Raw genomic sequence first — 121,896 nt, forward strand, 5'->3', positions numbered from 1 at the left:
GATGAGTTTGGCTGAACCAATTCAAAGGTAGCTAATATTTAGCAAACACTTGTAATATCTAATTTTAGTTTGCTGTTTAAAATGGATAATAAGACACAAGAAATGAAAAGACACATTACAAAGTCATCAGACAAATGGGAGGGCAAAAACACAAGCTAGCTGCCACTGTTATTAAAGAGGGAACAGCAGCAGCAATTCAGGTGCTTATAAATGGTAAGTGGTCTGTACTTGTACAGCACTTTATCTAGTCCAGATGACCCCCAAAAACCACTTCACACTGCATTCAGTTATTCACCCATTCACACACTGATGGTAACTACTACTGCTCTTACAACCGCGAGCAGGCGGGGTTGAGTGAAAAGAGCGGGAATCGAACCGGCGGGACCAACACCTACCACCATCGCCGCCATCCCAACAAAACATAAAAACGTTTTCGTGTTAGGAGAGGAAGATTTTCATCTTTTCAAATGTGAAATGTGTGACTTTCTATGTTTTACACACAATGAATAGACTTTGTTATATGTGGATAACTGCACACTTTTTCGGATAACAAATACGGTTAGAGTGGAAAAAGTGGAACTAAGAAAAAGAAAAGGGGGACTTTTGAAAAAAAAAAAACTTTAAATTGATTCATTGATAAGATGTGTTAGTGGTTTCGTCGATTTTTAGCCGATTTCTGTGTCATGCTTCTCAGGCAGACCGTCCAAATGTCTTTAGCGCTTTAACTTCAGAAAAAAAGCCTTTGTGTGCCATCCTCAGCATGCTTCTCCCTGCATCAGATTCTGCTGATTCATGCATTTCATGGATTAGGTCGTTACAGGAGGATCATCTGGTGGTTCTGCTCTGTTTGCGCCTTCAGACTGGGCTGCTGCTTCTGTCTTTGCTTGGCGTTAAATCGCTAAGTCCTTTTCGCTTCCAGATAACAGATGTAATGCTGGCGGATAAACATTACCCCGTTTCCACCCATAAAAGCTCCCATTTTTATTTCAAGAACTGTCAGCTGAAATGAAAAGTCACATTACAAAGTGGGACGTGAAGGACACCTGGGCCTGGCACTGGAGACACGTCAGAGGGAAATCCACATTAGTTGTGGTGTCTAACAGTTTATGTTTAGATGCAAGTTTTAGTACTGCTAGATATAAAGTACCAGTATAACAGAAAACACACGAGCACCCAGCTGTTGGCTGAAACTTTGTATTCTATAAACACACAGAATGGAGAAGCTGCAGGAGATAAAATCTGAGATCAATGCAAGGAGCCAGCGGGAAAGGATGAGAGTGGAAACCTTAGCATACTGAGGACCAAGTGGAGATGACCAAGGAACCAGGAAAACTATGTACAGGTATGCAGATGCGGCTGGGGAATGAGCAGGTAGAAGAAAATGAGATTATTAATAGCTGAGATGTGGAGCAGAACAGAAAGAAGGGGAAAGAAAACCTGAATGGCAACACTAATCTAACTGGATAAATCCAAAACACAAACAATTAGTATAAAAGATATAAGAAAACAAACAAAGAAATGAATCAAGAGAAGAAGAAAAATAACTCAAACGAGATGCTGTGTAACCAGTTCAAGACGTTCTGCTGCTGGATGGGAGACAAATTCTGCTTAAAATCAAACTGATTATCTTCCTTTTATCTGCATACATATGAGTGCGTGCACATAGAAAAAAAAATCTCGCAAAACATCTGTCTGGAAAAAAGAGCTATAAAAATTGTACGTATGTATGTATAATTAATATCTAGACATTAAAACTGTGAATACCAAACGGCATCAGTTCTTCAGAAGCTCACCTAGTTCACCTTTGAGCGCGCCTCAATTTCCTCAGCCTACTTGTTTCAACGTGTGAGTCAACCGGCAGATTTCGTGTCCTTCCGCATGAAGCGGGCCAGCTGACAGTCAACAGCCATGAAGGAACGAGACAGGAGACGCAGGCTTACGTCTCTGTTGTCTTCACACAGTCGGCTCCCAGAGCGCCTCTCTCTCTCTCTGCTCACCAGGTTCCGGGTGTGTCGCCTCCCTCACAGCTATGCATAATCCGATCACCTGAACCCACCGACAACAACACCACCACTCGGCCTGTTTTCACTGAAATTGGTCATGTTCAACTTTGTCCTCTCACCATTAATTGCTTATCACTGAATTTGAAGGTGGGAAAAGATGTTCCATCAGAATCTCACGTGAAAACGAGCGGCGTTTGTGGAAGCAGGTGGGAAAGAGAGAACTCTGAGAATCTGCTTTCTGACGGACAGACGGACGCAATCAATGAAATGGATTCTCTGCTAAATGATTTATCTGAGTCAGCGGCTGCTGTGGAGCCACAAGGCATCATGTGGTAGCAGCTTCTCCTGCAGGACCACCCCTCAACCCCCTCAGCTTCTCTCCTTTTCTACACCTTTGGACACAAAAAGCAGCGGGGAGGAGGGGGAACCTACTGACGACCCAACTTATCAGGACCAGAGAGGATTCATCTCACTGTCTCCATCATCACACAACCTCCTCCTCCTCTTCCTCCTCCTCCTCCTCCTCCTCCTCATTCTCCTCCCTGGAACAGTCTGATTTCAGATCCTTTAAATCAGACATCATGTTTTGTTTTCTTTTTTTTCTGAAAGAACCGAATATAAACACACACACCCCTCTCTCTCACACACACACGCACACAAACACAGAGAGAGGATTGAAGCTGCATGCTGGACGGTATTTCCTGACATTTTCAGCTGCTTCTCTGATGTCACTCCTCCATGACTCCCAGCTCCTCCTGCAGAGACCATCAGCAGCATCAGCTCTCACCAACACAGAACCAAACACACACCTCCAGGTTTGCATGTGTGTAAGCGTTGTGAATCAGGATAGCGTGTTCTTGTGGGGAGGGCTGGTCTCCTCCACCGGTGCCCGGAGCGGCTCTCCGCTCTCCCCCCTGCCCCTGCCCCTGCTCCGGCTCCGGCTCCCAGCCGCCCCTCCAGGGGCTTCTGGTGAAAACCAGCCCGATTCTGATGCTTTTGTTGTTGCAGATTGCGGAGGATCCGCAGCCGTTCTCCTTACCTGTTTTGTAGAAGGCATCGGTGTCGGGGTCGCTGGGCGCCTCCTCGGCCGCTTCTGCGGGGTTCATTGCCGGAATCCGGTTTAATCCAAATCCACCGATAATAAAGAGAGAAAGCGAAGCCCCGACGTCTGTGTTCTTCACATGTCCTCCGTGTGCACCTCTCCCTCCATCAGCCCCTCTGGGCTCCTTTCTCTCCGTCGCCCTCTCGGTTTGTTTGCCGTTTCAAGGCTGGCTTCGTTCCTCTCTATTGTTCCCGGTCCAACCTCCCTCTGCTGTCCGCCAGGGTCTCTGCGCCTCCCCTCCCTCCTCCCGTACCTCCCCTCCCATCCTGCTCGCTCTCTTCTGTCGCTCCCCTTTTCGATTCATTGACCTTTATTGGCAACGCATCATCTGTGCTGTTTAACAAAGGTTTTAATCTCTGACTAACACTAAACCTGTTAACAATAAATATTAATAACCATTAACCACTGCTGAACTGGTGGCACGATGGCGGGTTGTATTAACTGATGCTCCTCCGTTTTTGACTTGAATTAGGACTCCAGCTCTCCCGGACAAACAGCTACCAGAAAAAAAAAAAACAAAGATAATATTGATACGAAGTTGGTATCAGTGTGGGATCGATCCTGGTTGGATTGAGACTTTAGTTTCAGATTGAACATTTGTTTACTTATGCATTGTAGTTTCTCAACTCTACTTCAAAAAAAGATCATTTAGATTTACTCTCAAATGATATTTTGATCATTTTTTTTGCACTTTATTTAGGGAAAAATGCACAGAAATCTCGTGTTAATATGTTATCAAAAATATTTTGTAGACACATAAATTGTCCAAATTTGTCTGTTCAAATTTAATAAACCTATCACAACAAACATCTAAAGGTCAGAAATTTGATATTGAGCTTAAATGATAGTATTAGTATCGACAACACTTGGTTTCAAAGTATGCAGTATGGCACACCTGCGAGAGATGCATTTAGTCAGGTAATTCAAACCCTTTTATTCCAACCCTGTGACAAAACATAACCAGGGAACAAGTCAGAATTAGCTTCTAACCAGAGGTTTGCAAATTTTGCCACATAGGGCAAAATTGGAAAGGGTGAAGTACTCATGAGCCGCATAAACATGATTTTAAAAATAAAAACACAAACACTACTTTCATTGTGAGTTTTCTTGTTCTTACTTTTACATGTCAACATAAACATTCCAGGCATTTACAGCACCACTACCACTGCACTTCATTTAAGCACACAATATAGTTCCTGTCAAACTCTATCATGTGCTGTCCAATGCCTCTATGAGGCATCCTCTGAGTTTTGCCACAGTTAACCAACTGCTCCACCTGCTCATTCCAAGCATCCTATACCAGCAAGCTCCTTGCAAATCCTGTCATTTGCACAGCCATCACTGGTCTGCATGTGTATAACATTATGTCTGGGTGTTTACCTAATCATGCATTAGGGGGAACAAGGGATTTTCAAAAATATCTGGGCAGCTAGCTTGTGCTGAGATTAAGTTAGCAGAAGAACATTAAAAACGTGATCAAAGAAGCCATTATGTTTAGACCAGAAACCAAAGAAAATACCCTAAAACTGGTTCATTCATTAGCTTGACCCTTAAGAAGCTTCATCGTTTTACTCTTTGGGTCTGAACCTCAAAACATCCAACGAGTTGGATCCTGGTATTCAAATATTAAAAATAATTTTAAAAAAAAACATGGAAAAAGTAACTGGTTGGAGTAATTCTTTCAGATTGAAGTCAGTCATCTCTACAGATAAAATTATTGGTAACCAACCAAAGAAAAAAAAAGTATTTTCTATGGGCGTAGCAGTGGCCAATGATCTGGCCTCAGTTCTCAACACGACTGTGACCTCATACTCCACCTTCCTGTCGATTCACTATCAAACAAAGGCCACTGGAGCCAAAAAAGAATATTTTATAAAAGAACATTTTAAACCCAAATGTTAGCTCAAGAAACTGGTCATTATTCAAATGGTACCACAAGAAAATAACAGTGAATCTGCTGCTCTGCAACAGTCCGGTACATTTTTAAAAAGTGATGCTTTAAAAGTTTCACAATGTTTTATAAAAAGATATCAAGGAAGTCTGCCGATACGCCATATTGACAGATTCAATAATTTATTTGAAAAATTGAAGGATTAATCCGTGCTCCCATCAGAATCTCCCACACAAAATATGCTCCCTGTTTCCAGTGTTGCTCTGTGAGCTCCTCTGCATCTTGTGTCATTATTCCATGCATTGCATGCATAGTAAACATGGTTTAGGAGAAAATATTATTTCAATTTGATCTTCTCCCGACTTAATCTTCATGTTAATTTTGGTGCAGTTAGAAATAAAGCAAGTTTGTGTTTGGCTTATGTTTCGGTTTTGGTTGGAAGATGGTGGCGAGACAGTTCCTCCTCTGTCTAACTCTGTCGTTTTGTTCTTGGGCAAGACATTTCACCCGCCTGCTGCTGCTGGTGCTGCCGCTGCATGGCGGCCTTGCTTCTCTCAGTCTGCCCCAGGGCAGCTGCTGCTACTATCCACCGTCAGCGTGTGAGTGACTGAATATAGTGTGAAGCGCTACAAGTACAAGCCATTTAACATTTATTATAAATATATATTTTTTGCAACAATGCTTTTTAGCAAAAGAAACCAAAAAAAAAAAAAAGCATTTTGTTGGGAAGCCCATTTCTCTGTTAAATTGTGCTACATTTGTAAGAAAAATGTGTTTTAGCAGCGGAGTTGCATGTGTGGGTTTGCCTGTGGAACATTAGCCAAATCCTCTCTGCCATGACCAAATATCATTTTCTGCTACTATCTCTTGCTGGACTGGATCCCCAAACTGTGAACAAACGAGGCATATTTGCAGATTAACAATTCCACAGTAGTGCGTGGGCGAACCATACATAACCACGCAGAACCGCTTGGCACCTCCTCGTCACGCTGGTGGTCACACACTGCTGCAGGACGGTGGCCTATTCCAACCATAATTTAAATTGGCAAGAGTTTTGCATCATATGATGTCATTGAAAATAAAAATAAAAAACTAAACTAAGAAGGGGGATGAGCAGGACTGGTACGATTCCCTAACCTCTCTGACTCTGTGATGTAAACGATACTTCATGTTACTGTAGCCATGTCTGAATCCATTTAACCACCTCCACCCTCAGGTCAGCTGTGTGTGTGTGGATAGAGTGAGTTCATTTACACATTCAACCTTATCAACGTCAGTACAAAAACAGAGGAGTCTTCGTCGTGGAAATGAGCATTTTCCTCCTATAACAACAGCGGTCTGACTGTGTGGTGCTGCCACCTAGTGGACAATATAAGTTCACAGTAGTTGTGTATGTTCAGTGAGCCCTCAGCCTCAGGAGGCCAAACTTTCTCTGTCTCTCATCGTGGTTTCAGACATGTACGGTGGTTCAACGACCAGTTTACTCAGTAAGGTTTGTCAGTTTTAAAATAATAATAATAATAATAATAATAATAAAATTCATACTAAGTACACTTACATATACAATGTATGTGTACCCAACTTATTCTATGTTCTGTAGCTCAGAAGATCCACTAAATCTGTGGAAGCCGTTCACGTTTAAGCTGACGGCATTTAATTTGCTCCTTCTGGTCAGTTAACTCAGACTGGAGAACTTGTTGACTCTAAATTATCCTGACCATTTTCTTGTCCTTTTAAATGTTTATTCACTCACCTGTCTGAAGGTGTCAGTGAGGCTGAAGGATGATTTGGGGTTCAGTCATCAGAATGTTATAAAACTAAATGTTGATGAGCCAAAGGACACAAGATGACTGACCTCCTCTTCTGTTTCACATGAGCCTCACATGAGTTTTATATGATCTGTTGAGAACGAGAATCTCAGTCGATGAATCATAATTTGTATTGACACACGGAGCATAAAATCAGCCAAGAAAAGCATTCAGACTTTACTTATTTTATTAACTTTCAGCGCTGAAAGGAGACGCTTTACCATTACATCCGAGAAGAGTTTCTAAAAATGTCTGTGCAGCGTCTGAGGAGAAAGAGGAGGGCAGCTGATTATATGGACGGAAGACACTCCCTGAAATCACACCATGTCTCTGTGGCTTGATAAGTTTCTGTTTCTCGTGAGAAATGGACCTTGGTGTCTAACAGAATCAAAAATGTAACTCTTTACTATGGGCCCTTTGTCTAACAGCGTGCGACTCTTTCTCGGCCTTGGTAAAGCATCTCAACATTCCCCCTGTTGGGCTCTAAAAGAGCCCAAAAAGGAGAAGACAAACCCTAGAGTAGACACTGTCCCTTCCGGAAAACATCCCCAGAGGCTTTTACAGATCTTGACATACATTTCATCATTTCAGTCATTGATGTTGTCTTTCATTCATGTCATTTCATCTCATTTCATTTCATTTCAATTTTGGGGGTAAAAACGGACAGGGCACCCCTCAGCCTCTTAGGCGGTGGATCGAAACCACAATGTCCCTCTTACAGTCTAATGAAGAACACGTAAAGAAATAAAATTTTGAAGAATGTTAGGGTTAAAAATTAGAAAAAGGAAATTCAACCCTCCATGGCATCACTCTTTTTGTTTTTAGTGGAAGAAAATATTTTCCTGCAGACTTGTGAGAGCTTCATCATCTGTAATTACACATCAATCATAAAGTCGAACCATGACACTTTCTGGAACCAAATATTATAATTATTACATTTATGTTGTTTGTCCTTTATTTATTATTTCTGTATGTTACCTCAGGTCAACGTCATGCCATGGAAGGGTGATGAACTATAAAAGAACAAAGTCTGAAATTTTTGCGTTAGTTTTTTTTATATATATTTTTGTAATCCAAGTTAAAAAGAATAAATGTTAAATTTTATGAAAATATAAAATGGGTGAAGTGTTAGGAGGATATAATTTTCATCTTCTATAAAATATTTGTTTAACTGAATTACACTCCTTTGTAGTGTTGATCATATTTATCAATGTTTTTGGCAGTTATGGGGAGAAATTTGATACAACTAGATTTATTAAATTCTATAATGTTCAGGTTAGACCTTTCTGCATGACTTAGTTAAACAAATTATTTTGAATTATAGCAAGAGAGAAGCAGCAATCAAACAATTCAAACTATTTTGTAGAAATCTATTTGACACATGACATTGTTAATTTTAATTCAGAATATTCAGTATTACTTTAGAAACTCATTTGATTAAAACATTTGTGAATTTTGATTTAACCTCTTTTATATTTTGCTGAGGCCCAAAACTGAAAAATTTCTCAATATATTAGATTAACTCAGAATTTGCTTGAATAGTTTAATTCCATTCATCTCCCCCTGTTTCTGTATCGGAACACTGTTTAGTGTTTCGGTACAGAAACTCCTAAGAAACCCACGCAAAGCATTTAGCCCAAATTTGCTTTCATTGCTAACTGTAACAGCTGGATGTAATTTAACCAGGGTGTTTACACCTCAGTGAAAGAATTTAACAGTTGATCAAAAAAATGTGCAGTAAACCCATAATTTGGTTGAGTAATTTTCCGAGGAGTAGATTTTCCTAAGATTTGAAATGGATTCCAAATAAATTTAAGTCATAACTTGAAATAATAGTCCTTATATTTGTAGCCACTGTAATTTGAACCAACTAGAACTTAGACCATCCTCTTTTGTATTTGAATTGTGGTCGGATGTGCTTTTGTAAATCAGGAAATTAACAATTTTACCGACTTTTATCCTGTTTCAATTGTTGTCCTGGTGGAGGAGAGAAACATATTAGCCAGATGTTGGACAATCAGAGTTATTATCATTCAGGCAAACAATATTTCTGCGAACTGCAGAGAGTTCTAACACCCTGCTTTAACTTGGTCTAAATAATGCAAAATAAACTGTTGTCTAAATTAGAAGCTTAAAAAAGCTGAAATCAACTGAACAGGATGTTTATGTTATTACTAAATAAACATGTCAAAGTAAAAATAGAAACTTAAATATATTTTAATTTCTTTATCCCAATACAAAAAGCTAGACAGCATGAAGAATTAAAATAAAAGGTGCAGTTATTATATTTGTACAAAGAACATTATTAAAATCTTTAACTAAATAATCCACATTACATTAGAATAAATATAAACAAACATGAACCAATCAGCACATTATCCCAGTGATTCTCTGAGGTCTGCATATCAGACCTCAGAGTAAAGATCCTGAAGTGACACATCGAGTCCTAAAGTTCTTTAGAAAACTTAAAGTAAAACATAAAACATGAAGTTAAAAAAGTAAAACACAAAAACAATCAGAGTTTCTGTGGGACATCCAGTTCTAAACTGGTTCAACTGGTTTCTGTGATGGAAGCTGAAGTTTCTCTGCAGTTTCCAGTAAAGCATCTTTTTATCTGTGGAGCTTTGAGGAACATTTTCCTGTCAGCAGAAGAAGAAGCAGCAGAGAAAAGAGGTTTGAAGTGTCTTTATGATTCAAAGCTGAACTGAAATGATTCCCATGTTTCCATCTCAGACCATTTCTGGTTCCAGGATGAAAATGAATCAGAGAGAAAAAATATCAACTTTCCAGTTGAATCCAGTTCAGATCAAAACTCCATGGAGCCTCTAAATGGAGCCCAGTTTGAATCGGATCTTTATTGATCCAAAGAGACAAACAATATCAGACACTAAATGACAGGCATGAGAAAATAAACAGGAGGAAAATCTTGGAGGTCAGAGGTCATCATCAGGATCCAGTCAGAGTCTCTTTAGACTCAAACTGCTGCAGCTTCAACCTCTGAGGATCAGCAGGACACAGAGACCGTTCTCTACTTTACAGAGATCAGAACAACTTCCACCTGCAGAGAGAAGAAGGAAGGAGAGATCAGATCAGTGAGTGTTTCCAGCCTCTCCAGCAGCAGTCAGTGACGCAGCACATCCAGTAGATGGTTTCCAGGCTGCAGTCAGACTGATCTCAGAGCTGTGACCAAGATGAACCTGATCAGTTGTTTCCTGTTGAACTGAGAGAACAAGCAGATCTGAGATCAGATCTGCTGCTGCCACAGTTTGATGAATGAGGACCACTGTCTCTAGACATGTTGGACGGCTGGACGCTGGAGTCCAGCTGGACGTCCTGGAGACATGGACACAGCAACAACACTCATCTTCACACCAACACAAACACAGGAACACAGCAAGCTGCTGCTCCTCTGATTGGCTGGTTGCTGTCTCTGTGTCCAATCAGGAAGCCTGAACCATTCTCCTCCCACTGAGAAGTTGCAGCTTTACTGGGAACACTGGAGCTTTGCTTTGATGCTAACTGGGTTTAGTTCAATATGCTGACAGCAGCTGGACTCACTACAAACATTTACTTACTTTAAAGTCTTTACAAAACGCTTCAGCTGCTGAACATCTGAATCCTTCAGGTCGTTGTCTCTCAGGTCCAGTTCTGTCAGATGGAGGCTGTTGGACTTCAGAGCTGAGGCCAGAAAATCACAGCTGATCTTTGACAAACTGCAGTCATACAACCTGAATAAAGAATAAAAGATGAGCTGAAGCCAACAGGATGCAGGTGAACCAGTCCAACAGAACCAGTTAAAGATTCTCATGAATATTAAAGCCAACAAGCTGCTGCTTCAATAAAGACCTGCTGACTTCAGAACCAGAACCAGAACCTGGTACTGGGTCATGTTGTGTTGGAGGATTTTAGTCAGTAAAATCATTCCAGGTTCTGATCAAAGTGTTGAAGCATCAATCATTGATTATTGATTTGTTCCTGTCAGATTCCAGGAATTCACTTTTCTAGACTGGGTTGAATGACCTTTGACCTGCTTGACATGAGGGGGATTTCTACACACTGGGGGTCCGAATGCTGTCCTGTTCTGACCTCAGGTCAGCAGGTCCAACTCAGTTACACAGAGGGACTAAATTAAACTCTGGATCCAGGAACAAACTCAGAAAATATTTATTAGAACAGAAGAAATGAACTTTGATTTTTGATCAATTATAGATAATTATTCACACAAATATCAATAATTATATAATTACATACACCAAATAGTTCAGTCTGCAGCCTTCAGTCTGTAGAAAACCACAGAGCTCCTTCAGTCCAGAACCTTCCAGGTTGGTTCCTCTCAGGTCCAGTCCTGTCAGATGGGTCGGTTTGGACTTCAGAGCTGAGAACAGAGACGTCCAGCTGGTATCTGACAACCTGCATTCCCACAATCTGAATAAAGAATAAAAGATGAGCTGAAGCCAACAGGATGCAGTTAAAACTGAAATATGAACAAATAAATAATAAAATGTAGAAAATTAATTTTCCTGAATGTAAAATAAACATGATGAACTGATTCTAACATCTGATCCAGTCAAACTGGTTTAAAGAGTCCAAACCAGCAGAACCAGAACATTTGATCAACAAAGAAACTCAAAGCTTTTCTAAAAGTTTCTCAGGATCTTAAACTCAGTCGGATGTTTTTTCTCTCCATGTTTCCTTCCAGGCTCTGTATCAGCTGACTGCTCTGTACCTTCATTTATCATCAGAGATTTTATGTCTCCAGTTTTTGGTCATTAATCTATTAATGATGTTTTTCTTGCTGGTTGTATTTTAACTGCAGCTCATTGCTAAGTATGACAGATGTAAACGTTTTATTTCAATCCGTCTAATTCAGAGTTTTACAACATCCATTACAGCTCAGATTCTGAAAGTTGATCATTTTCTCATTTTGTGGTGATTCAGTTCCTGAACTATCAACAAGAAAATATCGAGTCTTTTCTCTGTCAGATTGATTTGGGTCATTTAGTTCAAGTTCTGAATCCTCCATCAGAGACGCTGCAGAAATGGGAACATTATCATAAAGAACAACCTGATTGTGAAGACGAGTCATTTTTAAATCTATTTTCCAGGTGAACCACATGAGGATGATTTCAGTAACTGATGAAGCTTGTTGCACACAAAGCTTTACAAAGGTAAGATCTCACTTCCTGTCCTACAAAATAAGAGCTGAATCAAGACGTTTGAACTAAATGACTTTAACACCATAACCTTCACAAAGTCAGTATTTACTGCAGGACTGTTAATTAATGATCTTTATATTATTTCTGTCTCCTTCATGTCAGGAACTCAGCCAAAAGACTGTGGTCATCCTGACAGAGTCTGACTGTCAGAACAAACTCAGATTTCCTCTGGAAGCTGCTCTCAGTGGTTTGGAGGACGACTGACTTGTAATTTGCTCCATCAGTGGAATTGACACTAAAATGGAAAATCATCACCTGCTTCCATGTTGTTTTGCTTCCTGCCAACATAAAACTCCTGCATGAGCTGCAGCTCCATATGAGCAGGCAGTCGAGTCCCCAGAAAGCTTCCCTGTTTCTAGGAACCATTTCATCCAGAGTTGGTCGACTTTCTCTGTCAGACGGTGAACCTTCAGTCTGAGCATGTGCAGAACCTCCTAACACACCTGGTCCAGATTCATGTGCTGCAGTCTCTGCTGGTTCTGATGTCTGGACCAGAAAACTGATGTCCAGAAGAACCCGCAGCCTGTTGAGCTCAGAGAAAAACTCAGTGGTCTGGATTTTTAAAAACGAAGCTGAAGTTGGTTTGTGATTGAAGCTTCAGATTCAGGAAATGGATAAAGGGCGATTCCACCTAATTATTCACTACAACCAGCATCTTTAATCTGCTCTAGTTAAACATTAAAACACCTGGACTGGATTAATATCAACTAACAGCAGAATATTTAATACTAAGTGTGAGATTTGAGGAACTTCAATAACGGGAGATTTTCATTTTCTCTGTTTTTGATCTGACCTTTGACCTGCTTGACCTGAGGGGGATTTCTACACACTGGGGGTCCGAATGCTGTCCTGTTCTGACCTCAGGTCAGCAGGTCCAACTCAGTTACACAGAGGGACTAAATTAAACTCTGGATCCAGGAACAAACTCAGAAAATATTGATTAGATCAGAAGATATGAACTTTGATTTATGAACAATTATAGATAATTATTCACTGAAATATCAATAATTATATAATTATAAACCTCAATGTTTTCAGTCTGCAGCCTTCAGTCTGTAGAAAACCACAGAGCTCCTTCAGTCCAGAATCTTCCAGGTTTGTTCTGATCAGGTCCAGTTCTGTCAGATGGATCGGGTTGGACTTCAGAGTTGAGAACAGAGACGTCCAGCTGGTCTCTGACAAACTGCAGCCCCTCAATCTGAATAAAGAATAAAAGATGAGCTGAAGCCAACAGGATGCAGTTAAAACTGAAATATGAACAAATAAATAATAAAATGTAGAAAATTAATTTCCCTGAATGTAAAATAAACATGATGAACTGATTCTAACATCTGATCCAGTCAAACTGGTTTAAAGAGTCCAAACCAGCAGAACCAGAACATTTGATCAACAAAGAAACTCAAAGTTTTCTCTGAGCAGCAGCCTGGATGAGGTGAGCTATTTCTGCTGGTTCCTCATCATCAGCTGGAGACCCGACTTGGTAACCGGATCAGAACCACTCAGTTTATTCATGAATGGCCTTGGGTTCTTCTTAAAGCTGCTGAAAGCCAATGGAGGCCATTATTTCCTAAGGAGACGTGACCTGATGAAGCTTCATCACAGAGACGAGGCTCCAACCGACTGACAGCTGTCAGACTGAAGAGGACGGTTCCTCTCTGACCCGGCCCAACAGAACCACAGCTTCAGGACAAAGTGAGGAACCTGCTGCTGCTGCAAACCTCACTGTCATTCAGTTCATCTAGATTTGCTTTTCTACAATCAGTCACTTCTTAGATGTTTCATTAATGATGATTTGAACTGGTCAGTGTTTGTGGCTCGACTGGAGGAAAACATTTCATTCTGGATGTAAAGATGAGAATCAGAAATAAAACAATCTGAATCTTTACCAACCAAACTGAAACATCTCCATCGTTAATTAACTTCATTTGAATTATTTTACTCATTTTGTTCATCAGTCAGAAACATTTTAAAAACTGAAAAACAAAGTTCAATGATCTCAAAGTCTGAAATAAAAAAACATTTATTTATAAGGTAAAATTGTTTGAAATTTGAATCTGACATTTAAAGATATTGTTTTTAAATATTACAACTAAATTATTAATTAAACTAAGGATTAAAGTATCAATGAATGATTTTATGGTATAAATAGAGAAAACAAACCTCAGTTTCTTCACTTTACTGACTGAACTCTGCAGGATCTCAGACAGATTCTTCATATCAGAGTCTCCAGCTTCAATTATCCAGATCAAACTTATTTCCAGTTCAGTCAGATCTGGGTTGGACTTCAGAGCTGAAGCCAAAACTTCACATTCAGCCTGTTGGATCGAACAGCCACCAAGTCTGTGATGAGAGAAGAAATAAATTCAGTTCTAATGAAATCAATCTGGATCATAAACAGATAAAATATGATAACAGTGATGTCATCATGATGTCATCATCTGATCAACATCTGATCTTCAGTTTACTGAGTTTGACCCGACAGAGAGTCTGTGCAGCTCCTGACTAAAGTCCAGGTTCTGGTTCTGGTCCAGGCTTCATGTCCTCAGACCTTCAGCTCAGTCAGATGTTGAAGATCTTCTATCATCTGTGAAGGAAAGTTCAGTTTCTCTGCAGCATCAGAGCCTCAAAGGAGCTGCAGCAGCTGATGAAGAGGCTGACTGAGCTGAATGAAGGAAACTACTGGAGATGATGGAGAGGAGGAGGAACTGCTCACAGCTCTGACAAGTCACACTGACTTGGACTAGACCGTTTGGCTCCTTGAGATCTTCCACAAGCAGGAAGTGAGTTATAAATGAAGTGAGCAGAGCAGGAAGTCCAGCCTGCTGTGGACCTCTGGCATCTCTGGGTTTGTTTAGCCCATATCTGCTGCTGCAGCATCTAGAATCCTCCTCATCATTAATAATAGTCGTATATTCTATAGAAACGTGGCTCCCAGCAGCAGATTATTAAATGCTGCCACAGAGGAAACTGGGAGCAGACCAGACACATGATGCTCCCAGTTGTGTCTCCGTTCATCTGCTGGATTTGATGCTGTAACAAAGTAGAAAGTGGACAGTCGTCAACCTGCTTCAGCTAAAAGCTGCAGATTGTTCTGGTCGTCCTGCAGAGCAGCAGCAGAACCGGTCCTGCTGCTCCTTCAGGTCTGGACCGTCCTCTCTTGGTCTGAGAGGAACTGGGACAAACTGGTTGGAAGAGGGACACATGTCTCTGCAGTGGTCTGTCCATCGTCTCAGAGGAACAAAGGTTTGGATGTCAGAAGAAATTGTTGCTAAACTCCTAAAGAGCTGAGGAGCAAAACCCCTGGAGGAGACGGAGCGTTTGGGTCCAGCAGCATCTTCATGGTGAAGCAGTGAAAGTTCTCCAGAACTAAAGAGGCTGGGATGTCTAAAGAGCTGAAGCTCATGTCTCTGCAGGTCTTCATGGAGGACAGCTAACAGCTTCAACAAAGGCTGCAGATGAAGAGTTGATGAGGAAAATGGTTCCAGCTCTGGAAGCAGAGTTCTCAGAGCTTTGGGAGGATCTGACAGAAACTAGGACTTTTTCTGGAACCAGACAACAATCACCACATTTTGGTCTCAGTTACAAACTCAGAGGAAACTAGTGGAGGAGGAAGAGGAGAGGATGATGACGGGATGAAGAAGATCAACACTGTTCACAAAGTTTATAATTAATGCAACGGTTTATTTTAATGGTTCAACTTTCCATCAAACCTAAACAATTATTTTATAAAAACAGTCAAAGATCCTAAAAGGTGAATTATGGAGCAGCAGCTCAATGAGTGAAGAGAGTTTAAAGTTTAAAAAGTCTCTCTGGCTGATTGGATCTGAGAGGAAATAGACATTTTCTAGAGTTCAGGGTTTTCTATTCATTTCAACCTGAAAACTGATAAAAAGTTAAATATTTTTAAAAGATCAAAATGTGTAAAAACCAGAAGCTGCAGCTGTCCTGGATGAACTGAATGTTTAGATGTTTGAATGGCTGAAATCATCCAGAGGATGAAGGAAGTAGTTAAAGGCCAAAAACATCCAGAATCAACTTGAAGAAAGAAGAAGAAACAGGAGGACAATAGTGCTGAATCAGCATTCACACAATGAAAACATCTGGACTCACCGAGCCTTTCTGCAGTTCCTCACAGCTGGAACCAGTCTCTGTCGTCCATCATCTGATGTCTTGTACTTCTCCAGGTCCAACTCATCCAGAACCTCTGACATCTGCAGCATGAAGGCCAGAGCTGAACAGTCAGTCACTGAGAGCTGCTTCCCTGAATCCAGCAGCCGTTGGATCTCCTGATAAAATGAGACGTGGTTCATCTCCACCAGACAGTAGAAGATGTTGATGCTTCTGTCAGCAGAGATTCTATCAGTGTTCATCTCCTTCAGGTTGGTGATGATTCTCTGGATGGTTTCTGGACGGTTCTCTGTCTGACCCAGCAGATCCTCTAAGAGTCTCTGGTTGGACTCCACAGTGAGACCATGAAGGAAGCGGACAAACAGGTCCAGGTGGCCATTTTTACTGCTGAGGGATTTATACATGACTTTCTTCATGAACTCATCTAGAGATGTTTCATTGAATTCTTCTCCCAGGAACGTCTTGATGACCTCTGACCTCCTGCTGGTGAAGCAGTGGAGCATGTAGACGGCAGCCAGAAACTCCTGGATGCTCAGATGGACAAAGGAGTAGACGGAGATGTTGCCCAGCCCAGTCTCCTCTTTAAACATCTGAGTGAAAACTCCTGAGAACAACGCAGCATCTTTGATGTTGATGCCACATTTATCAAGATCTTCATCATAGAAGACCAGGTTTCCCTCCAGCAGCTGATCTAGAGCTAGTCTTCCTAGAGACTCAATCAGCTTCCTGTTCTCTGGATCTTCTTCAGGTTTTCCTCTGTACTTTTCCTCCTTGATTTTGTTCTGAAGCAACAAGAACTTGATGTACATCTCAGTCAGGGTCTTGGGCAGCTCTTCTTCCTCTCTGGTCTTCATCATTTCCTCCAGAACTTTAGCAGTGATCCAGCAGAAAACTGGGATGTGACACATGATGTGGAGACTTTTTGATTTCCTGATGTGGGAGATGATCCTGCTGGCCTTCTCTCCATCATCTCTGAATCTCTTCCTGAAGTACTCCTCCTTCTGGGGGTCAGTGAACCCTCTGACCTCTGTTACCATGCCAACACATTCAGCAGGGATCTGATTGGCTGCTGCAGGTCGTGTGGTTATCCAGAGGAGAGCAGAGGGAAGCAGGTTCCCCCTGATGAGGTTTGTCAGCAGAACATCCAGTGAGCTGGACTCTGAAGGGTCAGTAAACATTTTAGTCTTTTGGAAGTCCAGAGGAAGTCGACTCTCATCCAGACCATCAAAGATGAACAGAACATGAAAGTTTTCAAAGCTGCGGATTCCTTTGGTTTTAGTGAAGCGCTCATGAATCAGTCCTAATAAGCTGAACTTTTCTTCTTTCAGTACATTCAGCTCTCTGAAAGTGAATGGAAATATGAACTGGATGTTCTGGTTGGTTCTGCCTTCAGCCCAGTCCAGAGTGAACTTCTGTGTTAACAGTGTTTTCCCAATGCCAGCCACTCCCATGGTCATCACTGTTCTGATTGGTTGATCTCTTCCAGGTTTAAAGATTTCTTCTAGTTTTATTGTTGTTTCTTGTTTCCTGGATGCTGCTTCAATCTGTCTGACCTCATGTTCCTGGTTGACCTCTCTAGTTAACCCCTCTGTGATGTGGAGCTCTGTGTAGATCTGGTTCAGAAACGTTTGATTTCCATGTTCAGCGACGCCTTCACAGAGTCTCTGGAACTTCATCTTCAGATGGTCTTTAAGCTCCTTTTGACACCGAACATCAAAATCTGAAGAAAAATAGACAAAGACACAACAGGAGAGACTTTAGCTAAATATAATGAATAAAATTATATTTGATATTCTCTGAGGAGGTTTGAATATAAACTTTAATGAAGGAAAAATTCAATTTTTATATTTTCTCATCTAAACAAAAAAATCATTCCAACTTCAGTCCTTAAGGACGGAGAAATGTTGAGATTTAATTTGTAATTCTGTGAAAACTCGGGCTTCAGCTCACAAAGTAAATAAATGAACAAAAAGTTCAAACCTGATAAAAACTCTGTTAAGTAACAAAAACTGCACAGAGATAATTAGAATCAGTTTTGCTCATTAAGTCTTTCATGTTTTTCTCTGGTTGAAGGTCTCAGACATGTTTCCCACAGAGCGACCTCTGACCTTTGAGTTTTACCAAACTGTTTAATTTGAAATTGCAATCCCAATCAAAATGAGTCTAGTGAACTATCAGATTTGAAAAAAATAAAACAACAACATTAAGATCAAAGTTTTACTAATTTTCTATTGTACCTGTGTTGTTGGGGATTTTTGTGGGTGTGTCTATGTGTGGGGGTCGGTCCCTTTGAGAGGTGCAGCCAGCTGCATGTCATGTGGCTTCAGCCAGACAGAGTTAGATTCATGTCACCTGTGTGTTCAGTCAGTCCATTTCCATCTGCATTCATCTTTGCCCTGACGAAGCATTGTAGGTACGTTGAGTTTAATATATTGTTGTGCATCATTATTTTTATATTATTTCTGGTTGTTGAGATAGATGTAAAATATTTTTGGATGTTTATTGTAAGTTTGCACAACTTTGCTAATTCATTTGGGACAGTATTTAATTTAGCTACGTTAAACTTATATGTACATGTTTACAAAGACGGTGAAAGTGATGTATTCCTTTTTGTTTGCATTTTAGTTTCACACATCCTTGGAGTCAATAAACCTGTGGATAAAAGGTCAACTTTCCTCAGAGTCTTGATATAAGGAAGAGTTTAGCTGTACTTTCTAGTTGCATTTCATTTGGCGAAGGCAGTAGAGTACCTAAAGCTGAAGAGATTCTCAGTAGCTCAAACTCATCCTCTGATTTTCTATGTAAATGTTTTGGCTTTGAATTTATTAATCATCTGTCCTGAACTGACCATGTTGAGACCTCTGACCCCCTTTCTATGATTGTATATATGCTCAGGCCTTCTGGGAAGATTCACATCAATGGTTATCTAAATATATTCCATATTTCAGGTTTTAGTTTATCGCTCTGAAGAACAGGAAGCAACAAAAAGAGAAACGATGCAGCTGTGTCAGAGTTCAGTCAGAGATGCTGTTTGCACAAACATGTGAAGGACCAAAGTAAATAATATTAGCTTGGTGTTGTGTGAATTTGGATTTAAAATAAAGTTCAGGTGTGACTACTGGTTTACATCTTTTTGACTGCATTTCCTACATTCAAAAGGGGTTGACATTTAAGAAAATAGAATACCAAAATTTATTTATATTTATAGTGAAATAATCAGCTGATCTGAGTCTTTGTCATCATGTTTGGCTCATCAATTAATTTCTCCAAGATGAAATTTAATATCTGGGTTTATTTGAGCCCATCAGAACCAGAACCTGGAGGTTCTCCATCGCTGCAAACATCAGAGGAAAATTGGCCTCAGCTGCTTCAGTACATTTATTTTTAAATGTAGAGAAAATGTTTGATCATTAAAAATCTACAGAAGCATTTATTTCACCTCCATTGGCTTCACAAGTTGCTCTAAACTTTTGTTGATCATTATTCAGTGTCAAAAAATATAATCTATATTTACCCATCAATTTTTTTTTAATTTAACATGTCATAATAACATAATCAGTTGAATTTAAGTTTCATGCAGTTTAATTTTCAACAAGCTGAACTGAGAATCCATATTGTGTCATCACATATCAAGCAGATTAATATATTTAACCTTTTCTCTGGTGACAAATTTTGAAATCAGAAAATATTTGAAACGATATTTGAATCTAAATGGTTTAATTATCATTTAGAGTTGAATCACAGACAGTAGAGGCTGTAAAAACAGCCTTAATGAACTGTGTGTCTCACCTTTAACAGGAGACAAAGAGGACAAACTCAGCTGGTTGGACAGAGTGGGGTCTCTGTGGTGAAGACGTCTGATCATCAGTTTGCAGGCTTCCTTTCCTTTCTTCCTCACAGCATCGATGGTGTTACGAGCCTCGTCTTCTCTGGTTTGGTTCTTCTGAAGTATACCCTCCATCTCTGACTGAGTAAAGACCTGATCTGATAGAAGGTCATTGAGGAGCCGACGAAGGATTTCCTCAGAAACTCTCTCCACAAACTCACTGCGAACCTTGAAAAGTATTTTCTCTGCAGGCAGAAATCAGAAACATAATTAATTCAAACCAACGTCTGAGAGAAAAACGTGATGATTCATGTTGCTCCATCCAGAGATTCAGAGTCTGTTGATCCTCAGGTCTAAACCTGCTGTTGTGTTTCTGCCTCATATCTGAGTGACGACCACTGATTCTGTCTACATGAGACCAAATGAAGCTTCTGGTTCATCACTTTCCTTCCTCACTGCAGGAAGAACAATAAAAGAAACACCTTCTAAATATGGAGCTGCACTATTCTAGGAAAACAGGAAATTATGATATTATTGGTGAATATTGTGATGAAAATATTGACTGATTAACATTTTTATCACTTTTCTTTCTTCATCTCCATCTCTAAGCTTTGGCGTCTGTTAAGAAAATAAATTTAAAATAAGCTAGTTTTAAAACTTAACATGTCTTGATTGAAATAGCCTAATTATAGTTTTGAAATTAATAACTTATTCTGCCCTGTTGACCTTTATTTTACCTGTAGTTGCAGCAGATCGTTTGCTAAGATCGTTTGATCTGCTCTTTGTCTGTCTGGGAAAACAAATCCGGAAAAGTTCCAGCTTTTCACATTGATCCATGAAAGCCATTAAACAGCAGGAGTTCAGGAGAAGCTCTGCTCCCACTTTATTTAGACAAAGGGGGACAAATGGCTATAGAGAGAGGGTCAGAGACAGCTCCTGGTTGGATGAGCAAAGATATGCCTTATTTGAATTCTTGACTATAAAAACTTTCTACACAGGAGTAACAAATTAGATTTTGATCTTTGCAATTTCTCCAAAGACGTCTTTGCTTTTTGTTTGTCGTTTCCATCTTTTGTCTTTTTCTCTCTCAGGTAAATGCATGTGTTGTTTGTGCTCTGAGGTTTCTGATGTTTTGTGATGTGCTTTTCTGGTGATAGTATGCATCTGTCTTGAATAAATGCTGATTATTGTGACGCTGTTATGTGTGTGTGGCTTTTGTTTCCACGCATGGAATCATTGAATCCAGGAGCACAAGAGAATATAACGAGCCAGAAGTTCATGATTGTATTCTCTTAACACATCTCTGTCACCAAGTGTTGGAATAAAAGACACAGCAAGTCTGAGATAACAAATTAGTAATAAATGATGTGATTACTGGATAAATGAATCAGTGTATATAGTAAATATTCCTGAAGTATCAGAGCTGCTGGCCTGTTCTTCACTTCGGTTCCTTTTAGTTTCCATCTGAGTTCAGTTTTTACCTTCAGGTTTCACAGAAACTCACAATGTTTCCACCAGAGCTTCACTGAACAGGAAGCATGAAAACAATAAAGACACTGAGGCTGAGCTTCATCACATGGCAGCAACACGGGCTGTGATTGGTCAGTTTGTTCCTTTAAGATTCTTCATTTCTGCTTCTGATCACTTACCGAAATCCACTTCCTGCTGCTGCGCCATCTTTTACCTGGAAAACATGAAGATTCATTATGTTTGAGGCTTCATTTCATAAATAATCTACTTTGCTCTGATGAAGTTGGAATTTAAACTAAAAATACCAGATTAATACACACTCTGCAACAGAAAAGAATATTTATGTAAACTATGCCATAATAAAATAATAACGCCATAATATAAAAATATTATGACTTCCATAGTTTACATACATACTGATGTAAACTGACTGACTATAAAAGTGTATTGATCTGACCATTAATGTAACATATTTTACTTTATGAGGAACAATATTCCTGTAAAGGTTCTCCATCGACTGTCAGTCTTTCTAGGATCTGATTTCCTTCATTTAAAATGAAAACAAATTTAAATCCTGCTTGTTGCTTCTGACTGTAATGTGTAGCTGCTACCACTAGGTGGCAGCATCAGTGGCAGAAAGCTCCTCCAGAAAGGAGTCTGGTCTCCTGCTCAGGTGTTTAGTTCTCAGATGAGTAGAGTAATCCCTGCTTCTCTCCATCATCATGACGAAGGTTCTCCAGAACTGAAGATCAGCTGAAGTTTTTCTGCTCTGGACAGAAAGTCCATGTTTCTGTCTCTGACCTCCAGAACCTGCTGCCCATGAAGCAGCTGGTTTAGCAGCTTTATGCTCCCTGATCTCTGCAGTGACATCATGGCTTCATACGGTCCAGAACCAGCTGGTTCTGATCAGACATTATTGGGTTTTAAAGGACAAAATGAAACAGAACTGAAGGCTTTGGAAGATCGTCCTTCATTAAAATCTTCTCTGGTCTTTGTCTCATTGTGAAGCTGTAATAAAGCTGATCATGTTTTTTACAACATGAGGGCGAAGTTAAGAACAGTTTCCTGTTCTCCTCAGTCTGCTGACTACAAACTCTCCCTCAGAGACCCACAGCTGAGCAGTGGAGGAGTGTGAAGCTCAGCAGCTCCATGCTAACACAGATCAGACTGTGGAGATGCTGCTGGATCTCAGCTCAGCTGGAGAGCGCCTCCTGGTGGCCGTGCACCAGCATGACATCACACACTCCTTCAAACAGCTGGGATTGACCTTGATGATGACCTCAGCTGGCAAACAGCAAACTTTCTCTGCAGACTCTGGAGGTTTGGTGTTTGTTCTGATGTCAGGAGGATTTTTACAGCAGAGCGTTACATGCTGCTTTGGTAGCTTGACTGTAAAATCACATTTTAACGGATTAAACCAGCAGAGAGGATTGTGGGTAGGCCAGCTCCTCTGTCTCCTCCAGAACTGTTGGACCAGATCAACCTCAGCAGGCAGACGGGATTTTAACAGATCCTGTTCTGAACTCTGAGGATGTTTTCCTGAACTCAGGGCCGAGCAGCAGAGATTTCCTCTTTTTCATTCCTTCCTTTATCAGGTAAAGTTGTCAATGAACACAGAGCCTGAGAGGAACAGGTCCAGAAGGACAAACTACCAGATAACAAACTCCTCAGTTTAGCTCCTCAATAAAGCATTTAGAGCAGACCTGGTCATTGTACAGCCACAAACCCTTAGTTGACTCTGGCTGCCGTGTAAGGTTAACTGGAAATACCAAAATAAACAAACCTTCTAATTTCACCTCATTCTTGGACTAAAGCTGCACTGCTTTTATTCTCAAGTTTCTGTTTTTCTTATTCATACTAGACGTGCAGTGATTGAACATTATGAAGATGACTTTATCCCTCAAAATGTCAGCTCAGGCTAAAAAGAGAAAGGTAGATTCTTAATGTAGGATTTTCAACAACAATTGGGAGGCTAAGAGTTTATTTACTGAAGTTGGAGGTAAAGCCGTGTGTTTGGTTTGTGGGCAGCAGATCGCCGTGTTTAAGGACGACAATCTGAATCGGCATTATCAGAAGAAACACGAGGAGAAATAGAAAAACTCGACAGATGAAGCTTTGTTAGCTAAACTGCAAACCCAGCAAGGCTTTTTTTTTTTTTTTTACAAAGCTCCGCATCCAGAAAAGCAGCAACCAAGACCAGCTGATGTCCCACAAAATAGCCGAAAACAGCGAGCCATTCTCGGAGGGGGACTTTGTGAACCAGTGCTTGGTAAACTCTGCAGCGCTAATATGGCCTGAAAAAAAGCCGCAGTCGAGCAAGTCCCGCTGTTCAGGCGGACCGAGACGAGGAGGACCGAGGACATCGCGGGGAACCTGGAGCTGCAGCTGCAACGTGAAGCGCCAAGTTTTGACTTTTTCTGCTTGGCTTTGGACGAGAGCTGTGATGTCCGCGACACAGTCCAGATACTCATATTCGTCCGTGGGAAAACGCAGGAATCAGGTTGACGGAGGAGCTGCAGGTATGCAGCTTTTAGACGGGAGACGACAGGGAGGGAAATACGGTGATGGACAAGTTGGGACTGAAATGGGACAAATTGTCAAGAGTCACCACGGACGGTTGTTCAGATAACAGGAAAAAAATGTGGGACTTTTAAAACGTATGCAGGATAAAATGAGTGAAATTGACCCAGATCAGAAATTGGTATTTTTACATTGTATTATTCACCAACATGCGTTGTGCAAATCAGTGGTAAAATGTAACCACGTTATTGATGCTGTTACTAACATAGTGAACTTGTGGAGGAGCAGGAGACTGAGCCTGGTGACACTGGCTACCACACTTCAGTCAGATGCTCAGCCTGGCAAAATGCTAAGAGTTTGGGACCTAAAGCTCAGATTGGAGAGTTTAGTGAGACGAAAGGCAAAGACATCCCAGAGCTTTCAGATGAGGACTGGATGGAAGATGTTGCATTTGCTGTTGATGTGACTGATGAGCGAACTGAACACCAAGCTGCAAGCCAAGGGCCTCTTTGTACGTGAAATGCACAGCCTGGTGAAGGCTTTCATGAGAAAGATCCAGTTTGTTTCCAGAGAACCGGAGAGCAACACTCTGACTCACATGCAAACCCTGAAAGAAGTCACATCATCAGCTGATCACCTGTGCAGGTACTCAGCCATGCTAGGAGCTTTGCATGATGAGTTTTCAAGGCGCTTTAAGGATCTCAGAACAATGGAGGGTGAAATGCACATGATTTCCTCTCCCTTTACCTTCTGTGTGGATGATGCATCCAGTGATGTTCAGCTGGAACTAATTGTTCTGGGTGAAAACTTTAAGACAGGATCTCTGCTGGATTTCTACTCTTCTCTCACAGAGCAGAACTTTCCTCACATTAGGAAACATGCTGAGAAGATGTTTGTTCTCTTTGGCTCCACATTTGCAGACAAACATTTTCAGTGATGAAATTGTCTAAACCCAGATATAGATCCTCTCTCACTGATATCTGTCAGCTGAGCTTCACATCTCCACTTCAGACGTTCAGCCTGACTTTGATGCCCTCGTTAAAGCAGGAGAGATTATTTTTCTCTCCCTGAACAAGGAAAAGCAACAAACCAAATGAGGCGATTAGACCTGAAATGTGAGCAAATTAAGGCACCAGACAGCAGTGAACTTTATCTGGAGGCCTTTTCAAAATCACAGTTCAGTGACAGTTCAATATGTTGTTTCTAATGTTTGGAGCACAAAGACGATGTTGGGACGTCTTTAAAATGATCAGAACCTTCACAGAACTTTCCATCAGTATATGAAACTCAGATGTGTTTTGGAGTGAATGTGATGGAAAATGTTCACTAATATGAGTCACAAATAGTAGAAATGTTAACATTTTATCCTTGTTTTGAGACATTTATTTGAGTAAATTACATGTTTTGGAAGGCAACCTCACTTTTCTATTGCATAACTTTAACTTGTACTAATCTTGCCCGCTTGTCAAAACAATGCTGTTTGCTGCTGTCTGATATAAAGAAATACAATAAATACTATGCAGACCTGAGTTCAGCCTTGGCCCGGCCCTCCACTATATTTACTGTTTCTTATGCGGCTCCATGGAAAAATAAGTGACCTGATTTAGAGGTTGGAGCAGCTGTTTGGTTTTAATCTATTTAAATATGAATCTATGAAAGTATTGATTATTTTGGTGATGATATGGAAGAGAACAACACAAGCAGCAGAACCAAACTAAAGTCCAATTTCTCCCAGAGAGACGATTAAAGAGACTTTGACTCTAAAGAACCAGGATAAACGGGTCGGTCCCAGATTCCCACTGAGAGATCAAAGGTTTGAACTTCCTGCTTCTCTGTTAGTTTGAGTCCAAATGTCAGAAAATCAAAGCTTCGTCTGTTTCTGTGAAGATATGAAGAGCTGAAGGAGAACCGGGCCGAGTTCTGGTTCTGGTTCCTCCACAGAGAGAAAACCCAGAGAGAGGAAAACAAGAAGAAGTGAACACTCACCTGATCCAGACTCTGCTCTGCTGCTAAATGAACTTTGACCCCATGTCTCCTGATCTGATCCCTGACTCCACCTGAGGCTCCGCCCCCTGCCCAGGTGACTTTAAACACCTTTAATGTCTTCTTGCCTTTGAACCAACACTGAGCTGAGCTTGAAAACTCTAACCTTAAACTTTTTCAGGTTTTTTTCCTAATATTTAGTTCATTTCCTGTCAACTTATCAATACAGGAAGTAGTTCAGTAAAACAGGAAGTGATCAGCAGAAATCCTGGGAGGAGATCTGATCGCTTTAGTTCAGCTTTAATATTTCTGTCTTTGTTTCTAGTCTGGAAAACATTCGGCTCCATTTCTAGACGGATCATTTTCTGACTGCTTCCACTTCCTTGAACATTAACCTTCATGCTGCCAACCCTACTGCAAGGGTCAAAGGTCGATTCCTCTTTCTTATCCTGGTGGATAACATTTTACAGCAGGCAGTAAAAACAGGAACAAACCAAACTCTCAACATCCAAACAGCTCCACAGGTTACAAAGTGCAGCTGATGGTGTGAGAGACTGAAGCAGCTGGTTCTGATGGTGAATCTGCAGCTGAAGGAGGGAAACAAGGTCCGTCCTGATTGGACGACTCGGATCCATCAGAACAGTTCACTACAGTCAGAAAAGATACTGAACCATAAATCTTTACGACTCTCTAAAGGCTCTTCTGGTTCAAACTGTTGGCAGCAACAGGTTTAGTTTGGTAATCAATAACTATCAATAAGAGCCTGAAGGGCAATTATGATAAAAGTTGATCATTTTGATCATCAAGTCTGGGCTCCAGCTGATTATCAGGAATCAATATCCAATCAGCTCTCAGCCTCTGTTACTGTTTATGAATATCAGCTGTGAGGTTTGGTATTATTGATCCACATGGAGAGAAAAATACTTCAAACTTTTTCACAAAGCTGTTAACATTCAACTAAAATACTCAGTAAAAATGACAAGGAAAGCTACTAACCTTTGATTAGGACGTTTTAGGATGGAACCAGACTAAAGAGTGAACCGGGTCGAGATGCGCCGCAGCGCTCAGTGGAAACAAGGCATTAGTGACCCGAACCAGCAGGAGAGAGAAAAAGGAAAGATTCTCTAAAAGCAGAATAAAACATGTAGATAAAAGCTGCTGAGCTTTTAAACACAAAGTCAGTCTGGAGTTCAGATCAGCAGCAACAAAGTATTTCTGCTGCCGCCATCTTTCCACAGCCTGGTTCTGAATGAAGAGCGGTTCTGATCCAATCAGAGCACAGCTCTTTGACTTTTAAACATGAATGATTCAAAATGATGTTCAGCTGCCGAGCAACTGAGTCGCCACAGGACCGAGTTTACCGTCGTCACTGTGGAGTCAGAAAACCAGAAGAAGGAACCTGCTGGGAACCAGTGGGTCCAATGGGACCAAACGCCTTCAGCCTCACCTGGTACCATCACAGGGTTCAGGAAATAAATCCATCCAGCAGCAATGAGAGCAGAACTGATGCTGGAAGCTCTCTTCAACCATCTGCTGAATCCAACCAACGGCAGAGAAAGTGAGAGAATAAAGAGCAAACGATGGAGCGATCTCCCTCAGCCGATCAGACACCAGGTGCTGCAGCATCAGCCGCTCTGCTCCTCCTCTGGGCCCAATCAAACGGGTCCGACTCATCCTGGACGCCATCAGAAGCAGCATTTTAACTGGCTGTGCAGCGACTCCATAGCAGGAGACGATTCAGGGTTCAACTCTTCTGGAAGGAAAAACTACTGAGTCCTTCCAGCTGCAGAGACAACGGAGGATAAAACTGAGACCAAATGTGGTCCAGAGCAGCAGAACCTCAGCATGGTTCACTGAAGGAAAAGGAAACAGGAGCGTCTGAAAAATTACTAGAGGAAAAAAGGATTTGGTGAAAAAGCTTCTCATGTTCTGAGTCACTGATCAAAACATCAATTCATATTTATAAATTACATGATGATGATAGTAATTTTTATTTCACAAACATTTCACCTCCCAGACAAATTCGTCACCCTGTTTGTCCCTGAACCTTTGAATAATAACCATTTTGAGGCTTTTCTTAAAATACGTCATGCTTGGACTTTGCTTCAACTCTGAGTTTGTTCCAAATCTTCACACCAATTATTTTCGTCGTTGTTCCAACAGGTGAAGTTCTGAAGTTGAGTCTTTCTCTATAGTCATGTCCACCCACTCTATCCGCAACAATTTTTTAATATTTTAATAGTTTGTTTCTATCGTTGTACATCTTCAGTTCCAGTACTGGGCCCTGGGGAACACCACAACCATTGCCAAAGCATGAGGAATGGAAATCACCCATTTGCACAAATTGTTGCCTGTTGCTGAGAAAACTTTTCATCCATTGCAAAACTCCTCCTCTTAAACCATAGCGCTCGAGTTTCTTGATGAGTATTTCATGATCAATTGTATAAATGCTTTTTTAAGTCAATAAATAAACAGCAGGTTTCATTTTATCTAGTGAACAGGCAGCTCCTTCTGTTATTGAAGAACTTCCATTGCTGTGGATCTTTGTGACCTAAATCCAAACCGACTCTCAGTGAGTTGTTGGTGTTTAAGAACAAATCTATCCAATCTGGCAACAAATGATTTTTCCAAAAAATTAAACTTTAAATATAAAAGTTTGGAGGAAATGTTGGCATTTTAAAGAGCAAATGAAATTAATTAATATAAATAACCTATTGTCAGAATAATAAAATAAGGTAAATGTATTTATAAATCAGTTTCTCTCTAAATAAAACATATAAATTGTAACAGAAACTGTAGATGTGTGTCTGGTGAATTTTAGTCTAAAACTAGTTTGTTCTTCATTCAGTGAAGTTCCTCTCAGCGAGTCGAGGAGCCAGAAAATTTACTGAAGTCAGAGTAAAAATACTTCAAAATAAAAGTACAGCGTAGTAAAAATACTCCTAAAGGCTCATTTTTACGAAAGATTACTAGAGTAAAAGTAACAGAGTAAATCTAACTGCTCAGAAACAGACTTCAGATCCATCTGGACCAGAACCAGAACTTTGACTCTAAAGAAGACCAAGAATCCTGATGCATGCAGAACCAGAACCAGAACCTTCCAGAAACTCAACAAAGCCTTATAACATTTATTTACCAAACTTCATAATGCAAATTAAAGTAGACCACATATGAAAACATACTGAATATGGTCACCAGCAGACCTTATGTCTGCCTGAATGAACAGAACCTAAAGGAGCGGTATCCTTGTGTTTGTTCTTTAACCTCCTACTAACCAGGAAAATACAAATAAAAATACAACAGGCTTTGACAAATACCTGGTTCCGAAATAGGGACTTTCACTGTCTTTTCAACGCTTCTAGAATTATCCGCTGACTTATTCTGAACAGTCCCGAACACATCAGAGTCCTTTAGTCTGAACAAAATACATTTAAAATAAATGACAGTTTTAATTAATGGGCCCACCATAAAATAAAACAAATAAAAGCCAGCATTATAGTCAGTCAAAGCCCCGTTGCAGGCCTGATTCTGACGACACTCACCACTGGTCCTCGATCCACAGTGGCTGGTCTTTATAAGGTCCTGGTGACTGTCTCTCCAGGTAACAGTCAGCTAATCCCCGCCTTTCTCGGTAAAGGCGGGGGAAAACTCATCCCAGTCCAAAAAGCGGGTCCAGCGCAGGCGTAGCTAGCCTCTTCCTCTCCACCGGCTCCTGTGCAGACTTCCAGCATCCAGCTCACCAAACGCTTCTCCCTTGATCCTTCAGCAGTTCCTTGGCGTTAGTCCATATTTACGTTGTTGCACTTTTTAGACGTTTTGTCCCCAAAACGAGTTACCAAAGTTCCAGCACTGGAGTCTCCCTGTCGTCTCTCTCTCCTCTCCCTCCATTCTTCAGATTAGTCCCGCCCCCCAGTCAATCAGAATTCAGGTAAAGTGTAATCACCCAATAGCAACTGACCTTAGGCAGAACAACCAAAAAATATATACACAGCACTATAGTCTGTCACACCTCGTGTTGAGCTGTACATTACATACAAACTACACAATAATTGTTTGTTCTTAAAGTGACAGAACACAATATTCTAACAGAAGTTTTACTCCAACTGTTTATTTTCTTTTTAATTAACTCTTGCTCATTTCAATCTTCTACCAAAAGATTTGGAAATTGTTATATCTTATTTTAAGATATGAAGTTGCATACAACTTTAAAAAAAAAAAAAAAAAAAAAAGGACTTCCGCTTCCGACATGCCTAAGTAAAGACGCTTGTAGACCGCGCTCTGACCGAGATAACTCCTAATTTGCCTGCTGTAAAAATATAAATCCACCTATACATCCAAAAAACATTATTATAATGACTTCGACACAAAAGACTACAAGAAGAGAACCAAAGACGGGGAAAGGCGATGACACGAAGATGACACAAAAGCAGCTAACGCTAGATGCTAGCCTAGCTCAGAACGACACCGGGAACGAAATGTTAATGCTAACGGAACTTCGCAAATTTCGAGAAGAGTCTGGAATTGCACAACGAGACATCTTAGAATCTCAAGTTCGGATGGAGGCGACAATTAGGGAAATAAAAAAGAGAATCGACACATTGGAGGAGAGACTGAACACAGCGGAAAAGAGAGTGAGTAACACAGAAGACTGAGGCATTCAGCAAGAAAGAGTGTTAGCTTACCTACTTAAAAAAGACGCCAGATTAACTGCTAAACTGGATGATATAGAGAACAGAATGCGCAGAAACAATATAAGAGTGTACGGGATAAAGGAAGATTCAGAAGGAAAAGAGATGATCCCGTTTATTACTGATTTTTTAAAATCTGCGCTGAAGCTACCTGAAGGATCGGACATTTGCATTGAGAGAGCTCACAGAGCTACAGCTCCGAAGCCGAAACCAGCAACTCCACCGAGATCCATAATAGTTCGCTTTTTGGATTTCAACGTTAAACAGATGGTACTGCAGCATGCGTGGAAGCAACGGGACGTGGAGTTTCAGGGGAACAAGGTTTACTTTGACCAGGACTACTCCACCGAGGTGCAGAGAAAGCGAAAACAAGTCCGTGAAGTGATCAAAAAATTGAAGGAGCGCAACATCAAGGCACAATCACCATACCCGGCTCAACTGAGACTGTTTTTGGATAAGGGTGTCAAGACCTTCCCCTCTTTACTGGAGGCTCAATCCACTCTGAAGGAACTCGGGATTCCTGTAGAGGTTGAAGAGCGGGACATTTTGAAGAGAGAATTACTATGCAACAAGTGGCAGACCAAGGGGAGACGTGAGAAGGCTGATCCAAGTCTGGACACCACCGACATCAGGGCCATATTAGACTCTGTTGACCAACACAAGGAGGGTTGAGACGGTGACGTTCACCTGGATCTGCTCCAGTTTAGAAACAATATATTGTAACCAAAGGTGGAATATCTAAGAATATATATAAGGACATGCAGGTATAATATTAATATTTCTAGAGTATAGGTTGGCGTGTATGCGGTGAGTATTTTATTTCTTTTTCTTTAACTGGGCATTTAACGCAGCAGAATAGGGGACTATGTGGACTGCTGCCTACACACTATGTGTACCCCGCCCAGGGAGATCATCCTCCCTGTCCATCTTACATCAGGAGTGTGCTGCCTGTGTTATCCAAGAGGGCAGCACATGGAATAATTGGAAGTTCTATGAAGATGAAGATCTGATTTCCTGTTCATTTTGTTCATTGTTTCTCGACGAGCTGATTTTGATTGCTAATTACATCTGCAAAGGTATCAATATACTATTGAGGGGAAGTAAAATATTTTTCGTTTTTACATAATTATGACGATTTTGAAAATCGTTACCTACAATATTAATGGAGTAAATCACGCTATCAAGAGGAAAAAAATCCTAACACAACTAAAAAGGTTGAATTGCACAGTTGGGCTTTTGCAAGAAACTCATTTAAATGAGGCAGAACATGCTAAATTAAAGAGAGACTGGGTGGGACAGATATTCAGTGCATCCTATCAAAACTATAAAAAAAGGGGAGTAGCAATATTGTGTCATAAATCTTTATGCTTTGTAGCAGAAAATGTAATCAAAGATAAAGAAGGCCGCTGGATAATGGTGGTTGGCTCGGCCGGAGGAACTACTCTAACAATTATGAATGTTTACGCCCCAAATGAGGATAATCCAGGTTTTTTTAAAGAGCTAGCCCAAATTTTAGCGGGACATTCAAAAGGAATAATTGTATTAGGTGGAGACTTTAATTGTGTCTTGAATCATTACATGGATAAATTTCCATCAGAGCAAAAATATCAATTATCAAAAACAAGGGCGCTTGGGAATCTACTAGAGGAGTTGGGGCTTGTTGATATATGGCGTGCAAAACATCCAAAGGTCAGAGATTATACTCACTTCTCAAAGGTTCACAAGAGTCATTCTAGAATTGACTTCTTTTGCGTTCCAAAACAAGAGGCCCATAGAGTAGAGGAATGTCATATTGAACCTCAAACTATTTCAGATCATGGACCGGTGATAATGTCTTTGAAGGTGGACCTGGAGAAACCTTTAAAGCTATGGAGATTGAATGTATCACTTTTAAATAATCCAGAGGCAGTCCAATATATAAAAAACGAACTTAATTTCTTTTTAGATACTAATGACAGGGACGAGATTTCTTCCTCTATCTTATGGGACACAGCCAAAGCATACTTAAGGGGCAGAATTATTTCATTTTCTTCAAAAATTAAAAAAGATCGTGAGAAAAAACAAGAACATTTACGAGAACAAATTAGGAAACTTGAAACTGAACATAAAAGAACAAACAAGGATAATATATTACAGGACCTTAAAAAATGTAGACAAGATTTGAATGAGTTACTAACTTACAAAGCAGAGGGTGCTTTACGTTTTGCTAGCCAAAAATACTATGAACATGGAAACAAAGCAAGTAGACTTTTAGCATTTCAGCTAAGGAAGTCGCAGGCAAGTCGAATTGTTCAAAAAATTGCATGTCCATTATCCAAAAAACTAATATCCCAACCTAAAGAAATAGCAAATGCATTTTCAAAATATTACAAACAATTATATGATTCTGTGACCACTCCCAACAAAGCAGATAAAATCAAGCAATTTTTACAACAAATTAATCTTAATAAACTTGACGAGGAGGAGGCTAAAGCATTGGTGGGGACAATTACCGAAGAAGAAATTAAATCTGTTATAGGAAAGCTTAAAAATAATAAGTCACCTGGAGCAGATGGGTTCCCAGGAGAATTTTATAAATGCTTTCAGGCTGAGCTTACCCCACTCCTATGCAAAGTGTTTAATTATGCTTTACGATCCAAAGACCCACCTAAAACATGGGCGGAAGCAATCATCTCGGTCATACACAAAGAAGGTAAAGACCCCACACAATGTGCCTCTTATAGACCAATAAGTTTGCTATGTAATGACGTCAAAATTTTAAGTGCCATCTTGGCCAAAAGACTACAAAAGATCATTAACAAACTCATTAATCCCGATCAGACGGGCTTTATACCCAACAGAATCGGAATAAATAATATCAGACGTACCCTAAATATAATTTCAGTTGGCCAACAAAACCCACACCCATCAATGCTTCTCGGCCTGGATGCCGAGAAAGCATTTGATCGGGTGGATTGGATGTTCCTGAAGCAGGTCTTATTGGAGATGGGTTTTGATGAAAATTTTATTAGCTGGTTTAAAGTACTGTATTCCAATCCAACTTCTAGGGTACGTGTTAATGGCTGCATGTCAGGAAGTTTCCCCTTGAAAAGGGGAACACGCCAGGGATGCTGCCTTTCACCTATTCTGTTTGCTATCAGTATAGAACCTTTAGCAGAGCTAATTAGGACGGACTCATCAATCCTAGGTATACCAGATAAAATCAGGACCCACAAACTGTCACTGTATGCTGATGATGTCATACTGTATATTAGAGACCCAATAATTTCTATACCAAATATTTTAAAATGTTTGAAAGACTTCAGTGTAGTCTCAGGATACAAAGTAAATGAATCAAAATCAGAGGCCATGATAAGAGGGACCTGGCCCTCAGAATTATCTAAATTAGTGAGTTTCAATTGGTCACCTAACGGATTTCGATATCTGGGAATCAATGTTACCACAGATGTTTCCAAATTATACAAAGCAAACTATGGGAAGTTATTGGATCAAATTCAAAAGGACTTAGAAAGATGGGAAATTTTACCGCTTTCCTTTTTTGGAAGGATTGAAACAGTCAAAATGAATATTCTCCCCAGGTTGTTGTATTTGTTTATGTCCCTTCCTATTTGGATTCCAACAACAAGATTCAAAAAAATGCAAAAAATGATCTCTAACTTTATTTGGCAGAAGAGAAAGGCCAGAATAAAATTTACACAGCTGACCAGCGGTAAGCCTTATGGAGGTCTTAACTTACCGAATTTAAAATTATACTATTGTGCAGCACAATTGTATGCAACTGTAGAGTGGCTAACACAAAATAAAGAAACAACATGGCTGACATTGGAACAAAGCGCATGCCCTAAATTTTCATTACAGGCCCTTGCATTTTGCTCAACTGAAACTTGGAATAAGTATGAAATTACAAATACATGGATGAAAACCACACAAAAGACTTTAAGCATGATTAGAAAAAATATGAAAGCTCCTCAATCTATATCTAGGGCTTTAAAAATTTCAGATATAATAGACTTTTTACCAGGGCAACAGGATTCAGGATTTCGAACCTGGCAAAACAAGAATCTAATTTTTATCAATGACTTCTTTGAAGGGGAGATTCTGAAATCATTTAGTCAGATTAAAGAGAAGTATGGGTTGGCTGCATCTGATTTTTATAGATATTTGCAGCTGAGAAGTTACCTAATGTCCCATATTGAATGGTCTCGTCTTAAATCACAACCTACTGATTTAGAAATGTTCTTCATAAAGATCTCCAAAGAGAAAAAATCTGATAAAACTGTGTCAAATCTATACAAATGTTTACAGTCAGGTATGTCGGAGGGGCCTCCTGGGATAAAGGATAGGTGGGAGCTAGAAATGAATGTTGTGATTGAGGATGAGGAGTGGGAGCAAGTGTGTGAAAATGGGCATAAATTGACTAACAGTCCAATTTGGAAAGAATTTTATTGGAAAGTGATCGTTAGATATTTCAGAACACCATTTATTATTTCAAAATTTGATCAGTCTAAATCAAATTTGTGTTGGAGACAATGTGGACTAGTTGGAGATCATACTCATATATTTTGGGATTGTCCAAAGATTAGAATGTTTTGGGAAGGAATTAGAAAGGAAATTTCAAATATTTTACACATTTATATTGAATGGAACCCCCTGGTCTTTGTTTTGGGAGTACCCCCAAGTAATTTATTAAGTAAAGAAAAACGATATTTGTTTGGAATCCTTGTACTTGTAGCCAAAAAAATGGTAACAGTATGTTGGTACAAACCTTTACCCCCTACTATAAATCAATGGAAAGAAAGACTTGTGAGCGTTTATACAATGGAGAAAATAACAGCAAAATTAAACATGTCCACTGATTTATTTAAGAAAAGGTGGAACCCTTTGATAACATATTTCCATTTGGTATTGTAGCAAGTAAGATACAACATATGTCTTTCAAAATTTTCCCTTTATTTCATATCTCATGTTTGTAATCCATATGTAACCTGTTTTATATCCCACTGATCAGGGGAGAGAAGACTCCCTGGAATTTCAGCTCGCCGAATCGTTCGAATATTATTGTTCAACTAATTTGTTTGGTTGTACTGGAAATTGATGTATGTGACTTAAGGTGTTAATCATTGACTATGAATGCAAAACTAATAAAATAAAGTCTTTGTTCAAAAAAAAAAAAAAAAAAAAAAAACAATAGCAACTTATATTCCTGGGAACCCAGGGGGTTACATAATGTCAGTAAAAATCCAGCTGCTCTGTGAGGCCTGGGAGGTTCAGAGAATATTGGGGACAAAACAGCTGACAGGTCAGGGAGGAGCTGTGGAGAAATTTAAAACAGACTTGGGCTACGAAAAGATTTCACAGGTTTTGAACATCTCACTGTTCAATATGTCGTCTGGAAATGGAAAGAGTCTGGCGCAATTGTAAACCTACAAGTCATGGAGAAAGTATGTTAAGTCAGTAGATTGAAAAGCTCTCCGCGTTCTTCTGAATGTCCCATTAATATTGACCGAGTTCCATCTCCTTTCCTATGTTAATGTTAAAATACAGAGATTACAATGTACCTGCGTCAGGAAATTCTATTTTCATTCTTTTATGACTTCACATTTGGGTCCAAAGAACTGAAGGAGTTTTGTTCCCACATTACTGAGTCTGGAGCATGTTCTTTTCAAAAATATCTTCTACAGATAAGCTCCAGAGTGGAGAAGCAGGGTTTGTGTAAAGCTGTTGATTTCAGATACATAGCAGAGACTTTATTCAGTTCATGTGGTAATGATTTATTGATGCTGGGACACATAGCACCTTTTCAAGGAGTCTGACAGTGGATGGAGACTCCTGCTGCTTCCTGTCATGTGAACGACAAACAGGAGCATACAGAGATGGTGAAGTATGAGTGAGCAGTCCCGCAGCCGCACAAACGGTTTTAGTCCGAAAAAGAGAGCCGAGTGATCACGGTAACGATCCGCAGCATCCTCGTTTGAAACTCACTTCCTGTGGCTGCAAACGATTCAGACCTTATAACAACTCAGCCTGCTGACACAAAGCTCTGCTGTATGGCACTGTTTTCAGGCTGTCACAGAATCAGCTTCATCACGAGAACGTTTACAAATACAAAACAAATCATGACTTTGATAGAGTCAAAAAAAAAAAAAAAAAATTGTGCCCCAAACGAAACTCGACATAAAATTATGTACATACCAGTAACTTCTCAATATACACATTTTTTTTCACATTGTTAGAATTTCACAGAAGTTTATTAAGTATAGCAAACTGACTTGCTAACATCTACATGTGTGTACCATCTCATTAGAAACAATAATAATAATGCTGTTAATGCATGTTATTATTATTATTATTATTATTAACTGATTTACTCAGTGGAAATCTCTTTTAGCATCTTTCGCTAATCTGAATAATTCTCCTCAGCTACACGTTTCAGTCGTTTTCCTGGGTTTTCCTGGACATTCAGAGCTGCTTCCCTCCAGCATCCATCTACAAATCTGACGTTGACACAGACTGTGCAAAAAGATGAAGAACTTTCTCTTTTTTTTTCCATCACAGTGTGATAGTAAAACCTTTCCTGTTTTGGGTCAGTTAAGGTCACCAAGAATGTTTCTATGAGTAAAATACCAGAACAGTGAGAAAGTACAGAAATATATTACCTGTCTTTAAAGTCAGAACTTTACTTATACTGAACTTACTTTGCCTGGAGGATTGGAAAGTCCAGACAATGATGCCATAGCTTCATCAGATTCTCACACTTTAATTTACAACATTTAAGTTAAAGTGAAGTAATTCAGACCTCGAACACCCAGCGAAACCAACAGGAGAGAAATGCGGCTCTCACTAAGTCTGGTTCATTTGGGTACAATCTGGGGACACGAGTCCTGTAGACTCAAAGTTGTGGGCAGATCTGAGGTTTGTGTGAGCAAAGCAGCCAACAAACCCGACCCAACTGTTGTGAGAAGTTCCTGGAGGGAAACCCATCACCTTTGACCCACGTTGGGGTTTAAAGGGTAATTCAAACTGCAGGATTCTTTTTTAGAAAATAAAAGAAAAATGATCTCAGGATTCATTTAGCAAATACAAGTAATTTTGGTAACCCTTATTGACCTAAACAGTAATGTTTAACATGATTTAATGTCAGACACGGGGACAAAAAAGGTTCTGCCTTTTTTTTTATACTGTGGATGTAAATATGTGGCGTCGACTCTACGTTCACCATTTGTTTCATTACATCTTGCCATTTTCTAAGGGCTCCTCAGTACTGTGGACCTGAACGTTTTCACCTGATTTAATTTCAACCTCTGAAGAAGAAAAGTGAGACACTGGATCAGCCATTTAGCGTGTTTTACGTCTTTCTTCACCTCTTCACAATGAGATGGCCTGGAAAAAAAAGGTATGGACTATTCTTCTAAAAGGGTTTTAACTGATGTGTCTGGACTTAATGAGTCTTTATGGGGAGCAAAGAGCTACTGCATGTCAGATGAGAAGGAGCATTTTCTGATTTCCTTCTACAGACCATTTCCTCAAACATCCAGCAGTGGTAGGAATTACAGGGACAGGAGGAAAACACATCCAACTGTTTGCAATAATAAGCGAACACAAAAAAAAGAAAATTTAACAGAAAAAACTCAAGTTCTATTGAAGCATCATAACAGCTCCATTTAGTGACTGCTTGAAATAAAGTGCTCAGTATTTCTACTCATCATTTTCTCCATCCATGTTCTCTCAATGCCAAACATTTAGAGAATATTCTTACTGCTAAAGCTCGACATTCTCACAGTGTGATGGAAGGGCTTACCAAAGAAATGTGCTGAATGGTTTGCTTAGACTGAAGACGGCAAATATGTGCAGAAACTCATCTGAATTCGTCGTCAGACGTTAGTTTCTACGTTCAGCAGCGTTTCTAGGGAACAACGTCTCACTGTTTACCCTGCAAATACACAGAAAACCTGAAGCAGCTGATATGAATCCTCAGTATCTCAGTAGCGTCTAGGTTTACAGATCTAAGTTACATCATCATCACTGCCAGGAGGGATTTATAAAGTTAGTGGTGATGCTAGTAAAGATGTGTATGACTGGATTTATATTTCAGCAGCATCATCTCACAACAAGAAAATCTTTTAAAATCTCCAGTGGGAGTTCATTCATTCAGTGGAGAAACAAACAGCGAGTCAAGAAATGATTGATTTTAACAAATTTACTGTGGAGCAGCTATTAGTGTCCTGCTATTAATTCGGTTCGCTTGCTCTTGTAGAACACGTAGTTTCCACCTTTAATGCTTCGCGAGGCAGGGGCGTTTAGAGCGCGACCTTTGACCCTCCCTCTGGGCCCTCTCTGATGCTTTCTTCTCTTCAGATCAAGGTTTAGCTGTGGGAACTGAGGTGGAAACTGACGCAGGGTGTTTCCGCCTGTTGAGACCTTTTCTGTGATGCCTGACCCAGAAAAGGTGGATCAAAAATCCTGCGATGAGGTTATCACTGGTTTACCAGAGAAACCGGCCCACAGCAACATGGATCCTCCACCGTGCTTCACAGTGGGCCTCAGGAGAACAACGTCTCACATATTTATCATTTGTTTCAATTTAAACCAGCTCAGACTGATTAAAGCACACAGTCCTAGTTAAAGTCTCAGTAGAGTTCACAGAACTGTGCATGTTTATATTTGTGATGGTAGGACCAAACGCTTTAGTTAAATTTATTCTAAAGAGACTATTTTTAGTACCAGCAATAGTGTCACCCATTATTATGTTAAAAAGTTATTTTCAACAGTTTTCCCCCCCCACCAAATAAATGTATTTAAATTAAAATAGACTTTTTTTTTTCCTGAAATGTCCAGGCTGTTTCAATAATAGATGAATTTAAACATCTTTACCAGGAGGAACAAGAAATAAGCGACAGTCTGCACATCCCACATGGACAGGAAGAAGCTCTGGAGGCATTTTCCTGTTGTAGAAAAATAAATACTGCACAGTCTGGGAACGGCTGGAGCTTTTTGAAGTGGTGTTACTTTAAATTCAGTCTTCCTAGACATCACTGCACATTCTTGATATTCAACTATCATCTGAACTGACCAAGTCTCAGTTTTGTGCCTCGTCAAGGGAAAATACACACAAAAGATCTGCTGAAATTAAAATATGACAGCAGATTTCCCTCCGTTCATCTGAACTCGTTGGGTTGTCACGTGTCGGCCGACATCCAGCTTCAACCAGTTAATCACGTCAGTGACATTGGAACACATTCCTAAATTCACCCTGACATCGTTCTCATTTTGACTCGTCAACATAACTTAGACTCTTCACTTCAAGACTGTAAACAACAAGCTTGTGATAATATGAGCACACACAAAAAGCAAGTAGAAGAACAGAGAGAGAGAGAGAGAGAGAAAAAAAACGTGTTCTTTGTATGCATAAGGCTGCTACAGTCACTCTGTGTTTCTGCTTCTTCACACTGTCCTGCTACATTATAATGACTTGGTCAGAGGTAGAAGCCACTGGCTTGTGAGTCAGGTACTTGAGGTATAGTCTCGGAACTGGCCGCCTTGACAGCAGGGGGCGCCGCTCCATTCTCGTTGGGCAAGACGCAGCCTCCAGGATAAGAAGTGTCCAGGATGCAGCCTTTCATCTGCATGAGTTAAACAGACACGAACCTGCAGGTTAAACTTCAGTGATTGTAGAGAAATGTGTTCACTCTTCACACCGTGTTTACCTGTCATATTACCTCTGATCACATTTACACTCAGTAAAATGAGCCTTACTTTGTGCTCCTGCCCCAGGGAGTACTCTACCTATGTTGAATAGAAAGTGCTGATCCTGCACAATGTTACACAATGTCTCAAATTGATTGAAGTTGTGGCAAAAAGAGCAAAATTAGAAGGAAACAAAACCTTTTTCACTGTTCCGAATGCTCAGAATGACAGAATTGCAAAGAGTGACAGAGTGGTCCATGGTTTCAGACTGATGACAGCTTTGCAAAAGCTTCTGTTATCCTCAAGGCTTAATCTTTGTTAGCTGTGTTTTGTTTTTTTTGTTTCCTTGCTTTTGTAGAATACTAGAAAAAACACACAATGTCTTGCAATGGTATTCACACTCTACAAATTTTGGTTGCATTACAACCACAAACAATGTATTTGAATTTGTTTGAAAATCCTTAGGTTCTCTTGGCTACATCTTGCCAATGCTGAGCCCACAAGCAGCAAAATGAGTAAGAAACAGATCAGATGTCTTTGGAAATTTCTTTGTGAAGGGGAAAAGGCCCAGAGAAGAGACAGGAGGATGGATTTATCCCGGTAGGTGAGTCCCACATTACAAGCCAGCTCTGCTTGATATGTAGCGACAGATGTGCTTCAGAACGGCTTCACCACATAAGCAGCATTTCAGGTGTCATTGCCTCCCATCACTCCCAGGTGGGACTATCTCATTACAGAGAAACAAGCTCAGGGCTCCCATTGATTTGTCGTTATCATGAGTTAAAATGTTCATGAAAGTAAAATGTTAATTTTTGTGGCACATCTGTATCTTACTTTGAAGGGATGTTTAAACATTACCATAGCGACCAGAGTCAAAGAGCGTTAGGGCAGTGGTCGAGACGAGAGGAGAGGAGTGGAGCTTGTGAGTGTTACGTCTGGTTCACACGGCAAGATTTAAAAATTGTCGGCCGATTTTCCAAATCCCTGTGACCACAAACGGCCACAATCCAAACACAAATAATAAACTGAACACAAACAGTTTATTATTGCTTGTGTGAGTTAACACCCATGAGTTAGCACACTCATGGGTGTTAACTCATAACACCCATGAGTGTTATAGAACAGACGTGGGACTGATTCTAGTCATTGAAATAAAATGACTGACTTGGTACTGGTTATTTCTGAGAGTACAGCAGACATGAAGTCCAGATCAGGACATCTACACTATTTATTCTAAGTGGAGTAAAGATGGCAGAAGTGAAGATCGATCACTTGCTTAAACCTAACCAAAATATTATCATTGCTGACTGTAATGTAGTTAAAATATACTTTTCCAGCCTCTGCACAGCTGCAACTACTTTGAATATCATAGACAAAAAAATCTAGTTGGTTAATATTTTGACAAATATCAGCAGCCTCACCTTACTGTTACTTGGGTCGTGGCCAATTTCAGAGCTCATCATATCACTGTGGTCCAGCTGACTGCAAGGTTTTCCAACTCCCACGATCTGCTCCAGGGATGTTTTGGGGAGAGGGCACTGAGCGAAGGGGACAGTGGTCACTTCTTCTTGCTGCTGGAAAGATGAAACTGTAAACTCACTCCCGTCCTGCTGTCCAACCTTCCCATACAAAGCACGTCCGCTGACAGTGAAATCCGCATTTGGCATCTCTGCCATTCCGTAATTAGTGCACAAGTCCAAAGAAGTGTTTGGTTTCTGGCTGCTGTCTGGACAGGGGTCGTTACCAAGACTTTCAGCGAAACCAAAATCCTGCCACTGGGGTTTCGTTGTGGACCAGTTGAAGAAGGCGTCACACATTCCATTGAGAGCGGTTGACCTTTGTTGGACATGGCGGTGCTCGGAGAGCTGCTTCTGCGTTATTGACTGCTGATAATGTTGGAACTGTTGGCGCATTTGCTGCTGGAGAAACTCCCCATCCAGCTCTGTGGCCTTGTTGCTGAAAACCACATGCTGACTGTTTGTGTGTTGGAGATGCAATCCTGCATGGATGAGAGTGTCCTGAGCTGTCCAGTGTCCGTTGTGGAGGGCTGGATTGTGCCCCAGCAGCTCTCCGTTAGTCAGCTGGTCTCTATGCTGGCTCCAGTCATGGCCGAGTCTGCCTTTTCGCATGTTGAGGTGCTGCTGCATCTGCTGTGACAGCTGGACAATAGGAGCCTGCCCCACCAGGCAAGGCTTACAGTGAGGAAAATGCATCTGCACATCAGCACCAGATCTGGGATTACTTTCAGATGCCGACACTGTGGTCGGGACTGTTGCTGTTGTTCTAGGAAGTGCCTGTCGCCTGTGCTCCATGGAAGCAGCCCTACCTTCAATGCAGTTGTAGATATACGAGAGGATTTCGTCATTTGTCAACAGGTCATCCAACGTAGGCACACGGTCAGAATCCATCTCCACCCTGATCATTCGCTCGTCCAGGAGCAGCAGCTCCAGGTCCTCAGCACTAAGGCCCAGCCCTTCCAAAGCTCCAAACAGCTCACTGTTGGAACAGCTCCCATCCTCTGCATCCACCACACCCTGACCTTCCAGGGTAAGAGAATCCAGGGTAGCAAGCAGCGGGTCAAAGCTGGCGCTGGGTTCTGAAATGCCTGGCTCCAAAATACCATTATGAGGCACATCCCAGCTCTGGCTCTGCCTTGGAAGTTCAGAGACAGAGAAGTCTGTCTGCTCTCCAAAGAAACTGCTCTGGAAGGCTGTTTTGGGTTCAAGAGCTGGTTGGCAAACATATACAGACTGGTCCTGACTCATGAGAGCCCCAAGAAGAGAACCAGGATCCAAGCCATCCCTTGCCAGCCTTTCAGCTCGGCTTTTCCTGGACCTGCTGCTGTTTTTCTCCTGGCTTCCATCGACGAAGCCCGCGATGGGGTGGTTGGACTGGTACAGCAAGGCCTCGCCTGTGGCAAAGGTAAAGGGGAGATGCATGGAGCGCTTATGCAGATGTTCTCCTCCCTCTTCATCTCTGTGAAAACAGCAAGCAAGACTACATGTTAGAAATAACTCTGTGGCTTTTCCAAACCAGTGAGTTCAAATAATCCTCCTATGTTTAAAAGGAACAGTCAGAGCAAATATGTTAAATAAGTTGTTTTTTTTTATGGTTATTATTTCTTGAATGCACTTTCCGTATACAACTAGCAACATACAGAGCCAGAAACGTACAGAAGTGGCCTCTGGGTGGCGATGATGTAGTCTGGTTTGCCGTTCTTGTACACCAGCCGGGCATTGGCCTGGACCCATTTCCAGCGATTCTCTTTGGTGAGGAGCCTGAACACAGTAAGTCCGCTCTCTCCCGTCTTTATCACTAAACACACAAGCACAACCATAAAGAGTCAACTGAAAAAAAAAAATCTAAATAAGCTCACTGAAATATTCTATTAGAATAACAAAGGTCCAGCCTTCTAGCTTTAGGACTTTTCATGTTTTCAAATGTTTCAGGTTCTTAGAACCTTGGTTTTGGCCACAACTTTCTGATTCTTCATATAAACAGTGATTGACGTTTGTTGTGGCGTTCTAAATCTGCTGGTGATCCTAGATAGAAATGAGGCAACAGGTGAAACTAACCCAAGTTAGTTTCATGTCTTGTTGTCATTGCTGCTGTTTGTATCATCTCTAATGCTTTACACCATGTTGTGGATTTATGGGATGTATCCTTTAGTCTGGCAGCTCCGCAGCTTCACTCAGTCTGTCCTCTAATCCAGCAGGATTACTTGTGAAAGCTGTCTGAACACACTGGACCAGACCGTCCCAACTTTTGTAATAGGGCAAAGGGTAAAAGAGCAGCATGCTTCTGTCTGTACCAAAAGTTGATGTTGGACATGTGACACTGAGTATGCACTGACAAATTCAATTTAAAACTGCATTTGATTAGACAGTTTGTTCTTGAAGATGAAGGAGGACAAAGGTTTTCACTGCCCTGGCAGTGAAACGAACTCTAAAACTGTCTATTATGCCACGAACTAGGGTCAAAATGATCCATAGTTCAATACAATAAAAAGAAAGTTGTTAAAGATGATCATTCCTGTATAAATTGGTACAAAATTAACTATTTTTATCGGCACAAGTTGTGACAAAAGTTTTCACACCAGCGTTGCAGACAGACAACTTAAACGATCGTGTGTAAGAATCAAAACGATGAGCTGCTGCTAGAAGACTGAAACTATGACTATGTTATATTAGCATGCTAAGTGCATCCAGGAAAGAGCCTTCAGGGACCGCTGGGGACAAAAAAAAAACAAACAAAAAAAAAAAAACAAAAGAGAAAAACGTTGATGATAAGCAACTGTCAGCTACAGAGAAGGGGCAACGAAACTGAATTAAACTGTGGCGAAACGTCAGACAGATATTCTAATGTTTGAGAGGTATTAAACAGGTCAGCAAATCTCCTCTAGCTGCAGTAAACATAGAAGGAGCAAACATTCTGTTCAATTATTAGCTACTTATTGACAGTGCTAGTCTGAGCACCCCCATGGAGATGTTTTCCCAACATGCAATGACTCTGTCCTTGCATGTTGGACTCAGTCCGACGTGCAAGTGGTTCCACAAGTAAACAGTTCAGTTGGTTCTAAAAAGACTGAAGCAGCAACATGACCACTGCATCCCCAAATGAACAAGCAGCTAATGTGGCAAATGACAAACCAAGTAAACGTTAACATGCGGTGGAACCAGACTGAAGCTGAAAGGTCAGAAACTGATCAAAACCCAAAGCAACCTCCCCTGCTGACTGTAATCACAGAATGCGTGTATACAGTGTGCTGGCATGTTGACTGCTTGTAGGAAAACCATATGTATGCATTGGCAGACAAAGATCTCGTATTGGTTGACCTGACATTAATATGTCCTTACTTCTGACATGGTTCTCAGCACAGTACAACATATCGGCTGCATGGATGAATTGATAGCCGGATCCTCGAACTCGTAGCTCAGCCTCAGTGTAGCCAAGAACAATTTTCCCTCTGAAAGAAAAAAAAAACAAACAAAAAAAAACATTCAATTAACAAAACGTTGTTCCAGGGAAATTGAACAATATGATTAAAAACCGTTTTGAACCGTTAATGGCTGAGAGTGTAAAATGCGTGCTGTTCTGCATGCTGCAACAATTTACACTAGTAGAAAGAAAGCAGCTAATGGGCATGGGATCCCTAAAGGCGATAAAGGTGACATTACTTAGCATCACAGGCCAAGGGTGTAAAATCCAGCTTGTGTTTAGTCCTGAAAATCATGTTTTTGGTCCTGATCTCCAGGATGGACGGAGGCTGCAGAGGAGTTGCGATGGCAAAAAGGGCAAGTTGAGCCGTGCCCTCCCCTCCATTCTCCTGCTGCTGGTTTTGTCCATGCAGAAACTTGAGCCTGCCCTGGATGTTCAGAGCCTGCAGAGGAAGCAGATTTGCATGAGAAGAACATCCTCTCAAACTCACAGGCCCATCCTGACATTTTTTATTTTTTTTACCTTTATGTAAAAATCCAACATAATTCTTTTTTTTGTGTGTGAATATAAACTAATGTGGCTTTCTTGAAAGCCCCTATACAATAACTCTTAATCTTTATTAATTCCTCTGCATACTCATTCTCAACCATAAAGTGAAAACGTTGCTGTTTTACGTCAGGAAGTCTCAGATTGTCAATATAAGCAGAGATTTCATGATAGATAGAAGGATTCTGACCAGAGTGAGGTATGAAGTTAAAGCACTTTGATTTTGAAGATGTCTTTAAACAAATTATTTAGCTAAAAAAATGTAAATTGGTGAGATTTTCATCCATTTTCAACACAAGAAAGGTACCTCCTGGTATATTTCTCTGCATCTTTCATTGAAATATTCTATCCAAACCTTTGCTGAAGCAGGCAGATACTCCTGAAGCAACACCCGGCCTGTGGTCTCCAGTCTGCGTTACTCACCAGGAAGCCAGAGGAGTTATCTAGCAGGCAGCGGAAGCGACACACAAAATTCCTCTCTAAGAAGGAGGAATTCTCTGGTGGAAGCTGCTTTGGGTTGTAGGTGACCAAAGAAGAGCTGCTGTCAGGTTCCATCTCTAAAACAGAAACCAATTCTTATGATTTATTTGTAAAAAATCCTCTGAAGTAACAACTTTCTTGATTTTAGTCTCATGATTTTGCAATGTTCAGTTGTTGGTAGTTTGTTTTTTTTATGACAAAGCCATTCCTGCATTCAGTTTTAGCTCAGTGTTTTGAGATGCTTCTTGTGTTGAGGTGGTGGACTTCATATTCATACTGAGCTGGACTTTGTTCTGTCTGCTGCATCTGTCTGAAGATATTGAGCAACCAGGTGTTCCTCAGACAAGCTGCACCCTGGTTGTGTTAGAACTGTCGATATGAGCCAAAATGCAAAGCTCCCCACCAAACACACACACACACACACAAATACACACACCCACACACACACACACACACACACACACACACACACACACACACACACACACACACACACACACACACACACACACACACACACACACACACACACACATAAGCATCTTAAAACCTAAATACAGATCTAGGACCACTTCAACTCATAAGCCACAGTGAAGATTACGGAGTCATGTGATCGGAGCCGGGGCTGGCCTCACAGCTTAATGCTGTGTGCTTAACCATCTCATAATGATGTCTGGCTGTTTGTTCTCAGAGGTAAAAAGCTAGAACCAAAATGCACCACCAGAGCATTTGGCTTTCACAGAAACACAGAAACCGATTTAACGGTTTTGTAAAACTACGTAAAGTATCAAAGATCACATGTAAGAACGTGTCACCCTCAGTCAAGTCATTGGAAGTGTGAAAACCCAAACGTCTTAAGAAAGGAGAACAAAAACAACAGCGTAGATGATCAAGCTTGTTTTTGTCTGCACAGTGTAAAGATTTATCAAGACTCTGCAGATCTTAAACTCATGATGAGAGGAGAGTGGTCACCTTGGGGGGAGTCCTGGGACACGGCAGACGCTGCAGCCTGGGGAGGATTCAAAGCCCAGTGCAGGTTTCTTCTCAGCTCCTGCTGGTCCTCTGTATGGACAAGCTCATACACACTCTGGTGCATGACATCAGTCTAACGAGGAAAGAAACAAATATGTGAAGGAATTAACTGAGTAGTTTTCTACATCTATGCAGGATCCTTCCTGCCTCCAGTGGAAATGTAGCAAGTTGCTTTAGAAAATGTGGCTTCCCAAATCTCTAAATAAAACCAAGATGCATAAACATGAACAAGCAGGAATTACTTTAGATAAACAGATTATCGCTGAGTTTGTGATGTGGTGATGGAACAATCGCTAGTTATAGCAAAGACAGCGTCGTAGCCACATAACCCCCAGAGGCTCCAGCTAAAGAGAAAAGCAGCTATGCATGCTCAGGTTGCTGCTCCGGCCAGTTTATGTTGGGATCTAAGGATGCACCACCATGCTGTTTTCTGCAGAGCACAGCTGTTCCTGTGGCTCTAATAAGAAAAACCAGGATATAAAGAGAAAATGCGGTGACAGACATCTAAAAGGAACAACCAGAACCCTTTAGCTCATCCCACCCACATGTTGCACATAAACTCCTCATCTGCATTAAAGTATCAGCCTTTAATGCTAAACCAATGACTGGTGGCAAATGTACTGCACAGTAGACGTTCCATGTGTGTCTACATAGAATCGCTTATAAGTGATTGTTTTATTCTACCTGCTTATGCCTTCATCTTCAACCGGTAGAATAATCCACTTCTGAGGGTCATAACCCTCCGCTCTCTGTTCCCCCTGCCTCCATACTCTGGTTCTGACATTCACCACCAAACAGAGCAGATTCAAGGTGAAGAATACCTGATGGAAGCCCAAGTAGTCCTGGATGGTGTGAGAGGAATAGAAAATGGTCCCATCTGCAGTAGTGACCAGGACAAACCCATTGAGAGCCTGAAGGACAAAAAGCGACACAGCCTTGATTTATATGACACCAGTGGAATTGGATCAACATGTCAGAAACCAGTGAAAACTGCGATGTTGACCTTTACATATCAGTCCGTACTAGAACATCACTGTCCTTTCAAAGCCCGTACACAAACACTCACAAACTGAGTTAAGACCTGAGAGAGAGAGAGAGAGAGACTTCCCAAATAGCAAGCGATGATAATTCAGTGTTGAATTATGGTAAAAAAAAATATTTATTCTGGTTAAGGTTGACGATTTGTGGTGGATCAACCATCAAACTTATCATTCAATTCTAGCCGATTAACTAAAAAGAATGAATCAATGTCGTTTTGTGGTTGAATTCTAATGACTGAAACGCCGACGTCTGATCAATGTTGACTCAATGCTCGCTGTGTGTCGCACCGCTTCCCCTCTCTTCTGGGTGAGAGCATTTTATCACTGCATGAATAAAGGATGATAATTCACCAACAATGAGACTGAGAAGGGAGATGAGGGGACCCGTTGAGGGAAATGGAACATACTTATTACTTCTTCTTAAAGAAAAACAGACGCTCAGATGTTTTTCACCTCACTAAACCAGTTTGTGCTCACCACCACTGTCCTGCAGCGTAGGGTCAGGGTTGGACAGTACACCCTCATCTCGTGATCTGCCGCTGCAGCCACAGAGAGGAGCCGAGTCCTTCAGCTCACGGAGAGGGCTGGCAGATATGACCGAGGCTACATGTCCTCACCCCGGTCCACCACAGCACCCACTCACCTCCCAGCTGCTTATCATGGGACTCAGTCTGCAGATGAAGAGGTGGCTTGCAACACTCCAATTGAAAAGTCAACAAAGAGGAAGATAGGCTTCACGAGAGCATTTTGGTTCAAGTGCTGGTCATATGCGTTTCCGTTTGCCTCCCCTGGTTGTTAAGCCAGGCGCACACACAGGATAAATCGGAAAGTTTTCCTACAGGCTGAGTTGACTGACTGGTTGGCTCACAGTTCCTCTCATCTGATGTCAAGGCAAACCGGTTCAAGTCAGGTTCAGCCAGGAAAGTTCTTAATGTCCGTCCATAACTTGATTGGAATATTGTTTCTCTAAATGAGCTTTGTATCCTCATTATTACCAATATGAGGAGTGGTACAACTAAACCTCCCTGCTCCAGTTGGAGAACATTTGGCAGCCTTCTCCCTCCATTTCCCTGGAATGCCAGGCTGATGCACATTTGAAGGAACTGGAGTGGAAAATCGATGAAATGGCTGCACCAAAACCCAAAAGATCTCTGTGCCAGCGAGCTCGTTCTACTCAGTGACACGGGCACTAAAGAGAAACACAGGAGCTCCACAAACTCCACGAGATTAGCTCTCTGAACCACCTTCTGGTGGGTTTTCTTCAAAACATGTTCGAGTTTAGTGAGAGCAGCAGTTTTTAACACTTCAACAGCAACGCAGCTGGGAGTTGATACAATGTTATCTTCCCAACACATGCTAGCCACCAACCACTCTTTTTTTGGGAGTAAAAGATGCGTTCAGGGTTATCAGGTTTAAGACAGGATCCATTCTCTCAGGTTCAAAGGGAGACAGAGACGCTCAGTTATCATGAGCAGACGAGCGCTGAAAAGGACCGATCGGGATGGAGCAATGGAAATTAAATAAAAAAAGTGAAATATAGTAGAAAGTGAAGGCAAAGTAATTTTCTGTACAAAGCTTTAAACTTACACTCACTCCCTACGTGCAGAAAATACTCATTTATGAACCGACAGAAAACCGTTGACGGAGGCACTCAACTCAGTTCAAGTTGGATAAAAATTTCAAACAATAACCCGTTTCATTTCAGTTGGAGACATCTGACGTTCATTAGTGTGAGGTGTAGCTTAGCCAGGTTTTGTGCTTACGATCTGATTTGTTTGAGTAAAGTGTAACATTTTAAATTCTCAGAGCGAGGCAGGCAGGGTCACCAGGGAACATGGGAGCCAGAACCAATCATCACTGTCCACAGTCTCTAAAAAAACCTAACTCATAAACTGTAAAGGTAGATGTACAGAATGGCAGAAACAGATCCATTCCTGTATGAGGTGAAGTACTGACCTGCAGCAGCAGCTCTCCTTCGCACACGCGCTTCTCTCCGCCTCCTGGTTTCTCGTTGTTCCCTGTGGCTCCAGCGGCTCCCTTCTGACTGCTCAGGGCGACTGTAGGGACAAACACACAGGCCAGCATGTGTATCAGGCTCTGCAGTGACTGCCAGAATGTGTATGGGTCTCTGTCTTCAGTCGAAATTGATAACTGCAACAGTCTCTTCACAGTTCTATCAAATAAATAAATAAATAATATAAAATCAATCCCTCAGCCGCAGCCGATCCAGAATGCTGGCTGCTGGTGTTTTCACTAAAACCAGGAAGATGGAGCACATCATGTCACTTTATCGCTGAGCGGTTTGGCACCACAACACATTCAAGATCTCCTGTTGCTGTAGCAACCTTCCAGACCTCTCAGGTTCTGGTTCTGGTCAGCTCTTCATCCAGAACCAGAACCAAACGAGGAGAAGCAGCATTCAGCTTCTACGCACCACAAATCTGGAACAAACTTCTAGATTTGACAACTCTCACTTGTGACTAATGGTCAGTTACCAAGTGACTGGATGGAGGGATGAGAAAGGTTGCAGGACTAATTGATCATTGATCTCTGATCCCCCAGGACCACCAAGCCGTGACCCGTGAAGACCCCTGACCCAGAGGCTGAAGTATGCCATGATGGGATAACCAATTCTGGGCCAGAGCTTTTATTTTAAGAACATAAGAAATCTATGTCAGGCATGGTGCAATGTCAAGAGTCTCTAAGCTTATTCACTCATATGTTTTTCCATGAATTTGGTAGAGCTGTTTAAGTAGCTTTTGGATTTTCAGAAAAACTGCATGCAGCTGATTCATTTACACATTTATTGTGTTTGCTCAGTCTCTAAAATTAAGCCATCCTGTTTGATTAGGAAGTCAGTAAAAGTGGTTACATTACTCCTAATGAGCTCAAATTTGAGCTGCACTGCTTGCATGAATAATGAGTTATGCATTGCTGCCCAGGTTTTGGTGCGACTGCCTCTTTCCTATTTAGAACTTCAATAAACTGTTTTTTTTTTTTTCCTGACCTGCCCAGTCACCTCCTGCGGTGAACATAGACTGGTGTCAGGACATGTTAGTGGATGGTTGCCATGGGGCCCTGATTGACATGTAAGCAGTGACCCAAAAAAAAACAACAAAAAAAAACACACAGCTTGCCACATTTTATCAGGTTCTGGTGAGATTTCTAGTTTCAAGCTTTTGTCTGTAGGTAGCAGACACACAAACTCAACTTTTCTCATAAAACTATTGAACAATTGTCATCTCCATTCATGATTTTTCCCCCCAAATCAGAATGAAACCATTTATTAAATAAAAGTACAAAGGAAGTAGAAGGTTCTTGATAGTCAGATACAAAGATGATGACAACAGAGAGTCGTTTTTCTGTTAGTCCGTTTGGTGGAAGTGGACATTTTCCGCAGATTATTACAGTCAAACCAGCAGACTGTCTTGGAAGGCAGAAGGCTGAGCCTGAATATCTGGGCTCATGTTTTAATACATTGAAACCCAACCAAGATAAGAATTAAAATGCCTACAGGCATTTTAAGGTCATCTTACATTGGGAGCAACAAAATGGAGCAACAAGTAAAAGCAACATCGAAGTAATAAAACACAGAAGACTCACAGTCACCATAAGACTACAAACTGGAAATGCATGCAGAAATGACCTGAAGGCGTTGTGGTAGGAGAGAAAATATAGGAATCATTGAGGGCAAGACCTTCTAAACAAGTGGTTTTGAGATTAGAAATGCAGGTCAATGCTGGTAGCCATGGGAACTGAAAGGTTTGAGTTTCATGGTGGAGGAGTGGAAAGGATGGAAGTAGAGCTGGACCTCAGAGTGGAGGATGCTGCACAAGGTTAACAAGTAAAGACTTTTAGCAACAGGTCTCATCTGCAGATGATGCACGCAGAATACTGAACCGATTGAAGTTCTGGGCAATGTTTATCAATCCATTGATCACTAGTTTCGATCAGCACATAAATGAAAGAAAATATCAACTCAAATGCAGTTTCCAACGATCCAGAAAACACAGCAAATATTAGCAAATATTTTACTACTTTCAATTTGTTCATCATACAACAGGATTAACTGGAACATTCTGAGCTGGTGCTGCTTACGTTTTCCTGCCCAATCCCTACATGTTGTCCTGGAATTCCTCCAAAGGGCTGTCACAGCTCAGCATACGCACACAAACACTGAGACATACTATATGCAGTAGTGAGACTGCATATAGTATGTTTTACTACCTTCACAAGGACTTTGCGTTGCCTCACATTCAGTTTTCATTCATTTCTACAGCCTAACCCTGACCTGAACTCAATTCACACATCAGTTCTAAAGCTCGTCCATAACTGAGAAACAGCACATCTTCTTACGGGGTCAAAGTAGCATTTGTTAGAAAAACGTTAGCATTTGTTACACTGCATCAAAAACAAGGCCACACACACACACACGCACACACACACACACACACACACACACACACACACACACACACACACACACACACACACACGCACATTGATAGGTTAGAAGAAAATACATTATTTTCAGATGAATCATATAAGAAATACTGCTCTAGCAGCAGTCTGTTTGTGCAACACTGACAGATCAGATGAATTATGAAACGGTGCTACATGTGCAGACAGCATTAGGCCGGCATGTTAAGTCTATAGAGAGGAAGGGTTCCCTGGCACCGACTGCTCAGCTGCAGAGTAATACAGAGTAAATGAAGATCAGATGCTTCACTCACATTCAGGTTACGTCACAAAGCAGGGGGAAGAAGATGCCATGAGGTCTGATAACAGATTGCTTTAAGAATCACTTTTATATCTGCAATAATGCGGGAAAAGTCACAGAGCAAACTTTGCATCCCCACTGATGTCCAGACAGACGCGTCAGCTTTCACCGACAAAGCAACACTGGCTGCCTGCTGGCAGGTTTACATCACTCTGGCTCAAGTGAGTGCCTAAAGTTTCAATTCTGTAATCATTGAAAACTAATAATTCTTGAGTTTTCAGTTGTTCATTTTTGTTACCATAAAAAGTAATTCAAAGTGCAAGAAACTAGGAGTAGATTATAAATAGCTAAGGCGCTAGGGGAATCATTGAAGGGTACAAGGATACATTAAAAGTTTTACCCATCAACTTTTAATGTGCTGGTGGAATTTAGGGAGTACTACTTTCAACTCAGCATGGGGAAAATTATCCGCGACCATATATATATATATATATATACACACATATACATCACCTATATTGGTGGGGGAATGTTCAAAATTTTCAGTGAGTAAACATGTCTCCAATACAAACTTACTGTTTAAAATAACTCAATGATTATCTAGAAGTACCTTTATTGATTTGTTTCAGTCAATAACATTTGCACATTGTTTCACAATGAAAAAAAAAATTTACCTAAAGCTGCAGCATCACCAAAGAATCACTGTAATAAAGATCACAGGGAGAAGAGACATTAGACTGCATGCTGCCTCTAAAGGCTTATGTCAGGTTAGGCTCAGTTCAGGTGTTAATCTGCACCTATTTGCAGCTAATCAGGAACTACTGTCCAGACAGTAGTTCTGGACAGTAGTTCCTGTCCAGAACTACTATCCAGAACTAGTAGTTAAACAGCTGTTAGACACTGGCAGTCTAACAGCAATGACAAGTGACATATTGTCTTTGTGTCTGTGTTTTTAAATATGTTGATGCTCATTTTATAAGTTTCTACAGCATAACTAACATGTCAGCTGTTTTTTTCTGAGTCAGTGAGCATTGATCATTGCTGTGCAAACATAAATGATTGTGTTAGTGTGAATTATTCTGCTCAATTGAGAATGGCAGTGATAAAACCTCTCATTGCACTGAGCTCAGGATGAGCATACAGTGGCTTGCAAAAGTATTTGTTCCCTTCAACTTTCCCATACTTTCAGTCAGTGCAAAAATCCAACCCACAGACAGCATAGGTTGGTTCCCAACCTATGCTGTAAGGTCATAGAAGTTTAGAAGGTAAAAATGAGCTAAAAAGCTAAAGCTAACTGAAATACTAATGATAGCATGTAGGCTATCACTAGCAAGTTGACCTAGTGATAGCCTACACTAGGCTTTGCTGCATGGGGTACAGCAAAGTACCCCATGCAGTGTGAAAAAAACCCATGTAAAAGCTAAAATTAGCTAAAATTGAAATGCTAGCTAAAATACCAATGATAGCATCTAGGCTAGCACTATCACGTTGACCTATAGGAACATACTCCATGCAGAGAGACACCCCCCCCCCCCAGGAAAATAGCTACAATTAGCTGAAATGCTAAAGCTAGCTAAAATAGTTTTATCGCACGTATGCTAGAACTAGCATGTTGTGCAACAGTTACAAACTCCATGCAGAGTGAAAAAAAAAGTAAAACATGTAAAACTAGCTGATAACTAAAACTAGCATAAAAACACCTAATGGTAGCATTTGAATAGCACTACAACTTTGGCATAAAATAACATTATGTTATTGTCAAAATATCATCTGCATAGTGAATTTTTATTCAGCAAAAAGGTGAAACAAAGTCTTAATAATTAATCAAAGAAAGGCAGCCTTGTCTTTGTTGTTTATTCAAACGCTCAGGTGTTTGGATGCACACTGTACACCTGGACCCAGTCATACGTAGCCTATGGACCGCTGCATCTGGAAATTATGCACATGCGCACAATGCTGTAGGGAAAAAAAGCTACTGTCAATCAACTATATGTATGCTGCTCAATATGCTAATGGCGGAGAAACAATATACCATTCCAGGGAAACTGTTTATCCACCATCATGGGTGGCCATGCTAACTAGCCTTAGCATTTGTAGCAGGCTTTGTTGTGGTGATCCAGCAGTAGCTTAGGGAAGAGATGTGGTCATTTAGGCCCCATGAGTTTTGTTTTTTTTTACTCTGTGCGTGGTGCACCAGGGTCGCACTGACCCCATGTGAGCTTTTACAAAAAAAAAAAAAAAATTATGTGTGGTTTTGGAAATTAATGGTCAAACCTAAACGCTTCCCTTCTGTCTCACCATGACAGTTTCCATGCTCTTCCTAATTGTTCCTAATTGTTGCGCTAAGACTGCAGGAAGGCTAAGCAAAACCTTTCAGTTCATTTGTCATTTCCTAAATCATTTGGTTTTTCTCCTTTTACACTGAGGCAACTAATACCTGGTGCCATGACAGTTGACATGCTGTATGCAAGATGCAGAGAGTTACAGTACATATACATATTCACACTCATTTGAAGAACACTTGTAACTTCTGCTAAAATATTTAAGAAATAAAAAGGTATATTCATCAAAATATGCAACAGCTATTGTCAGCTACTGTCAATCAACCAATAGTTTTTTGACATCAACAGTGAAAAAACTATTGACTATTGTCTTTTCTATTGTTATGGTGACTATAGTGTCTGCAGCATTGCCTGGAGTTCATATAATTTTTGGCTCTTATTGTGAAGGTTTCCAGGATGTTTATCTACTACATTGATGCTTTTAGGCCTATTGGAGCAGTATTTATAGTCCAAGTAATGATTAACAACTTAAAACAGACAACCAGATAATACGCTCTATAACATTCACCAAAAGGTTACCTGACTTCGCATTAGGCAGCACGCTAGGCTACAATAACGCTGTGCTCCTTGCTAGTCGATTTTCTGCTATGCTTATATTTGGTATAAGCAACAAAAACTACTTTATCATTCTGGTTATCACTTAGGGTTTTAATGCTAGTTTTATTTTAAACACAGGTCGATCCTTTCTGCCTCTGCAGCGCCAGACTGTAACACACATGGACGCCTAGTGGGATAATTCTATTTGCCAGAATATTCACCACAGCTCTGTTCACCTCTGGCGCCACATTTTAATGCAAACGCAACAAACAACCTAAGCCTATGGCCATGATTTAAAAAGTTGACGAACGCCGACTTCTCCTGGTGTTCCACAGCTCCTGTAAACACCAAACACCAAATTGAGGCTCTCGCACCAATTCCAGAGTGCATCCCAGCTAAAGCCTTTGCTGATCGGACTATCAGCTTCTGGAAACAACTGAAATGCAGAACTAGTGCTGTTTACACACAACTAATTACATTGGGTTTGTCAGAAAGCCTGGAGCAACGGCCACATGGTCCTGAGCTCTGCACAGCAAATCTGCTGTGCAGATAATCTAACAGCCCTGAGCTTGTTAGTTACTTAATGACAGCAGGAAGTGAGCTACCGCTGATGGACAGGCGCTCGTTCGACTCCAGTGTCAATATTTCTATGTGACATCTTCAGCAGCCAAATAGTGAAATGGTTTTGCATTACTCTGTCAAAGGATGAAAACCCTGCAGACGTGTAGCTGTGTGTTTTCAGGGCATAGAAGCAGCAGCCACACAGCAGAGAAGAAGCGCTGCTGGCGTCAGTGCAGCTGCGTCCTGTCTGCTTCGGTCCAAACAGCCATTTCAAAGAGCTGCTTCCTTAAACAAACATGGCTCTGCCTTCGTTTCATAAATTCTTTAAACTTCACGGTTTCTCTCCATTATTCATGTCCACAGAGCATCCAGTGGCCGCATTGCAGTATTTTTCGCATAAAGTTACAAGGTCTTCAGTGGAGAAAACACTGGAGCAGCTCCTCTGGGGCAACTCCGTTGGCTTCTGAAGGAAAAGAAACCTATCTAAAACTCTTCATCTCTATAAATAACAATCCTGTCAGATGACATCTCTAAAAGGTGAGATGCCCTGCACCTTTTAGAGATGCAGGGCATCTCTAAAAGGTGTCATCTGAAACCAGTTTAAACATCAGCATACATGGTAACCTCCATAAAGCTCTGATATGAGATATATTTTCATATTCCACAAGGTATAACACAAAAATGGCTTCATCTGTAAAAAAAAAAAAAGGAAAAGTATAACCTACACATCACTTAAAAGCTCCTGTCATGTTTATCCACACCAAACAATAAGACAAACATTGATTAAGTTAGAGGTTCACCGCAGAAAGTGGAAAGTAATGCACAACATCAAGACTATCCCCATCTTCACACCACAGGAGAGTTATCGTCTCTTACTAAAGACACAGTTGCAGTGTAGCATTCACTGCTGCAGGGCAGAAGGACAAACAACTAAGAAAACATCAAATTATGTCGTAAACCCAATTTTGGTGTGTAAGCTCACCAGAGAAGAAGTTCTTGGCTCGTAGGTAGCTGACGCTCAGCCGTAAGATGGATAGTTTGTCCAGACTAGCAGTGACCTCCTCAGGAAATGGCAGCAGCCTGGCGAGTTGCTCCAGTTCGCCGTTCAGCCGGTCTCTGTGCCGTTTGGACGGATTTGACTTGGCTCCCTCAGCAGAAGGTTGTTTCACCCTGATAGACAGATGGATAAAGTCTTAGGTAGAGTTTAGATTTGTCCGACGTCTTCTAAAACAGCTGTTTTTAAGACACATATTGACTTTTTGTCTTGTGTTACACATACATAGCTTTAAGCCATTTTTTAAACATATGATACTGATAAAATATGTAAGGGTGATTATTCACCAAGACTGTCAAAATTGTTAAGTAATGTAGTTCCATTTGGTGTTAGGGAGGAAGAAGCCCCCCTAACACCAAATGGAAACCAGCTCTATGGGAATTAAGCAAGTGCTTCTCAATAGTAGCATTACTTAATGCAAACACTTTGTCAGCACCAATGAAGATTCACACACCTCAGGCTGGTGAACACTTGCAGTCCAAACAAAGGGTCGTTCTACTGAATTTAGCTAATAATTTTTCCACCTGGGCCTTTTATAGACTGTGTGTAGAGCGAAGATGCCCAGGTCCAGTCATTGAGCGCTACCGTCCTGCAACTTTTAGAAGCATCCCTTCTCCAACACACCTGAATCTAATGAACTGCTAAAGGAACTCAGCCGTTGGATTCAGGTGTGTTTGAGCAGGTTTGCAGGATAGTAGATTGTGAGGATGGGACTTGAGCACCACTGTACGGCATTGAACTTTCCTATGTCGTCCGACCACTATTAAGTATGGGAAGATGTTGACGTCATAAGCTGTGTTTCCGTTGACCATGAAATTGTGCAAATTGGAATAATAAAAATAAATTTGCTTAATGGAAACATGCCAGTTTCAAGAAAACGTTTTTCGATAAAAAGGTTTTTGTATTTCTTCAGCTGTATAAAAATGACGTGCGTTGGTTCTCTCTGGGTACTCCGGCTTCCTCCCACAGTCCAAAATCATGACTGTCAGGTTGATTGATCTCTGGTGATAGGCACCAGCCACCCTCACGTCACAACCCCACTAAAGATAAGTGTGTCGGAAAATAGACGGATGATGTATCTGTAACGCTAGATTGTTCCTATATAGGTCCAAAGATAATAACTTCAGTCTTTATTCTGTTCAGCTTCAGAAAGTTTTGGCACAAGCACACATTTATCTGTTCTAAGCATCTGGTCAGTGCATGTATGGGTTCAGAGTCTCCTGTGGACATCGTAAGGTAGAACTGTGCATCATCTGCATAGCTATGGTAACTAATCTCATTTCCTGTTACAACCTGAGCTAGTGGCAGCACATATTGAATAAGAGCGGTCCTATGATTGAACCTTGGGGTACCCCACATGTGACTACAGTCACATACGGTAATACATTATCCTTTTAAATGTTAGCATCATTAGGAGAATACTTATTTCAGTCACAAAGTGGATGCATGCCAACAACTAAACAGCACTTAGTGAGGGTTCAGTCCTTATTAACCCGGGTAGACATGATCCAAGATGAAGGCTCCTGCAGCCGGTTCAGAAAGGAACGCCTCTAATAGCTGATAATCACATGCTCATAATTCAGCAGAGGGCAGGACTTCCTGCTGCTTAGACCAGAGATCTGACTGCATCACGCATGGAGGATTATACCAGCAAAGACAAGAAGGCAGTACATTTGGCGCAGCTGTCATGGTGACTCCAAGTTCATTCATGGTGACGTGCATGACTCACCATCGCTGCAAAGTGAGAGAACAGGCCAGAAGTCTGGCCAGAGAGCACCCAGCCTCCCAGGCCTTCAGTTTTGATTGATTCTAAAACTTAGGAGCAACTTTTGACTCGGTGATGTCACAAGTTTCCAGGACTTCCGGAGCACTGGCTACTTCTGGCGCAGGAATACGACGCATGACTCACGTCAAGGACATAAAAGCTGGGTGAAATATGACATTGCCGTTCAGACTGCAGACGCTTTGCAAACTATTTGATTCTGATGTAGTACCTCATTTGGAAGATGCACAAATGAGATTTTTTTAAGGGGAAAGTTTCATATTGATCCTTTCAGACTGTTACCAAAAAAAAAACAAAAAAAAACCCATCTGCTTCAAGTTGCATTTGCCTGTTCGAACGTAACCATAGGATGGCAACTGAAGAGTTCAGTTCAAGTTCATTCCGATTTCGTCTCCAAATAATAATAAAAAAACAAAATAATAAAAGAAAACGACCCATGCATATTGTTACACAGCAGCTGCCGTGTCTGCAGTGTCAATATTAGAATAATTTATTTTATTTTAATTAAGTTAACTGACCCTCATCATCATACAAGAATGGATGTTCTGCATTCATTCTGCATTAAAACTGTGTTGCTACCAAACGACAGTCAGAACATCTCTGATTTTCACCAGCACAACGGCAAAGTCCAATCATTTCATCTGTAGTTATTTTTGATATTTAAATTGAGTCAAAAAAAATAATATTCTTTACTATTTCATTCAGATTTCAGTAATGCTATTGTCGCTGCAAGAATGAGACATAAAAAAAATCTGATTATTTTGTGAAATAATCTCCTTTGTGTTCCCAGAGAACACAAAGGCCTGTCTCACATTTACCAAAAAAAAAAAAAAAGCATCCTGATGATGCCAAAGGCGTGCGGACTAATGAGACAAAAAGCAGACCCGTTAGGAAGGATGTCTCATGTTACACCTGAGCTTGTCCCTTCAAGTTGTACATTTCTGCTTCTGTTAATCTTATTGTTATTATTTCCCCCAGCCTAGTTTATTCAAGATTTTTTTTAAATCTTATTTTAGATCATGTGTTTAGTTATTTGCTTCAGTTTCATTTCCCTGTTCTCCCTAGCCTTCTTCTTCTCTCTCTCTCTCCTACATTTCTGGTCTCATTTCTCAGCCACTGGTTCTCCATCCGGTCCCCAGTATTTACTGTCAGTAGCTGCTGGATTCTACTGTTGTATACCTTGTGGTCCCCTGTGTGCTGTCCTTTCTAACCTGTTATCTCGCCTCATTAAACCAACCATCATCTGATTTGGCCTGAGTGTCTGCATTTAGGTCCTCTCCTTGCACCAAGCAAGACAGAGAGAACAGAGCTGGATTTTCAGAAACAGACCATCAGTCCAAACATGGTGATGTTTGTGTGATGAAGTTTGCTTTTCTACCATTCTAACTGGAGGGGCCGCTCCAAATGAAAACACTGCTGTCAAGGAGGGAGGGCCTAAATCCCTTAGTGGTGATGTTAAGTCATTGCTCGTTAACACAAGATCTGGATGTCAGTTATTGGTGGAACAACTAATTAGCAGGTTTAGGAGGGAAATATTTAGAAAAAAATATATTTTTTTATATATTTCAGGTTATCTTGATCAAGTATAAAAATCAGTTTGATCTGAAACATTTAGGTGGGACAAACAAAGCCAAACAAGAAACCTGTAAGCGTGGTTTTTTATTTATTATTTTAAACCATGAGTTGTTGTAAATATTCCAGAATGTTCACTTTTGAGAGGTTCTTTAATATGTTGCATTCTGTTACTGATCCTTGTCTTGTTATCATTTCTTAAGAACGAGCAATTGCAATGTCAGTTCCTAATTTCTACACGTCATTCATTTGTCAGAAACTGAGCAAAACTGCATAATGATTTGTCCCAATTTTCTTTCCGTGCTTTTTCAAAGTAAAATCATAACATACAGTTAAATATGCATGAAAACCACTTATCTAAAATAACGCATTTTAAGCATATTTTAAATAACACATTAATTACATGTTAATAGTATTTTGTCATTTGGTATTGGTTTCTGGGGGGGGGAAAAAAAGATGATCATGTCTGGAAATTAAATCGCACCTTCAGACATTTTGTTTCCATATGAACATGTCTTATTTCAATGCGGTTCAGAATCAAATTGTTCTGTTACAAATAGAAGTTGGGGGAGAAAAAAAAAACTGCTGCTGGGTTTTTGGTCGATAACAGCCGAGCTTTCAGAACATCACAGACTAAAGTCTCATTTTCACAGTTAGAAATCCTAATTATATTTCATTTTCAACGTGGACATTTTTTTTTTGTATTCCACGGCAATAAATTTTTTTGTGTAATTTTTTTAATTTTTAAATCAGCTGAATCTCTTGACAGTGAAGTGACGCTGTCAGGGATTCATTTCGCTTCATTAAAAAAAAGATGATGACAGGCAGCTTTGAAAATAAAGAACATTTCTGACTGACCGCGCTACAATTTCCTGTTACTTTTTTATTTTATTGTTTTCATTTATGCAAATGAAAATATTGAAAGAAAGTATAATAAAAAGGGGGTGTAATATTGTGCAGGCCGCTGCGCGCTGAGTGGATGGGAGCTTAAGGGGCGACGCAGCTGATCCTCTGAAGGACGTTCATGAGGAAAATGGCGTCGTACGGATCCCGATGTCCAAACTAAATGTTGCTAACAGCCAATGCAAAGTTATTAAAACGAACGGAATGTTTAGGCATATTTGCTCCTCCATCTTTTTATGGATTAATTTATTATTTCTGTTGAAGAAGCTGAAGCAGCAGGTCGGACGCTGAGGCCTCTGCAGGCCTGAGATCCGATCCTTCTCTCTTTTTTTTTTTTTTACAACGAAAAAAATTTTTTTCCAGCGTTTTTCTTTTTCTAAAACCACATTTTCCAAGAATAATCGGGGCTTTCAAAATTAGTACGAACTATAAGAAAAATTAAAAAATTAAAAAAATCTCCACCGTTTCTTTTCCTCCTTGTCTGGGCGCAGCTTTGCGCCTTCTGCAGCACAGCTCTGCTCAGCAGGTGCATCTCAACTGGTCTGCGCTCCTTTAAAACACATTTCACAATCAAGATGAGAAACTCAGCGGAACTCACGCTCTCTGGACGGGTTTTCTCCTCTTGCGTCCTGCGTACATGTCTGCTCCTTTTTTCCAGGACACGCAGAACCCGCCGGGCCAACGTTCCGCTAGAATCTTCCGCCCGCACACGTCATGTCCGACAATAGGAATAGCAAATCCAAAGCCATCAACGGATGAGCTGGACAGGAAAGCGATGCAGCGGAGTCCTGTCTCTGAGCAGCAGCTCCTCAGAGCGTTGGCGCAGTTTGCGCCAGAACGTAGCGCATCTCTCCTGCGGGTCAGACTGCAGACAGCAGCACAGCCTCTTCTTCCACTCCAACCTGCGGCGGGGCCGCGCATTCCACGCACTTCACCCAGCTGCGTGAAGTTGACACCCCACCCACGTGAAAGATTTCAGCAAATAGCCTGAGTGGTCGGTGCTCCTGTGCAGGTTTGTGCCGTTAAAATGTTCGTTTGTGCTACTTTGGTTTCTGAGATATTAAATTGATTTTTTTTTAGGTCATCCAGAGGTCACCCCCCCTCCTCCCCCCCGTCTTGCTCCAAAACAAACCAAAGTGGGCCACTTGCTGCTTCTTTAGTGCTTCGTTTGTGCATGTTTGTGCCGCAGCGTTCCTTTATGATATTATAATGGCTTTGAGTTGTTCTTAAACAGTTTTTTTTTGCGTTATTTTTCCCTTTGCTGCGGCGCACTACACTAAATTAATAACATCTACATCTCCAGGTTTCATTGTGTTAACGGGATTGTTCTGCCGGCAGCGCTGCTGTGGATGGCAACTAACAGAATAATAACAACACGCAGGGGGTCCATAATGTCTCATAAAGGAAAGCCGCACAAGTGACAGATTTAATAGGGAAAACCTGCACAAACGAAGCACTCAAGAAGCAGCAAGTAGCCCACTTTGACTTGTTTTGGATGACCTAAGAAATCATTTTTTTTATATATCTCAGAAACCAAAGCAGCACAAACACAAATTTTAGCACAACGACTCTATTTGCTGAAACTTTTCACGTGGCTGCGTGTCAGCTTCACTCAGCTACCGCTGCACCCTCCTCCGTCAGGAACAAGCGATGCCAGCCTCCTATTGGTCACGGCTCATGTGCGCGAGCACGCGGAAGAGTCTCCTAGAAACACACGGAACTAGCGTGTTCACGCGTGCGCGCTCCCGGGCGAATCTCGCCATCCAATCAGGGTGCAGACAGGAACGCCGGCGGTTCAGAGTGGTGTATGTGGGTCAGAGGTCAAGTGTGAAATAATGGAGGGGAATCAGCCAGACAGGATTTGGGTGAAGATGCTGAGTTTCTTCCAGAGCGGAGGAGAGACTGGAAACTACGAGCTGCTTCATGATGAGGCTGAGAGAAGCGTCTCTACAGAAACTGGGAGGGGGTCACATCATAAATAAACCAAAGATATTTATCCAAGATGGCTCTGAAACTCTTCAATTGTTCTCTAGCCAAGCATGATAAACACTGCAGTGTTTAATACAAAGATAATAAGAACAGGATATGGTATTTTCTCTGTGTGCAGTGAGTTTATCATTTGACCTAAACCGAGTTGTCCCTTCAAGCAAACACATTTATTCTCTTTTTGTAAAAGTTAGATGTTTGTCTTTATTCTGATACCTGATCATAGAAATCCAACCCAAACACACATTTTTTTTAACTTGTATGTTAAAAAAACATATATATATATATATATATATATATATAAGTAGCTTTATAAGATAAGTAGCTTTTGTGGCTCTAGACAATTTCTTTTAATCAGATTTCATTTTTAGGGTGTTACTGTCACAGCAAATGTTTTACTACAGAAAATAAGCTTACATGTTTACATTTTTGTTACATTTGATCAAAGTGCTGGTGAGTCATCTGTTAAAAGAAAAAAAGAAAACCCTTAAGTTTGGTGTATTTTAGACTTGTCTACTGATATTTAATAATTGATGAACACTTTCTACTAATTTCTTTAACATATTTACATATTTCACCTTCAGGAAAAAAAAAATTTGGTTAGAATTAGAACAAACCTGAAACTACAGCAAGAAGAAAGCTCTGGTGTCCATCTCCAGATCCCCAGCGGCTGCTGGGTGGGAGGCAGGGTCGACCTTTTACGGGGTCTTGACAAAGTCTTGTCAATCCTCGTCAAGCAACTAATGAGACAGAGTGAAAAGTCTTCAGGAAGTCGTGGGAGCTGGTCTGTTTTGCAGTTTCAGCTTGACTGGATTTTAAAGCTTTCTGCAGATCATCTCAGGCTCAGCTGGATCAGGTGGAAGGATCTAAAAGTTGCATCTCCTCAGACGTTCTGGGGTTTGAGTTTCAGCCACTCAGGGGCTGCAGGTCAGCAGCTCAAGTCACAGATAAAAGTTGCAGGATACAGGCCTGGATATAACCCATGTTCCATGGTGCACCCTGCTGCTTGTTAAGCAACAGCTTACAGTACAGGTGAAGACCAAAGGGAACCCTCTGGTGGAAATGATCTGTCATTTATTTAAAGGGACACCTTAAAACCTTTATTCCTGAAGCTTTTCCATCTCTTTAGAAAACTAAACAAGCCGTCATTTATGACTGACAATCCCTACAGTGAGTGAATCTGTGGTTCTAAGAGATGGACGCTGGGGGACTGCAGCCTCAGAAACAATTTGTACTACAAACTTTATTTCTTTAAGAGGAAACATTTATTTATTTATTGCTTTCTTAGAACTTCTAGAATTTGGAACATCTACGGCTGAATTGTTGGAGTAAGTTGCTCATAGACAGTGTCCTGCATGTCTCATTATGAACTGGCTCTACCACGGCTGGTTAACAGAACCTGCAGAGAACTACTACAAACCCGTCATTTCAGTAGTCATGAACCAAACGTCTTCAACATGCAGGATATTTGTCCTAGAGGACTGACTTTGGACACACCCCACTCTTAGAGGACATTTTAACTCCACTTTTTCATGGCGGTGTCCTTGGTTCCCAAACACTTGATCACCTAACATACAAGGTTTCCCCAGTGACTTTTTTTATTGCATCAAAACTTGTTAAAAGATTCAGTTTGATTAAGCCTCAGATTGTGTCACTAAATTACATTTCCAAGTGTGAATTTGGAAAAATATACCAGAAAGTTGGCTTCGTGTGAGAACAGAGTAGGAAAACCTGGAGCTTCAAGGCCCAACACAACTATATTTCATATGCTGGTAATAGCATTAGTATGATTTTTGTTTTTAACCCAAATCTTTTAATTTATAAGCCTTTCAAACTGAAACACAGTTAAGTTGGGTTTGATTTCATTTCTAGATGCAAGTTAAAACCAGCTCACAGGAAGCCGCATAATCAACTTGTTAAAACAGGTAATTTTAACAAGTTGATTAAAATTACCTATATATAATTTTTTTTTTTTTTTTTTTAATTATATGTTTTTCATTTGAGTACCACAAAATACAACCCAGTTGAGAACCACAGCTATAGAAAAATCCTCATTAGGAGGTTCTGGTAAACTTGGAAAACAACACACAAAGCAAAAGGAGCCAAACAGCAGCAGAATGATTGCACATGTTTATGAAAAAAAAGCATACAACAGTATACAAATCCATGTTATATAATGATAAAATATATAGTTTAAGTACTTGGTTAGATAAAATTCAATTACATTTTTCTTTTCCTTGTTTTTTAATACAAGAGCAGACATCTGGCAGCTGTCAGAGCAACGTTCCAAGTTTTTCATAGTGGCTACAGTCATCAGAGTTCAACAGCTGAGCTCCCCCTGCTGGTGAAGCAAAGAACATCAACAACAGCCATGAAAAAGGCTTCAACAATCAGATCTTTAAGTTATCACTGAATACAAATTCTCATTTGCATATTCTAATGTTTTCATTAAAAATATACGCATGAACATGCATGACAGTCGTGACGGAAATTTAAATACTGAGTGGTTTCCTGCAGAAGAGCAGGAATCCATGAAGCTGCCATGTCACTGCAGACCTAGCTCGGCTTTTTGAGACCCCCCCACATCGTTCTGTAGTGTGAAGGATTTTGCGAAGAGTAGAAGAAGCTGGAGAAACAAAGAAAGTTGAGACCTAAAGGCATTGTTACATTCTCGCTTTCTTTCATCAGGTCACACCGCCGTTCCCTTTTCGTCGTCGCTTGTCCTGGTTGGATGCAGATGTATGTACTTTCTGATACGGAGAACCACGTAGACACAAAGCAAAACGTTCTCCTGACAACATGGAATTTCTGCTGAAAGTTGGGATTTATCTGAAGGCACAGGGAATAAGTTTGGGTGTGTCTTTGTGTTGGAGTTCGGTGTTTGAATCACAAGTCTGAGCCAGTCTCACATTCATCTGCTCGTTGTTTCAATACCTCTTAAGCTATTGTCAACAACCTGACGCCACATAGTCACACAGGGCATTTAGGAAGCTTGCATTCCGATGAACAAAGGACCTTGTTACTATTCTTTTCAACCTGGGCTGGAACTCTGTAGTGTGATCACATTTTCTACTCCAGTCCATGTGCAGGGATCTCAGCGGGGGGAACTTGGAAGAGTACATGTTTTAAAATGGACTCACACAGGTCCAGATCTGACAGAGTCCACTGATCCAAAGGTCCAACCTGGTTTTAAAGCAACAGTTTTTCAGGAACAGGATGAAGAGCAATGGTTTTTCAGATGATTCTGGAAACCTGGCTTTCTCCCAGGAGTCAATCTCCAAGTAATTTCAAAAGTTGGGACAACGCCTTTGCATTGTCTCAATGCAAAAGCATTGGGACAATGTCTGAGCTTCCTCGCAGACGTTTGATGCTTTAGTGGTAGCATGATCAGCTTCAAAAGAGAGCAATGAGGAAAAGATTGAGAAAGCATGACTTGTACAACAGAGCTGAAGATGTTCTCTTCTCCCTAAACATAACTCCAAAATTTCATCTAAATGATGCACCAAACTTCCAGAGCTGTCCATTGAACACATTTGGGCAAAGAAGAAGTGTTTGACCATTATTCCCAGCAGTGCAACACCTCCTTCCACCTGCAAAGTACAGTGGTGGAGGACTGATGATCTGGGCCTCCTTTGCAGTCACAGAAGCTGGGCGTCACACTTCCTATGATCTCCTCTACGCTCCAAAGTGTTCCTCGTGAGGTAAGCTGCCTGCAGCTAGGCTACAACCGTGTCAAAGCCAACAATAAAGTGAGATTTTATCCTTGGTGTAAATTACATCATTTCTGCCAAAGGAGAACGTTGAGTCTACTGAATAATAGGGCGCCCTTAGTCTTTCATCAACAGCTCCTCCATTTTGCATTTATTTAATAAATTGCAGCAGAATGAAGAAACTATGTTTTTACCTGAAGATAGATTTTAAATTCTCAGGACTTGCTAACAGCTACATCTCTTTTATCATGTTCTGATTTATGAACGCCTTAGAATTAAAACAAGATGCACTTAGTTTTTACGACGACTTATGAAATTTTAGAAATGCTTGTGAAGCAACAAAGGCATATATAGTTATAAAAATCAAAGAAAAAATATCCTGGCGCCCCCTACTGGACTGAAAACAGCTTTATATAAGCTTCGAGATTATTCTTTTTATACTGCAATTATTTCCTCAAGCATGTTGAGCACAACAATCTCAACAATTTGAAAAATGTATGCTAGTTTGTGACTGACACCTAGTGGTTGTGTTTGGTATTACATTTCAGAACCACCAGGATCAGTTCAGGTCCGACAGTAAATAGTGGCTGCAGAAGGTGTTCTGATCAGATACAAACATCATTATATGGTGTTATAAATTTATTTTGGGCTGAATCATCTACTGCATATGCTTTCAATTAGCAGGTATTCTTTCACTAGAAATACCATTTTCTATGTTGGAATCGGGAGGCTGAACGTTCTGCTGCATGTTTGCTCAGTCTTTTCTGGTTTTATAGAATCAGCTGAATGGCTTGCAATTAAACACTTGTGTGAGGGTGAGGTCCAGATGGGATCGGGTGCAGCGGAGTGCTCGCCTGATCGATGCTCATGTTCAAACACAAAATCTCTAGAATCATTTTCCCAAGAAGTGCATTTCTATAGACTGCACAGAGATGAACATATGGCGATGCATTCTGCATATGAGGGGTTTCAAGAGCCAAAGCATTCTGATGTAACAAACAAACCTAAAAAAAAAAAAGGCACATAAAAAAATCAAACAAATAAATATACAATTACATCAACCAGTTTGACAGTTTCATTTAAAATGTACAGATTTCATCTGATATCTTATTCATTTGAAGGCACAGTTCAATATTTTTACCCAGATTATTAAGTCTTTTAGAAAAACTTTAGTGATTGCAATACAACATCAAGTTCAGATGTGTTGGAAGGAGCTCAGGTTTCCCTTATAAAACATCTTTGGTTGGCTCCATCTGCATCCTGGTAAACACGCTTGCAAATTCATACTTCATTGTTACTACGGTATATCGTCACGAAAGCAACAGCCGATAAGCAGAGAGAAAAGCATTTGTGTAATTGTACAAAGAAGTATAAAACACATGTATAATATTAGAACATATGCGTTGTGGATAAGCACTGATACAGGCAAACTATACTGAGTTTGTGTCGCCATGCAGTCGATGGACGAGGCTGCGTTCTACTCCATGAGAGCAGGATTGATGAAGATTCCTCGAGCCTGAGCGGAGACTCTGCTGTTCTGCTGAATGGACGAAAAACATGTCAGCAAAGGGGCGGAGCAACAAATGCATCCAAACATTCTGCCAAAGTTAAATATTCAATTTTATAATTATTTCTGCAGGTCTTTAAACTTTTTATGTGGATTTTACATTCAATTGCTTCTTGTGTTTTTTTTGTTGTTGATGGAAATAGAATGATGGCAGCACTTTGCTCTGCTACTTCATTCATATAGATGACTGAGTGTGTTCCAGAAAGAGCCATGTAAGCCCAACCATGACATAATGGTCAGGCTTGAAACTGTTTAATCGTGGAACACCGTTTGGGGTCTTTCTTTGCTTTCCTCGAAGCTCACCTTTGTCTCATTACTCTGTAAAACCTTTATTCTTAATTTTCAATCTGCTTTCCTGAACTTAATCTTAATGAGTCCTTGAGGACTCTACAATTTTCAGATTTTGGCAAAAGAAATATTGAGTCAACTTCAGAATTATTGGAAGAGCCTCAATGAAAAAATTCCAGTCTGGTTTGAAATCTGTCCAGAATGTTGATCTTTCTGCCATGGATTATAATTCCGTACTTTCATCGTCTGAACAGATGGATACGCTCAAATTCTCGGTTCCATCCTGGTTTAAACCAAGCAGGAACTTTTCAGTTCCTCTTGGTAACTTAGGGGTACCACAAGGATTTGTTGTGGGTCCACATCCGTTACATTTTGTTATGTTCCCTGTGGGTTCTACCCTCTTTCTATTGCTTTGCTGATGATATTCAGAGTTACCCACCAGTTGAACCAGAGAGGACCAGTCCAATGCAACAGCTCCTGAACTAAATGTTAGTTAAGTTCAAATTTAAATTTTCTTAATCTTTGTCAACATGAAGCAGAAACTGTTAGTTTTTAGTGTGCAGCATCTCTGATGCCTCTGGGCTCTAAACGTTCACTTGGCCTTTATCTTTGATCTTTTTTTTTAGATTGGACAAAGACAATCTCTGAAGTTGTTCAATCCAGATTTTTCCTGCTCCAGCTTGCTAAACTAAAGCTGTACTTATCCTGTGGCATAACTAGGAGTGATTCATGCATATTTTACATCACACTTGGACTTTGGCAATGCCCTGTGTGCTGGTCTGGACCAGTCTTTGTTCCAGTGCCATCGTCTCAGATTACAGCCGTCTTGTTTAGTTCATATTTTTGTAATCAGCAAGCTCATTATGATCCGCCAACACGTTTTAAAGAACCAGACTAAATTAGGTTTAAAATTAATCTAATTTGCAGTGAAGGACTGGTGACCTGTCCAGGGTGACCCCGCCTTTTGCCTGTTGACCGCTGGAGTTGGGCACCAGCTCCCCTGGAGACCCCAACAGGGATAAGGATGTAAGATAATGGATGGATGAATCCAAATTGAGTGATTTTATTTTTTCTCTGCTTGATTAGAAAAAAAAACAAAAAAAAAACAAACACATGGCATTAATTACAATATGGCCATTAAACTTTTTCCAAGTAATTTTTTTAGAAATACAATTGTGTTTGTTTATTTTAACTAATTCATGTCGTAGCTCTGATTATTCTTGCCACACAGTAAAATCTTGTTCACCATTTGATCATGAGGTCTGAGGAATTGGAGGAGTTAGAACCTAAACCAGTGTATCACATGCTAACTGGGTGACAGTGAGACATTTAAACTGTTCAAGCTGTTCAGTGTGCCATCTCTTTCTGGAGCTCATTCTGTGCTTGTAGTGGTGTGTTATCAGGGCCGTTTACCTGCGTCTGTGTGTTGCTGTCCAGGTAGTGCTGTACGTTACAGGAGTCCTCTGCAGGGGCCATGCCAGGGGCCAGAGGGCCGATGTTGGCCATCTCCTGGTTGATGGCTGAGGGGCCCACTGGAAGCTCACTGTGGCTCCACCGTAGGTAGCTGGAACTCTGATCCAGAGTCACATTGGCCCCGTTGAGGTCTGGGGGACCATAATGAGATAAAAGTTTTACCCCTGCTGGGTCGGAGGAAAAGTGCTGCTGGAACATGCAGCTGCTGTGGGGGTCCTGGCTGCTGGCTGGCCCCGGATCCCCTTGCTCCAGGTGTCTCAGTCTGCGGACGCTGCCTGGACAGAAGCCAGAACTAGGGAATGTTTGGCTCCCTGGATGTTGGCTCTGGAATGTGGACATGGACTCATGTCCGTTCTGGATGATGCCAGCATGCGTCTGTGTCTGCTGCTGGCTCTGAGGCCACTGCTGCACAGGAGCGCTGTGGTTCTCACACACCAGACCCTTCTGCAGAAACTTTGGATCACAGCCACCAGGAGGTGTGGAGGTGAAGTTGCTATAGGGAATTGTGTGTGGCAGGACAGTTTTTACACCAGGTGCCGTGTTGCTCGGATGTTGAGCAGAGTTGTGCAGGATCTGGCCAGTTGCTAGTTCTGGTCCCTCCATGCTGCTTCCCAGCTGCAGGAGCCGCTGGGCCTGAACAGAACTGCCCTGAGAACATCCGGCTGGCATGATGGATGCCTGCTGCTTCTGGCAGGGTTGGGTAGAAGGGAAGGCCTCTGTCACTGAGTTCTTGGGTACAGTGAGCGCTGGGAGATCTATAGCCGGGCTGAAGATGTCATGCAGCTGCAGCTGCTGCAGCGTTGGCACACTGCTGTCAGTGTGACCCTGTTGGGACTGTTTGTGGCTCCTGCTGCCCATCAGAGCGGACTCCACCAGACTCTGGCTTGAAGCCACCGAGTCATCTAGGTGTTCATAGCAGCTGCTGACCGGGGAGTAAGAACAACTGGGGTTGGGAGTCTGGAAGAGCTGTGGCTCACACAGTTCAGAGGTTGAGAAATTGTTGACCTCTGTAAGGCAGCTCGAGGTGAGGCTGTCCAAGCACTCCCCCACCCTCTCTTTGAACACCAAGTCAATAAAGTCTACGATCTCATCGGTGATGAAGTTGTCCAGATCCGAGCCAGAACTTCTCTGAGGATCCTCTTCCTGGTGGAACCTCTTAAAGCAGTTTTCCAACTCCATCAGCTCAGAATCGTCCACCTCCAGGTTCCCCAGAATGTCCTCAAAGTCTCCGCTGTGACTCAGCTTCTCCAGGCTGTCGATTACAGCCAGCACTGACTGCTTGGCCTCCTCCTTCACCAGCACGGGTTCAGCTGTCATCTCTGGTGAGTTCTTCTCCTGCCACTCGTTACTGGCTACAGCGACCAGGGCGTGGGTGTCCCTGAAGACCTCGTCCACAGGTAGGGGGACGTCCACCGCCTGGCTGTACATGCTTTCATCCTGATTCATGAAGCAGCCCAGAAGGGAAGTGGGGGGCATTTCCCTCTTGGTATTTCCGCTGTCAAACATTTTGTCAAACTGGAACTGTGAGATGTCCATGGTTGGCCCAGTGTTGTAGAGAATGGCCTCTCCCGTGGTGCAGCTGAAGGGCAGCTGCAGCCGCCGCTGTCGCAGGTACTCCTCTCCCTCAGCGTTGCTGAAACAAAGAAGGCAGAACACATGAGGACTGGCTCCCGGCTGCTTTAGACCTGGTTCTGATAGATTTAACATTCCGCCAGCTGTCGGTGCGTCCAGCTACTCACGTTAAAGCTTTCTGGTATGCAATGATGAACTCAGGTCTCCCTCCTTTGAAGATGAGCTTGGCGTTAGAGTTCACCCATATCCAGCCGTTGGATTTGGTGAGCAGTCTGAACACAGTCAGACCGCTCTCTCCTGTTTTAATCACTGTCACAATAAACACACACTTTCAGTTAGAAAAATGGCATTTTGACAGTGTTCTCAAATAAGGCAAATACTGTCGGTAAATAATGGCTCCTGCAGTGACGCCGACATTTGATCAAATAGCTCTCCAGAAGGAAATAAACCGTAAAGTTAAATTTAAGACAGATTACGACGTCAACTGTGGCAAAACACAAACCTTGTTTTATTTTATTGCAATTTTATGTGACGGACCAATACATATTAGTACGGTGTAGTAGATCGTTTTAATGTGGGGAAGTGTACTCTTACTATTTTAAGATAGTAAACTGAACGTTGCTGTTTGAGATGTTTTAAAATCTAACCCCGATTTTAAACTTGTCTACAGCGTCCTCCACAACCCGTGTTGCTTGGTCTTCATGATGCTGGTTATTCACCAACGTCTTGTTTCCACTGATCAGTGTGGCACGAGTTGATACAGCTCAGTATGCTAGCTCATGGTTTGGTGTATTCAGGAGAGCATTTCGAAGGCAGGATTAAACCCAAAGGCCCGATGTGACGCCATACTAGTGCAACGAGAAACATTGTCCGTCTCATGCTTGTTGCAAGCAGGGATGTTTTTCTGTCCATTACCCTGACTGCACCGTCTTTGTCCTAGGGAACTTTATTTACTAATTACTTAACTACTGGAAGGCAGCTGGTTGCACTTCATTTTACTTTGAGGTATCTGAGTAAAGACCCCATCAAAACAAATTAAAGATGTGAATATATTTGCAAGACACTGTGGCTCCTTGTTAAATAAACATCAGTGTTACTGGGTCTCCATTTAGCGTTTGCTTGTGATGCAGAGAAGACAAGTGAGCAGCGAACATACTGCGGATGTGGTTGTCAGCGCAGTACATCATGTCAGCGGCATGGATGAACTGGTAGCCCGAGCCTTTCATACACAGCTCCGTCTCAGAATAACCCAGGATGATCTTCCCCCTGCAGAAACAACCAAGCAGAGTGATGTTAGAGTACTGGTTCAACTGGTCTCCATGCCAACCAAACTTTCACCTTTCACTGACAGCACAGGAGCTAAAAACACCTCGACTGAATTCGATACGACTTCCGAATTAAACTCTTTCTTTGCAGATGGTACTGGGCTCTTAGGAGCTACTCGACTGTTCTGTAATGAAAACCACGGACCTGCTGTCGACGCCAGTGGGTGTGAAGTCCAGCTTGTGCCTCGTCTGGAAGAGGAGCATTTTGGCTCTGATCTCCACGATTGATGGAGACTGGACAGGCACAGCGATGGCAAACAGAGCTAGCTGGACACTTTTACAGCTCTCACTGTCCCTGGAAAGGTTTTGACCATGGAGGTACTTCAAGCGCCCATGGAACTTCAGGGCCTGTTTCAAAAGAGGATTAGAGTTACATGCTGGTTTTAGGACTTTATTTTCATTCCTGAATCAAGCATGGACAAACCAGGAAGCCGGAGGAGTTGTCCAAGAGACATCGGAAGCGACAGACAAAGTTCCTCTCCAGGAAGGAGGAGTTGTCAGGGGGGAGCTGCTCTGGGTTGTACATCACTGCATTTCCACAGTTCTGGGAGACTAAGATAGAAACACAGACCAAACATATCTGGAAGCAAGCATGGAGCTCTGAAACTCACAGCAAGTCAAATAGACAGTGGTTCTTATTTCATACGGTTCTTGCTCATTCCGTCACCACTTACAGTCTGCATCTGAGGCGACTGGAGGAGGGTTTAAGGCAAAGTGGAGCTGCTCTCTGAACATGACTCGGTCGTCAGTGTGGATGAGCTCAAACACACTCTGGTGGACCACATCTGACTGTGGGGAGACAGACAACTGTGTCAGGTCTTACTGGCAACATTCAGAACTGAAGCAACATGGGAGTTCAGACATAACAGTTTAACTTTTAGGGGTTTTGAGCTACGGTGAAGTTTAAATTATAATTCTTGATTATATCCAGCTTGTTTGGTCTGGAGATGAAGGGAACAAACAGCAGTTGGAAAATTATGTGATTAAACCCGATGCAATAAAGCAACTAAATGCTAAATTAAAACAAACTTAAAAATGTCCATGTGCATGATTGTTTTTCTCGTGTCTTTCTACCAAAGATTAGATGACAAAAGTTTTCAGTTTGGTGCTTTGATCTCAACTAACCCATTTTTTTTAAAGATAATTTTGTTTACAGGGATTCAGTGTCTTACTTATTGTTACTTTGTTTTGTTTATTTATTTTGGATACCTAAAATGTCTCCACTGTTAAATGTTCTTTAGAAATTAAAGTTTATTGAGCTTTAAGAGGATGAACTTGCATTATTTGGCCATAAGCATGATACTACTAGAAAATCACCTCAACAATAATATTTTAGTTTAACACAATAAAAAATTAATTGTTAAGCAAAATCTGTTATTGTTATGATAGGCCTAGATATGAGTACACTAACAGTTTGGGTTATATTTAGCAAAAGATTTAAAAAAACAAATGCAGAGGTAACGTCTAAAAACCAAACTCCACCCCGTGTTCACAGAGACTAAATTAGCTGGGGGGGGCAATGTGTAGTTTGGGGGCCATTTCTGGCCCTCTGAATGAATTTGAATGCCCCTGATCTGAATATTAGAAAGTCTGGCCTGCAAACAAAGATGGTTGACACTGATGGATACTTTATCATCTTTTATGAGGATATTTGTCCAGGCAAATGAAATTTTATTAAAATAAAAACAATGTAGGGTTTGAATAATATTCTTTTAATCGCTAACTAGCAGCTTCTTCTCAAAGCTGATATTGTAATCTTTAGTCAGGTGATGACTCCTGGTGTTTATTAAATCCCTATATGTAAAACATTTTGTGTGCACCAGTAGTGATGTACAGAGTGCCTTTTTAATCACATTTTAATTTAAATTATGGTTAAAGGGGGTAATAATTTAGTAATTCTGCAGGTTTTTTTTAAATTGTGCAGCAATTTCTGTTTATATTTGTGAATTATGCAGCATAATAATCAAACACTCTAGTGAATGGGTCTGGTTTCTCAGAAATGCGTGATAAACACGGCCTAAGCAGGACAGGCGGGCCTCTGTCTCACCTGATGGAAGCCCAGGTAGTCTTTGATGGTAGGGGAGGTGTAAAACACCATTCCTTCAGATGTCACCACCAACACGAAGCCGTTAAGCGCCTGCACAGGGAACACAAAAGACATGAATCACCACAACTGAGAGAAACTCAACCAGGACAAAATAGTTGGGATGTGTAGCTTGGCTCTGAAATCTAAGCTGCCCATTAAAACAATGAAAATACATGTGACTGATGTAGCTATTTCCTACCCATCACTGATTTTAACTGCAGAATGAACAGACTTGGTTTAGATCAACATCATTACACTAACACACCTGAACATAGAGCCAGAACTGCACTGGAATGGCTCAGAGCTAACAACATTCAAATGAAAGGTCTATGGAAAACGTATTTTCTTCATCCAGTCTAACTGAGTTTGAGCTAATTGGAAAGACGAATGAGCAAAAACAGTAGTTTGTTGATATGCGACGCAACCTGCAGAGACCCTCAGCTACACATGTCAAATTTTTATTGGTAAAAAAATATTACCATGAATCTCCACATCCTAATTACACATTACATGTAGCTGCTATCTCAAATAAAACGGCAAAAAAGCCGTAGACTGGCATCGTCATGTGACAAAATGTGAACAACTTCTGCTTGGTGTGAATATATTCCCAGTGTAATGTGTTTGCTTCAGTTTTACATGTTGTTTTAGTTAGTAGTTAGAAAGCTGAAAGTGTCCAATCAGGAAGTGATCCTGCGCACAGCTGCTGGGTTATACATCAGAACCTTGGTGACCCAGCTGTTGTCAGATGAGTGCAGCGCTGACGGCTTCAGTAACCGTTTCTCCACGGGGTTAACTCGTCCTCTCACCTGCAGCAGCAGCTCTCCTTCAGAGAAGCCAGTGGAGTCCATCTTCTGCCCGTTGACCCCCAGTGGCACCCGGCTGCCGTTACCGTTCTTCATGGAAGCTGTGCAGGAGGAGAAACACAGAAGTGGTGAGCACACAGGCATCATCTAAATGATCAAAACAGAAAATGAAACCTTGTTTTATCAAAAAGCTGCATTCACCCTTTGGAATGACTTTTCATGCAGACAGTAAGGAGAGCTTCAGGTTCAGGCTTACTGTAGAAAGCTTGTTATGATCTTGTGACAATCCTGTCAGCTCCCACTGGAATAACTTTAAAACTGATCCATAAATATCGCCATCCGTAATTGCTTCCATAAACGAAGCTCTGCTTTGAGACGTCTATGTTCTTCTTCTGTGCATGCGGTCGTAAACCGTGCACAGAAGTCTCATTGCGGTCCGGTTTAATTAGTAGCATGGACGATCATGCCAAAAAAAAAAAAATAATTTGATTCCAGCAAAAAAAATCTAAATTGAGCATCAAGACCTGGTGTGTGAACTGAACACAATCTCAACATAATGATTACTACTGATTATCTCAAGCTCTGTGCTGAAATGTGTCGTGTTTTACAGTTTCTAATGGCTCTATGGGTTTTATGGGCCCTGCTTCCAACTGGACCACATTAATTTTGCAGGATTTCCGAGACTAAAGCAAGTTGACAGAATGGTCAACAGAGGAGCACATTCATTAGCTCCCAGTGAACAAAGCCATCATGGACCACTGTTGCCATTACAAAACCAAGGTGAGAATGATTGGTGGCTGCGCCATCAGAAAGCTTGTTTGAGGTTCACTCATAACCTGCCCAGGCTGCATACAGAACTACCAGCTCAGTGTTTGCTTTAGGCTTGCCTTGGCGTCTTCTCCATGCTAGTCCCCTCTCAGTGTGGATCATTTTCCTCTAGCAGCCCTGCATGTTGCATCATGTTCACAGTAGAGTCTTCCTGTTGCTCCAACACATGCACACCCTGCTGTAATAAGCATCTCCACCAGATTCTTCCATTGTAACAGTAGATATGTGTTGTTCTTCCGAGTCCTCCCATAAAGTCATGGCATGGCTTTGCAGACTGTTTATGTCTTTGAAAGCAACAGTTGTTCCTGCATCCCCTGGAAAGTCTATAGGTTTGATTATGAAGCAAAGACAATAAAATAGGCTCATCTGTACTAGTTTTCTAGTTCAAATACCTGAGTACACATGAAATAAGACAAAACTAACTTACCAGTAACTTTTTAGCAAGATATGGGAGCTTGTTTTAAGACAGTGGTGCCCTAACCTGGTCCTCAAGTAGCCCTGTCCTGCATGTCTTAGATGAGTCTCTGTTCCAGCATACCTGATTGAAATGACTGAACGACCTTCTCTGCAGCCACCAAACGCTGCAGCAGCCTGTTGAGTCAAGGGTTTGGAAACAGGACAGAGAAACTGGAGGACCGGGTTTGGGAAGCACTAAATGAAAAATGACTAGTTCCACTTATGATATGGAGAAAGTGTCTTGTTATAAGTGAAATAATCTGACAGTGTCCTTTTCTAAATCAATATTATGGAATTACTGACTGAAAACGAGCTCCGATGCTCAAAAGTTACAGTAAGTTTGTTTTGTCTTATCTTAAGTGTATTAAGTCATTTGCAGTAGAAACTAAACAAAAATACTTAGTAAGATTTAGTGTTTTTGCAGTGTGCAGCTCAGCAAGACCTCTAAGAGAAGGAAAACTGATCTGCCACCATGTCTATCCACACACACACACACACACACACACACACACACACACACACACACACACACACACACACACACACAAACGCACACGCACACGCATACACACTTTTCTGAATCTGTCCGTAGGGAGTTTAGCCAATGAGAATGTTTCCTTATCTGGATGGCCACTACAGGAAGATCCCAGGATCCGGCCTCTCCCTGAATGGCTGACCAGGCCAGTCACGCAACTTTGTAAAGGAGGGAAGGGCCTTTCAGAGCTCCTCCTCCACGCACAGACACACGCGCACACACACACACGCACGCACGCACGCACGCACGCACACGCACACACACACTGACAACAAGCAACACCTCCTTCCTGATGGAAACCTGCAACTGTTCAAAACAACTGCCCACTGCTGTGCCTTGTTCTGTTCAGGGTTTCTGTGAGTAACTGGGCCTCCGTGTGGCACAGCTTGTTTTCTTTCTTCTCTGTGCTCTTCCTCCACAACATTTTCCATTGCCAGCAGTCTTGCGGTGTATGTTGCTGCTGTGTGTAGAGGCGCTGCAGCGGGACAAAGGGCTGGGTAATGATACTGTGAGAGCAGACATCCCTCAGTAAAAAACACGGAGCCCAAGCCAAAGCAGCAGTCATTCCTCTCATTTTCTTCGACCCACCAAAGCTTATCCAAGCCACAATATTACGATGTTTTATCTCCTGCTGCGTCTACAGTGGGAATGTTTTTGTGCAGGTTGAGAGAAAAGCACTTTTAGCATGAGATCACACTTGCACATCTGGACCTTTCACCACAGCTGGAGAGAGAAACAGCTGATGATCTATCTTATGTGCTTACCAACATGTCGGCATGGCTGACCACCCGGTCTGGATTTAAAAAGGAAACTCTTTTCTGCTCTGACTAAACCAGAAGGAGTCACAACTGAAACGTCTCGTGCAAACACCCACATCTGTGTTTGTTTAAAGCTATGACTAAGACAAAGGTGTTGTGATCTGGTTGGCATCATCAGAAACCCGAGAGCCCCAGAGCAACAGGTAGTTCAAAGTCTCATTACCAGGAAAACTGAACTAAACAAAGGCATTTTACAGGCCGCAGATCGTCCTGCAGCCTGACCCTCCGACTCCATCGGGTTTCAGAGTAACCCGACACCACCACCAAGCTCTAACTTCCTGTTTCACAAAACGGCTCAGTGTGTGATTGATGAAATTGCAGAGCAGATTTCTGAAGCAGAAAACATGTCTGCTGCTCAGAGAAGGAAGACACAGTTCAAGGATCCAGACCTTTAAAAGAAATTATCTATAAGATGGCAAACAGGTAGATTCATCCAGCGCAATGTTTAAACTTTATGTTTAACAAAATAAAGTTTTTTCTAAACTTTATGTATCGCTATCAAAACAAAAAAAAATATAAATGTGTACATAACTTTAATCACAATTCAAAATTTATATTATGTGGAAACTTGGTTTATTTAATTTAGGTCATCTACTGCTGCTTTTGGGTTTTAAATGTAAAAGTAATCATGACTTGTATGGATTTTAATTCATACTTTTGGTTTGTTACCAAGATATTGTAGATACGATTTTTCTCTTATATTCCTCGACTCCCAAAGCAGCTCAGGTCTAAATAAAACTGAATAAAATATAATCCATGCTGATGAAAACAGCTACTTATCTTGCTCATAGGCAACTGAACTTTAATTATGCTCTGCTTCCTGTCCGTTTTCATATCCATTCATTTCAAGTTAAATTTGCGATCAGTATCCATATTTGTCAGAATGTTTTCCTGTAGTCTCTTATGTCTTTTGCAGCAGGTCATCACATCCTGCTTCACCAGCGCAGTCAGCAATGTGGAAATGGAATCAGAGACAAAGGAAGTAAAACTCTTGTCTGCTGCGTTGGGCGTGCCGCACAAGTCACTACAATGATTCTTATCAGTCTGGAAGCACTTCCAGCTCTCACAGGAAGGAAATCATCAACAGTTTGAGGCTAAAACACCAACTTTGCTTTCTAAGTTTAGCTCCCCGCATGTCAGCTCTCAGATGTTGGCAGCTGCTGATGGACAAAGCCTGGTGTAATCACCACTACAACAAGTCCTTCAGAAGCCTGATCCATCTGAATCGCAGCACTTGAATAAACGCAGCGCTGCATCTTCTGTGGTTCTGATCCAACTGCCAGGCTCCGAGTAGGGACGACAGCTGATTCTGGTTGAGCACATAAACAAACACAGCTTTTCTGGAAAAGTCAAACTGTAACAGTGAATTTGAGAAGAAATGTAGCGCTGCGGTTTGAAGCTGGGCAGACTAAGGATAAATCTTCCAAAGAATGGAAATTGGGGGGGGGGAGAAAACCTGATTAAATCTGAGTCCCAGTGGTTGCCATGGGCTCTCACGATATAGTGAAAGACGAGTCCGGATGAATCCTTGCGCAGCGCCGTCTCTGCTCACATGTGATGATGCTGAGGGAAAACACAGCCGCTGGTCCAGTCGACCGGACCCTCACACCAATCTCCTCATAGTCTCTGTTCACTTCCATAACATACAGAGCAGTTTGCTGGCATGTATCGGATATCCTAATTACTAAATCATATCAAACTGAAGCACATGCTGTGGTGTTACTACGGCAACTATGATTGCTAACAGGCCCTAGTTGTTTTTAACAGTCTTGGAAAGCTACTCCACATTTTTCTCTGATTTCTAACAGCGTCACACAAATAAGTCAGCAGCAGTGAGCCACAGGCTTTCCAAAACACCCAGAGCTGCCTGAGAGAGTCACGCTATGAGGCCATCAGCGCGCTCCTGCAGAGGTCTGCCACTCTGAGGCAGCACAATAATGTTTTGTTATCTACTCTGCAGATCTCGTCCCCAAAACAGCTTATGTTTGTTCTCCTCACTAAACCGTTTTCTTTTACCTGAAGATTTACAAGATCCGTATCTGAAATCCCGGACATGTCTCCTCTTGAATGCCCATCCTTGACTAATGTTTTGACGGATAATAGTGATTTGTGATAAGACCAGCGGCTGGAGCCTTATTCTGTAAAAATTACTCACATAAACAGTTTTATCATGATCCACAAGTCTTCCTGTCTGGCTGCGTCTTCCTCACAGATATATTTTGGGTAGTTCTCAGGCAGGTGAATGTTTTGGCTATGTAAAAACCTCGCATGTAGAGGGTTTCCCCCAGGAAACCTGTTAAGCCTGGTGGCAGGGATGCTAGGGCAGTTTATGAGTTAAAACGGCCCACCATGTTTATGAGTTAAAATGTTATAATTCCAAAAACTTGGAGGTCCACAAGAAGGAATCATTATTTGAAAATAATGAGGCCAATGGGCAGGTGCAATTACTGCGCACACCCTCTGTTTTTATTGGCATTGTCACTGGTGTATAAAAAAAACCCTGTTTAAAAGAAACAACGCTTAGCCTGGTGGGGGCGCCAGGTTATAAGTAAAGCCTGGTGGTCTGCCAGGCTTATAATACATTGTGGAGAAATCTGAAATCCTAATGTTTCTTATTTTATTTTCTTGATTACCATCACAAAACATTTCACAAATGGGCATATTATGTACAGTTCAATGAATTACTTAAATATTTTGTGATAGTGAAATAGGAATAGTTTGGATTTTCTGTTAAAAAGTCAACAACAGTAGAAACGGTGTCATGTCAGTGAGCTTAGCTAACAGAAAGTCGTGGAAGTTGCAGTTTTAGCTGATTTCTGTCATTTAACTCCACTCCAACTGAAAAAGTTCATATCTATTAGATATCGGAGATAACAAAAAACTACTCATGTGCAATAAAATTTACCTTTACATACTCCCAATTTCAGACAGCAGCAACTCGGATGGAAATGCTCAGCTGCAGTAGCTCACCTGAACATTGATGGCTGATTATCATAACAGAGCTGGAGGTTTAAAACTTAGATAACCAAGATCTCTAAAGAGGCTTTCCAACTGTTTTTAGTCCAAAAGCCAAAAAGCTAAGCTGATTCTGGAACTGTTTTTGCCTGATGCAGACACACTGAAAAAAGTCGAGGTTAGTCAGTTGGCCCAAAGGCTGGCTGTTCCTCAAAGTGGTTGTTACATTTTGTACTAATATAAGTTAGTGAACCACCAAAGAGATTGATCAACACTTTGACATTTACTGCATGAGGAATATTAAAAGGTCAGTAAAGTTTATGTGTGCACAACAACAAAGTATTAAACACACCAGTGACCTAAACTAGCCACTCCTGTTTAGTTCTGAGCAGCACATTGCTCCATTATGTCTCCATTCCTCTGGCCAATCCGCCTCCTGTCCCCTCTCCTGTCTGGGAAAACCCAGAGTTACATCAAGGAAAACATCATGAACAGAAAGTTAGCAGGGCTGCAGCTGAGCACATGTTCATAGAGCAGATCCTTCTTTACACAATGCAGAAACATGCATGTAATAACATCTTCAACTGAATCCAACAAACATCCTGCCGTTGAGGACTCTAGCAGCTTATCTTGTTATGAGTTAGAATTTTCTGACGTTCATTAGAAGAAACTTTGATGTTTTTCCACAATATCATGACAACCAAATCGAATACAACACCATCGAGTATCAGCAGATCTAAAGCAGATCAGACAGGCTGTTTAGTTAGTCACAGTTTTCTGAGCTGGATCGTTAGTCAGTCTGACTAGCTCTTTCCACTTTCTTACAGAGTCATGGTGATATGAAACTGTTCTACTAGAGGTGAGGGAATGAACGCTGACGACTAAAAAGACATTCATAAAATCCAAACTAGCCTTTAAAGAAATAAGTTGGTTTCATACCTCTCACAAAGAAACACAATCCAAATAACAAGTGGTTGAAACTGAAAAAGTGCATCAGCATGTTAGCGTTAAGTAATTGTCATGGCTATTAAATATTGAAAAAAAAATGTTGATTTTTAATGGCAAATCAAAAGGTAAATTAACTGTACAGCTTATCAAAAAGTCTAGGAGACTTTTTTTTTTCATTTCCGTCTTATTTTACTCTCAGTTGTTCCTGCTGTCTTGTTGCTGCTTGTTGAAACCCCCCCCTGCACTTCAGCTAAAATAATCAGCCTTGATCTTGGCTTCTCAGAAGTCCTTTGAAGCTGCAGTCAGCTTGTATAAACTCTGCTCAGGTGAGGGTGAGTCTGTTTTCTGATTGGAGATAATTGCCTGACTGAAAAGTATATATATGGTATGATGTTACTGTATGGAGAGGAAATCTAATGTCTCTATGCTTACAAAAACAACACAAAGGCTTGGTGTGGTGAATGAAGAGCAGGTTGGTCTTAGCTGCAGCTGTGCAGTGTTTTGAGAGCAGAAATGAAAGACCGTACCACCCACACCACCATCCAGCGGGCCGTTACGGGATTTGGACCAGGACTCGGTAGTACACATGGCGCCACACTCTGAATGCCGATGAGCCATTTACCAAGCCACTTTGGTCATTTTTTCCCTTTAAAGAAAATACTTGCTGAACTAACCAAATGCTGCTGCCAGCCAATCATTCAGCTAGACAGCCAGCGGAGCAGAGGAGGAGCACAACCTCACTTGCATTTCATTCACTGACACACTTGTGGAGTTATTGTTTTTTCTTCAGACTGAAGGTTTATTTAAAATATATGAACTTGTTGCCATATACTCGGGCGTACTGTGGCATTCTGTGTGCCGAGCCGACTCCAAATGCACTGTCTGGAGAAAGTTAAGACTTCATAGTGGAGCTTGCCGAATGCCTACATTTGTTGTGACAAATTCCTTCATTTTCTACAATTCAAAAAGATACCAGCATGTCTGATGAGCTAGTTGGGCGTCTAGCCCCATTTCTTCTTCTCCACCAGCAGACACCACACACTTGTCAGTGCTGCACAGAGTGGTAGTCTGACTGCTGAGTGTCCTTTAGGAACTGGATAAAAACAGAAGAATCTTTTTTAAACAAGTCTGTTGAGTTAATGTTTTCTGCAAGTTGCTCACACAGCAGCAGCCAAACCCAATGTGCAGTAAAATGCTCTAAAGGATTAGTGACATATTGACACATCAGCTGTCTGGCCTTCTTATCCGTCGTCAGTATTTTTAATCTGCATTTTGCATACGTCTGCAATTTTGGAGATTTTGTATTATGTGCTCCCATCATTTAAAACTGATCTAAGCTCAAATAAAGCAGAACTTTCCAAAGAACACCACTAATAACATGGCTCAGTATCAGAAAACAATAGGCCTGCTTTGTGTGCCACACCTGTGTGAATTCTTCCTGCAGACAGCTGAGGCAGCTCCAGCTTAAACGGCTCCTTCATGGTGTTTATCAAGATGAACGCCATAAGCTCCATGTCAAAACTGGATGATGAAACTGCGCTCTATGCAAGTTTCATCTGACTGAAAATCGTCCTCGATGAGATGAGACGATGGGCTACAGCATCACAGCCCCAGACTAGATGCTAACTTAGATTCTGGATTACAAATTGAAGATCTTTTTTCCCCCACTTCATGACTTGGAGCCAGTTTCAGCTTAAATGGATACGTTGAGACATAATAACAGCTATAAAAAGCCACCAATAGCTGTCCTGAACTTCTGCTTGTGTTGCAGTCCTCATGTGATGCCACCCATCCTGGCTGCCCAATCTTTAAGTGATGTGTGTTTACATAGGATCACAATCAGCTTTATTCTCAAACTTTGTGAACACAAACAAGGAATCTGACTTTGGTTCCACTCTGCTTTCATCTTGCAGATAAACATGTTCGAAGAATTAAATGAACAGAACGTGATTTATGATATAAGATCATAAATCACGATCTTAGATCAGAGGAGTTTAAACTCCTCCACCTGTTAGTCTCCGGCAGCTGCCATCTTGTTTGTGTCCCCCTTTACCTTCTAACTCAACAGCATACATATGGTGCTCACAACTGGGGAGTTCATAATCTTGTGGTGGTTATCACCAGTAAATCAGCTGCGTTTGATTTGTTTGGGAAAATTAATCTTTAATATAAAGTTCATAGAACTTTGCAAAAATATTCATTCAATTCAATTCAAAAATACTTTAGTAATTCCAAAGGGAGATTAAATGTTATAACTCCTGAATTTAGATTCTTCAAGGAGTTATTGGACATTGTGATGGCTGTTGACAGGAACGATCTTCTACCCTAATCTAAGTATTCACACCCCAACACAAAGGATTGCATAATTATGCAAAAGCAGTGAAAGGGAAAAGGATGCATTATTTTCAACATGTTTATCATTTTTCTGTGGCGTCAAAAGCTGCAACATCTTCATGTCAGTAAGGCAGTAACTTGTCCTCTGCCCCCAGCAGTACTCAGAGAAAAGGCAACAGGTTGTGTTGGTGAGTGTCATCAAGGGAGATTTTAGGAGTTTTTCTTCAGTCAGCTCAGTATATATGAGCAGTGAACAACCTGCCTGTCCTGCTAATGTGCAGAAGCAGGTGAAAGATTGTGAGAGGAAACAGCAGTGGAAATTCACGGCTCACCTGACGACATGCATCATGTCTGTTTTTACTCCCCATGCAGTCTAGTCAGTAAACTGGACCTACGAGCGTCAGTCCACCTTTATGTTCATGTAAAATGAAAGCCAATCTCATCGTGATGATGCAGCACTTGGAGAGGGGGTCTCTGTCGCTGCGGCAACCACATTTACAGACACACAAGAATCCCAAAGCAAAACTAACAGAGATCCGTACTTCACATCACTTATCATGTCTTCCAAGTCTGAGCATTCACCTCAGCACACAGCTAATGTTGGAATGCTCAGGTCACGGTGGCAGTGGGTGTGGTTCACACAGAGGGTGGAGAGAAGGTAGAAACACTGAGGATGTGTTGCTTCCTAAAACTACATTCTTGCATGCTCATCATTCCTGCCTGTCAAGTGAAAATGTTTCTGCCAGAACATTTTCATGTGACACTATTAATTCAGACCTGGCTTCTCCACATGGTTTAACTCATCTACAGAGCAGCGCTGCACCCCGAGCCGTACCCCTCCCACAGGAAACCAACCACACTCTTCACACAGGATCACAGAGAAAACATTGTTCACTGCATGGCTAAGCTAGTTACTGTTTCTTTTCAATCTGCAGTTCACGGCAAGTGAAACATCCTGACAGACGGCTGTGCTAAGAAAAAGGGACTTGCTCGCTAATCAGCATTCAGACCTGCTGCTAGAGTCATTAGAGGAGCCTACACAACCACTGAAACAGGCTTCAGGCAGAGTCCATGCTAGGAGGGGCCCAAAGAGGGCCTGCAGTAGCCGGACAAGCACAAGGTTAAGTTTTGTTCTCTTCTTTTTGCTGAAAAGGTCATCAGTCAGGACAGTTCCCCGTAACCCAAAGCCTCCAGTGTCAGACAGCATGGCTACACCTCACTTAGGACCAGTTTGAATTCTGCCTTACACTCAACATATCCTGGTAAAAAAACAGAATTATTTTTCTGCATGCTCCACTTCGTCTAAGGGTCTGAATTATCTGCTGTTGAGGAACCACTGCTGCCTGGAAGTGTGGACTCTGTTAAAGTTGTAAATGTATCCAACTGCTAACTTTGGCCTGTGATGTATGTAATGTTCAAGTTCAACATTATGAAGCTTATCACTTTCAACTTTAAGCATAGAAGAGTACATTGTGCGAAGGCAACTAAATCAATCAATAGAAAAAAGCCTCCCTTCTGAATATCATCTGCAACAGACACTGAACTAAAGGCGTCTGGTTAAAAAGCACATTTAAAACTTTCAATCAGGTTTGCAATTGAGTCATCCTGCGTTAATATGAAGAACAAAATTGATCTGGAAGATGTTAAATAAAAGCTGGGAGAAGTTACGCTGCTAAATGAAGCTCTAAAAATGAAAGCAGTAAAATCCTAATTAAGATAATAAGTCGGGTTTCCTCCAGACTCCAATCTCTAATTATAGTCAATCAGTCATAATGTCTGTGGACTCAGTCTGGGTCAGGCTGGACTTTGTAGGTCCAATCTAAATATTAGCGCAGATTCTCCAGATGCACGGTAGAAGCTGTGAGGCTGCGTGTTCAGACCGCAGCAGGTGAAGCACTGCACCCATCTCTTAATTTAAGTGGAGTTGATTAATTTCATTGTTCTATCAGTGGTTTTTTTTTTATCACTGCGGTGAAAAAGTTAGATGCGTTCATCTGCTTGATTTATATGTGATGGAATCTGGGTTGTCCAACTTGTTGAAAATTAGTTAAACCACATAAAAATTAAAGGCATCATAAAATCTGAAGGATAAAAATAGAATATGACGGAATATTTTCAGTCACAATGACAGACAACAAAAAAGTCTGGCGCGACATCCGGGTGTAAACAACCTTCCCACATTATGAAGAGAGAAGAGCAGAGCTGAGCAAATTTCACTCTGATTTGAACTCCTTTGATTTCCAAAAGTTTTGACTTGCTAATTTTAGGAGATTCTGATTTCTGTTTAATATAAACAGCAGCCCTTCTGCAGCAATCTGTGACTACTTCCTGATTTCAGAAACAGAAGCGATGTCACATTATGTATAACAGAGGAGTTGCTATGAAACTGGTGCACTAATTTCAAATCAAATGATTGATAGAGCTGACATAATGAAAGACTTAAATAAATAAGCAATGCTTAGCCTGGTGGCCCGCCAGGCTTATAATACACTGTGGGAAACCCTGCTGTTGTTCCATGTATAAGATGACAATATCACAATAATTGAGAACAAATTTATAAAGCAGTCTGGCAGAGAATGTAACTACTCTCAGTGCTCCTATAAACGCATCATTTTCCCTCCACCCTTCTGGAAAACTCAAAGAGTTACCAAGACATAAGAAATTATGACCTCAGCATGAGGGATTACTATAGAGTTAACAACACAAAGGGGATTGTTGCAACATCCTAGTCCAGAAGGAGAGAATGCTGATGCTGGGTTTCCTTTAGGTACAAACTTTTTAAATTACTTGGAATAATAAACTGAGCTTGCTGCACTCGCTCATAACTCCATTGGAATTTATGTATGATTAAATCAAAACATTTTTTCTTGTTATTAGATGGCTGGTTGGTGCTACATAGATAAACTGAATGGAATTATTGAAGTTCGTACCTCAGCTTGAACAACAACATATTAATGAAATTAGTGAAGGTTTAAACTAATAAGCAGGTGTCCGTAGCAACATGTGATCCTTGCCCCATGCAGCATCAGATTGGAGATAATTGAAGTCTCAGACGGCTTACCTTTAAAGTAGCTCTTGACCCTGAGGTATCCCACGCTCAGGCGCAGGACGGACAGCTTGTCCAGCCGGGAGCGAACCTCGTCAGGGAAAGGCAGCAGCTCCATCAGCCGGTCCAGCTCCCCATTCAGCCGATCCCGGTGGCGCTTGGAAGGGTTCGATTTAACAACTTCATTGTTGTCAGCGACCTTCTTCCTGAGGGGTGAACAGAAAATATGCGTTCAGTAACGGAGGAGTTCAAGCCTGACTAACCGGCTCTTCCATGAGCGTAGCATCTGCTGTGTGACATGTGGTGATCAGCCACCAACACAGACATCACTTATCTACCAAATGCCATGTTCACAGCAAGTCCAGACTGACAGACTCTGCAGTCTGACTCAGGTGATTACTGCTGCTATTCTCTTTGCAGTCAGCCGACATGAAGCAGTGTGCTTTGGACAGCATTTTATCACTGCTTAGTTTTCACTGTCAGAAAGGGAAGTTCTCATTTAGATTGAGCCATATTAAACAGGAAACACATGGTGATTTTACAGAGCTAGAACAGGGAAACGGGGGATAGTCACATCTTCATGCCGCTTAGATCACTGCTGACAGAAATAACACGCTGACAAGAACAAACTCTGTCACAACACAGCATCTGCTTCAATTATTACATTAGACTAACAGTGTATTCAATCCTGCTTAGTCCGCCTTAATCCAACTCAAGTTTGTTTGCCTAGTAGAAATTTCAGCTTGTTTGGGTAGGTGCGAATGCGTAATCAAACTCCGATATGGACCAAGAAATTGAACTCTGGTCCGCCTAAAAACCTCAGTCTCCATTTAGTTGAAGTGAATTATGATGCTGTTCAAATACATATGGATGCAAGCAGACTGGAGACTCTGACGGTTAACTATTTATGCACTCTTGAATGGTTGCCATGGGAGAATAAAGGATTCCTCAAACATGCATAAAAGAATCAAAGCAATACTCATATGTTTTGATGAAGGAATGGCATGATGTGACATGATGTGAAGCTTAAACCAGACCAGGTTCAGCAGGTGAAATCGTTCCCAACAATACAGCAAGAGTGAAAACAACAACTACAGCCAAACCCAAAATAGCTTTTCTTCTGTTTAAACCACAAGGGTCCTGGAAGCTGATTAACCACGATGTACAACACTGCACTGTTTGTCTGCAGGGTGATGGAGGTTGCCTGATTTGGGCCTGTACCCGGGTGCCTTCCACTCATCAAGGCGTTTACACCAATATAGGGAGAGAACTACTCTGTTTCACAGATAGGGTCATGCAGCAATAAAATGACCAGAAACACAGCTGCAGAGCCATCACACAGTGGCTGTACATCAAACAAAAGCAAAAGAACAAAAACAAAATCCTGAGAATATTAATGACCAAACAGCAGATGAGGAACCCCAGTAGAGCTGTGCAGAACCTGAGCAGACAAGCCACTATAACCTAAAGAGGACAGAATTATAATAATAGTACTCACTTATTATGCAAAGTACAATATGGCATGCCCTTTCCTTTATGCATTAAATCTCAGACTTAGAAAACCAGATGATCATGGAGTAAAAAGCAAAACAACCCTTAATGCGTCATGTAATATTTGCTCAACCTCTGAAGCATGAATGATTGTGATCTAAACAGAACAGACTGAGCCTATTTGTTTCATCTCATTCTACTCATCACAGATGCATTAAACAGGCAGAACAGTTCACTGACACACAGCAGCAGCAAGCTAAACACACAACCCAGCTCCTGGTTGTTTACGAAGCATCACTTTCACTGAGAGAGAAGCTTGGCTCCACAAGTCACACAGTTAGAAACAGGCTACTACTAAACAGTATACCTTCATAACAAGAAAGGTCAAAGGTTGGACGAGTTTAATGGGCCACGCTGCTCAAAGCAGTCCGAGGTGACAGGAGCTAGATGCTGCAGCTGCTCTGCAGTTATTCTCCAGATGCAGCGTAACAACCGTCTCCCTGACAACACTGGCAGGTTTTACCAGCTTCATTTTGGACAAAGAATTTTCTTCCACTTGACCATGGAGTCTCTAGATGAGCCTTGACCTGAGTTCACTTCACCAGTGGTTTTCTCATTGCTGCTCTCTCATTAAGCTTTGACTGTTGAACAACCAGCAGTTGTCTGCAGAGTCTCTGTCTTACACATGGACCGGATTCCTTCCATGTCCAGCTGATGATTTATCTGAATTCCAGGGGATGTTCAAGGCTTAGAATTTTTTTGTTTCAATTTATGACTTAAATGTTTGTCAATGGAGTAAGTAAAGTAATAAAATGTAGTTATAAAGCGCTTTCCACAGACATAATCCACAAAGCGCTGTACAATAAAAATATACCTTAAATTATGCAAGGAATAAAACAACCATAAGAAACACAATAAAATCATGACATAAAAGCCTAGGAAAATAAAAGTGTTTTCAGATTAGTTTTCAGCCTTGTATATGGAACAACCAAGAGGTTCTGTTTGAGAACAAAGGCCATGAGCAGGAGAGTATTTAGATAAAAGCTGACAAAGATAATCAGGAGCCTGGCCATAAAGCTCTACTCGGCACAAGACAAGTCAGCACAAGCGGGCCAGTGTACTGAATGTAGGACCAAAGTGATGTAACTGAATTTGGTGAGAAGTTTGGCTGTTGCATTCTCTACTGATTGCAAATGTGAAATTGCAGACGTATCCTTTCAGATCCATTTGTCTTTATACTATAATCAATTGGAGACTCAGTACCTGTACTCAGCTGATCTCCATTCCACTCATTGTGAGACTACTAACCAAGTCTGGATCAATTCATCCAATGATTTGAGTACCTTGATTATTACATTTCCTTGAGGCAAATTATCTGCCTTGAAGCTTCATTAAATTGTGTTTTGCTGTTATGTTCTGGCCAGATAATTATTTGTGTTGCACAACACTCTCACTTCTGCCAGTGAGTTGTTGACGACTGCTAAGTGTGCATAACAAATGTCTTCTTTCCCCAGGCATGTCCACTTTTCATGTTCTGGGGCATCTGGAGAATTGAATTGATTGATAAAAATATGCAAGTTTTCATTGTTTTTCGGGGGATCAATAGGCATCCTTAAATTGACTGGCACATGTAACACGATAGCCTTTCTTTCTCAGGAGCTGCTGCCTAGTGGCTGGTTCGGAGCGAACGGCAGCGAAGTACGCAGCGGGTGTATGCGCATACAGGTGGAATAGAAACACACGCACTGTAGCTGATGCTTAATGCAAGCGTAGCTTTACAGACAAATCAGAAAATAAATGCCATAGTCCCTGTTGCAACAAATGGGTGGCAGAGCGCAGTGTGGTGTAGCTGTGTTTCTGTGTATGATGAAGTGCCAATATTTGTTGCTCACAAAAGACTGTGCAAAGTGAGAGTTCATCTATTAAATTGACTGTACGTAAACTGAAAACTGGAGTATACACATTTTAATCAAGTTTATTTGTAAAGCACATTTGAGCAACAAGGCCGTTCAAAATGCTTTATGTCATAAAAACACAAAAGGGCTATGAAAACTTCATACAGTCATCAACTGAGAAACCAGTATCTAACATGACATATTGTCAAGTGTCATCATCAAAATCATCATTACACATCAAATATGTTGGTCAATGTTTAATTTGTTGCTTTTCAAAAGCAACTCTACAATCAAGACTAAATCAAGTTTTAGTCTTGATTTAGAAGGAACTCAGGGTTTCACCTGTTTTGCAGTTTTCTGGAAGCGTGTCCCAGATGTGTTCATAGAAGCTGAATGCTGCTTGTTTGGCTTGGTTCTGATTCTGGGGATGCAGAGCAGATCAGCACCAGGAGACCTGATTGGTCTGGAAGGTTGATGCAACACCAGCAGATCTTTAATGTATTGTGGTGCTAAGCCAGTGGTTCTTAACCTGGGTTCGATCGAACCCCAGGGGTTCGATGAGTCCGTCTCAGAGGTTCGGCGGAGCCTCTGCCGCGGAGGTAAAGACACACTGTGTAAAGTCATGATGACGACCCGCTTTGCCATCACTTGCTGCAGAGGATCAGGTTACATTACTGAGCCAATCAGTGCTGCGGGAAGGAGCTCCACTCTCAGCTTGGATTTGAACTTGTGTCTTTAATTACTTCAGTAAAGCTCCCCGTTTTTACCAAATTCTGTAGTCTAAATCTGCTCCTTAGTCACATCTTTTCGGGGTTGGTACTGCCTCTAGTGGCGTGGGGGAGGTAATACAACTAATATAATTACATTAATAAATCAGAATATCAGAATACCGCAAATTATTTTCTGTGTCGCGGGGGGGGAATTAGGGTTGGGGTTCGGTGAATGCGCATATGAAACTGGGGAGTTCGGTACCTCAAAAAAGGTTAAGAACCACTGGGCTAAGCTGTTCAGTGATTTATAAACTAACAACAGTATCTTAAAGTCTATTCTCTGAGTTACAGGGAGCCAGTGGATGTCAGCTGATGTCAAACTGGCAGCATTGTCAGGTGATAATTTGATGAAGGAGTGGGAACCTTCAGACAGCTGCAGGGGAAAGTTCCAGAAACTGCAGGCATGATAAAACCACTATCAGCTGCTCTGGGTAGCAGCTAGTCAAGTTCAACTGAATACTAAGCCTCATGATGTTTGATACGATTGAGGGAGGCGGGGACGGGGGAGGGAAGGTCTGTGGGGGTCAAGGCTCATGACTACATGTGACACAAAGGCTTCAGAAAAACTGCAGATTCTGACCACAAGGTTTCAGACCTATGTGCCGTCCAGGCAGCAAATCGTTCATTTCCCTGAAGTTCTTTCTTTAGAGAAATGTTTAATGACAGGCTATTCAATTTCCTCCTCCTCCACAACTAACCGCCTGCTGCCCTCATGCTGCAGCTCTACCTTCTCAGAAATGATCTCATTCTGCAAAAATGCTCTGCAGAAACAAAAGCCGGCATTCAAAACCTTTTTCTGTTCCTTGGTTTGGGACTCACATGGCTGAGCAGACATTGGACTGTTCTGTCTGAAGGAATGATACTGTAACTGGTCTCTCTGCTTCTATCTGGATTCCAGATCAGAGCACAGCTCTGCCGAGATAATAAGGATGAGACGTGTGTGAAGACTCTGACACATGTTGGTCTGGAAGCAGGCAGGGGATCTGCCTCTGTGGTTCTGAAGCATGACATGTTGGCTCTACACATGGATGCCTGCTGATAAAAACGGACGCAGCTTCAGTTTACAGAAGCAGCCTCAGAGACCTTCACAGAGAGAAGGAGACTAACATGTGCTTTGCAATAAAGTGACGAGAGGGCTAGAACCAGATCAGCTGCAGTCACTTCTGCTACATTCAGGAGAAACAACCAGGAGCAGGAGGTAGGTGAAATGAGGTAAAGACACAACAGAACTCCAGAGAGCTTTGAGGTAAAAGTGTCTTCTGACTAAAACATATCCTGAGAAAAACACCTCAGAAAAAGCAGAAAAAGTTGATTACAGACATTTCGCAGAAAGACCTTTTATAGTTCAATACTATAACATTTACTTGTGTAAGCACAAGAGGAAGTGAAGTGCGAACAATACTACACTGATTCCAGGGCTGGAACCTAAACTGATCTTTCTGAGTCATCACTGGATTTTAAAAATATCGACAATTCAGTTACTGAGAATTCTGGGTATTTTCCAGTCAAATTAAAGTAGATGGTACAAGCCAAGGTCATTACAGTAAACTGAAACTAACAAATAAGAAGTGAAATGGAGAAAACATTTTTGTTAACTGAAGTAAATAAAGACAGAAACTAATGGGGAAAACTATAACAACCTGTAACTGCATTGTGTGCTTATAAAACTAACTAAAATACACTGAAATTACAGATATAATACCCTTCGTTTTCGTGTTTATGAATTTATTTGTTCAAACTGATGTGAAATGTATTTTTCCCCCCACACAAGCAGTTTACATCAGTTGGTCGTTCAACAATAACTGAATCCAACTATAATGAAGAAACTCAAAACCATAATAACGAACCAAATGTTTACATACAGAGCGTACAAAACAAACATTTTCTTTACCAGGTGATCAAATTTAAATCTGTAAATAAATGAATATATTTAAAAAGATAGTTCAGTGGGGGTGAAGAGGAGAGCTGGAGGTACACACTGGTCATTTTTCCCCTTTGTTTTGTTGAATAATTCCACTTAACCATATTTATTCACCAAGAAAGCATCTCACTGTGTGAATGAAAAAAAAAAAACATTAAATGAATAGCTGGAGGGAAACTTTTACTGTTATTCCATTTTACAAATGTAACAGAACATTATTTTTTACAACATAAGAAGTGTTTCCCCTTCATTTTTTAAAGTACTCAGATATTATGTGCAAAGCTAAATATCTTGTGTCTAACATAGAACTAGCATAGAAATGTCCCTTTTAAAAATGCATTGGATTCTAAAATAATCATTTCATAAAATGACCTCTGTGTAAAAGCTTGAGCACACTTCCATCATTAATTGTTCATTTTTATTTCTTCCATCTGTCACAGGAAGCTTCTTCTCCATTTTCTGAGTAATCATTGTATCCTTGCACCTGCAGTCAAGTGAGTAAAATGTACAGAAAGGTTTTCTTCCGTTTTATAAAACTTGCTGGCCCTGAATGCTGTGCTAAGCTTTGGGTTTATTTTTTATTTTTTTTGTGGGAAGAGTTTCAACTGTCTGTGTGGAGAGGTGATAGAGCTGCAGTGGCCAAAAGGAAACTACTGTATATCCTTCCATTCTTCTATAACAAAGCTTTTTATTCCATCCTCAATTAGACCATCATTGCACTTAGTGTAATTGTGTGTTTAAAGGTAAGAAGTGCCTACATTATGATCATCTACATCTACATTTACACATGCATGCAATAGCTGTGTGCTTTAATCAAGATGGCAGATTATAATTAACTGAAATTGCCAAACAGAGAACTTGACACAGCAACCAGCAAGAGAGCTGATGCTTGACAACAGTGAGCAAGATCAGAAGCAACAAGGACAGATTGAGAGTGAATGTTTGGAGCTTTTTCAGTCATGCTGTGCAGCACCACGCAGTTAATTAGCTGGGAACAATAAGATGGCCACCAGTAGAGCATTTACATCAAATACACTGACTTTCAAACGTATTTTACCTTCCATCATGTCACATCGGCAAACTTCTATTTTATGTGATAAACACAAAGAAGACTTTCATTTTAGTAAATATTGTATGTGAATAAAATTCTAGAATGTGGCATGTTTGTAGCTTGCCAGAGGTCATGAAGACTCTGTATGTGGTGGAAAACTAATACTGCACACCCTGAACATTGGCTACCATCTTTATGGTGACCAATGGTGGTGGCAGATGGAGATGAATCCAGGACAATCTTGAAAGAAAACCTGATTCAGGCTACAAAAGATGAGAGACTGGAGTGGAGTTTCACCACCAGCAGGAAAACAGCCCCAAATACCCAGACAGAGTCCAGACAGAAGAAGTCTATACAGGTCCAAAGCTGGCAGAGACTTGTCCCAAAGAACATACATCAAGTCTTGTAATTGTCTTTTTTCACCTGTATAAGTCAAGAAGGGTAACGTTGACTTTTAATTAATAAATGCAAAACACCAAGCAAGAAAACCGCCTAAGAGTTCTCTCCTCCTAATTTATTTACATCCATTCATTTCTACACTTCCCTCCAAAGTCCCATGTCTGGAACAGTAACATTTCAAGCTGATTCAGCATTTTATGGGAAAGCAAGCACAAAGTGTTGCTCTAACCTTTAAGAAGAGTCGGCACCACACCAAATTAGTTTGTAAGGATGATGAAGAGCAAAAAGAATCGGCAAGATGCATAGCAGGCGTCCCAGTAATAAAAGGCAATCTTAATGGGCCACTCTGCCATGGAATGCCCCACAGGAATGACCACAGCATTTTATGCTTGGGCTCAATGCTGCCTTTGTGCAGCTGGCTGCGCAGGAAACCTCAGCCCCAGAATCTCCAGAAACACAGACGTCTACAGACAAGGCACCTCTTTCCTTTGGAATTTACCCTGGGAATGGCCAGATCTGGGTGAGCACAGCACATGTCTCCATGCGGGACCCAGAGAGGACATCGGCACGTCAAGGGGGTTTCTGTCCTCTGTTTGTCTATACACTAAAACACATGACGAACATCTTTAAAGTGGAGATATTGCTGTGTAAAGAACCTCCAGGTCGTGTTACCTGTAGTCAATGATCAGAGACAACTTCTCTATCTAACAGATCCAGTAAATTCATCTTCTGATGACTGAAACAACCCATCAAAACCCGTGTCCTGTGGGAAAAAAGGAGAATCCACCAAAGGCGTAGTCTTTCTAGGCAATGAGGGCTTGTGGTTCACCACTTTGTGCACGGTCTGTGAATGAATACAGGATAAGCTCAGCAAAGAATCTGAATGCAAAACTGAAAAGGAGGAGGATCTTTCAGAGCACAAGCTGACTGAATAGATCTCTGTGAATACAAGCCCACTGGGATGGCTTTGACCTTTAAGACCCCACTATATGAAAGAACCATTACACCACTGTAATCAGTATTACCACATGCAGGGCTTCCCCCAGTGTAATACAAGTCTGGTGGGCCACCAGGCTTTACTTGCCCATCATCATTTGGGCAATTCACATTGACTGTTAAACTGTGTTTTAGGTTAGACATTAGCAGGCTGTGATCTTTCCAGGTCGTACTAGTAAGAAGATCTTCTCCACTACTCACACAGCATAAACAAGTCTACAATCATTTAATGCTTCTTTTGACCCTAAGTACTTGACCCAACCTGAAACTAAATAATTGTATGCTCCAAACTTTTGAAAACTTTCTTCTGGCTCGTCATATAATATGAGGTCTGCAGCTCCAGATAGCAAGTTATGTGGATCGCCTTATAATCCTCAAGATTATAAGATTATAATTCGGATCATATCCTAAATATATTGCGTATATTTTCGAGATGCCTCGTCTGTTCCAGCCCGTTTAGGGCATTAGCTACTCATTGCGATCCATTTTGCTTTGTTTTGAACTGGAGAAATCCACTTCCGGACTCCCATCTGAATTTCGAGTGTCTAAACAGTCACAACCTTCCAAAATGTTGCCTCACTTTGGGATTTTAGTTCACTTCCAGAGAGTAACCTCTGTCTAAGAATCTGGTGTTAAAAAGTTCAGTGGGTGAGGAACAGCTGCTAATAATCACAGTTGAAGCATTAGTCTGAATAATAGATTTCAAATAGTTTCCCTGATTGATTTAGCACCATTTGCTTCTCTAAAGTGACTGGTGGCATCTTAGCTCCATTGTGTTGTTGTATCACCCCTTCCCCAACCTTTACGTCCCCCCACTCATTTCCTACAGTCCAGCAAACCACCTTAACATCTGACTTTCACAAATGAAAATGAAACGATCAACACAACCTTGCAGCTCCTGAAGCAGCTTAATTTAACTCTTCCACTCACAACTTTCCCATTTTGCCCTTGTTATTCTCTAATGAATAATAACACAGGGGATTCCGATGTGCATGTTTGTACAATTAAGTTCATATTTCATCATTTCATCTATGAACATTTTATGATTTTATGGCATCCTGACATGTCATAAAATATATCATTATGTCTGTTATGGTCAGTCAACTTTATAAAATAAGAGAGGAGACGACTCCTGGTCAAACAAAAACTCCTTATGAAGGAGCTACTGTGGTTAGCTACTATTCACTAAGGTTTGTTGGTTCAAAACATCACATGGCAGATTGTAATGCTATGGACCTAAAAAATGTCTAGCATAAATCTTCAAAACAGCATAAGACTGCAGTGATGTAGCAAAATGACCAGAAACAGGAGTATTCTTTGGGAAAGTCCTATAAATGACATAAAATTCTCTATCATCACCACAATTAGTGAACTAAGAAAAAACTTTGCCAATTAACTCTGTTTGGCAGTGTGTAAGTGGAAATCACACTGAAAGAAGCATCATGGATGGTTCAGGGTTGGCAGGAAATACAGCTGGCCTCAACATTAAACAACAAAAGGTCCACTGCTTCTCCAGACTTAAACCCAGTCCCAGACTAAAATTGCTCTTAGAATAGAGTGGATGCCGACACTGCTGTACTATATTTAAGAACAAATATACTGGTGTCTAGTAATGTCTCACAAAAAGGCATTACTAGACAATAACTTTGACGCGAAAGTAAAATAAGCCACAAATAATTTTAAGGCTTCATATAAGGATCCTGACTACATAAACTTGCCAACCTTCGATTTGTTAATAAAAACATTGTTTTATAGGTAATTAATTCAAATAGTAACTTTGTTGACTATAGTTTTGTTTTACTTTATGTCTTGTTCACTATTTGCTTAGATTCATCATCATCTTTTTAATCGATTCAGACAGTAAAGCAACACGCAACAAACAGTGTCCACAAAACCAAAAACTATACAGATTCACGCCTTTTAATCAGTTTTACACGTTAGAAACGTCTGCGCATGGTGGCCTCTGTAACAGACTACCTTTCCGGACTCAACCCTAGTCAACAGGTGGCAGTACAGAGAATAAACAGAACCACATTTAAACGCAACTGTAAAAGCCTGGGTGCCACAGCAGCTTCGCAGGGCCGTGAGAGCGCTAAAGTCCCACCATGAGAAGCAGAGGAAAGAGACTTCCAGCCTGCTGCTGCTGCTGATCCCGAAGCCCTACGCGCTGCGCGGGGCTGGATCACATTACAGAAAGCCAGCGACAGGCTGCGAGCCCCCGCCCTCCTCAGAGCATCGCGTGAGAGCAGCAGCCGACTCTCAAACTTGATTGTGATTAATGCGCGAGGGCAAGATGTCCATGCCAGATCCAAGCAGACACATTTTTTAAGGTGGTCTTACTAGCACATAACTTCACATACGCACAAATTCAGTCGTGTCAGTTTCTATTATCCTGGCAATTTCATCGTTTTTTTCCCCCCGCCAGCACTCATAAACTCCATATGATAGCTGACAGTAATTTTCAATTTTCATAAGTTAATTTGGATTTTATGAGCCTGAAATAATTTATTGAGCACACTAAAGGTAATTGTAGATGCCTTTCAAGCATATTAAATCAGGAGTTAATTACTAGTCGTCTTTTTTTTAAAACTCAGGTAAAATGTCTCGGTCAGTTAGCGCACGTAATGTAGCAGCAGACCGGGACATGTGAGACAGAAGAGAGAGCGCTTACTGCTTGAGGACGGGCTTCTTCCTCTTCTTGTTGGCGTACGTCCCCGGATTATTAAACATGGTGCCACTCGGTTCAACTCAACTTTCCTCCAGCTTTCCGTTCGTTTAGCCCGTTCGCTCTCCCGCTAAAACTCAAGAGAAGTTCTCTCCGCAAACTACCGGGATCCGCGGCGGGCCGGTGCCTCTCTGACAGCTCGCGGGACGGCCACTGCTGTTGACCTTGCTCGCTCGACGCTGCGGTTCGTGTTAGACTCCTGGATGTTTGGTGAAGAGAAGGAAATGGAAGTAAAGAAAAGTTTGGCTCTGAATTCAGATTATGTCCAGCCCCTTCTCTTTGGATAAACAACGCCGCCTTATTATTACAACTCAGAGTCACTTGAGTTCTTTCTCTCTTTCTCACACACACTTACACACACGCAGGCACACACGGGGCGTTTTCAGGAAATGTGTAACTGTGTTTTAAGGTGGACTGGATTCTTTGTGCTGGGTCTGTACACGTTTTTGTAAACTTCACGGTGGGCCGTGATTTTTGACCTATTATCTTTTTTTTTTTTCTTTTTGACTTCACTCCACATTACTAAACCAAACATTTTCTTATGAAATACAGCGGAACAAATCTATTACGACCATAATTACTCTAATTGAGATGAATTGAATATAGAAAAACATAAAAGTCAAATGAAAAAGCAACAAAAGTCCGGTAACAGAAAACTACAATTTTATGGTGGGGGAGGAGTTATGCATAACTGAGAAGTGGAAGGAGAATGAGCATGGCTTTCAATGGCTTTTACAGATAAAAATCAGAGATGTGATATGGACTTGTAGTCGCACTCTAAGAAATGACATGTTGAATTTACTTAACCAAGTTATGTTAAATGGTTCCACTAAAAATAGTTAATCAAATCTAAAGAGTATTATATACTTTGAACATAGTAATTTAAGTAAAGACAAAATATTCAGTTCAGTAAATTCAACACTTTGGACTTAAGTTTGTTTTACTTAATGTTGTGACTTACATTTACAAGATGACAATAGAATTTACTTATGACAGTTAAGTTAAGTTTATTCAACATTAGTGACTTGTAATAAGGTTCTTGGCTTTCATTGCCTGAATTTAACTTGAATATTCTCATATCCTCATGTTCAAGTTAAATAACATAGTTTAGTGGAACCAGCTGATATAATTGAGTTAAGTAACTGAAACTGAAAGTGTTTATGTTTCATTGGATTAATAAAACAAATCTCACCCACTAAAATTAATTTCAAAATATCAAAATTAAGAACAGTAATGTCGAACCCAGCAGTTTTCTTAAAACACAAAAACAAAACAGGTCACGCAGTGATCGCTAGTTTGCTGTTTTCCAGTAAAACAAACACAATTACATGCAACATGGCTTCAGGCAGAGCGGGCGGTCATGAAAATGTGCATTCATCTCACTAATGCAGTTTCATGTTGTAATGTGTAAACTAGCCAATAAGCACGCTACTGCTCTGAACGTAGCCTCATTCTTCATGAACTGACTGTAGAGAGGAAGTTTTGGAGTCTACTTTTTTGTCTTAACCCTTTACACTCCAAAATCCTCACTACAGCATTTTTTTTTGCATTGACTCCATTTAAATAGATTAAGTTATGAAGAATTTTTTTTTACCAAAAACTTCGCACCATACTTTAATAAATTAAATCCTGAAGATGCTGGTTTAATGTTTACTCTTTTATGTTCAAATTATTATTTAAAATGAATATTTTTGCTGAACATCTGTGGGTTTCATTTTATTTACATAAGAAGATGTGTTAAAACAGCAAAAGGTAAGCGAGGTAATAGAACATAATCCTGCCCCTTTAAGTATTTATGAATATTAATGGGAAACTATTAGTTGAATACAACTAGTGACAACATCCTTATGTCATGTTTTTAGATACATCTGTGACCCACATGCAGAACACTCAGGAGGTGATTGAAAGAAAAAATGAATAAAGTTTATTGAACCAACAAATTTGGAATGTGCGTCTTTGCCAGGGAAACTGGAAGCAGGGGGAATAACTGGAACTCTGTAAGCAGATTAGGTAGCAGACGAGCAGCGGGGACATGAGTGTTAAAGGTAGATTGAACTTGAATTTTACAGCAGATGATGGTGATGATGAGTCTACCAGGGACGGAGAGGGAGATCCAGGGCCTGGTTCTAGTGTAAGGTGACAGCAAGGTATGGAGAGGGGAGCTTTGAGTGTAACTTTGCCAGTCATGAAAATTAAACCAGAAGTCTTCATAGACAGACAGGCGCCAGGAGGAACCAAGGTGGCACAGCGAATGGAATCCAGGAAGCCACAGGTAAAAGGAGATCATAACTTGGAACATCAAAAATCTCAGGAAAACGTTAAAAATAAGAAAAAAATGAGGAGGCACAGGCTACCATAGGTGCCAGTGGACTGGCAACTGGCTCCTCTCTGGCTGGTGAAGCAGATGACACGCAGGTGTGTAATTGCTCAGCAGGTCCGCCCTCCGGTGAGCAGCAACTCTCTGGCTCCCTCTGGTGGAACACTGTAGAAATTGGAAAAACCCAAATCACAGCAGCTTCCCAGCAGCTTCCCAGCAGCTTCCCAGCAGCTTCCCAGCAGCTTCCCAGCAGCTTCCCAGCAGCTTCCCAGCAGCTTCCCAGCAGCTTCCCAGCAGCTTCCCAACACCTAAACAACAGGATGTCATTTTAAAAAATGACGTTTTAAATTAACAGCAAGTGTATAGGTTGGGTAGTGCACTAGAAATGTTACCATATATGGATAAACACGTATGATTCCATTCTAAATCGTATGCATTGAAATATTGTTCTTCATTTGTTTTTATTTGTATTTAATCAAATATCAAAATGTCATCTAAGGACTATTTCTTCCTATACGCACACTCATCACAGGATGTCACCTACACTACAGGTGTTTATTTTTTTCAGGATTATTTATGTTTTAACAGGATCACGTAGAGTTTTATTTTTTTCACTTAGTGCATTTTTCTTTTCCAGATGTTTTAGTTTTATAAACTGTGATCTGTTGAAACAGCTGATCAGAATTCACTTCAATTCAGCTGGACGTCCTCACTGATTTCACAAGCAGACTGCAGAGTCTGACTGTTTTACATCTATACTCTTTTTTTGCAGATTACTTTAAATTTCCTTTACATAAGTTCTGTTTATTTAACGTGATGAACATTAGCAACAAGATCCCCCTCCTGGATTAACAAAGTGCTCTGATTCTGAAAGAACTGCAGCAGTAAAGCTGGAAGTAACACAAATGTAGCAGTGTTATTAGAACAGAATATCCCCCGCTCTGGAAATGGTCCTGGGAAAACCTGAGAAGTGAGAAGTAAAAGACAATTAAAAGTCAGAAATTCCTCAAGACTGGTATTGGAAGACAAATGCATGTTACTGCACTATTTATCAGATGTAATTCAGATTTATTCGCAAAAGAAACTCCTGTTGTTTTCTAATCCTACTGAGTGGAAGCAGATGTAAAGTGTGGCCTATTAGACCGAGTACTGAACCCAGTGGGACTCTATAAGGGAAGTAGCAAGGTATTGTGAGTTGCGTTAGTGATATCTTGATGGCAAAAAAAATAAAAAATAAAAGCAAACTGACCACACTGACCACATCTCTGATATTGTTCTGCTGGAGCTTGATCTTCCTGTACAATGTCTTTGCTGACAGTAATACAGTAATCATGGACTCAGGGATGTGGTTATTTGAGCTTTTGAGATGTTAATCAGCTGCTCTGGATTATAAAAAAGCTACTTTATTGTTATGGTTACACATAACAAATGTCCAAAAAAAAAAAAAAGAATCAGTAGAAATTGTTCCTGCTGTGCAGCATCCAGAACCAGAGGAATATTCGTCCAAAGAAGAAAGAAACCTTAGTTTCTTTATTCTGATTTTCAGCCAGAAAATCAGGACTTAAAGATTTTCAAAAGAATAAATAAGAAAGAAAAAGTGAACAGAACTACTAAAACCAGAGGAGCACGATTCGAGAGTGAGAAGAAAAATGACTTTTAACACTGAAAGAGTTGTTGGAATTGCATAGCATTTGATTAAAAGCTGTCACTACACAGCAGATGAATGTGCATTACCTCTCATACCTACAGTAACATTGCCATCTCATTTTGAACGACAAAACATGTCTACATTTAAAGAGCTGAATCAATAGAGTAGAAATCATCAGTACTGTCTTCCTCCAGGCTGATGTTAGCGCTGCAAGAGGCCTCCCAACCCCACACTGAGATCAACAACATCATATAAACTGCGTTTGTGTACTACAGCATTTGGCTTGTGGTTTCACAGGCAGATACTGTTTACATGGGTTTAATCTTGTGTGTGCGTGTGTGTGTAGGTGTGTGTGTAGGCGTGTGTGTGTGTGTTGGTTTATTTAGCTGCAGTAATGTGGTGGGCACCAACAGCAACCTTAGTTTCTTTATTCTGATCTATAGTGAGCAGAAGTGGTTTCCATCACTGGTTTTTATTTCTCTGAAATCTGAAAAGTGTTGAAATAACGAAACCTCCGTGGATTAGTGAGCAAACTTTTATGTAAAAAAAAAAAGGTGTTAAATCTCTTAAAGACATTGAGAGCGCTGTAGATGGTAGCGCTAAGCTGCTCCTGCATTGTGTCTAAAGTACAAATGAATAAAATCTGGTATCCTGAAACTCTTAGGATGAGTTTCTTACTAATGTGGGAGTGCTGTGCTTATATTTATGCAGACGTTAAATTCATCATACTTTTATACTAGTTTTGCACTGGCTTTCTTTTATAAAAGCTGCTGTTGATTGCAAAATCTTTTGTAACCCATGTGGATTTCTGGAAATCTTCACGAAAAAGTACATTTTTCGTTGGCCTGCTGGTAATTTCAACTTGAGTGGAAAGTGTAAACACCACTGACTGAAACATTGTAGAGTAGCTCTGGCTGTATAATTCTGGTCGTGTCTTTCTGAACCTCCATCACAGTTTCAGTTCTTCTGCAGTTCAACACAGGATCACCTTGTATTAAGCTCCGACTGCCTTCTCATTTATTCTGATCAGCATTTGACACTGTTGACCATATCAATGAAACGACTGGAGAGTTTTGTGAGGATCTCTGGCCAATCAATCAATCAATCAATCAATCAATCAATCAATCAATCAATCAATCAATCAATCAATCAATCAATCAATCAATCAATCAATCAATCAGTTTATTGAATATAAACAAAATACAAAATACAAAGTCATAAAAAATATAAAGTCAACAATTGAGAAAACTAGTAACAACCATTACATTTTGATGAGTGCCATCACCAAAACCCTCAGTAAACATTAAATATTTTGGTCAATGTTCCATTTATTATGGTTCAAAAGCAATTCTGAACAGGTGAGTTTTTGGTCTTGATGTAAAAGGAACTCAGTGATCCAGCTGTTTTGCAGTTTTCTGGAAGTTTTTTCCAGATTCGTTGTTCATAGCAGCTGAACGGTTCTGGTTCTGGGGATGCAGAGCAGACCATAGTCAGAAGACCTGAGGGGTCTGGAAGGTTGATGCAACACCAGCAGATCTTCAATGTATTGTGGTGCTAAGCCGTTCAGTGATTTATAAGCTAGCAACAGTATTTTAAAGTTTTTTCTTCGAATGGGAAGGACTGTTTTTATTGTAAAGTGTGTTTGAGTGTTGTAATAAAGCAGATAGCAGTTCATAACAGATTGTGCTGCCTTAAATTTATTGGGTAGATTCAGTTTTTGCAGTATGTATGAGGCTCTTTGGCTGTTTGATGTTAAAGCTGCAGTGCATAACTTAAAAAAAAGGTTTTTGCAAATTCGTTAAAACTGTCGCTGTGTTATAACAGGATAAGAAGAGACAAAAATCGAGGTAATTTACCACCTCCCTGCGCTCCTGCTACCATCTACTTCAATGCATTGCTCCTGGTCAAAAACAACCAATCAGAGCCAGAAGTAAGCACTGCTAAATGTGCTAACAGCAGAGAAACAACGTAACACAGGAAAACTGTTTATCTGCTGTCATCGGTGGCTATGCTAACTAACCTGAGCATTCACGGCAGGCTCTGCTGTCAGGAAGGAGACTGTGAACAGCACAAAGAAAAAAAATAAAACAAAACCAAATGGTCCTCTTCAGGTGCTAACATAACTTTTAGACGTTGAGATGTCTTAATCACAGCAACTGTAGCATCACATCTCTCCCTTTTGTCATTGGCTAATGCAGTTTATCAATTCAGGGAGGTGGGAGGCTGTGAGAGGAATGAATGACGTCTTCAAATTGAATAATTTCCTTCCAGATCATCATCTTAGACACTCGACAAAGGCTTTTATCCGCTGCAGGGGGTATCACTGCTGCAACGATCAGACGCTGGACAACTTCATCCAAATTGAACAGACACACTAATGGGATAATCTTTTCTTTTATCCCCTCTATTACATAACTGTGTTTTGAGGTGGTGACAGGAGTGAAACGATGTCTGGGATATTCTGCTTTTTAAACAGGCATCAGCTTGACGAGAAGCAGGTCCTCTGCCCTCTGGGAGGAGGAAGAAGAGTTGCGTGTGAAGAACAGGATGGCCGATTTTAACGCAGCAACATCTAGCAAGGTTTTACTGCACCCTCCACCACAGGTCTATTAAAATGAACATTGAGGGTATATAAAGCGATTGTTTAATTGTTTCTGCTAATTTTCCCTCGTGTGGTCAGACAGCTGGAGCTGACTCATTACCAGATGATGGAAGTTACTACTGGGTGTTCAACAGGAAACTTAGGGCCACACCGCCACACAGATACAGCGAACAGTTATATAGTTGTGAGGCTGTCATTTTTACAGGAAGCATAAAGCAGTAGTCGCACACTTTCGTGGTCTGTCTCAAATGCAATTATGCTTATACTTAAATCGTTAGATCCATGATTGCTTAAGCAGATCTGCACCCACCAATGCATCCTCTCGGAGAGCTAGAGAACGGTTAAGTTATTGACTAATTGATCCAGAACGTTCTCACTAAAACCGGGAGGATCGTACACATCACCCAGTTCTGACGTCCTCCCACTGGGTGCGCAGCACTGAAACCACGCAGGTCCCCAAACATTCAACAAGTAGCCTAGCAACAGTTGGCCATTTTCAAAAGTAAATAAGAAGCAATTAACATAAAAAGCAACACACAGTTTTATGTCCCTTTGAAAGTGTTGACTGTAAGAATGTGGTGTGGAATGAACCTGTTTGTTAAATGGCATAGAGGATCATCAAGTAGCTCTTATTTTAAAACGATAATAAGGTGATCATAGAAGCTTCATGTCTAGCATCTTAAATAGATCATGGAGCTCTTGTCATTAGTACATACGTGTGGATCTCATTTTTAATTGTCTCAAGGTTATTCAGCAGACCCATCTTGACCTTGGTTAACCTTCCTGTGCAATTTTGCTATTTATTTATTTACTTCTTGTCACTTAACCATGTTTTTCTGTCTGGATCAGCGTGCTATCTTTCTAATGTCAAATATGTTTACCTTGTTGGGATGAAACAATTCTGGATCTTTTATTCGATTGAATCTGCTTCCGAATAAACATCCTAATTCCTGTTCTTTCTTTGCGTTTTAATTTTGGATTTCCTGGTTCCACCTCACTTAGAGTCAAATAAAATATTTTTCTCATAATAAAAAATGAAAAATATGCACTTATACAGTACAAAATACAAGACTGGAGATTCAGGAACGTTAAGGCAGCAATCCGTTTCATTTAAAAGGAAGAAATACTTCAGATTTTGATCTGTTCCTGGGCCAGACAACAAACTGCAGGACACTAGTGTTTTAATTTGTGTGACAGTAATAGAAGGGTGTGTGTTTAAGGCAGGTATGAGGTAAAGCAGAAAACTGTCGGCTACTATTTTGGTTGCCATGCTGTTTTAATGACGAACAGTAAACCTCCTCCCTGTTGGCTCAGGCCCCGATACAGAGGAAAGAAATAAAACCTGCAATAAAACCAGCGGAAATTTGGCAGAGTTAAATTCACCAAACCCTTTCGCTGGCCTCATATGGCTGCTATGAAAATTCCCTTACAAGAAAAAAAAAGTCAGGCATACAAATAAATCATTCTCTCAGTCAGGTCATAATTTTAAACACAAATCCTAGCTGCAGGCATGATCAACGATCAGCGTCGTTAGAAACACTCTATAAAGTGAGTGTCTCACTCCTAAAAATTCGGCTGGAAGACAGGAAAGAGCGAAGGAGAACATCCAGAAGATCCACTTATGGAAGTGTTTTAAATGTGAACACAAGATCAAGTATGAAACTCCATTCAACTGATCAGAGGCTGAACGTCAGAGCCCAAAACCACCCACTCTGAGAAGAGTAGTCCATCAACCTGCTTTACCTTATTAGGCAGGCTTGATGGTCTTGTTTCCAGGGGGTGGTAGACACATTGCTGCATGAACACGGCCACATCCTCACATGTGCTTTCACGCTCCTATCTGACGCTCCAATATTGCATTTAAAGGGGCGGTGTTATGTATTTTCCAGGCACATAGTGCGACTCTATAGCACAGTCTGGTAACTATGTTAACTTGAGTTGTTACAAAAGGCTGTTTAAAGCAGAGGGTGGTCAGTGGAGACCTAGAGACAGACCAAAAACCAGGCTAAGTTATTATGGAAAAATGTGCTTGTTCTCCCTGTTTTGAGAGACATTGTCTATCTGTCAAGAATCCTTGGGTGAGAAAACGCTGACTGGGATTTACTGCCGGTATCACTTTGAATCAGCCTTTCTTCCCTCTTTTATGTTGGCAGAAGTGTCAACAGTAAAATGAATGGTTCAGTTAGATTTTACCATCTGTAACTTAGAATAAGCAGAAATCAGGCCTGAAATCCTGGAAAATTCACCTACATCAAAACACTGCATTGATGTGATTCAAAAATGCCTTTATTTAGTATCTTTTCTACTTTAGAAAAGCAGACTTTAAAGTACAAAAGTGCATTTGCCTTCAGTGACTGTGTGGCTCCAACTTGCCCCTTTCTTTTCCCTGTGGATGCTCTCGGCTCAGTGTGACACAAACTTTACTCTCTAACTTCTTACAGTAAATCTGACGTCAACCTTTTCACAATGAGTGAAACTCCTGTTGCTGCAACGCGTTTTGTGGGAATGATGGTGTGAGAAAGGAGCTGCTGTGTTTGGAATAAAACATTTCATGACTAGAAGAAGTGAAATGTAAAGGTTATCTCAGTGGGGTCCGAGATTACCGTCATTTGACGATGCTGCATAAAGCAGCACGGAGTGCTTGTTAGAGCACAATAAACAGACATGACGGTCACGAGCAAAATGCCGTTAATGCATCACGTTCCAGTGTATTGATACTCAAAACTGAAGTTCTGCAGCAGGCTGTAGCTAGCTGTGTTTATATTGGTGGTTACCGTGGCTACAGAGGAAACAACCCGTGAGTCATACGAGGACACTGACAGCCATGAGGCGTTATGTAAAGTTTGGAGAGTTCAGGTGTAACGAATTTGTATGTGTTCTGCTCAAAATTTGGACAGATATTACCTAAGCAAATCATGATGAGCCTTGTGACAGCAATTTGAAGCAGAACATCTGCTCTGATCTGCAACATCGCTACCAGACTGCCTCCGGGTTCAGTTTGACGTTAAAAAGAGCTTTTTGTCCTCTTTGTTTTCAGTTTCCACGACTGTCATTACAGCCGTGAAAAAGTTTCAATATAAAGAGAAAATGTAGCAACCCTGCTAATTAAATGCATTTGGTTAACCGATCATCACTGTCACTGTGACCATTTCTATGAAAGCATAAGTTTTAGTAGGGTGCTCCCGTCAGTTTGCTGTTAAAACCAGTTTTGGTTCTAATTGCAACAACGGATTTGCAGGATCGAGAGAGCACTTAGTTCCTGGAAACCGATTCGGAAAATTCACCCCAAAGTTACACCGTGACCTGAGTAACTGCAAAAATCTAAGGACTCCATCTTACAATTTACGGGCCTCAGTTAGTATATAGAACAATACAGCTCATGATGGGACAACGTAGAAAAAGACCGAATGTAAACGGGTGTCATTTTTTTGCAAGTGTTGTTCGGTAAAAAGCTCCTCTCCTAAATAAAGTGGCAATTTTCAAGATTGAGCCTTCGACTTTGCAAGGGTTCCACAGAAGAAACCACAACGCTGAAAGAATTGTCTCTGGAGAGATGAGAGCAAAGTACACATGACTGTCCCTAAATCGTGCATCATGTTTGGTTAAAATTAGACACAACACAGAGACCCGCATCAACTGTCAAACAGGGTGATGGAGCGGTGAGGATTTTGTCTTATTTAGTATTGATAAGAGTTGCAGTTAAGTTGACCTTGAAATATTTTAAAGTTAAATTTTGAAGCAGACAATGAGCCAAACAACTATTCCAGTATATATGCAGCAGAATTACTGGAAACCAATAGTGAATGTTTTGTAATGGCTCCATCTACAGGACTAAAATATTTTTGGTTGGACCATAAAACAGCTGTTCACAGAGAAATAACTTTAAACCTGATGAGGTGAAGCAACATTGAAAAGAACAGTATGCCAAATTGCTTTGTCATTTACATTTCTGAAAGTATGAAATACTACCTGCTGTAACCGCAGTTCATTTACTGTCTCCTGCTGACTAACCAGCTCTATCTCTAACCCAACTCTAAATCCCACTGACCAAGGGCGTAGGTTCGGTCTAAGTTTTGGTGGGGACCTTGCCCCCCCCCCCCCCCCCCGCAGCACAGTGAAATGCCCAAGAGCACCGAACATTTTTGAGAAGGTGGGGGAAACCACATTGGCTTAATAACCCCCTCTCTCTTTTCCATTCTGGCAGTATTTGTACTTTGATTTCCACTTTTATGGAACTGGATGTCTCCGTTTGTCCTTTGCTTTGAACATGCCTTGACATTGACTAGTTATCGGAGGGCAATAACTAAAAAAATAAATATATACATAAAATTCTATATTATTAATATTTTTAAATACTTAGAAACGTGGCATACACTAACCCAAAACCACTTGTTTCCATTTTGAAAATAAGGTCAAACAATATATCAAAACTATTAAAAATTCCACCAATATTATAGTCAACTTGCAGCCTCTTCAATGTATTTATGTAATGTTATCTTGAAGCATTGTCTTGATGTTTGTCACCCCCTGGCGGTGATCATTATATCACACTGTATTTTATTGTACTGCTCTGTATTCTGTGTCTCAATAAAGATTTAAAAAAAAAATCGAGCGCAGGCTCCCTTTAGTATATGACGTGTATTTGAGTCGCCCGGTAGCGGTAGCTTTCGGGTCACTGTTTGGAGGACAGCTAAGATGGCCCTGACGGTGGTCCGGTTCCTCTTCCCAGCGAGAACAACTGCTGTCAGAGCGAGGAGCGTTGTTCAGAAGGTGAGCAGCAGAACTGAGTTGTTCTGGTTCCGTACCGGCCCGGTGAGCAATTCTGTTTCACAAGGACACGCTAACGCTGTTAGCTTCTTAGCAGGTAGTTTCACACGCCGCTGTCACCGAACAGCGGCTTGTTTACCTCTTCTTTTAGCTGAAAGTAGGCAGCAAACAGAATGTTGGAAACCGATGAGCTAGAGGCTGCAGGTTCGCTTGTTTTACATTAGGTCATGCTGGAGCAGCACAGCTTAGCACTGCGTAAACCCTGATTTCTTTTTTCCACTTAGTCTTTATTAGAAAAGCTATGTACGAAACAAATCAGGGAACCTGATAGTATAACTGTTCTCAGAACAGAACTCTTGAAATGAGTAACTATTTAAAGGAAAAATAAAAGAGGAAAAAAACAACAAACAAACAAACAACAACAAAAAACAACAACATATGTGACATATTTTAAATAGCAAGGACTTTGCAATGTTTCAGCAAGCCGCTACCGTTTTCTTATATTAGACATATTTAAGTGACTTAAAATATTTAACAAAGCAGCTCTGAAAGGCATTAAACAGTAGAGTGATATTTGACATTTACATGTATATTTAAAAGCATTTACTCAAAAATGATTACAAGATTGACATCAGAAGCTGCAGAGTTCAAACTGTCGATGAAACGCAGAACATCCCCAAATGTGAAAGAACTGAAGACATTATTACAGACTTTAAGTGAGATTTAACTAGGAATACCAAACCTGAAAACATTTACATGTTGGCAACTGCAGAATAGATGAACAGTTGTTTCTATTTCAGAGAAATAAAAGACACATGGATCAGAATTAAATGTATGTCTTCTATGTAAAAAAAAAACAAAACTCCTCTTCCATTGGTTACATACAAACCAGGTATAGTTTTGAATTGAGTTTCTTTTATTTTAGGTGGAATTTGATATTTCTCATAGGACAAATATTACTTCTTTTTGAAGGCCTTATCTAGGTTGTCCCTAATGGTAATAGTAATATTAAAGTGACAAAATGACCAATTTTATCTTGTAATAATAAATTACTAATTGTCAGTGAGGAAGCACGTGTGGATGGAGGAAAATTGCATAATATGGAGGATGGAGGAAAATTGCATAATATTTTGGATAAGTTTTAAGTGAAGTGTGGGAACTTCTTTACAAACCTTGTTATGACCATTACCTGAAACATAAGAATGTTTCTCTTAAACCTTTCTAAAGACCCGCCATTGTTACGACAAAGCGTATTTATGATGATTTTGTAACAACAAAAAATTGTTACAAAGTCATGAATTTGCTTCATCACAACATTTGGTGGGTTTTTAGGAAGGCTTGGGATAAAATTCTTTTGAAATAATTGTCATTGTGTGACAGAAAAGCACAAAACTTTTAAGAAAATGCCGTGTTTTTACATCTATTAGTTAATTTATTTTGAAATCTATAGAATCTGTCGAATGTGATATCAATGATTATTCACTGGTTAATCAAGTGTCACTATGTAGTAGTAAAGCAGAAATCCCAGGGCGACATCATGATTAAAGGACATGTCAGTACAAAAAAACTCAAATCATGTTCAAAATGTCAAGTCCTTTGCAGTCCAAAAGGGACAGAATATGCAGACAACCAAAGATTTTGTGAATTTTCACAAGTCTGAATGCAGTTGATGAGATACAGAACACGAGATTATAAATGTGCACGACAACATCCGGCGATATCAACATGAATTCCATTAGAGGCTGAGATTTGGGGCAGGTTCTTTTGCAGTGGTGTGGGTTTTACTGGAAACCGTCTGTCAGATCTGATGTAGGGATTGCTAAAGAAAGCATTTCTTTATGAATTTGCACAAACTTGAAGTGAAGACAGGGTTGTAAGATTAACTAAAGATGACCGAACTGTGAGTGAAAGCGAATGAACCTTTAGCCAGAAGCCTGAATCCGAGTTCAAATGTGTGGAAATGGAGTGTGATGGTGTGTGTTGCAGGCGGGTGTCCATACGAGCCCAGGGCGGAGCCTGGAGTATGGCTGGTGGGCATACATTCTGGGTGAGAGGACCACGCCGCGGTTCAAGCAGTACAGCAAAATCATCACAATTGATGGCAACCTCGCCTCAGGGAAAGGAGCGCTGGCCCAGAAACTGGCTGACAAACTAGGTAATAAACCCCACACACTAGCTGCTGCGGGTTCTGACCTCTGGGAGGAGAAAGCTGATTGGTTCTGGTGAATGTGTCCACAGGGATGCTGTACATGCCAGAGGCTGACACCTTCTACTTGGACCGGATGACTGGCGAGAAGGAGCCCCTCCCTCGTGACTTTAATGGCATGTGCAGCCTGGAGAAGTTCTACGCAGACCCTAAAGCTGCAGATGGCAACAGCTACAGGCTGCAGCTGTGGATGTACACCATGAGGCTGCTGCAGTACTCGGACGCCATCGAGCACCTGCTCACCACAGGTACCACCCATACACTCACACTTCTCCTAGACAAAGGTGATGAAGAAAACCACTCACCTCCGTCCTGATATGCTGTTCTTTAAGGCCAAGGAGTGATCCTGGAGCGCTCTCCATTCAGCGACATGGTCTTCCTGGATGCCATGTTCAACCAGGGCTACATCAGGAAGGAGTGTAAGTATCTGGCAACAAAGACAACTAGACATTGGAATACTGAAATAATTCGCAAATTATTTCAGTATTCGAGTAAACTGTCAATTACTGTGACGATTAATCGAATAAAACATTTGATCAAGTTTGATTTTATTTGATTGGTAAATACTGCCATAACAGCAGTATTAATACACATGTACACATGAACAAGCGCTACAGGGCCAGCTGGCTGAAGAGTGGAGATCAGAAAAACTCGTCCCATAAAGTCCTATTTTCAGTATTTACTGATCTTCATATGTGCATTGATGACATCGTGGTTTGGCCATTTGTAGCGGATTGACAATCCTTTGAACATGATAGAGGTCAGGTTGAGGAGTTTGCAAGTTGGTTTCTTGTAGGCGGTTACAGACAGTCTGAGGTGTGACGTGTCTGTTGTGCAGACCAATAGTCTCATCTGCTGTGTGTGTTGCTGGTCTCAGCCGACCCTCAGATGGACGAGCCGGATGTGGCGATGTTGTGCTGGAGTGGTCAGACGCGGCCGATGAGGGTGAGGTCGATGTGCAGCAGCTCCAGTCTGTTGAATCAAACTCTTAAAGGCCTATGGTCCGATAACGGTCATTGAACCGTGCAGCTACTGCTCTGGTGGACATCCCTGCATCCAACATGCCAATGGCTCCTACATAACATGAGACATCTGAGGCTTTATGACTTGTGACAAAATGTGACATTTTGGGGCCTTTTATTGTCTCCAGTCCAAGGATTGTCCAGTTGTTGCTCATTTTGTCTGATCACCCACTGGACATGCACTGGGTAAAGGAAAACAACTCACTGGGTAATTCTCACTGACAGGAAGTTGGATTCAAAATGATACACAAATCAAGAGAAATATTTCTTTTGCACAATAAAATGTCAGCAAAGGCTCATTTACAGTTGTTGACTCCACATGGCAACAATAGTTGACCTGGGGGGGGGGGTTATATATTTTTTCAGTATATTTATCTGTGGGCAGCCTCTGTGTTTTCTGTGAGAAACCCTTCAGTCTGATTAAAACCATCAGTGTGTAACCTGCAGGTGTGAATCACTACAATGAGATCAAAACCATCAGCATCTGTGAGTTCCTCCCTCCTCACCTCGTCTTGTACATTGACCAACCAGCAGAGGAGGTGCAGAAGAAGCTCAAGCAGAGCGGGAAGGTATGGCTGTACTAGCGCTGCTAAAGTCAGTGGACTTTACTAGCTGTTACTAACTAGGCAAGTTAGATGTTACCATCTGCTACCTAGTTAGCCAGTTAACTATCTACTGTAACCGGCATCTGGTCACTGCTGTAACCTGAGACTGGTTATCGTCTCATCCGTCAGACGGTAACCAGCTTGGCGACAGCTGTCTGATGTTACTCTGCAATGTATTTTTGTTTTTTTCAGCCCCACCTGCAGAACGTTTCCCTGCAGTATCTGAAGAGCGTAGAGGATTCCTACAAGAAGTCTTTCCTCCCTAGCATCAGGTATGTGACCAGAGAGCGTTGGACATGTCTCTCTGTCTCTGCTGATCATTAACCCTCTCACCGTGTCATCTTCAGGGAAACCTCTGAACTGCTGGTCTATGATATGACCCAAGTTCAGGACGCTGAGAGGGTAAGACACTATCTCCATTAACCACTTTTTTTTTGCATCAGAAGTCATATGATCACCAGCCAGATGTTACTACTGGCAAAAACCATGAGAAAGACGACAGGAAGTGTTCTTCTGCAATTTGTAGTTGTTTTAGGTTTTTTTTTTTGGTTTTTTTTGGACAATGTGCAGATGACTCCACCAGAGCTGTCACATCACACACATCATAAAAACCTGTTGAATCCATAACTCTTCTGTAAAATCTCCTCATGCGACCGTTTACGTCCATCACTGTCATGATTTTTAATAACTTATCGTGTGAAGAAACCTCGTCATGCATTATTTGAATTTCATTTTTTAATTAATGGAAACATTGCCATTGCAAAATTGTGTTTCTTCGACACTAGCAGAATGTGAATATCATGATCTGATTAAAACATGTTCACCTCCATGCTTGTCCCAGATTGTGGAGGACATAGAGTACCTGAAGTTCGACAAGGGGCCGTGGCCGGAGCAGGACGACGTTAGCTACCACCACATGAGGAAACTGTGAGTTGCTCCGCCTCTTTTCTCTGAGCACGCAAACCAGCTCCTTAGTCTGCAAGTTCCTCTCTTGTGCGTTTCAGAGTGCAGGACAAAGAGAGGGTCGGCTCGCTCACCCACATACCCGTGTTCCTGCCGGAGATCACCATCGGAGCCCACGACTACGACCAGAAGTACTACGCTTACAGAGCGGTGAGTCGGCACATGCGTGGGCTGGAACCGGTTCTGATGTCCTGCATACATCAATCACAGTCCCACCACGGTCGTTGAAGCCAGTCCCTTTATTATTTTCCAAAAGCATAATACTGAGGATGGAAATTTTTTAGTTTTTTTTTTTTTTTTGCTATGTTTTAAAGGACAAAATCCAAATGATGTGTAATAACAGTCATTGGTTATTATCTCATTTGAGACATCATACATCGATTTTTACCATTTCATCTATCAGTTTTTATTAGGTTTTTGACTCACTGACTGAAGCATAAGAAAACTGTTTGACTACACATGTTTGGACTTTAGACATCTTTAAATTCAGGTTTAAACTGATTGTTTAAAATGCCAAACAAACTTCAAAAACTGTTCTTTTGAGGGGTTTTTTTTAGTTTTTTTTTTTTTTTTACAAAAGCGGTAAATAAACCGATGTTCACAATCTGCGCTTTTAGAAGTCAGCATATAGTCTTATGTGACAAGTTGGTAGTTGTAGTTTTTGAAATTGATTCGATCTAAATATACCTCAGTTGCCAAGAAAAAGCATAAAATTGGACCCACACCAGGAATCAGGTGCTAAAAATCCAGCTGTGTGTTGTTTTAACGATGAGTATTGTTCAAGGAGTTCATTTTGCACCGTAATGTCCAGAATATTACAGAAATACCTGCAAAAAAAAAACATGAAGTTTGCATGTGGAACGTCTGGAGATTAGTTTGAGCCCCGATCTCCATCCAGATTGTCGGCAGAATGAACCATGAAATGCTCGAGCATATCCGGGTAGATGAGTGGACCAGCATGTTGTACTTCGTCCACGACTGTTTACCAGTTCCAGAACCCGACCAAAACCCCTCTGTGTCGTCACTGTGAGAAATGATGAGATTTGGTTCAGTATAAAACACACTTGCACCTGGGTGAAGCTGCTTTTAGCGTCACAGTGGAACTTCGTCACAAAGACTTTATCTATTTAGTTCCAGCAGTAAAACAAACATGGAGATGCTTTGAGATGTGAATGAGGAGCGGCGTTGACAGCCCTGATAAGCTGATGTGTTCACAGCCCCTCCGCCAGGTTGAAGGATGAATGAAGACATTAGGCTCTGATTTGTTGTGTGTTTGCCAGCTGAGGTGTTTTAGTTCAGCAGAGCTCTTTGATTCGGTTGGCTGTTTTATCTGATGCAGAGCTTTGTGAAAGCCTGAAAATCCATAATGAGGAACCTTTTCTTTCTCGTGTCTGCTTTGTTCCTTTTTTATTGACTCTTCTTATTTTTCTCCTCTTCCCTGGGCCACCAAGTCAGCCTGATGAAAGTCATTTTCCTGTGCTGAAATATCGAACCCCTCGTAGTTACAAATGTCACATGTGGAATATTCCAGCCGGCTGTTTGTATCATCGGTCTTGTGGGGAAACATTCAGGTCTGACCTTTCCTGTTTATTGACTGGAGCCGTTTTTGTCTCCCCCTGCTGCATGAGTCGGGCCGAGTAATGCAACAGCAGGCCGTGACCTGACATTTCACTCCGAGTCAGGATCTCAGAGGAGGGAATGAGGACGGCGACACACAGCAGCAGAATGGCTCCCTCAGCACATTTCAGCCTGTGGCCCACATTTTCACAACTCTTAGAACGTCCTGTGAAACCCTGAGCGTCTGGCTCGGGATTCCAAACTGGAATTTGGCAAAAAGTGTCTTCTCCTTGTTCTGTTGGCTGAAATGAACTGAAGCTAGAGCGACGATGTAGGGAGACTCAATTTTCATCCTCTCTGAGTCTTTAGGATGCTGCTTTAGCTTCTCGAATCAAAACGCAATGACAAAATACATCTTATGTCAAAACTACTGATTCTGGGTTGTTAGCTGAAATTTTGTCTCATGTTTGAATAACGGTGAGACGTGGCTGTAAATGAATGCTGCTCTGTCTTGTTGTTGCAGCTGCCTGGGAAGAATTACGCTCGTGGCTACAATGCAGATGTTGGAGACAAGTACATCTGGCTCAAGTGAATCTTCTTTTCTTTCACCTTTCATGTTGACTGATCTGCTAATAGAACTCAGTTATGTTGTACAGTCTGAGGAAAAACTATGTATTAAAAGAAATATTCAAATTAAAATGCGTTCAATTATTTATTTATTTATTTTCCTTTATTTATTGATCTTTTTTTGTGTTTTTTTTTTTTCATAGTTTTTTGTGACTCATTCTGAGAAGATCTCAATAGTGCCACCTAGTGGTGACAACAGCAGGTGGTGTGTAGGCCTGTTGATTTGAATTATTATTTTTTTCACTCTAGTTCTGTAGGCTTCAGAAAGCATGAGAACTTTCCTGAAATTGAGCTGGAATAAGAATATAAATCCATGTTGGTATAGACGAAGTCAGCCTAATTAGTGGACGGGTGTGATTAAAGTCATTTCCTCATGTGACAAAGATGATGCCGCCTTCATTACGTGACCTGAAAATGTCCTGGCATGCAGGAGACGACTGCTGACAAACATTTATACTGAGAAATGAATGTGTGCTTCAAAACGCAGCATTGCTCTTAGGGAAATTATATATGTACACATTTAGATACTCACCCACATATACGTAGACACGTATATTCAGCTATGCACCACACACCTGGAACAAGCGTCCAGAAAACTGCAAAACAGCTGAAAAACTGAGTTCCTTTAAATCAAGTCTAAACCCACCACAATAAATGACCAACATGTTGACGGGACTAGACCAAATGTAAAATGTTTACTGGTTTTCTCAACTGACTGTGGTGTTTTCTATGACTTTGTATTTTTATGATGTAAAGCAATTTGAACTGCATTGTCACTGAAATATGCTATACAAATCTTGATCGAGTACAAATGACCAATGCAAATGACCTGAAAATCTCTAAACAACTTTCATGGCATTGCAGAAACATTTGGTAATGACAAGATATCTCGTCTCTGACCTGAACACGGCATGAGACATAAAATCATTTGGAGATTTTAGCATAAGGCTGAGCAGGAGCGCGAGATAAGAGCCCTGTCGGTTTGGGTTAACCTGCAAAGGGAAGATGTCAGAAAACATTAAGGCCCTGACTCAGAACACAAATGCATCTGTCACATTAAGGTGGGAACTTTTTCAGGTCATTCCAGAGAAATTAAAGGGGACGTAGTTTTTCTGGTGGCAGCAATTAGCACCCACAGGGTTTTAGAAGTGTTTGCGATCTGTGAAGCAAGAGAAGAATGAAAGATTGGAACTGAAGATTCTGACGCTCTGAAACAGCAGAGGAATCACAGACACTTTGTGACTTGAAATTCCAGAAAACATTCATTCAAACCAATCATTCAGACAGACAGACTGACACTAGATATCAATGTAGTAAAGGTAAGTTTAAAGAAAAGTACGTAACATTCTTTTTAGTTCCTAAATGCCAGGAATGATGAGCAACACAATAGTCATTTCCGTCACATTAAGAGGTTTAGTTTCTGTTCTGGGGTTTATTTAGACCAAAACACACTCATATCTGGGACACATAACCCAGTTACTCCTTCCTGAGCACCTTGATGCCTGGACACTCCCATGATGTTTGTGCTTGTACATAACTGTGTGTGTAGGTCAACTAGTGGACTCTAGTGGTCAGGCAGGAAAAAAACAAAACACAAAATATGGTTTTCCTATACAGTTTATGCAAGACATTGTAGCTTCAGCTGGATCTGTTGCAAAGATAATCTTCTTTCCCAAATGGTCCAGGCATGTTTTTCTGTTTTTATTCCAGTGAGTCAGAGGGTTGCTTTCAGTCTGACACTGTGGCACATCTCACACCCTCCTCTTGCTCAGCTCTCTACGTCTCATGGTGTCCCATCTGTCTGTCTCCTCTGGTGTCAGTTTTATTCATGAATGTTCTATCAGTCTGAGTAGTTTTTGTTTCTCAGAACACACACACACACACACACACACACACACACACACACACCCCCACACACACACACACACACACACATACGAAAATCCCCTGGAAATGCACAAGGGCTGCATTGAAAATGAGCAAATGTTAAAAACACCTGTACAGGATGCTCCCAGGAAATGTGTCCTCATGAACTGGATAACAGATCCGGTTCCGTCCAAAACACAATGACAACGGACTGTCCTTGAATATGTGTTGTTGGACTTTCTGACTAGTAAATTACACAATAGAGAAAATATATTTCTTAATATTTAGGACCCCTTTGTGCTGTGTACTGGTCTGGATATTTCTGCTATTTTTTTCACAAAGCCTTACATAATATATTGCATTAATGTGCCTTCCTCTTTTTTTTTTTTTTTTTTTCCTTCCTGAGCTGAGTTAATGTTAATGTTACTGCATGGCACTTTGTTCTTCTTTTTTGTGCTTGTTGGTCTGTGTTAAAATGCAGAAATAACCAATAAACATATGTTGGGGTAAGAAAAGAGCAAATGTTGCAGGAAGGATTGAAAAGATAAAAAATTTATAGCATGGTGGAAACACTATAGAAAAGGAATCAACGGTTAGAGACTATAGCACTTCAGAAAATGACATTTTCTTTCATGTAAATATGAATATAAAGTCTTTTTACTAAGGTGGAAAATGGGGTTAAATTAGCGCAAATATGCATGTTATGGATTTTGTCTGTGTTCATCAGAATGATAACCTGAAGGAAGAAACTGTTTTTGCAAATAGTGCTCTGTAGCACCGACCTCAATGTAAACAGTCTAAGCACGGTGTGTCCAGGATGTGTGGGATCTGCAGATGGGGCTTTGGCTTCTCTACACAGTTCAGGTGGTTTGTTGGTTGCTCAGTAACAGTCGGTGGGCGGCCAGAGAGACAGAAATGTGACCTGCACACGTCACAAACACAAGGCAACGTGGAAGCCATATGCTGAAACTTTTGCTCAGTCTGTGACTTTATGTTGGACTTTGTCGCTGTTGAGGTTTTTCCAAACGGTCGGTCAGATCATTGCAAGAGAGTTGCCTTTGTGACACAACCAGTGTCTCCACACACCAGCCCGGTGGCGCCCAGTGCTCTGCAGAGGCCTGGTAAAGAGCCATCGTTTGATCCAGGTGTGGTGTTGAACCAGACACAGAACTAAACCACGCAGGATGCTAGCCCGTGAGGACCAGCTTCGGAAACACCTGTCCTAGCCGATCTGTGGCCAAAAGTCTTCTGACTTCTTTTGGCCAAACGTTAAAGCAACACTGCACTGAGTCCCTCTGGTCCTTTACAGAGTTGGTATTAGTTTAACTCTGCATTATTTCGACAAGAGATTGAGTAGCTCTAAGTATTTCAAGTGTTAAAATTGACAGAAGGAGCTGGAATCAACCGACAAACACATGGACCCAAAACTAACAGAATCTGTTTGCTGGATGCATTCATGTGGCTGCTGCTGGAACAGGACGGAAGCAGAAAAATCATGTTGAACATCATGAGTAGATCGGTGGATTTACGGACTAAGTGTTTGACATATTGTGGAGCTATGTGGGAATGTGTGATTTTTCAGTCATCCTTACTATGAGTTACCATTTCTGGACCCACTGCTCCCTGCTATACTGCTGATCCTGATGGGTCTGAACAGCGCTGGGAGCCGGAAGCGGAATTATAACAATTACTTTTACTAGAGCTGCACAAACAGATTCTGAGGGCAGCTGTCCTACAGATGTTCTGTTAGTGTGAGACGGTCTTCCAGAGCAGATCGCTGCAGAGGCCGGCCGTGATCTATCCTGATGACGGAGGCCCCGAGGAACGAAGCTAAGGACATTTTGCATGGATTAAACTCCAGATTTCCTCTTGCTTGAGGGAGTGGAAAATCTCCCATCATTCCATCCTTTT

General features: G+C 41.0%; 4 protein-coding genes and 1 pseudogene across 5 annotated transcripts; 2 read left to right on the forward strand and 3 right to left on the reverse strand.

The window, feature by feature from the left end:
* Positions 1-9,474: 9,474 nt before the first annotated feature.
* LOC148160548 (NLR family CARD domain-containing protein 3-like) lies at positions 9,475-21,677 on the reverse strand. The gene is made up of 7 exons (XM_088012504.1): positions 21,624-21,677; positions 19,938-20,219; positions 16,131-17,868; positions 14,181-14,360; positions 13,045-13,218; positions 10,380-10,532; positions 9,475-9,862 (listed from the first exon to the last, which is right to left on the reverse strand). Exons 1-7 carry the CDS (start codon positions 21,649-21,651, stop codon positions 9,847-9,849), a joined length of 2,571 nt encoding a protein of 856 aa, XP_087868630.1. The 5' UTR covers positions 21,652-21,677; the 3' UTR covers positions 9,475-9,846.
* Positions 21,678-22,619: 942 nt separating this feature from the next.
* LOC148160549 (general transcription factor II-I repeat domain-containing protein 2-like) lies at positions 22,620-24,901 on the forward strand (annotated as a pseudogene).
* An 11,480-nt stretch (positions 24,902-36,381) lies between these two features.
* LOC106916757 (aryl hydrocarbon receptor-like) lies at positions 36,382-62,970 on the reverse strand. Its single transcript, XM_014985257.2, has 11 exons — positions 62,426-62,970; positions 57,498-57,685; positions 50,312-50,412; positions 48,137-48,226; positions 47,256-47,388; positions 46,227-46,360; positions 45,497-45,699; positions 45,176-45,285; positions 43,493-43,634; positions 41,741-43,295; positions 36,382-40,255 (listed from the first exon to the last, which is right to left on the reverse strand). Exons 1-11 carry the CDS (start codon positions 62,746-62,748, stop codon positions 40,109-40,111), a joined length of 3,126 nt encoding a protein of 1,041 aa, XP_014840743.2. The 5' UTR covers positions 62,749-62,970; the 3' UTR covers positions 36,382-40,108.
* Positions 62,971-65,929: 2,959 nt separating this feature from the next.
* Positions 65,930-100,528, reverse strand: LOC106916756 (aryl hydrocarbon receptor-like). Of its 2 annotated transcripts, none has more exons than XM_014985256.2 (11): positions 99,752-100,528; positions 88,573-88,763; positions 76,641-76,738; positions 75,796-75,885; positions 74,423-74,537; positions 74,173-74,300; positions 73,894-74,096; positions 73,580-73,689; positions 72,591-72,732; positions 70,792-72,484; positions 65,930-69,060 (listed from the first exon to the last, which is right to left on the reverse strand). In XM_014985256.2, exons 1-11 carry the CDS (start codon positions 99,808-99,810, stop codon positions 69,001-69,003), a joined length of 2,889 nt encoding a protein of 962 aa, XP_014840742.2. In that variant the 5' UTR covers positions 99,811-100,528; the 3' UTR covers positions 65,930-69,000. The 2 variants fall into 2 exon arrangements, with proteins under 2 accessions (XP_014840742.2, XP_014840741.2); XM_014985255.2 differs by having other exon boundaries at positions 65,930-69,063; positions 99,752-100,527.
* Positions 100,529-110,981: 10,453 nt separating this feature from the next.
* On the forward strand, positions 110,982-118,191 carry ndufa10 (NADH:ubiquinone oxidoreductase subunit A10). Its single transcript, XM_014985254.2, has 10 exons — positions 110,982-111,142; positions 113,126-113,294; positions 113,378-113,593; positions 113,678-113,764; positions 114,815-114,936; positions 115,165-115,244; positions 115,320-115,374; positions 115,814-115,899; positions 115,977-116,085; positions 118,016-118,191. Exons 1-10 carry the CDS (start codon positions 111,068-111,070, stop codon positions 118,082-118,084), a joined length of 1,068 nt encoding a protein of 355 aa, XP_014840740.2. The 5' UTR covers positions 110,982-111,067; the 3' UTR covers positions 118,085-118,191.
* Positions 118,192-121,896: the final 3,705 nt, after the last annotated feature.

The sequence above is a fragment of the Poecilia mexicana genome, unplaced genomic scaffold, assembly GCF_051168715.1.
Source record: "Poecilia mexicana isolate PSO_F unplaced genomic scaffold, ASM5116871v1 scaffold_2, whole genome shotgun sequence".
Lineage (NCBI taxonomy): Eukaryota > Metazoa > Chordata > Actinopteri > Cyprinodontiformes > Poeciliidae > Poecilia > Poecilia mexicana.

Bases quoted from the DNA above. Each gene is read 5' to 3' on its own strand.
- ndufa10 (XM_014985254.2), top strand. From the start codon at position 111,068: ATGGCCCTGACGGTGGTCCGGTTCCTCTTCCCAGCGAGAACAACTGCT. The intron at 113,765-114,814 runs GTAAGTATCTGG...TGTAACCTGCAG, and splicing joins GGGCTACATCAGGAAGGAGT to GTGTGAATCACTACAATGAG. The intron at 115,375-115,813 runs GTAAGACACTAT...TGCTTGTCCCAG, and splicing joins AAGTTCAGGACGCTGAGAGG to ATTGTGGAGGACATAGAGTA.
- LOC106916756 (XM_014985255.2), bottom strand. From the start codon at position 99,810: ATGTTTAATAATCCGGGGACGTACGCCAACAAGAAGAGGAAGAAGCCC. The intron at 74,538-75,795 runs GTGAGACAGAGG...GTCTCCCCACAG, and splicing joins ACTACCTGGGCTTCCATCAG to TCAGATGTGGTCCACCAGAG. The intron at 72,733-73,579 runs GTATGTTCGCTG...TTATTGTGACAG, and splicing joins CGCTGACAACCACATCCGCA to TGATTAAAACAGGAGAGAGC.
- LOC106916757 (XM_014985257.2), bottom strand. From the start codon at position 62,748: ATGCGCGGCCCCGCCGCAGGTTGGAGTGGAAGAAGAGGCTGTGCTGCT. The intron at 48,227-50,311 runs GTCAGTACTTCA...TTTGTCCTTCAG, and splicing joins AAGGAGAGCTGCTGCTGCAG to GCTCTCAATGGGTTTGTCCT. The intron at 46,361-47,255 runs GTGACCACTCTC...TTTCTGTTTTAG, and splicing joins GTCCCAGGACTCCCCCCAAG to AGATGGAACCTGACAGCAGC.
- LOC148160548 (XM_088012504.1), bottom strand. From the start codon at position 21,651: ATGGCGCAGCAGCAGGAAGTGGATTTCG. The intron at 20,220-21,623 runs GTAAGTGATCAG...TTCTGCCTGCAG, and splicing joins GCAGCAGGAAGTGGATTTCG to AGAAAATACTTTTCAAGGTT. The intron at 13,219-14,180 runs GTTTGTTTTCTC...TTCTTTATTCAG, and splicing joins AGTAAAGTGAAGAAACTGAG to ATTGAGGGGCTGCAGTTTGT.